We start from the raw sequence: 144,179 nt of genomic DNA, 5'->3' as shown, positions 1-144,179 counted from the left end.
CCTATACTAAAAAAAAAAAAAAAAAAAAAAAAAAAAAAAAGAATGTTTGCCCTTGACTTATCATAAGGTTGAAATTATACATGCTTCTAAATATTTTCCACTTAATCATTTATTTAGGGTTGGGGTTATGGCTCAGTGGTAGTGCACTCACCTAGCAAGTGCAAATCACTGGGGGGGGGGGGGGATCCCCACTGGGTTCGATCCTCAGCACCACATAAAAATAAATAAATAAAATGAAGGTATTGTGTCCAACTATAGTTAAAATATAAATATACATATATATTTTTAAAAATTCATTTCTTTATTATTGCCAACTGACATATAAATTTGACCTGTGACTGTAAAATAAAAAATCATTATTTTTTTCTTCCCAATGCTGAAAAGTTGTGTAACAGAATATACAACTGTGAAATTTTTTTTCACAACTGTGAGATTCTCAACATTTGTAAACATTACACACACTTTTACAACTCTAGAAGCTAATATAGCACTTAGAACGCAGTAAGCTGTGTTGATTGCCTTTCAGACTTCATCTATGACCTCCAGAGGTCAGAGCTGAACTAAGGCTTTTCCAGACTGATAATAGAAATCTGCCACTTTTATAATAATATTCTTCTAGGGCTAGGGATGTAGCTCAGTAAAGCATTTGCCTATATGCTGCCAGGCTCTGAGTTTGATTCCCCACTACTGCAAATAATAATAATGATAATAAAAATTTAGGTTTAATATTTATCAGGAAAAGAAAATTTTCTCTTCCCAATGTCACTTAATAAGATATTCACCTTATATGAAAGCTATGAAATTTTTGCAATCAAATTTTGAAAATCAGAATTAAAAGACCGGGAATGTAGCTCAGTGGTAGAGCGATTGCTTAGCAGGCACAAAGCCCTGAGTTTGATCCCCAGCACTGCAAACAAGCAAACAAAAGGAATTACATGATGAACCTTTTACTATTTTTAATACCCAGTGTGAAACCTCCTTAATTTGTATTTTGTGAATTCTGATTTTGTCATTACCTTATTATGATTACAAATTTATTTTCATCTTTGTATGCTTTATTAAAAGACCTCATAATTTTATCTGAAATAGATCCCACACAAGATACCGAAGATAATACTTAAGATAATAAGCTTTCTAGGACTTTAAAAGTATTTTATTCAGTAGTACTAAAAAGGCAGTATTGTTGCTTGCATCATTACAGATTATAGTGGTCTCTAAAGAATTGCTAGCCAGGGACTGGGGTTGTGACTCAGTGGTAGAGTACTTGCCTGGCATGTGTGAGATGCTGGGTTTGATCCTCAGCACCACATAAAATAAATTAATTAAAGGTATTGTGTCCATCTACAATTAAATTTTTAAAAAAATTGCTAGCCATTGATATTTGTCAATTTAGCACTGAAAGAAATTTATCTTGTGAAAATACATTTATTTATTTTCTTTTCTCTTGCTTCCCCCACTCCCCACCACCAGTACTGGGGTTTGAACCCAAAGCTGGCCTTGAATTTGTATCCTTCTGCCTCAGCCTCCTGAGTAGTTGGAATTACAGGCATATGCCACTATGACTACCTAAAAAAAATGCATTTCTTTACATTTATGATTTAGTCTCACATAGCCTTTCTCACAATCTGTTCAATTTATCTGGTTTTATTTTTTTTCAAAACTTGGAAGGTCCATTATTATTCCATATAATATACTGACAAAAATCTATAATTTGAAAGCATCTCCATTTCATACAAAAGTGGATCTCTAGGCTTTTCTAAGTAATATGAAACTATTTCTTAGATTGTCTCCAATTTCTTATTCCTAGTTAATTTTGTATGTTAAACATTCTTCAAGTATGTTTTTATTTTTATTGCAGAGACTTATTTATAGAAATTACTTTAAAGTGGAATAATCAAGGCAGGTAGCATTTGGCTTATTTCAAATTAGTATGAAAAACAGAAATGAAGTACAAATATAAATACATTTTTTAAAAAGAAGTTAACCAATATTTAACTCTGTTATAGAATGTAATTCTGGGGCTGGGGATATAGCTCAGTCAGTAGAGTGCTTGCCTTGCAAGCACAAGGCCCTGAGTTCAATCCCCAGCACCGCAAAAAAAAAAAAAAAAAAAAAAAAGAATGTAATTCTGTACCCAACCAATCCATCAATCAACAAGCACTTAGTGAATATTCATTATCAGTCAGTCCTAGGCTAGATTGTTATTTGGTGATTATATAACTATAATTTGCATTATATATAAAGCATATAATATATGTGTAAGTATGGTTATATGATAGATATGTATAGATTAGTTATACTATTTAACACAAATATATATTATTACAGAAATTTCTAATATAGAATTAGTTATTTCTTTGAGGACATAAGATTCAAACAGTAGAGATCATTCTAAATGAAATAAAATTAAAAGAAAGTGTAAATTATGCATGTAATAAAAGTAAACAATGCAACTATAATAGGTGATTGTGTATTCAGTAAAAGTTAAAGGTAAAGGGAATTTTAAAGCCTGAAGTGAACAGATGATAGGATTTCATCGAGAAACTTTGAGCGAAAAATATTGTTGGTTGGAGGAAGAGAGTAAACAGAATAACAGCAGTGCAAGTTAACTGAGTTCCAAAGTTAAACCTAATATGATTGAAGGTTCGTTTGAAGTAGTGGAAATTTCATTTGGATAACCACAGGAGAAATCCACTGGAAAACACATCAGAGGAATTCAGATTAGATGCAGAAAGGACTAGTGGGTCCATTATAGGTTCTTGAGCAACAAAGTAGCAATGACTATATACATATAGTCATTTTTTTTTTTTTTTTTTTTTTGGTGCTGGAGATCCAACCCAGAGCCTTGTGCTTGTAAGGCAAGCACTTTACCAACCAAGCTATCTCCCCAGCCCCCAAGGACAGTATATTTTTAGGAAGTTTTTCACCAGTGACTGAAATGGAAATATAATTAATTAATATAATTAATTACGAACTCCTTGCCAAAGATGATGTCAAAAAAAACAACAGGAAAAGACAGAGCCTCTTAAATTCCATTTGCTCAAACTCAATTGTACTGTCTTTATTTCACCCAAAAGAATAAAAATGAGAAAATAAAACACTAGAGATCAAATGAAATAAAACAGGTGGGAAGAAAGGAAGAAAGGAGCTTCTTGAACATTCAGTACAAATACACACACACACACACACACACACACATACACACACACACATACAAAGTGCCTTCTACTTGCAAATATTTGATGTGAGACAAATGTAAATGAAATCCAGTTCATGTGTCCAAGGGATTTACAAGGTCATAGAAGTGTTAAGAAGCACACCATAGTTATATGTGGTGGATCATGCCTCTAACACCAGCTACTCAGGAGGCTGAGGCAAGAGGATCACAATTCGAGGTTAGTCTGGACAACTTGGTGAGACTCTGTTTCAAAATAAAAAATAAGAGCTGGGGTCATGGCTCAGTGGTAGAGCACAGAGCACTTGCCTAGCACCTGTGAGGCATTGGGTTCTATTCTCAGCACCACACACACACACACACACACACACAAAGTTTTTAAAAAGATAGTGAACAGAAGGAACAACCACAAAAAATGCTTAAAAAAATAAAATAAAAAGGCTGTGCATGTAGCTCAGAGGTATGGCACTCGCCTAACATGTGTGAGACCCTGGGATTAGTCCCCAGAACAAGAAAAAGACAGGTCACAACAGAAGTGCAGATAAAATCCCTTAGAAGTATGAAGTCACCTCTCAGGTATGGGAATCAGAGTGGGTCCCATAGAAGAGCAATTTTAATCTCAAAATGGGTGGGTGTGTGGTCAGGAGGAGTGGCAACAGTGCCTGGCCAAAGTCCTGCTTATTCTAGGTGGTTGGTCTCTGCTACAAATCAGGGGTTCCTGCAGAAAAAGGGAAAGAATGGACTTTGGGGCCAGTGGCAGTGCCTGCTAGGCTGGTGCGTGGAGGACTAGGCAAGCAGTCATCCGGGTACTATGCAGGCTACACGTGTGTGTTCTGCTGCCTCAACTGGCTTGGAATGGTTCCTCAGTGGGGATACTGCTGGGGTGGGACAGCAAGAAGGGGAGGTGGGAGAAGTGCTTTTGTCTAGCAGGGGAGTAAACTGAGAAAGTGAGATTTATTCCAGTCACTCCTCGCCCCTGCTAGCGAGTGCTCTGCCACTAGCTACGCCTGGCTCGCCCATTCCTGGCTTTGCATTTGTGTCTACTGGGCCTCTTTTCAGATTTAGTCTGGAGTGCTAAAATTCTCATTTCCTCATTCCTCCTTTCCTTTGGCTGTCTTTTTATTTTGTTCCCTAGAAATTAAAATTCAAACTTCGAGGTTGGCCATACATTTGCGCTAAATCTTCTCTTATCCGGCTAGTGTTGATACACTTAATCTCCTCTAATGTGGCAAGTAATGAACTCAATTAGCTGGAAAACCTCAACGCAAAGAGAACAGACAACTCCTGCCATATAATTCACTGACATTTCCCTTGATTCCCATTATTCCTGCATTAAAGACCTATGATCTCAAATATCAGTTGGCTCCTCACTGCAACTGACCATAGGGCAATTTCTCCTTAAGCGTATTTACTTACTACAACATCAATATCTAATTAACTGAACTGAAAATTTAATTTGCATACTCTCAAGCAAAAATGTTTAATTATTAAAAAAACAAAACACTTGACATTCTAGAATGGCCTACGAAGACTTCCCCAAAGGTCAATTAGTTCTACAACCTAATTATCTAAATATTAAATAGTACCCAAACATGGTGCTAAATGTGCTCTAATTTGTTTGTAAAAAAAGAAACAATACCCTTTACATACTGCTGCCAAGTTTCGTAAACAAGTATTACATGGTGGTGGGAAACTCGTTTTCAAAAAGAAGACAAGTTTTTGTGATTCTTCCAAGAATGGCAGCAATTTTCCGCTGTTTTTCCTCCTAATGTTCTTGGTCACTTTCCTTGCTTCCTGCTTTTCTCCTTCAACTTTTCTGATTTTACCCCCTAAACCAATACCGTGACCCCCACTGTCTTCCCCATCTCAACGCATGGCAACTCCAACCTTCCAAAAGACGCGGGTCAAAAACCATGGTGTTATCTGCGGCTCTTCTCTCCTCTCTCCCACCCTAAGCTACTTTGTGAGGAGGTGCTGTTGGCTCTACCTTCATAATCTCTCCAGATTTGGACTCCTCCTCAGGACCTCCATCACGGTGCCTGCTGCTATCATCCCTCCCCTGGATTCTTGCAAAAGCCTCCTAACTGGTTTTCCTGCTTCAGACTTCTGCCTCAGCCCAGACGCCTGAGGTCTATTTTAAATACAGCCGCCAAGACATCCTCTTGAAGTATCTGGGGCTCAGACCCCTCCAGTGCATTTCCACTGGGACAGAGTCCGATCTTTTTTGCGGTGCTGGGGATTGAGCCCAGAGCCTTGTGCTTGCGAGGCAAGCACTCTACCAACTGAGCTATAACCCCAGCCCAGAGTCTGATCTTTACAACCATCTCAAATGCCTCCAGGATCAGCCTGTGCTGTAGATTGCTTCTGCTCATCCCCCACGCTCCCCTGAGCTGGCTCCTTCTTCCTCCGACACTCCAGGCAAAGTCTCTCCTCGAGATCTTTGCCATTGTTGGTCCTCTACCAGGAACACTCTTTCTCCAGATCCCCTCGTAGAAATCTGCAGGTTTGGGGTTCCAGGTCACCTTCTCAGCAAGTCTTTACCTGATTAACTTATTTAAACCTGCAACTCCCATTTCATCCCAACCCTGCATCTCTCATCTCTACTTATTTTCCATAGCCCTGCTCACCTTCTGATGTATATTTAACTTAATGATTTATTGTCTGTTTCCCTTCTCTAGCATGCAAGTTGAAGGAAGACAGGGGGTCTTATCAATTTTGTTCACTTAATGCCTAGCATTCAGTAAGCACTCAATAGATAATGAATAAACAAGTAAATTCTGATAATTTGTGACTAACTGTTGCTTTCAGGACGGATAGACATTCAACCATCATGCTTCCCACCCCCCCTTTTTTAAATTTGGCGATCTCAGGATTGAACCCAGGGATGCTCTACCCCTGAGCCCTGACCCTTTTAAAATTTTAAAAAAATTTTTCAAGGCATGGTCTCACCAAGATGCTGAAGCTAGCCTTTAACTTGGGATCCTCCTGTCTCAGTCTCCTGAGTTGCTGGGATTTCAGATGTGTGCCAGAGAGCCGAGCTCCCCCTTATTTTAACCCCGACATCTAACACAATTTCTGTCACCTCGTAGGCATTCAATAAATAAATACTGAACTTAGTTGAATATCTGCTGTAGAGCACAGACTGCACTTTCTAGCTGTGTAGCCTAGGGAAAAGCATGTTCCGTCTCTGTGTCTGGTGTCTTGATAAAATAGGAACAATGAATACAATAGCCGTGGTGTATGGTGTCGTTGTGGGCATCAGAGCACAGAACCGTGTGTGGCACACAGTAACTGCGAGGCGATGATGGGGACAAGTCTATGAAACGCATAATGAACTGGGAATCTTCTGATTAAGCCTAAACCACCTAAGATGTTTTAAGTCTGAAAAAGTTTTCACAAATTGAATCAAATAACCAAGTTATAGCATGTCATTCCCTAACTGAAAAACTGTAAAGAACTACTACGGTCTCGGTGATAAAAGCCAAATTTCCAATCTAGCATTCAAGGTTTTCTGCAATTTGTATCTAGCATTTAACCTAGAGGTTAACAGGGCTAGTGGGGTGGCTCAGTGAGAGAGCATTTGCCCAGCATACACGAGGCCCTGGGTTTGAACCCCAGCACTGTAAAACAAACAAAAAACGAGATTAACGTTTTCCCCAAATAACAAGGTAAGGAATTACCCAGAAACCTATACTTATGATAATGATGATTTTTCTAGAAATTTAAATAATGTCTCCTATTTTTGTAGCATCATACAATTTTCAAGGAGATTTTACACAGACTTGTTTGCAACAATGACCACTTTAAAAAAGAATCAGGACAGGCATTATCTTTATTTCACAGATAAAGAAAGGAAGATTCAAAGAGAATGACTGATTTGTTTGAGGTTCACAGCTAGCAATCAGTGCATCGAAGGCCAGAAAACAGATTCCCCTGATAGTGAATTCAGTGGCGTTCTTATCGTGGGCTTCTTCTATTGATAAACACCGGGTTTAATGGTTAGTTTTAAATTCCTCATAGTGTTTAACACATGCTAGGTAGGTAATAGGTGCTTAATACATGTTTATTAGTTGCTTAACGTAAAAAAATATATAGGCTTATTCTTTTGCTTTGACTTACGAGAATAAAAACAATGAAGATAATTCATATCATTTAGCAGAAAATAAACTAACCCCTAAATCTTGCTGTCATACTAATTGTTTCAATACTATTTTAAGTGCAAAAGCTACCATAATGGTCACTTGATGTCTATTGATGTTCTTAGTTAGCATTTGTCCTTCCAATGGAAAGACACTCTATCCATCTCCTAGGAGTTCTCCAAGATTAATGAACGCCTGGGTTGCCTGACTTGAGTCCTTTTCTTCAGAACCAAAGAATAAATCATCAGACCTTATAAGATCTTGTACTTCCTTCTCTGTGTGTGATTCTAGCCCTTCTCCTCCTGCTTTTGAAGAGTTCAAGGGACTTGACTTTAAATCATCTTACACAGGGGTTTAAGACCTTAAGCTTAACATTCCATTGCATACTCCAAGAATTTTGTAGCTATAATGAAATATAAGAAGTAGCATGATACTTATATTCAGGACCTTATGTTTGCAAATAACCATGTTTGTAACTGAGATAAAAAAACAAGAGCTCTAGAAGAATTTGGCAGATATTATATAATAGATTTTTATCCTTTCTATTTCACCCACACTGAGCTAAGTACTAGTTTCTCTAGTACCTTGAAAAACCCAGAAAACCTCTCGTTTTTCCAAGCCCAAAATGAACAGAAATCACAAAAACAACTTTTTGAGAAGAAAGAAAAAGAAAAAAAAAATAAGTTTAACCTTGTGGCTCTTGGGTAATTTTAAAGGAGTAAGTCCAGTCTTTGGTGTCTCAGCTGTCTGCTGTGATTGATCTTAGTAAAGGAGTTGGAAACATCTCCGCTGTGGGGTACTCCTTATGATGATCTTTGTGGTTTTCCAAGGTAGCTGCCCCAGTGGGTTTAACCTGTGGGTTTTAAGACATCAAAAAATAGGAAACTTACTAGGGAAGCTCCTCTCCCAACCTCCACTTTTGTTGCTTTCTGTGTTTCATCTGTCAAGAGCTTAGGATGGGAAGCCTGAGCCATAAAGGGAGGCACACGGGACTCCAAGGTTAGTGGACACCATGTCCCCACTTTGGGGGTGGAATACCTTAACATCCTTGCACAGGTGCTGGTGTGAACTTTGTTCCCTCGCACCTGCACGCTAGGGCGGGAGTCCAAACTTCAAGTGGGCAGCAAGCCATGCTAGCAGATGGGCACAGGGATGACAGCCAGCGGACTATGTATGTGCACCAAGTGTAGGTGTTCAGAACAGGAACTCCAGCTGAGCAGATTGGAACGACTGTCTCAGGCTGACGGTGAAGAGGTTTTCAGTTCATGCCTTGTCTCCTATCAATGGATTGGCATTCAAGAGAATTGACAGATTTTGACAGAATCATAAACTTACTCTTTGTAAAAATACAAAAATAACTTAGATATCTGAAACAAATGCTTTGGTGGCAGTATCTCGGTAGGAAATGTTTCAACTTTAAGTTTTCATGATTATTAAAGCTGTCCTTAAAGAAATATAGCTGCCTGTAATCCCAGTGACTCAGGAGGCTGGGACAGGAGGATTGAGGTTCAAAGCCAGCCTCAGCAATTTAGCGAGTCCCTAAATGACTGTCTCAAAATCAAAATAAAAAAGGCTGGGGATGTGACTCAGTAGTAAAGTGCCCCAGGGTTAAACTCCCAGTACAAAAAATAATTAAATAAAATTGGGACACCCTTTTAGAGAATTAATTCATAAGTTTCTTATTTGTTATCAAACTCCTTAAATTCATTCAGCTCTGTATTTTAATGTTACTTATAATTCTTAATAAATCAATTAAAGTTAACTTTCTAATTTAAACAATCTGTTAAATCTCAAAAATGCCTGAGATCCTCTTTATATCCTTTTTATTGTGGGAAGGATAATCCAGAGGAGTACCTCATTAGTATTTTACATTTTTCTTCCTAAGAGCAACTTCAAATCCTAAAATTACATGGTTTGAATCATAAATGTGAAGAGGGGCAGGCAGGAGTGAGATTCAAAATCCCTTAAGAGTGTTAACATAAACAGAGAGGGAAATATATGGCTTATTTTACTTACTCATATTACTTATGTTAGTTAATTTTACCACTTATATTACTTATATGATATTATGTTATACTTGCTTATATTCCTGCTCTGTTTTTTCCTTATTAGGAATTGGACTAGTTGTCTTCCCAGCAAATCCTATATTCCATTATTCTATATTCCAAATCCTAAGGTCCTCTACAAATTTTGTATTTGCGATGAAAACAAATGAACTGGTACTCTTTTCAAAATATGAATCAAAATCTCGAGTGGAAGTACTCCCACGGCTATGGCAAACCCCAAATAAGCCAAGGAACAATGATTCCTACTGGGCAATCTTAGTTGCTCTGGATCCATAATATTTTTAGAGGTAAGGAAATCTTGATTTACATGCCCAGACTCTTCAAAAACAGGTATCCTCTATCATCCAAAACTTCTCCATAAAAAGATGTTGAATTTTTTTCTTAAAGAATAATATAGGGCTGGGGAGATAGCTCAGTCGGTGGAGTGCTTGCCTTGCAAGCACAAGGCCCTGGGTTTGATCCCCACCACCACAAAAAAAAAAAAAAAAAAAAAAAAAAGAATAATATAAACAGAAAAGGGTACTGAAGTATAAAGATACAAACTTTCACAAACTGAAATTACCTGTGAAAACAGCAACAGACCTGCGTCCCCAGAGGTTCTGCTTCCTTCCAGTGCCTCTTCAAAAAGCAACTCCTATCCTGACTTCCAACAGCAATAAATTAGCTTCTACTACTTTCTGAAATTTACATAAATGGAACCATAGAGCATGTCCTCTTTTGTGTCTCACTTCTTTCACTCAACATCATGTTCACAAGATTTGTCTATATTTTGTTGATGGTTGTGTAGGATATTCATTTTCATTGCTGTATAATATTCCTTTTCCTTACCTAATGTGCACAAGCATTTGGCTAGTTTACAGATTTGGGTTATTACAAACAGCCTGCCTATAAACATGTGTCTTTTAATGATGCATTTCCTATGGGTATTTGTCAAAGAGTAGATTTGCTGGGTTATAGGGTACACATATAGTACAGCTCTAGTAAATATCACCATTTTCCCCAAGTAATTACAACCAATTTATACATCCATCACCAGTTCATGAGTGTTACTATTGCTCCACATTCCTGCCAACACTTGGTATTGTATTTTTTTTTCATTTTAGGTGAAATTCATATAACATATAATTAAGCTATCAAAAGTGAGCAATTCAGTAGCATTTAGTACATTCACAATATTGTGCAACCACCAACTCTAACTAGCTCCAAAATATTTCATCATCCCAAAAGGAAACTCTGTCCATTTAAAAATCACTCCTTATTTCATGCCCCTTGACCAGTCCTTGACGACCATCCATCTTCACTCATCTCTATGCATTTACCTATTTGAGATAGTTTCCTGTACCTGAGATCCTAGAACACGTGACCTTTTGTGTTTGGCATCTTCCACTTAACATGATGTTTCCAGGTTCATTCTTGTTGAACCCTGTATCAGGATTGTGCTCTTTTAATAGCTGAATAATGTTCCATTGTATGTCTATACTGCAATTCATTTATGCATGCCTCCAGTGTGGGACATTTTGGCCATTTCTATCTTTTGGCTATTATGGAAAATGCAACTATGAATAGGTGGCATGGGTTTGGTTGAGCACCTCTTTAGTTCTTTTGGGTGGAATTCCTGGCTCATATAGTAATTTCATGTTTTATTGAGGAACTGCTGTGCCATTTTCCACACTGACAGAATCCTTTTACCTTCCTAACAGCAACGTATCTGGATTCTAATTTCTCTACATCCCTGGCAGAAAAGAACAGGTTATTTGAGTTTCTGGTTTTTTTTTTTTTTTTTTTTTTTTGGTGTGTGTGTGGGAGGGGGTATGGTCTTGCACCACTGAGCTACACTCCCAGACCTTTTTAATTTTGAGACAAGGTCTTCTTATCTTGCTGAGGCTGTCTTCAAACTTGTGATCCTCCTGCTTCAGCCTCCTGAATAGCTGGAATTACAGGTGTGTGTCACTGTGCGCTGTAACATATTGTTTTAATTTGCTTGTTTGTCCCTAAAAATTAATGATGTTGAACATCTTGTGTTCTCCTTGGTCCTTTGCATATCTTCTTTGAAGAAATGTCTGAAGTCCGTTGCCTATGTTATAATTGGATCATTTATTTTTTGTCGATGTTGAGTTATAAAAATTCTTTATATACTCTGCATACCTTATCAGATATATGATTATTTTAAAATGTCTGCTTCCATTTTTATGTGGTCTTTGATGCCCTTTGACACTGGTGCATAAGTTTTTAATTCTGCTGAAGTTCAATTGATCTGTTTTCTTTTGTTGTTTATGCTTTCAGTGTTGTTCCTAAGAACCTATTGTCAAACCAAAGTCATGAAGATTTATTCCATGTTTTCTTCTAAGAGATTTTGATTTTAGTTGTTATATTTAGATTGTTGATCCATTTTTCTCCTTCTCCTCCTTCTTTTTACATTACTAGAAATTCAACCCAGAGGCCCTCTACCACTGAGCTACATCCCTAGCCCTTTTTATTTTATTTTGAGACAAGGATCTAGCTAAATGGCTGGCCTTGAACTTGCCTCCTACCTCCCTTGGAAATAGCTGGGATTACAGGTATGTACCACTACGCTGACCTTTTTTATTCTTTTGATTGACACATACTATTTGTACAATGTTGCAATTCCACTACTGAGTATATATTTGAAGGAAATGAAGTCAGCATGTTGAAAAGATATCTGAGATGCCACATTTATCATAGCACTATGTATAATAGCCAGGATATGGAATCAACCTAGATATCCATCAACAAATGTATAAAGAAATGTGTACATATATACAAAATGGAATACTATTTGAACATTAAAAAGCGCAAGATCCCATTATTTGTGACAACATGGACAAATCTGGAGGACATTATGTTAAGTGAAATAGGAACAGAAAGACAAATACTGCAACACTGCATGATTTCACTTGTAGAATCTTAAAAAGTTGATATCATAGATATTGATGCACTTCGAGTTAGGTTTTGTACATGTTGTGAGGTAGGTTTTCAACTTTATTATTTTGCACATGTATACCCAGTTGTCTCAGCACCATTTGGTAGAGTATCTTTTTCCCATTGAATGTCTTGGAATACTTCTTGAAAATTAATCAGCTATAGATGTATGGGTTTATTTCTGGACTCTCAATTCTATTACAAGGGTCTATATGTCAATCTAATATCAGTCCCAGACAGTTTTGACTATTGTGTCTTTGTAGTCAGTATGAAATTTTAGGAAGTGTGAGTCTTCCAACTTTGTCCTTCTTGTTTGATTTTTTTTTTTTCCAATTCAGAGTCTCTGGTAATCTATTTGTATTTAAAAATAGGCTTTGCCATTTCTGGAAAAAAAAATGTTCATTGGAATGTTGACAGGGATTTCACAGGATCTGTGGATCACTTTGAGTATTGCCATCTTAACATTATGAAGTTTCCTATACTGTGAAAACAGAATGTCTTTCCATTAATTTAGATTTTCTTTAATTTCTTTCAGTAATACTTCACAGGCTTTAGAATATAAAATTTTCACCTCCTTACATAAGTTTATTCCTAAATTTTTATTCTTTTGGATGCTGTTGAAAATGGAATTTTAAAAAAAATTTCTCATAGGACGGTTTGTTGTTAATACATAGAAAAACAATGTTTTTGTTTTTTTTAGTGTTGATCATAAACTTCGCAACTTCACTGATTTTGTTTATTAACTCTAGCAGTGAGGTGTATTTGTTTGTGTAGAGTCTTTGAGATTTTTCTTTACATAAGATAGTGTCCTCTATTGATAGAGATAGGATAGAGGTAGTTTTACCTCCTTCCTACTTTTTCAACTAAGAGCACTTTATTCCTTTTTTGTTTTCTCCTAATTTCTCTGGTTAGAACTGAGCACACTGTTAAAGAGAGTGGTTAACATGTATATACTTTTCTTGTTACTGATCGTAGGGGAAATTTTTTCAACCTCTCAACATTGAGTGTGATGTTTTTCACAAATGCCCCTTATCATATTGAAGAAGTTCCCTTCTATCCCTAGTTTTTTATTCATGAAAGGGTGTTGACTTTTGTCAGATGTCTTTTTTACATCAATTGAAATGACCATTTGTTTTTTCCTTTGTCCCATTAACGTGGTATATTCTATCATTTTCTGTGTATTGAACTACCCTTGCATTCCTGATTTAAATCTTGCTTGATCATAGTGTATAATCCTTTTAATGTGCTGGTGGGTTTGATTTGATTGTATTTTGTTGAGGATTTTTGCAATGACACTCATAAGGAATATTGGTCTGCAGTTTTCTTGTTATGTCTTTATCTGGCGTTAGTATCAGAGTGATACTGGTCTTATAGAATAAGCTGGTTCTCTTTCTTTTTTTGGATGAGATTTAAAAGAATTGGTTCTAATCCTTCTTTGGGTGTTTGGTAAAACCAATGTGATTTTAATTTTCATTTCTCTATTGTCTAGTGAAAATGAGCATCTTTTTATAGGTTTATTGAACATTTTATACCATCTTTTATGAAAGTCTATTCAAGTGTTTTGTTCATTTTGCTATTGGTATTCTTTCTCTTGATTTATAGAAGTTTTTACATATTCTGGATGAGCCCTTTGTCAGATATTATATATTGTTACATCTTTTCCTATGCTGTATGTTGCCTTTTTAGTCTCTTAACAGTGTCTTTTGATGAACAAAATTCTTTAATTTTAATTAGAATTTAATTTTAATTGTTAAACCATTATTTTCTTTTGTGGTTACCTTATTCACATTGTGGGCAAGCCATCTTTGCCCATTTCAGCATTATAAAGGTTTTTTCTGCATTTTCCTCTAAGGAACACTATTGTTTTACCTTTCTTTCACAATCATATTTTTGTGGGGGATGAGATAAGAGGTAAGGTTCTTTTTTCTCTACAGATGACTAACTGACCCAGCAACAGTACTTCCTCCATGGTCTTGCAGTTCCCCCAGAAACCTGAGCCAGGTGATCATATGTGAGTGGGTTGTTACTCAACTCTTTACTCCATTCCATGTAGTGGGTTGTCTACCTGTGCCTGAGCAGCAATGGTCTTAATCACTGTGGTTTTATAATGTAAGTCCTAGCATCGGACACTGAAAGTCCTCCCTCCTTGTCCTCAGGATGGAGTTAGGCATCCATCTTTTGCATTTCTATTTCCATTTTAGAATCTTCTCAATTTATACAAGGGAAAAAGAAGAAGCCTGCTGGGATTTTGATTGGGAGTGTGTTATTGTATAGGTTTGGGAGCTAGACAAACAAAGGACCTCTCTGGAATTTGGAGGCAATATCAGAAGAAACATTACTTATCCAATAACTATTTATCCAGTACCTGATTTGCCATGCCATCTATGGGGTGCACAAGTGTGTAGGGACACAGTGGTAAACAAGATACAGTACTTGCACACAAGGACTCGAGAAACTGTCTAGCTATTCTCTGAATTTGACAATGAGAATTTCCATAGAATTGAGGCAGTTGATGTGCTCAGTTTTTTGGTACTGAGGGTTAAGCCCAGGTATTCTACCACTGAGCTACAACCCCAACCTTTTTTATTTTTAATTTTGAGACAGAATATTGCTAAGTTGCCAAAGCTGACCTTGAACTTGTGATTTTCATACCTCAGCCTCCCAAATAGCTGGGATTACAAGCATGTGCCACCATGCCCAAATATGTGTTACTTTTTAATTGTGACACTCTTATAGTGGCCTAGGCATTTTATGGTCATTTGTTAATGTCCTCCTCATGAGGTGGAGTGCTTTCTAAGTTCTCATGATACGTCACTCAGGAAATAGAAGCTCAACGGTAACTGAGTTCTTAATACATGCCACTGAGCATGCTGCAGATTATTTAACTCTCATGATAGCTTCACCTGACAATGAGATATTATCTCCCCCACTTCTACAGATGAGGAAACTGAGGCTTAGAGTGATTGAGTAATTTGCCTGAGAACATATAACAAGCAGATTATGGATCTAGAATTTGAACCAAAACTATTCCTAACTCCAAGGTCAATGTTCTTAACCACTAAAATTCAAAACTAGAAACTACATAAAATGACTCTTCTGCCATGTAATTACTTGCAATGTCTGCACACCTGTTGTCATAATAGAAGGGCCATGATATGAATGGAATCTTCAGAAAAGATAGACATATATGAATTTGTTGGTGCTTGTTTCTTCAGTACACCATAGAAGGTGGAGGTGGTAGTAAGACAAAACATCTCAATGGGACTTAGGTATCATATGGCACTGTTAACTACAGTGATCTGAAGCCACCTGGCATGAAGTGCTATTTAATACAAGGTGCTAGGGAACCCAAGGCCCATTCCCAAGAAAGGCAAGAGAAATTCAAAGACTATGGGTTGGGGTAGGTGCTTTCATTCATTGAACGTTTTAAAGGAAGACAGTGGTTAATCTCAAAGTCTAAGTTCTCAGTTTATGTCGAGGACAAAAAATCAGGGATTCCTTATTATTCTTAAAGAATATCTTACTTATGATGCAGCAGGACTGACAGACACTAAAATCAGTGCTGAGAACACTTAAAACCTAATCAAATTTGAATTCTGTGGGTTGCCTAGTATAGTATCAGTTGAAATACCAGCCTTATCATATTCCTGTGTTCAAGGTAAGACACTGAATGGGACAATATAGGGCCCTAAGAATCAGAAGATGGACATACAGGAGGATTAGAATAGCTTAGAATGTATTGAACCTCCAACCCTACAGAGTGTCCTTTGCCAACTGAAGTTGACAAGACTCTTCTTGCCTTGCTTGAAGACTCTAAAGAGCTGGCCTGATGAGAACCATTATCTTCATGCTCTACTTTCATGGTTTGATGAGTGAGCCACAGTGATTAAGACCATTGCTGCTCAGGCACATTTTTGATTCTATGATGATGTGAAAATGTTGAAACCATACTTCAAATTTTTAATTTGGATCTTTTCCCAGGTTAGCAATAGGTGGGGTGATAGATACTCTCTCCCAGTGATACACAGTGGTGTGAAGCAACAGTTCTCACCAGTCACACGATCCTGAGGGGAAACAACCAATACTCTATAGAGTAGTAGGTTGCTAAGTTATATTTGGTAAGTTAGATGCATTAAGTGCATTTTTAAATTAGGATGATGTTTTCAATGAACTTTATGTTTATCAGAACATAATCCCATCGTAAACTGAGGAGCATCTGTATATATAGTCATGAGCTTCTTGACAATGATGGAAGTGTGTACAACATTCCATAAGATCATACCTCATAGTGACGTTGTAATCATCTTGGTTTAGGCACAGTCTAGGATGTTCACACAACAATATTCCCTAACAGTGCATTTTTGAGAATTTATACTTTTGTTTAGTGACCTGTCTTCTAGCATGCCTCAGGGAACTAAGCCATAATAATAAAATCAAGCAAGAAATATCAACTATCCATCAAAAGAATTGTAGGATTGTGCTAATTTATATTGATAAACTTTATAAATGGATTTGAGGGTATTTCTTTGTTTTTCCTCCCATTTTTGAAAGTTTCAGTATGGGAAGTATATTGTATGTTAATGTTAGGCAACTGAAGGAGTGAAAGACGGAACTAGGCAAACCCTTGTTTTGTTTTGTTTTTGCCTCTCACTCTCTGATCTCTTTTTCTATATCTGGAGAACCTCTCTCATTAAGAGGCAGAGCCTGCTAACTGCTAAGCTGAAAAGGTGCAATACTTTCTTTTTGCAGATTCAACACACCTTAATGAGGTCTATTCAGGGTCTTGGGAGCTCATACCCAAAGGCGCAAGGGTCATGGTGCTCTGGTGGCAGATCCCAACTGTGGATGTTTTCTGAACTGGCAAGTTTCCCAGGAGTACCCTCAGTGCCAGCGCCGTCTTCCTGAGCTGTGCTTTGGGTGATTGGGTGGCCCAGTGCAGTAATATACTAGAGCCAGGGCCATCAGCTTGCAAAATTGATCACTGAATTTTCAGAAATTTGTGAGACAGTTTTTAAATATAATACCAAAAATTAAATTATATAAGCAATTATGTAAATTATATTTTCAAGAAGCAATACACACCCAAAACTCATCATTTCCCAATTAATTTACTATTCTTTGTGGATGGAAGGCCATTTACATCCACTGTAACTTTGTCCTGTGCCTCTTCCCCTCTCCAGGACATCACCCTGGGAGTGATGGCAGTAGTAACCACATCGCAGAAACTGGCAAGCACTACAAGTTGCAGCCTGACTTAGTATTTTATTCATTGTCTAGAGTTAACTGATAAAGAAATGTTAATAATACAGATTAAACTTGAAAGTGTGTCAAGTCTATAATCCTCACTTATAAATAGCACAAAAATTAAGGCAACATGTTTTTTCTTGGATGGCTGGTTTCACTGCCTGAAAGCTTCATTCTATGATCCTCCCAGAGATTCTGAAAGCATCCTCTTATCCCCTTTAGATTCTTTTTTTCTGAATAAATCAATCAGAGTATATTTCTAAGAACTAAGAAAAATGTTGGGCACACTACACCATCTGCAACAGAACAGGTTATCTTTTTCAGTAACAAGACAAATCCCTCTGCAATATGCCTTAGTTCAAAGGAGGGCAAGAGTCTGTCTTTCATTCAAAACTTAACATCAGTTGGTAACAAGAACAGTCCAACTCTGGTAGTCCAATTACATTTCAAATTGTTGATCTCTCTTTATATCTCAACAAATTTCTTCCACATATTATGACACATACCCAGTACCTTCAATGCAAGTTTATAGTCTAATGTGGGACTATTCTGCTTATTTTCAAGAAATTAAGCTACACATAATAAAAGTTACAAACATTTATTGAGCATCTACTATTCACAAAATGCTGTAGCAGAAGCTATCAGAGAAAAAAAAAAATCTAAAAGTTTGTTTGGCCCTTGAAGAACTTTATTATTTGGTATGGGAGATGACACATACACAATTACTGAAATTCAAAATAGCATGTGTTAGCCAGGTATGTGGCACATTCCTGAAATTCCAGCAACTCAGAAGGTTGAGGCAGGAGGATCATGAGTTCAAGCACAGTCTCAGCAACTTAATTGGTTTTTTTTTTTTTTTTCAATATAAAAGAAAGACTCAAATGAACCTTAGAGTCAGACAGACCTGGACTTGAGAAACTATTTCATAACTTGCCTGTTGGAAGTATCAGCTAATAGTTCTATCAAAGAAGTAGAATTACTAGAAGTAATGTGGAATAAGGGATCATTCTAGCGATTAGACTGTGTACATTGTGTGAGATGTGACAGTAGAGGTCCATAAAGGAGAGGATATGGTTGAGGGATCAGATAAAGTCATGAACCTGGAAACATGATTGGAAACCTAGAAAGGGTGCCAAGTTGCCTCTCCTGGTGGGCTTCAAACCAAGTAGGGCAGGTTGTTGGTAAGGAAAGTTGGACCTAAGGTGTGGAAACAAGTACCCCTACTCGGAGTAACAGAGCACAGGTGACTACACTGTCCTTAATTGTACTTAACCTGGCCCAGGATTGAGAGAACCCCAAGGAAGAGATGGGCAGGAACAAAGGGAGCCATGAACCCAGCCACTGCCTTGCCCCCAGCAGGAGCAAGGAGATCAGCAGGGTCATGCTTCTGAGTGAAATGGCCGCAGCTTCACTTCCTCCTTTCAAATCTCCCACAGAGATGTTGTCACGTGGGCAACTCTAAACAGGAGCCATACAAGTCAGGAAATTCTGGTACACACAATTCCAGCTAAGTCACCACAATATAAAAGCCACCATCCTATGTGACCTCATGTAAGAGAATGAAAACCTCTTAACTTCGGTTTTCTCACTTGTGAAAAAGAAATAATAGTATTTACCTTGGAGAATCGTTAGAAGATACATATCTTTTTTTAATTATTTATTTTTTAAATTCATTTTTATTGTAAACAAATGGGATACATCTTGTTTCTCTGTTTGTACATGAAGTAGAGGCAGACCATTTGTGTAATCATACATTTACCCAGGGTAATAGTTTTTGATTCATTCTGTTATTTTTTTTCTTCCCCCCCACCTCTCCCACCCGAAGATGCATATCTTAATGCATAGCTCATAGTATATAGTTTATAATATTATTTGTCCCATGAAACAAATGAAAACATGCAAGTCCAGTTTTATGGTATTCCCTCTATTTTAAAAATTATTTTATCTTGTTAAGAGTACTATTATTTGCTATTTTCCCCATGCCTCACCATTTACAATACAGACCAGGGCCTAGACTCAGTTGTATAAGGGCATGTTTATCTGCTCCCCTTTAGTCAGTGTAAGAACACAGTGTATGGTAAGCACTGGGGTGCTGATTCTCTATTTTTAAAAGAAGTTACATTTAATTTTCTTGAAATGCATTTTCCCCACATTTTTATTAGTACTTTATAGTTGTACATAATGATGGGATCTGTTGTCACATATTCGTACATGTACATGATATAATAACAATATAATTTGGTCAATATCATTCCCCAGCACTTATCTTCTTCCTCTGAAATATATTTTAATATCGTGTTTACTGTTATTTCCTTTAGTTATAAATTATTTTTAATATTATTAAGAGCAGTGAACCAAATAATTCACCTTATAGAGTTAAAAACAAATTTAGAGCAAAACTCAAATATGTTTAACATTTTTCTATTTATGGCCCTAAACTTGAAAATAGACATATAATTTGGATAATAGAAGAAGGTAAGGATGTTCATTCTCACTTTCACCATTTCTATTCAACATCATATTAAGGTACTAACCAGTGTAATAAGGCATGAAAAATAAATTAAAAAACATACAGATTGCAAAGGAAGAAATAAAACTATTTCTCTTTATAGAAGACATGATTGGCTACACACAAAAAAAATCCCAGAGTCTAAAAGCACTGCTGGAACTAATAAGCACTTTTAGGAAGACTATGAAAGATCAAATTCAATATACAAGATCAATATACAAAATTGTTTTTATATATTCGCAATAAAGAAATCAAAGTGAAAAATTTATATTTCAGAGAGCATCAAAAATCATCAATTACTTAGGTATAAATCTGACAAAATATAAAATTTGCATGCTTAACTATAAAACATTGATGATAAATCAAAGGAGATGCAAATAAAAATAGAGATATGCCATATTCATGAGTTGGAAGACTCAACATTGTTGTCATTTCTTCTCCAAATTGATTAATAGATTAAATGTTCCCAAGTAAGATTCTAATAGGATTGTTTTTAAATAAATCAACATGCCAATTCTAATATTTATGTGGAAAAAGTAAACAAAATAAAATTATCAAAACAACTTTGAAAAAAAATGAATTAGAAGACTCCTAACTATCTGGTTTTAAGACTGTAAAATCTAAAGTACTCAAGGCTGTGTTATGTAGCAAAACCAATACACTAATAGGACAGAAAGGAAGATCCAGAAATAGATTCACTTACATATGACCAATTGAATTTTTTTGACAATTGAATTTTGACAAAAGTGCAAATATGTAATTAAATGCAGATCAGATAGTCTCTTTTGGTTCTTTTTAGATACAAATGACAGTATTTTTGACATGTTATACATACATGGAGCATAACTTAGTCTAATTAGGATAACATTCTTGCAGTTGTACATGATGTGGAGTTTCATTGGTCATGTATTCATAATAAGAATGTAGGAAAGTTATGTCCAATTCATTCTATTGTCTTTCCTATTCCCATCTCCTCTCCCTTCCATACTTTCCCCTTTGTCTAATACAGTGAACTTCTATTCTCCCCCGTCTCTATTGTGTGTTAGTATCCACATATCTCTCTGATATGTGGATCGGATAGTCCTTTTATACTCATATGCAAACAAAAAAAACCCCACAACTTAATTACTATCTCATACCACATATAAAAATTGACCTAAAGTGAATCACAAACATAAATGTAAAATTTTAAACTATAAATTTAGTTTTTAGACTAAGACCAAGAAGAAAATCTTTATGACCATGGTTAGAGAAAAATTTTAGATGCAATATACCAAAAACATAATCTATTAAAAAAATGGACTCCACCAAAATTAAAATTTCTGCCCTTTGACAGATACTAAAAATGAAAATACAAAGATAACAATCCATGAGATAATATGAAACACTTGAAAAAACAGACCAGATAAAGGTCATGTATCCAAAATATGTAAAGAACATTCAAAATTCAGTAATAAGAAAATAAATAAACCTATAAAAGTGGGCAAAAATTTGAACAGACACTTCACTAATAAAGATTATGGATGGCAAATAGGTACAGCAAAAAGGTGTTCGACATCATTAGTCATTAGGGAAAAACAAATTAAGTCCACATAACAAATTAAGTAACATAACATTATATACCTATTAAAATGGCTAAAGTAAGCTGGTGTGTTTGTGTCTGCCTATAGTCCCAGCTACTCAGGAGTCTGAGGTGGGAGGATTGTTTGAGCCCACAAGTTTGAGACCAACCTAGCCTACATATTAAAACTTTGTCCCCCTCCAAAAAATGTCTAAAGTAAAAATGCAGTAGAAGATGGGAAGCAATTCAAACCTTTATGCAATGCTGGTGGAAATAATATAGCTCCTGTGGAAAACAGTTTGGCAACTTCTTATAAAGTTAAATGTCCACATATATAACCCAGAAATTTCACACCTGTTTTTTTTTTCCCAGAGAAATAAAAGCATGTCTATGCAAAACCAGCACACAAATCTTTATAGAGGTTTTATTCATGATCACCAATCAACTAGTGAATGGAAAAACAAACTGTGGTATATCCATACAGTGGAACAGGATTAGTAATTTTCGATAAGTCAATAGGATCACAACTCAGAAATGTCATGCTAGGTAAAAGAAGTCAGACAAAAAACACTACATACTACCTTACTGCATTTGTACATTCCAGGAAAGTCAAAATCATGATGAGACAAAGTACATCGGTGGTTTCCTGAGATCAGGGGTTGACTACAGAGAGAAACAGGGACACTTGGTGGGTTGGGCAGTACTGTATCTTAGCAGTGCTACTGCATGACTGCAGACACGGCCAACACTCATTGAAGTGTTCAACATTTTGGAGTCATAGAGCTGAAACCTCTACTTTCCAAATAATGTGTGCTTCATTCTGTTGTAAGTGAGGCTTCTTACTGTTTTTAATTTTTTTTTTTTTTTTGTCTTTTCAATGCCTTATGGAGCATGTGCCTCTTTATAGACAATGTTTGAAGTAGATTTAGAAGGATCACAAGTTATATGTCACTCACCAGTATGTGAAACAGTAACTATGGAAACCAGACAAGGAAGAGTCCAGAAGAAAGTGTGAAGCCATCTTGATTTTGCTCCCTGATGCTTCCTAAAGAGTTGCCAACCACAGGACATAATTTAGGAAAAACTAGAGTAAGAACCAGTGGAAAGAGAGGGAATGTGATGGTCCACTAGGCCTTCTTAGAGGGATCAGGTAGGTTTATCACAGTGGACACTGTTGGACTCAAATTCCAGGGGGCATCAAGAAATGAGGCGGTAAGAAGATATTGACATCAAAGGCTTTGAGGGAATAATATGATTGTTGTGTTATAAGAGCTCTTTTTTATTTTATTCATTTACATTTTATTTCATTTAGTTATTTTTAATTGATACATAATATTTGTGTATAACATTTGTACATCCCTATGAGATACAGTATATCTCATTTGTGTATACAATATGTAATGATCCAATCAGGGTAATTAGCATATCCATCACCTCCAAGATTTATCATTTCTGTGTTGAGAACATTCAAAATCCTATGTGAAGAATTTCACTCAAAATCCTCTTTTCTAGCTATTTTGAAATATTCAGTAAATTATTATTAACTCTAGTCACCCTACTGAGCTCTAGAACACTAGATTTTTCCCCCTCTAACTGTAATTTTGTAGCCACTAGCCAACTTCCCCCTATTCTCTACCCCTATGACCATTCACAGCCACTGGTAACCACAACTCTACTCTTTCCTGCCATGAAATCATTTTTTAAAGTTTCCATATGTGAATGAGAGAACATGTGGTATTTGGAGAGTTAGACTTGTTTGTGGAATCTAGGAACAACCATCGCTAACTTGGAAGGAGTCAATATCCTGAGCGGAATGAATGAACAGAGAGACAGGGAGCTAAATGGCACTGTGAGCTGTAGCTTAAAAAGGAGAGCTCATCTGTGGTCTATGTATGGTCTCCAAGTTCATGGGGTTCCCCTCATACCCACTTTCCAGTCCCCCACCCCATTATCTCCCTTTTCTGCTTTGCCCCAGTAAACTATATCCATCAGGGTTCCAGTATGGTTTGTGTGTGTCCTCCAAAAGTTCATATATTGGTATCTTAATTCCTCAGTATGGCACTGAGGAACATGGTTGGAATGGATTAGCAAATTAGCTATTGTGGGAACTGGGCCCTGTTTTCTCTCTTCCTTGTGTACCTACTTCCCCTTTCCACTTCCTTCCTCCATGCTATGAAGCAGCACGAGACCCTTACCAGATATGTCAACCCAATATTGGATTTCTCAGCCTCCAGAGTCATGAGCCACAATAGGGACTTATGTACTGGTAGTCCTCAAATGGTTACATCACATGTACAACAGTTGTAAATTTAAATGAAAAAATCTGCACCAGTAAAAACAAAATCACAAGCACAGAATTCTGTTATTTGATTATAACTGCATGCATGGAACGTGAGCCTTAGCTCTGAATGCTTTTCAAGAGCCATATGAAAGAGATACCATTACTAGTTCAACAGTACGCTTGAGGAAAATGAGACTGAGAGAAAATAAATCTTTAGTCCAAGACCTAGATCTGGTGGGATAGGTGTTTGATCCCTGTTGCTTCCACTCCATGCTTTATATTACCTTCATTCAACAAACACTTTTAACTACTTATGTACCAGATACTTGTCTAATAAAAGGACTTTATAAGAACAAATGAAGAAGTAACAATTCATGTTAATTTTGTCATAATCCATACTACAAATCCCATGAGCATCAGTATGCTTTTAAGAAGTCATTGCGACTTATTTATAAAACTTCATGGTTATCCTTACAGTTATTAAGATAAAAATCAACTTTAAGAGTAAAGTTTTGAAGATCTTCCTATTCAGAAAAGAGAGGAGGTAGCTCAGTGGTAGAGTGGTTGCCTAGCGTGCATGAGGCCTTGGGTTCAATTCCCAGAACCATAAAAATGAATAAATAGAAATTTTAAAGAAAGAAAATAGGATATATCTCTGGATAAATGCCACCTAAAATAATTTTCTATATTTCTTTTCATAAACCTTTCATTCCTTTTCGATAAATCTTGTTACAATCAAGTATGTTTTTAGAAAAATTGATACCCTGTTTGAAATGAAAGATAAATTCTAATACATAACCAAATAATCAATCATATAATTATTCAATTATGTTTAAGGAAAATGAGAGTAACAACTATTTTCATTCAAAGAACAGTGCAATATTATTACAATATGCAAAGTAGTATTAGCTATTCTATTATTTTATTTAGCTGGAATGATTGTTCTGAAATTTGCATAACATATAACCATGTGTGACATTCTGATGACATTTCTATGGAATGACTTTTTAAAAGTTTTAATTTAAGTTTTTATTGCAGTGCTGGGAGTTGAGCCCATGGGCCTTGCACATGCTAAGCACACACTCTACCACCAAACTACATCTCTGGTCCTTCCCTTTCCTGCCTTCGTCCCTCCTTCCCTGGCTGCCTTCCTTTCTTCCTTCCTTCCCTGGTTCCTGACTTTCTCCCTTCCTTTTTTTCTCCTTGCTGTCTTCCTTCATTTTGGTGCTGGGGATTGGCTCAAGGACTTGCTTATGCAAAGCATGTGCTCTACCAGTGAACTACATTCTCAGTAGCAAAGCAGTTTTTAAAAAACATCTTAGGAATTATATTAAATACCATATGTTTAACTCTAAACAAGTCTTTATCTTCATACTATTTTCTAAAACTTTAATAAAATAAATGGAAACTGAAAGAAAAAGCATAGCAAACACAAATAGCTTGTTTATATGCTATTTATGTCAATGGTCAGACATGTCTTTGTTCAAGATCTATTGCTTTATGACATATGATTCCCCTGCTCCCCACATTACATGGCAGGATGTTTGCTTGCAAAAATGACTACTTTCCTTCAGTCACTCTTGATTTTAATCTAACAGACTATCATTATGACTCAACTTGAACATTAGTCATCATGGAATGTCATAGTCTCTACAAACAGACAAATATTGATCATAGCAACTTTAGAAACAGAATAAAAGCAAAATGAAATTTTAAAATATTAGTTTGAAAACGTATTTGTCAGTTTCTAAAAACACTTTAGCCAGGCACAATGACACACAAGTATAATCGCAGAGATGTTGGAGTCTGAGGCAGGAAGACGGCAGGTTTGAGGGCAGTCTGGACAGCACCTGGACATCACCATGAGACCCTCTCACAAAATAAAAATTAAAAAAGGACTGGAGATAAAGCTCAGTGGTAAAGTGCCCCTGGGTTCAGTCCTCAATACCTAAATAAATAAATACAAATTTGAGAAATAATTAAATCATTGCTTAAAATACCTCACAAAGCTTGTATTTTAGATTTTTGTTTATAATTTAAGCCAACCTTCAAAATTATGTAAAAAGCATATTTGATAGGATATTCTTTTCCTTCCATTATAAATGACAAAAGTAAAATCAATATTTCTCAATATTTCCAAATTATATTGTTGAAAGAGTTCTTTATAAAAAAGAATGCATATTAGCAATAAAAATTTATAAAACTAAATATACACATCTTTGTTGATATCCTTGGTCTTATAAAACCAGTCTTCATTTCAATTCACAAACATTTAAATTTTTATTTGAGCAAAAATAAACATTTTCTTATTCCTCTGTAGACTATACTCACCTATATATCATACTTGAGCCTCATTTAAAAATTTCTGTTATTTTCAAATTTTAAGAAAAGCATATGAAATTCAGTTTTCCTAGACTAAAACTCATTTACCCATATATTTTCTCATAAATTTTTTTTTTTACCAAATTTCTCTTTATTTCTTGATCTGTAATTTACAGAGAATAGTAAGTCAAATAAAAGTTGCCAATGAACTGATTTTTTTCCCCAAATTTTTAATTGAGGCATTATAGTTGTACAAAATAATGGGATTTGTTGTTACATATTCATACATGCATGTAATATAACAATTTAATTTGGCCAATATCACTCCCCAGCAATTATTTGATTTATTTTGATTTAGAATACTGTTCTATAAATTATCCAGGCATATTATTCCTTTTAAAAAAAGAAAACAAATTTGAGTAATTATCCAAATACTAATAAATTAGGTTCAAGTTTCTAATTACATGAACTAAATTGACTATGTAAATACAATTCTCCCTTTTACCCTTTAGTTAGTCATTATTTTCATGGTATTTTATTATATTAAAATAATTTTATATTATTCCCTCAATCCCTTTCCATAAAATACAGATTAAAATGTTTATATAGAGAATTCTAATTTAGGGCCGTAGGTTAGTGATAGAGTATGCAAGTGTGCAAGACCCTGGAATTGATTCCCAGGGTGAAAAAATTTCCAATTTTGAATGTAACATTTGAATAAGTTAGAACAACAATATTTATGTTTTAACCTTAGTAAAAACAGTCAAGTGAAAGTTTAGGAAAATAAAACTGTGTTCAGGGAAAGAAACACAGTGGAAAAGTTTTATCTGTTTTCTAGGTACTTGTTTTCTGAATAGTACAGTAAGATTACTTTCTGAAGATTTACCACTATACTGTAAAATTCAGGTATGTAAAATCATTTAAAGTATTTTCTGAATAGATCTATTTTATGCAATGAACTAAGTGAGCACACTTATTCTAAGTTTTTTTTAAAACTATCTTTAGATTGAATTATCTACAAAATTGTTTCAAGTTTATATTTTACTTTTGACAGGGAAAATAGAATATGTATTCTTTTGAAAATAATAAATTCATAACAATCATAATTAAAATGCTAAATTCTTAACCAGTATTATTTTAGATACTATACATATTTCAAAACATTAATAGTTTTTATCTAGGCCTTTCTTTGCCAGATAAACTTTTAAAAAGTCTTAATTTTGGTCTAAATTTTTAACCTAAGTGAGTCAAAAGTACATTTGTAATAGTCTCTCTTAGTTTTTATAACATATTTAATTCCAATCATCCCTTATACATATAACTTTCATCCTGGAATGCTTCATTTGATATATGAATATGGTCAAGTCTTGCATTTTATAAGCAAGTACATTATTACTGTTGTAAATTATTTTAATTTACAAAATACTCCTTTCATTTTCTTTGCAAAATTATGTACCCTTAAGCAAAATAAATACAGATATTTATACATTACTTAAACTTCCAATTTTAGTATGTAAAAAGCATGCTTTCAAAACACAATCTTTAAAGAATCATCACTACAGACATAATATTCCATAGCATAGGCCTATTTGTTCAGTGTTTTGCTGGAATTTATGGATCTGACCACAACTCCAATTTCTGAGGTATAAGAAAACACATTGTTAGAATAGATTCCAAATCCAGAACCAAAATAGAAAGGAGATCTGTTAGTAATTCTCTGCTATTATAGTTTAAATGCAGAGCACCTTGAAACTGATTAGATTCTGGACAGGACAGATGATCTTCTAGTTTTAGTATTATTGCTTTCTGTGATATTTCTCCTCATGAAGGGAAAACCCATCCTACTTTCTTTTCTTCCTTTTCTTCTTTCCTTTCTCTTTTTTTCTCTTTTTCTTTCTCCATCCTTCTCCCTCTCTTTCTTTTTAAAAATGTGCTAGCAATTTAAAGAACAGTCTTTACACATTTGGAAGAATTAGATGTTTTCATCAAAGTGAACTCATTTCAACATATCTATGCTTCCCTTTTACCTTTTTTATAGCTAAAGGATGGATCATTCTGGTTGATACCAATCCATGCTGCAGGAAACTGAAGTGGTGATCTTTATAACTTAGCAGAAAAAAAAAGAATCAACTTGCTATTGAGGGGCTGACTATTATTATTATGATCTAAATTGTCTATTTGACAGAATTTGTTAGATAATTAACCAGTTCCTATTTTTCACATTAGTTCACTGGTAATATAGATATAAATTATGTGATTTCAGAAGTAAATTTGATTTTTATAATCCACAAAAATGATAAGTAAATGATAATCACTTACTGAATTTAAAGGCAGATTAATGTTTCCTATTTGTCTATAGAGAAATTCTAAGACACAATTCAATCTATCCTTTCTCATTGATTATTACATGGGATGTTGTTGCTTGCTTCTCATTTCTTCCTAATTTCCTTACCTTTAAACTTTGCTGTCATCAAATTGCATTGTTTATTTTCATTTCCTTTATATAAAGCAATTCTACATTTCTTCTTAGATGAAGACGTCACAATTTTAGTCTATATGACTTAGATATTCCCATGTAACATTAATTGCTTCACTTAAAAATAAGGGATTGAACTTCCTAAGTCTGAATTCCTACAGAGAAGACATTACTTTGCTGATCTGCAGAAAATCTTTTAAAAATGGCAGATGGCTTAGATATAAATATTTGATAGTAAAGTTACAATTTGATGCTTACATATGTTCCTTTAATTTTCAAATTTTCTTATTCTGACTCAAGCAGCTAACAAAACCATGGCATGGCACTAATGGTGACAGCTCCCAAATTTCACTTCAGTAATACAAGAGTATTCTCTTTGCCTTATCTTGACTATAGAATTTCCTATTTGCAAAGTTTAACAAAATTTTATGTCCTTCCTTCAGGAAATGTCTGAGATTTAATAGCATAATAACTCAACCTTTTAGAAATTAGATTTAAAATATTTAATTTTTCTTATTGTTCTGTTACATTTTAAAGCTTCATATTCTATATTTCCCTGATACAACTAAATATAAAGCAAAAATTTGTAAGTGGTACTAAATGACAAAATATTAAATAGAAATTGAACCATACATTATTTAACTTAAGTGTCTTGAATAAAAGTTTTAGGAAAAATCCAGAATACTTGTACAAAGCCATAAGCATGAGTTTTCTAAGTGTTTCAGAGAACACTGTGTCATTGATTTTCATTCCTGTTTCTTTAATGTAACTAGCATTTCACTTTTGCTCACACTTTAAGACACTAATTTCAGTGAAATGAATTTGAATTTTATTTTAAAACCCATATGCACAAATGAGCCTATACTATGTGAGGGAAAAGAGGTTATATTTGCCTATATTTATTATTGTAGCAATGACTATTTAGAAATCATTAGGGATTTGATTATATGTCTAACTGAAAATAAAAGTTATGTTGCCTCCTCTGAATACTCAATTTGGTGTTTGACATTGTAGGTGATAGAAGATGCAATTTGAAACCACTGAACTGTGATTATGAAGGCAAAAAATTGACCAAATTCCAAGTCTTCATTTATGTCTTATCAAGTTACTTAATAAAACAAATGTATCTAGGTAGATTTTATAAACTTCACAGAAATGCTTTTTGACCTATACTTCAAAAGGTCATGCATAACTCAAATACTCCTTCTAATTGTCCACTGTGGTTTAAATAGTTTAAAACAACAATTCTATTTTCATTAATAAATACCTCAAGTTTTAAAATAACTATCAAAGAAACAGTATTGATGGTTTCTTGTGTATATGTACTTTTAAGTATTTTGAACATTTTTATCTGTAAAAAATTACTAGGTTTTTGATGAGTAGAAATAAAATAGATCTCTATTACAGATTGGCATTGTATACATACCAGTTAAAACTTCTGCCTGTCTCATTGGCTCTTAAGCATATTGGATCCCCCGCAACAGTGGATGTTCAATAAATTCTTCAATCTAAAGGAATACCCTCTTTTAGCTTTCTTTGAACAAAGGCAAAAGTACTTAAACACTAAAAAAGAAGATATTTGAATTCACAAAGTTAACAAATATAGCAATAAGGCCTTTGGGGAAAGCTGACTACTGAGAGGCTGTAAAAAACCCCAGTCCATTTTAATTGTAATTACAGTACTGGAACCAATATTAAGTTGGTTTCTAAAACAAATTTAAAAATAAAAAATTAACCAATTCAAATATGATGTGTTTTGAAACTCTAAAACATTGTTTTAGAGCTTTGAAACTTTAAAGTATTGTTCTTGATGTAACTTCCAGAGTCTCAAAAAGAAAAACAAATTTATTAGTATCCTGTACTTAATATTTGCAGTTTAGATGGCAAGATATATTAACATGAAGATGTTTTAACATTGCTATTTTTAGCTGCACATAATTGTTCCTTTTAGTCTATTTATAGGTCAAATTTAGTCTATTGACTTTGAGTCTGTAGATTTTTTTAAAGTTTAATGTAAGTTCCAATCCTGTTTCAGTGATCAAAGTAAAATTTTAAATAGTATTTTTTCACACTTGTAGAATATGTTTATACATAGTTTTTCTAACAATATAAAGTACATTGACTTTATGGTTACAACCAGTCTGTATCTGAGTAATCATGAGTGACTGTCTTTTGATGATCATACTTCTATATTTCAATGACTTGTCAAAGATTCTACATTCAAACAAATGTTTAATCCTGTGTTTCCTTTGAAGGTAGTTGAAATAAATGTACCTGCAGTAGAAAAATTCAGTTTTCCTAACATCAGAAAAGCATGGTTAAAATTTTTGTGTGAGCTGGAAATGTACCCAGCACTTGGGCCTAACACATGAATATATTTAGGCAAAAGAGGACAAACATCCTCTAAGAGAAAGTACTTACATATGGGCAAGAGAGTAACAGGACAGTTATTATGGAAACAATCCTAAAGTATTTCCTAAGTTTTATCCTATAAACTCACAACCATTTGTGTTTACTTTTCTCTTTTAAAATAGCATTTAAAAATCCATACTCAGGCATTAGTACTTTCTTGTTTGACATTAAATTAAGTATGATTGGAGTTCTAGACTCAAATTCGACTAGAGTATTAACAATTAGTGTTATACTGGGTCATAAAATATGTGTAATAAACATTATGAGGTTGGGTGTTAATATTGTTTAACATTTACACAGTTCTGCTCTGCAGAATATTCCCTGTGTAAATCAGAGACCTGGAAACTTTTCAACTGACATTTTACTACTGATGAGAAGGAATTTAGAAAAAAAAGTGAGAGATGGGAAGAAAAGATGAACATGATTAATAGGTATTTGTTTCATAAAGACCTTAGGGGACTTTTAAACCTTTCATTGCTGTACTCTCACCAAGTGAAGAAATAGTGCACGTGCCTTTCAAAGCTTTCAAAGTAGAACGGAGTAGCTACTTAACCTATTACTGACACTAACTTATCCCATTCGGGTCCTGTTACTATGAAGTGAGTTATTCTCTACATATTGATGCAAGAATAAATGTTGGCTGTATTCATTATTTTTTTTCAAACAGGTACCTAAATTATGCCAAAGAAGAAAAGGTTTCACTTTGAATCTAACGTTGCAAATAATCGCTCCTGAAGACTAAAACACATTTCTTGTTCTGTCGCCCTTCCCTCCATCCTTCAAAAACGTATTTTTTACTTTTCCAGTTCTTTTAATTTTTTAAAAAAAGCCTAATCTATTTTACTTCGCATTTTTCTTTTTTCTTTTCTTTTTTTTTTTAAAAGAATCACTGCTGTTCTCCAAACCAACTTTGTAGAAATAGAGGGAAGTTAAAACTTTCTACAGGATTTAAATCTTTAAAGTTCTGGATATGCGAGACAGCCATTCACTTCTAATAAAGATCTTGCCATTGCAAGCCGTACTTTACTAACAACTGCCTAATATGTATTTATGAAGGCTCGATTGAGTACTTAAACCTGGACCCACAGATGTAGTGAATACAGTAGTACAAAATTTGTATCGCAGTTTGCTTTCGAAAGTTGTTTATTTGCAGTGGTATATAATTTTTATAAATAATCCGGTCAAATATGTTCATGAATAATTTATTAATCTCCCAGTTGTTGAAGTAGGGTGCGTACACACGCGCTCTTCAGGGATGTATCTCTGTGTATTCACACAGCACGCAGGAAAGAATCTACTGCCGATTTCCAGAAATGACACGGAAAAGGTGAAAACGAACCAGATGTGTATGATTAGATGTCTACAGTCTCACTCATAAAAGGGCAGTGCTTCGGCGTCCAACTGGTGAGTTACAAAACCCCACAAAAATAAACAAAACCAGTTGCCATAAATCGCGGCTCCCCGCAGGATTACGCGCTGGGCGAGGAACCGGGAGGGGGCAGTTGGCGGGAGGTGGGGGTCGACCCGGACGCGGTCCGCCACCTCCCCGGGGGCTTTTTGGGGAACTGAGCCGGTGACCACCCTGGGTGAGCGCCGAGCGGAGGAGAAAGTGCCCAGCGCGTCCACAAAGCGCCCGCGGCCGCCGCTCCAGCTGAGGCTGGGCAGCTCCGGCGGCCGGCTCAGAAGGAAGGGCTGGACGGAAGCGGGGGCGGGGGGCGCCGAGCGCCGAGGCCCGCGGGCTGGCGGGCGGGGAGGCCCCGGGCGGGGAGGCCCCGCAGCCCGCGCCGCCGCCCCGAGCCGCGTGCGCGCGCGGCCGCATCAGCTGAGCGCGCGGCGCGTGTCACGTGGTGCGCGTGTCGAAGGTCACGGCGCGCTCACAATGGAGCTCTCGGAGTCTGTGCAGAAAGGCTTCCAGATGCTGGCCGATCCCGGCTCCTTCGACTCCAACGCCTTCACGCTTCTGCTCCGGGCGGCTTTCCAGAGCCTGCTGGACGCCCAGGCGGACGAGGCCGTGTTAGGTAAGCAGCTCGGCTCGGAGCTGGATCGGCCTGGGTGGAGGGGCTCTCGGAGGAGAGGAGCGAGAGGGCGAAAGCCCCGGGAAGAGGAAGTCTCCGGGTTTTGCCCTTCGCTCCGGACGGAGTGTGGAGACGTGACTCTGCCAGGACCCAGAGCGGACCCTGAGCATTGTTCTGTCCCCTCTTGGCACCTGCACACAGCCAGCTACACGTTCTTGGCCCGATTTCCCTCCCAGTGTCTTTGTTCCTTTGGAAAGCCCGTGTTCAAGTCTTGTTTGTGGCCTAAACATGTAAGGTTTTCAGACTGGTCTGAGACAGTGGCTGTTTTGACACTTGGACTTCATCAGGGGAGCTCCTTGTAATTCAAGCTTCCTGGACTGGCTAGCAGACGTTTAAAAGGGTCTGTTCCCTAAGTACTTACTAGGTCGAATAGTGTTGACATATTCCAACTAGGGGAATACCTCGGGTTCCCATGACCACTCCAACACCCCTGCTTAGTATGTTTTACACCGGTTCTTCTAGATCCCTAAGATAGGGTGCATAATGTTTTGTTCCGCACCAGTTACCAGGAGGCGACTTTCTTAAGAGTTCTGATCAGTGATTTCGGAGTACAGTGGAAGTTTGGGCTACGAGAATATTTTAAAACAGACCGCTTTTAGATAATTTCCTTAAATGTATCAACAATTCAAATTTTTGGTTTGTGTTCCTATAGTTTCATGAACTAGACACTTCTACAAAAAATATGAAAGTGGAAGTTCTTCAAACGAAAATAGTAACCACCACCTGGGTTAATCTCAAAAGGGGGGGGGGAGGAGATGACTGTCAAAACCTGAAAATACTGATGGAATTCTGAAATTTCTTTTATATTCAGAACTCATGTCCTACTGCCCACCCTTCTTGATGTATTAATGTCCACGGAGTTATCTACCCTCAAGTTTCATCATTTTTAGAGTGAAAGTTATCATTAAATTTTCATCATGTAAAATGTTTATCTTTTGTTTTTCCTTTGAATTTACTCCAGTGTTAAAATGTCCACTGTTATTTTTTCTTTGGGGGCCATGTTTTCAAAAATAGTAAAAATACAAAGGCAAAAGAAGGTAATTGAAAACAGATAAAAGGCAGGATTATTGATGTGTTCTCTTTATTGTTTTGCAATTGACCTTGCAGCTCATCTCATTTACTTAAAATTGACAGTCCCTATAGTTGAATTATTTTTGTTATCTTGTTAAAAGGGATTTTTATCTAAATTAAAATATCCTTTTTGGAAATATAACTATAAAGAACTTATTATCACAGGCATCATTGGCAGTTAATTTATTTTAGATCACCCAGACTTGAAACACATTGACCCTGTGGTTTTAAAACATTGTCATGCGGCAGCTGCAACTTACATACTGGAGGCAGGAAAGCACCGAGCTGACAAATCAACTCTAAGGTACAGGATTTATTTAAATATTCATTAATTTTCAAATAGTATCTTTATGATTGCAATTTCAGTTTTTAAAATGCAGACTAAACTTTGGCATTTCCCTCCCTCTAGCACGTATCTGGAAGACTGTAAATTTGACAGAGAGAGAATAGAACTGTTTTGCACAGAATATCAGGTTTCTTACTTTGAATTTTTAAATTAACAATTGCCACTTTTTCTTCTCCACTATTTACAAAGATGTTTTCTTTCTTTTCTTTTCTTTCTTTCTTTTCTTTTTTTTTTTTTTTTTTTTTCTCTCTCCCCAGAATAATAAGAATTCCCTAGAAATCCTACTGGGAAGGTAGGTTCTGTATAAGGTGTCAAGCTGAGGCACTTTTCACTTGCAGGTATGAATGGAGAGTGCTGGTGTGAAACAAAATAGGGCAAAAAAACTGGATCCTGATCCAAAGAAAAGGGCCAAAGGGCAAATGAAACAATTGAAGTTAAGCTAATGTTTTTAAAGATAAAAGATAATTCAGATAATTTTAGAATGCTTTTATTCTTTAGAACTTAAAATGAAGTTCAGCAGTGTTTTAAAATGGATTAAAAGGGGTGAGGGGTGGAAGGTAAATACTGAAAAGTTTTCTGTAGATATTATATACAAAATTATCATTGTATCTTTCAGTATAGGCAGATCTCTCCCTCATATAACTGATGTTTCTTGGCGCTTGGAATATCAGATAAAGGTAAAGTTTAGCAAACTGTTCTCCAAAGGAATTTAGGGAACTTTTAAAAAATAGTTACTGACATGTATGTGTTGTATTGTTTTAGACCAGTCAACTTCATAAAATGTACAAACCTGCATATTTGGTAACCTTAAATGTAGAGGTATGTATAGATAATCCCTGTCTAAAAATGAAATATGTAATGAAAATTTAAAATTTCTTGATTTAAATAAACAGCATTTTTTCTTCCCTAGAACACAGATTCCCGATCCTACCCAGAGATTAGTTTTAGTTGCAGCATGGAACAATTACAGGTACAGTATTAGGATCTCTGAATATGCTTCTTTATAAAAGAGAATTATGCTATGGAAAGTTCAAAAGAAAAATAACCACCTGTCAGCAGATAAATTACTCTTGCTTAAGAATTTAATGGGAAGGGAGCTTGAAATATTTTAACAGTGGGCTTCACTTTTGAAATGAAGATGTTCCTTAGTATTACTAGTGTTCTATATTTGCTATTCCTTTTAATTAAAAAAAAAACTTCCAAAGTGTAATGTTAGTGTAAATTCCTTCAATTCATGAGGAGTTTGATTCAATAAGATACAGCAAAATTAAAAGCATGACTTTGAAAATTTCTTTGCTTTCAAAAATTAAGCTTTTCAAAATTGTGTTTTTAAGCAGCAGTTTTAAATGACTTTATGAAAGGGAAAGTATGATTTTAAAACTTTATACTGCCGTGTAAGAATGGGGAAATTGAAAAGTACATTGATTGATGGGTATGACAACGAATTTCTTTCTTAGTACTTAAAAAAATGAATATCAGTCCTGGAAATTTAGATGAAAGTGAAAATTTCAGACATGTCCTGCAGTCATATCAATGTAACAAACTTTAAATTTACACAAAATATATATACAGCATAACCTTCTTTAGATAACTTGAGACATTTAATTTAGATACACCTTTAAGTTATGAGGATTGGGTTAGAAATCATGTTTCAACCTGAGGGCAAATAGCTGATTTGAAGATATTTTAGAGAAAATGCTTCTTTTCACGGATACTAGTTTGTCAAAGGTTAAAATTCTGGTGAATTCTAAACTAGTTTTGACAGTGTTCTCCCGACTTTTTTCTTGCACCCCTCTCGCCCTCTCGAACTTGGATACTTCGTTACATGCCTCATGCTTAAAACATGGCATATTTTAGGACTTGGTGGGGAAACTTAAAGATGCTTCGAAAAGCCTGGAAAGAGCAACTCAGTTGTAACTTTGGGATGCTAAAGATCCGCCGAATCTAGAGGAAAACCAGAAACGTCTTGCCTTCAGCCGAAGCATCATTCGTGCGAGCTGGATGTCCTCATTTTTAGAAGAAAAAATAATTCCTTTTGAATTTATGTACTCTTCAATATCGACTTTTTTTTTTTTACTTGTGAAAGGATTAAGAGGGAAATTCTGCCTAAGTGTTCGAATTGTCTTTAGTATTAACTGTACATTTCTTCTATTTTTTATCTTTTTCAAGTCCTATGAAAGGAAGTGATCTTACACCCTGAATAAATAAGGTGGTGTTCCCACAAAGAGTGGTGATATTGTGTTTGAAGTTTGTGTTAATTATTACTTTGTGCGAGGAGCTAGATACGATTAGCGTTAACTTTTAACGACCGTTCTTCCTCCGGATGGAACAGTGGGAGAGGATGCGCTCTCCCGGGTCGGTGAAGACCCCAGTTGCGGGAAGAGGGAGCAGAGCGGCGGCCGTGGGCGGCCCGTTACCTGCGCTGCAGGGCTCGCCCGCCACCCGACCCTCGCCGCCCGCCCGGCGCGGAGCCCTGCCCCGGAGCGAGCCACTGCCCGCGCGCGCCCCGCCTTGGTCGCCGGCAGGGGGGAAGGGGCCGGCGCGGCCGCGGGAAGACTGGGGCGGGCGCTGTTGTTTCCGTGAGCCCAACTCCGGCGCAGGTTCCGCGCCGCGGCGCCGGAGTCTGGGCCGCGGCGCATTGAGCCGGCAGGGCCGCGCCGGGGGCAGTGGCCGGGCGCTCCTGTCCGCGAGAGACCGTGGACGTGTGCGCCGCGGGCGGTCCAGAGAAAGAAATAACTGGGGGTGGGGTGGGCTGCGCGGCGTGCGGGGCCGGAGCGATGCCCGCGCCGAGAGTAGGGTGGCGCGTGTGGCGCTGTGGAGAAATGTCTCCGCGACCGCGCCAGCGCCGCCGCCGCTGCCGCCGCGGCGCAGAGCGAGGGGGAGGGGGCTGGGCGCGCGGCTCCGAGGGGAGGGGGCGGCCACGGGCCCGACTACACCGACACTAATTCCCAGGCCGCCCTTAAGGAATGAGGGGAGCACGTGACCCGGTGGGGGGGCGGCAGGGGGAGGGGGCGGGCGGACTCTGAGCCATTTTGGAGCCGGTGTCAGTTTCCACTCTGCCTTCAGCGGTGCATTTTTTTCCACCCTCCCCTCCCCCTCCTCATCCTTCCTCCCCTCCCCCCGCCTCGCCGCCCGCACGCACACACACGGCGCCCCCCACCCGCTTTCCTCCCCCCACAGCAACTATGAAATAATAATCATAGTATTAAAGGCAGAGATCGGGGCGAGACAATGGGGATGTTGGCGAGGGAGCCCCGATCCGGATTAGAAACACCTCCCAGCCCCGCAGAATAATACCGATCGCGCCCCCTCCGCGCGCTCCCTCCCCCGAGTGCGGAGCGGGAGGAGGCGGCGGCGGCCGAGGAGGAGGAGGAGGCCCAGGAGGAGGAGGCGTTGGAGGCCGAGGCGGAGGAGGAGGAGGAGGCCGAGGAGGAGGAGGAGGAGGCCGAGGCGGAGGAGGAGGAGGAGGCCGGGCTCGGGAGGCAGCATGAGCCGAGCGCGGCGGCCGCGGCTCCTCTCGGCTGCGCTCGTTGCCCATTGACAGCGGCGTCTGCAGCTCGCTTCAAGATGGCCGCTTGGCTCACATTCATTTTCTGCTGAACGACTTTTAACTTTCATTGTCTTTTCCGCCCGCTTCGATCGCCTCTCGCCGGCTGCTTTTTCCGGGTACGTAGGAGGCGAGGCGCCTCCGGGACGGGGCCGGGGGGCGGCGGGGGCCGCGCGGGGCTCGGGCCGGCCGCGGTGGCCGGGAGGCCGCCCCCCCGCGCCTGGCCCGCGCCGGCCGGGAGGCGCTGACAGCGTGGGCGCCGAGCCCCGCCGCCCGCCGCCGCCGCCGCCGCCCGCGCGCCGCCCGCCCCGCGCCGCGAGCGCGCGCCCGCCGCCCGCCGCCTCCCGCGGCGCCGGGACCGACCCGCAGCCCGCGCCGCCGCCGCCAGCCGGGCTCGGCGCCGCTCCAGCCGCCGCCGCCCGCTCAGCCCGGACGCGCCGCGCGCGGCCCCACGTTTTAGTTCCTTTCTCCCCCGCGCGCCCCTCAGCACCCTCGCGACGCACATGGTCCCCGAGAAGAACACTTCTATTTCCAGCCTCCGCGGCTCTCCCGGCCACAGCGCCCTTTGTTGAGAGGTAGATTTTGATGAAACGGGGACGGGCTCCTGAAATCGGGAGCTGCTTGGGTCAAGTGGCTTCCCTCCTCTCCCGAAGAAAGGGCTTTTGAGGGGTTTGAACATCCAGGGAACGCCCCCATTTTATAGGGACGGGTTACGTGGGGGGCAGCGATCCCGCCAAGGTGGTTGTTAGACTGGAGGGAGCCCCAACAAAAATGTTATTAACTTAAGTTGGAGGGACACTTGTGTGAAATTGGATGGCTTGTAAGATGGCGGTTCCCAGTTGTTTCCAAGGTCTTCTGCATTTGTATGGAAAATGGTAAAGTTTTCAAGGTGGTATTTGTTGGGAGGCTTGGACCAGGGCTGTGAACATTGTCGGGACGTGCTCACCGGGAAGTGGGCATTTCAAATTTGGAGCTTTTTTGGAGTGAAGATGGTGACTGGACGTTAGTCTTGGTAGAGGTTTCCTTTCTCTCTCCACTTCTTTCCCCCCTTTTCTCCCCCCCCCAACCCCCTGGCAGAGATTGCGACTTTTCTCTCTACCTTTACTTTGGGATGTACCCAAAATCGTGACATTAAGTCCACTGCGTTTTATAGGTTTTGCTAAATGTCAGGATAGGTCATGTGGTAAAGGGATGCTTTAGAAAAGGAGCACTAAAAAGTTGATTGCTTATGTTTACGCAGTCATTTGGGCTTGACAGCGATGGAGCATGATCTTTTCCCCAGAGATTTACAGTTAATAATTGGAAGTAAACAAGTAGAGAGACTTTGATCATTCCCAATTGCAATAAAAGGATTTAGTGGGCTTAGTGGTCACGGTTCAATATTTGAAAGAGAATCATGTATTAACCCCTTCAAGTAGGCAAAATTCCCAGCATATTTATCCAAACGCGAGTGTAAGTTAGTGTTATGTTGAATGTTAGGAGTAGCTCAAACTATAGAGAAATTTTAACCCCCAAGTTTTGGAAACACATTATAAGCTACACTGAAGACCTGATACTTAAGGATGTGAGTGGTTGACAGTACAATTTATGAGACTGTTTGACCCAAATAGTAACATTTGGGTTTTAAGTAGACCAATGAAAATTTTCTCAGAAGTTGATTTTATGAGCAAAATGATAAAATTTTTATACTTGAGTTCATTTCCATAAATCTCCAAAGTGTAGGAATGATGAAACAACCTACCTGTGCAAATTATGCCCCCTAGTAACAATATCTTTAAAGCCATTTAAGACACTGTATTCATGCATATATACACACATACATGCTTTTGTAAGAAAATTACATATTTAATTATAATTTAGAAACCCATTGACACTCTACCACTGATTTATTGGATGTACCTAAGTGTCCAAATATACAAAATTCTCCCAAAGAGTCAAGTTAACCCCATCTTTACCCATACTTGTGTAGATCTGTGAGCCCCAACTGGGGTTATGGAGTTCATTTGCATTTCTTAGAGTGCAGTAGTCCAGCTGATTGTTAACATAAGATCTTGCTTCTGTTTTCCTTCATTTTGACATTACTAGTGTTAGGCCTCCAACTAAAAACTGACAGCCCCAACTGAGTATCTTATAATGGCAAGTTTTAACTCTTGAACATTTGCAGCATCATATATGTTTGGTGCATTTTTGGTAGTTTAAGGGCACTTTCTCTGTTGGTAACCTAGTAGATTTTCATTTCTAAGGTACAAGAGATTGTTTCTTAAACTTTATCAAGCATGTCAAACATTTTGGGAGTTTTTCATTATGTTGTCAGTACTTTCCAATTGGATAAAAAGATTAAGAACTGATTTTTATATAAGCAACAAAGTAATATTTATTAGCATTGTAAACACCAAGAGGACTGTGGCCAAATTCTTCTGAACTGAGGGAGAGTTGTGTGAATTAAGCCTTAAAATGAATTTGAAAGGGTTTTTTGGTCAAGTACATATGATTTAAACGTTCAAATCAACCAGTAGATAACCCTCCACTGAGGTTTGATTATTCTATGAGTTAATATCTGTATTTGTGTGGTGTTTGGTTTTCTATAAGGTAGAGAAGAAATAAAGGCAGCTGTTTTTATTGGAGCCCCTTGGTGAACTTCATGATCCATGGTGTTAGTGTGATATACTTTCACAGGCAAATAGAGGTTATCACCTTGCTAACTATCTTTCTAGGAAAGATCCTGTGGTTTCACAAGGAGAGTTTTCTTTAAGCACCAAGAAGGCTGGTCTTTAATCAAGTACAATTGGCCTTAATATTACTACTCTTTAGGACACTGCACCTTCTACAGCCCCTCTGCCAGTCCTCTTAGATTTATGTTAACATATGTTGCCATTATTATTCTAAACAAATAATCCAAAGATATCTGAGGAATCACACATGAAATTTTCTGGGTGAGGTTGCTGGTTGCCACTGAGGTCACTTTCCTAAGAGAGATTTGGTTTTGCTTTTGGCCATTTTTTCAGTAATAAACTCAATTTCAGCCATCAAGGTATGTTGATTGTTATTTCCTTCTTCTGCATTAAGAGTCCTTAAGAAATAAAGCCTCAGAGGCATCTTACTCCAAGTTTCACAAGTTCCTAGACTTCTACTCAAGGCAGCAGTAGTTCAGTTAGGTCTAGAAGCTTAGTCTTATTTCAGGTTCTAAAGTGAATGAAGGTAGTGGTGGTAGTAAGAAATGTTACTTTTCAGCACTACTACACGAAGTAATTGACTTCTCTGATTGTCCTCTGGTGTATTGTTGCTGACAGTTCCCCACCGTCACTTTTCTATAATATATCTTTTGGGAATATCATTTCATCGTGTGGGAGTTTATATGGAAGTTGGGCTGAGAAAAATGACATTTGTTTTTCTCTCCTATCGTTACTCTGGGTTGACAAGGTGTTGATTTAGCGTTGGGAATGGGCTGGTCACATGGTTCTTTACATATTGTCACTATCCTACTGATTAGTTTTTCTAGCTCCCAGCACAGTTTGTTCGAATAAAGCACAGTGCTTTGCCCCCACTCCATCCCCACCCGCCTTGAAAAATAAATTCAGCTTTCAGCCCATCCAGAACTTTGGTTCATCTAATCTACAAGAGTACGTCTTATTAGAGAAGGAAGCTTTAAAGAGGTTCGGTTCAATAAACATCTATGCAACTTGAGCCTTGACAGTTTGGGACTAAGTGCACAGTTGGCAATTCTCAAAAGGTCCCTTTCGTGAAATTTTTGACCTAGCGATTGCTAACAGGGCAGTCCGAAAGAATCAAGATATGAAACAAGCTCTTCGCACCCAGACGACGTGGAAAGAGGCCCCCAGGAGTGTCCGAAATGGCCGGGAGTGCCGTTTGCATTTTCTTTAGCAGTTTGCCGCCACAGGCTCTGGGGTCCCCTAAGCTGCTTGCCGGGTCGCGGCCGCGGGTGATCCCGGGCTGGAGGGCCTCGCGGGCCCGCCCCACCCCCGCGCCGGCCGCGCCCGCACCCACCCCGCCCCCGCGCCGGCCCCGCCTCCGCGCCGCGCCGCCCCTCCCCCGCGCAAGCCGCCCGGCGGCCCCGCACGCCCGCGGAGGCTCGGGGCTCGGGCCGGGCTCCGCGCGGAGTTGCAGCGGTGGCCGGATGCCAAGTGTAAGTGTAAGTTGCTATGGAAACCCCGACCGAGGCGAGTTCCGAATCCGGAGCGAGACCGAGCCCCGGGCGCCGCCGGATCCGCCCCTCGCATCCCGGCCCCCGGCCGTCCTCTGCACTCAGGCCCCAGCCCGAGGCTGACTAGAGGTGCTGCTCCTGCCCGGCACCCAGCTCCGGAAATTCCAGGGATGCAGATAGAACAGAATTTGTTTTCCCTTTGTAAGCGTCAAAACCTGCCAGGTTCTGGTTGCTTGAACCGTCTAAAACTACAAGAGCTCTAGGATTTTCGACGGAAGATCTGTGAGGAAGTTTTAACAATAAATTCGAAGACCTGGAACAAGCCCTAGTGATTAGTAAATATCTGCGGGGCTGTGGTGTCAGTAGCAGCCGTGGGGCTGCTAGGCTGGAGGACAAATGGAAGAAAGAGACTCGGATAGCTAGGCTCCCAGCCCCCACCCCAGACCTTTTCATCTCTCTCCAGGAATGACCTGAGAGACCAGATGTAACTTTAGTTGGATCTTTTTCACCATTTCAGTACAATTTACCCAGATCTGATTAGGAAATTCTTCTGTAGAAAACATTGGGACTGTCCAGCTGTACAGTGTTAAACGAGTTTTATGAATGCCTCAGCGTTTCAGAGTGTACAATTACTAGGAGTTAGAGATAATCTTGATTCATTTTCTTTGAATTATGGCCAATATCTCTGTGTCTTACAGAATCTTTCATCAAGCAGAAATGCATCGAACAACCAGAATCAAGATCACGGAGCTAAATCCCCACCTAATGTGTGTGCTTTGTGGAGGGTACTTCATTGATGCCACAACCATAATAGAATGTCTACATTCCTGTAAGTACAGAGCTTTAGCCACCTTCTTTTGTGTTATCTATATTACCATAGTTCATCTTGAAGTTTTTAAAAATTATAAACAATTCCCATAATCCTTGGGAATATTGGTACAGACTGGTGGGAGTCATTTTGTTCTCTTTAATATAGTGACTTCTTATTACTACCTACTTTATTACAAGCATGCAGTGTATAAGTGTTCTCAGGGTATTGATTGGTTTAGGATGTTTCCTTGGAAATTTTTAATTTTAAGTTTCTGACACTATTTTAATTAGCTCCTAATTTCTAAATTTACAAATCTTTACATGTTCCCACTTCTAGTCTGTAAAACATGTATTGTACGTTACCTGGAGACCAGCAAGTATTGTCCTATCTGTGATGTCCAAGTTCACAAAACCAGACCACTGCTGAATATAAGGTAAGAAGATGATTAAAGTCCTTGTTAGTAATTGTTACTGGAGTTGCCTAATTTACAAGACAGAAGGTGATCTGTGTGCTTTGTGGAGGGTGGTCCTTTAATTCTTTCTAAATAATTAATTTATTTTAATGGTGACCAAGCTTAGACAATGTTCAGTACTATTCTAGTGATTTTAAGTTTTTTTCTGTCCTTTAAAAACTGAAATAATTTTCTTTTTCGTATTCCTTTATTGATGTCATGACAGATGAGAATGAGATTTTTAAAGTCCTTCCATGTTCTCTCTATTCACTTTTCATACTAGCAAATTTAGTAACTTGAAAGGCACAAAGTATGTTTTTGCTGATTTAAAAGTGTACTACTATATAAAGAGCCTTATTCTCATAATTTTAATTTTTGTATAGTTATAGAAAGCATCACAATCAAGTAAGATACCATAGCACACACACAAAAAAACAGAATCTCTAAAAACTGAGAAACATTTCTAGTTTTGCTGTATTAGTAGATGATTCCCTTATTCTTTTTCAGGTCTGATAAAACTCTTCAAGATATCGTATACAAATTAGTTCCAGGGCTTTTCAAAAGTGAGTAACTTGCTTACATGAATTTAAAAAGATTATTCATTGGTTTTTATCTGCTACACCAAATTTTTAAATCATTCCCCCCCTAGATGAAATGAAGAGAAGAAGAGATTTTTATGCAGCTCATCCTTCAGCTGATGGTAAACTTTGTGGGATAGGGGGAACAAGGGTTATTTTATTTGGGGGGAGGACATAAACAGTAATTAAATTTTATTAAAATTGAGTTTACTCCAGAGTACCCCTTCTATTTTCCTATGTTAAAATATTTTATATGTTCAATTATTTAAAACTTAAACTTTATAATGTCTTTGTAGCTGCCAATGGCTCCAATGAAGATAGAGGAGAAGTTGCAGATGAAGATAAAAGAATTATAACTGATGATGAGATAATAAGCTTATCTATTGAATTCTTTGACCAGAATAGGTAAATTCTCTGGGAAATCTTATTTTATGTTAGTGTGTTTATTAGATACATTGTTTCACTAATAAATTTCCATTTCTTAGATTGGATCGGAAAGTAAACAAAGACAAAGAGAAATCTAAGGAGGAGGTATGTTCCATATTACAAAAACTGAAGAATTATGGATTCTAGACTTTATGAGGGTTTATGTTGCTCTCCAGAATATTCTGGGGTTGAATACTGCTGTTATATTTATAAGAAAACCGTCATGTTTAATGTTTATGAGAAATCTACATGGGATATTTAATGATTAGAATTTATTTTATACATGGTTGCTATTACAAAATATTTTACATATTTCATGTTTAATACTTTAATATACTTAAGAGTATACTAGGAATTCATACAGTATTCATTTTAATGGTGAATTCAAAGTATAGTTTAGTTGCATCTGATTTTGGTATTAGTATCTTTTATCATATTTAGGCAATTGAATTGAAACTTTCTTCTTATCTGAAAGTTAGGAATTTAAAAACATTACTATTGTAAATATGCTCTTAGGTGAATGATAAAAGATATTTACGATGCCCAGCAGCAATGACTGTGATGCACTTAAGAAAGTTTCTCAGAAGTAAAATGGACATACCTAATACTTTCCAGGTACCTTCCTTATCATCTTCATGCATTTTATGTTGATTTTTTTATTTAATTTTTTTATTTTTGAATTCTGAAATCCAAAAATCAATATAAAAATTCAGATTTAGTGTTAAAATGTAATATATCTCTTAAAATATCTTGGGTATTTTTTATTCTATGAAAATAAATCCCTTAGTAATTTCTGGAAATGATTTCCATTTGAAATGTGAAGAATTCTTTGTCCAAGTGTTTGGAGAAAAAAAAATGTTTAAAGCACTGTTGAATTATATTTAGATGACAAAAACTTGTAAATTTATCCTTGTTCTTTTGTTAATAATTGAAATATCTTTCAATAGATTGATGTTATGTATGAAGAGGAACCTTTGAAGGATTACTATACACTAATGGATATTGCATACATTTATACCTGGAGAAGGGTAAGTATAGCATATCTACTCTTAGATTAAGCGGGTCCAGTGCATGTAAAGAATTAAGAGTAATTTTTTTTTCCTTTTAACTTTGTAGAATGGTCCACTTCCTTTGAAATATAGAGTTCGACCTACTTGTAAAAGAATGAAGATCAGTCACCAGAGGGATGGACTGACAAATGCTGGAGAACTGGAAAGTGACTCTGGGAGTGACAAGGCCAACAGCCCAGCAGGAGGTATTCCCTCCACCTCTTCTTGTTTGCCTAGCCCCAGTACTCCAGTGCAGTCTCCTCATCCACAGTTTCCTCACATTTCCAGTACCATGAATGGAACCAGCAACAGCCCCAGTGGTAACCACCAATCTTCCTTTGCCAATAGACCTCGAAAGTCATCAGTAAATGGGTCGTCAGCAACTTCATCTGGTTGATTCCTGAGACTATTAAGGAAAAAAATTTTAAACTCCTGATTTATATAGATATCTTCATGCCATTACAGCTTTATAGATGCTAATACATGTGACTATCGTCCAATTTGCTTTCTTTTGTAGTGACATTAAATTTGACTATAAAAGATGGACTAGATGTGATATTCATATGGACGTTAACTGAAAAGAAAGATTGTTCCTATAAAGAATTGGATTCTGAGAAGGCAGGCAAGGTTTTTGTTTTTGTTTTGTTTTGTTTTTCTGTGTGTTAGGAAAGATGTGAAATGGTTTCTGTAACCATTGTTTGGGTTTGGAAATACTCTGCAGTGGATAGAAGCATTGGGCCATAGTTTGTTAATCTCAACTAACGCCTACATTACATTCTCCTTGATTGTTCTTGTTATTACGCTGTTTTGTGAACCTGTAGAAAACAAGTGCTTTTTATCTTGAAATTCAACAAACAGAAAGAATAAGCATAGAATAATGCATTCTATGTAGCCATGTCACTGTGAATAACAATTTCTTGCATATTTAGCCATTTTGATTCCTGTTTGATTTTTACTTCTCTGTTGCTACGCAAAACCGATCAAAGGAAAAGTAAACTTAAGTTTTACAATCTGTATGCCTAAAAGCGGGTACTACCCTTTATTTTACTGACTTGTTTAAATGATTCGCTTTTGTAAGAATCAGATGGCATTATGCTTGTTGTACAATGCCATATTGGTATATGACATAACAGGAAACAGTATTGTATGATATATTTATAAATACTATAAAGAAAATATTGTGTTTCATGCATTCAGAAATGATTGTTAAAATTCTCCCAGCTGGTTCGACCTTTGCAGATTCCCATGCCCTATGTTGAACCTTGCTTTTACCAGCACAGATTATTTTCAACATGGATATCTAATTCTAAATTCTGTTCATTGGAAGCAATTGACAAGTCATCATAATACTGACTTTTCTCCAATATACATGTTTGCTTTAAGAATTATTGTTGCAGTAAAGAAAAGCTTTAAAGAATATGGACATAGTGTTTTAACTTTCCATTGGTTATAGTGGAATTGTGTTTTTAAAATGTATATTTATCACTAATTCTAAAACAAATTTTTAAATAAACCAGCTAAGTGCTGGAAGAAGGCATTTTACCTGAAGTTATTTTAATGTGTATTACACGAATAATTTCAAACTTAAGCAGTGCTTTAACAATGGAGTATGCCTTCTCTGTAATGTCTGGAAATACAAACAATTTATAATGAGCTTCTACAGGTATTTAAATAGAGCAAGCATGTTAAATTTAAAACATGAACAACCTCAACACTTTTCAGTTTGTGTTTTGCTTTGGTCGAACTAGGTGTTTGTTCATCACCCATCAGTTATTTGTGAGGGTGTTTATTCTATATGAATATTGTTTCATGTTTGTATGGAAAACTGTAGCTAAACATTTCATTGTCCCCAGTCTGCAAAAGAAGCACAATTCTATTGCTTTGTCTTGCTTATAGTCATTAAATCATTACTTTTACATATATTGCTGTTACTTCTACTTTCTTTAAAGATTCAGTAAATGATGTTTTATGAAGCTACAAAATACATATATTTTTATTTTGACCTAAATTTGTACAGTCCCATAGTAAGTGTTGTTTCTAATTATAGATGTAAAATGAAATTTCATTTGTAATTGGGAAAAATCCAATAAAAAGGATATTCATTTAGAAAATAGCTAAGATCTTTAATAAAAATTTGATATGAAAAGCACAATGTGCAGAAGTTTTGGAAACCCTGTAGTGGATTACAACAGGTAAAAGTTAAAGAGAATACATTGCTGTCTTATAGTGATGTTGCTAAGAAGTACACGCTTTGTTGTATATTGCTTGAGAACCCACTGAAAGATGTATCTGTTTATTTACTATACAGTCTTTGAAGTAAAAGTTACCAATGTTTGCCAATTTTGGTGAATTAAGCTCATTTTTCTAGACTTATGTTTTTCATGTTATCTATGACATAGAAGAGTTAGTTGATGGAAGCTTCAAGTATTGTTTTTACTTTAGATTATCATGTGTATAAAGAATGAAAAAATATTTTTCAAAACCTAAAAACTAAATGCTGGTGGACTGTCATTTGACTTACACAAAACCAAGTTATGAAATCACTGATCTCAAAGACTTGACACCTCAACCTCTTTATGATGGACTCATTTTTGAAATTACTAAAATATCAGATGCATTTATGGCTTACTTAGCACTTTCACCATACTTTTAACTTATTCAATTTATTTTAATTGGGAGTGGATATTTGTCCCTACTCAATTTGAAAATTGCCTAAGTTTAAAAGGATATTTCAGCTAAAATTTCTTTGCCTTTTAATAAAAAGCTGATCATGGTTTGCATTCTTAACCATTACAGTTCTGACAATTAAGATTTGAAAACTTTGCTGAACTACCACTTTAAAAATCTTAACCTTGTGAACATCATTTCATCATTTATCATTTTATCAGTCAAAGCAAGGCACATAAAAAGTCTGCTTTAAAGTGTGACTTTGGCTTGTGATAGTATTCTAGGATCCTATAATACAAAGTTAGTTCTAATAAAATAATCCACAGAAAATGCCTAAATTGATTTCACAGATTTTTAGCTTAAATGCAAAAAGAAAAATGAGACTGGTTGCTCTTGTATAAATAGTAATCTGTCTTGCTTCACACTTGCATACCACTTCACAAGTACTTTTTGCTTTTTAAATTGCCGGCCGTTAATTGCACTGAGTTGAAAAAAGAAAGCTGCCCTTTAGTTGACTTACCCTGTCAACCGCATTGCTTCGTTTCCATATCCATATGTGCAAACGTTAGGATCTGTAGGTAAAATGCAGAAGAAAAAGTAAACTGGCAGGAATGTTCCCTCATCCTTTTCTCTTTCCCCAATATTTAGGATTACAATTCATTTGTGAAGTCTTTCATTATACTTATTGTGTAGGCCTGTCAAGATAAAGTTTTTGTTATGAAAGTTTTAATAGGAACTTAAGTACCCATGTGAAAGGCTACTTGCATTGACCAATAAGAAATGAAGACATTTGATCTTCTTAAATAGCTTATGATAATCTTTGGATCAGATGAGATTTTAGAAACAATCTGCACCTGGAACCTGGTCTCTTTTCAAATCCTGGGGTGAAGGAAGTGTTAAATTTTTTCATTTCTCTCATCTTTTTCTTGCCATTGCATCAGAAATGACAGTCGGAAATTCTGAATTAGTACTTATATGAAACAGAGGCTCTGTTGCATTTTTGAACCATTACGATTGTTTCCCCATAAAGTCTTAACTTGCCTTTTATGACAAACAAAAGCTCTTGATCAATTTGCATTAAAAATGGCTAGAGTTTTATCATGTTAGGTCTGAGCATCTTCTGACAGTACACTAATGAAACCCTTTTCAAAAATCGTATATGCTTTTAAGACATTTGAGTACTACAGAGCACAGAACCCAGCTTTAACACCAAAGTCTTGGGTTAGATATATCATTTCACTTGAGAGTGTTCATGTTCAAAATGAATACTACAACAGGTGATTATTTCTAAACTTGCTCTAAAAAAATTCTGGCGCCTACACATCGGCACACACACACACACACAAACGCTTGAACTGAACTGGAACCACAGAATCAAATAGGTTCTACACAAGGAAGACACAAGGTATTATGTATTCCAGCCTTCCAGTAAATCAGACTTGAGAAATAGTCCTGGGGAAGACCTTGAGCGGGTCAGGTCTTTCTACAAATCTCAAGATCACCCAGTTTTGATTATGAAAGTCTCAGAAAATGTTTACACAGTCGAGTGTTTCCTGTTTCCGCAGTTAATTTTTTTAACGTTTTTTTTTTTTTTCTTCTTTTGGTTCTTGAAACGGATTTCCTTTATTTGCACTAGTTTCTTTTTCTTAGTGTGCAATTTCTGGAGGTCTCACATGAAGAACTACACTATCTGTCTTCATCAAGTCGACGACATCAAAAGTTATTTATCACTGGAAAGACTGCTTATAAGATCCTTGTGAGTTTTCTGAAGAAGTTCAAGTGTAAAACTCATCCTGAAATCCCATTTAACCCTCTAAATAAATAGTAAGCGTTCAATAAAAACTTCCAATGAATTAAATTACGCTCATTCTCCTGATCCTTGCATTAAAAAATATCCCTTCCATAGATTATCAGAAGTAACATAAAAACAGCAGGTGTTGCTCCTTCAGAATCATTTACACATCTGGAGAAATAGTCCTTCTTGCTCTGTTTGTGGGGTCATCATATGATCCAAACTTCACAGTGAACGTGATTTCAAGGTCCGTGCCAATTCGGAGATCTCCAACTCTGTGCCCTCCTCCATTATCTAGAACCCAAGTCGAGAGCACAAGCTTAGGTGGAAAGCAGCCGACTAGGGTACTTTTCCTAAGTTGGAATGGAAAGGATGAGAACATGACAGAGGTAAATTAAGAGGTCACTGGAGCCAGAGGAGTCTGTCAAGCCCGTCTTAGGTCTAAATGACCCGGAAAGTGTAAGATATTCCAACGAAGGGGAAATCGGGAGCACAATGCGCAGTGCGGAAAATAAAGCCGAGGACGAGGATGACTAGAGTGAGGAAGAGCCAAGGCTCTCCACCAAAAGGGGAAAAAAAAACCCTTCTTAGGTTCTAGCGCTCTGTGGAAAGGACCCCCACCTGGAAGAAATGACCTCGCTTCGCTTGCAGCGCTGCCTTCCCTGTTAGGGGGCCTTTACCAAAAGGGCATGTTAAGGAGGAACCGGCTCTTCTTCCTTTCCTTAGTTTTCAAGTAGGAGCTCTCCAAGGAGTGGAAAGGGCTGCAGCTCCAGCCCGGTTCCGAACGGCGCTGCGGGCTCTCTGCTTTCCTCAACTCGCGAGCCGCGGCTGCGGGCAACCAGGAGGCCATTTTGCGCGTGCGCCGCTCGCCGCGCGCCGCCCTCCACTCGGCGTACGCGGATCCCGCCAAATTTGAAAGCGAGATTGTCAGGCCCTACAGGGCTTGGAGAGGTGGGGGGACCACGTAGTCCACCCAAATCGGATCCGGTGGTGAGCGGCGGCGACAGACTGGGCGCGTGCAACCTCTCAAGGTGGACACTTCCTTTCGCAGGCTTGCACATTGTCGGGGCCGCCCGGCAGCCGAGGCGCGGAGATGAACCCACAGACCCCAGACTCTGCGAGGGCAGGAAAGCGACCCACGCTAGGGGTAGGAAGACGCTTCCTAGGCAGAATCCACAGACGCGAGTTTTAATAAGAACCGTGCACCATAATCGTCTCTTTGTCTTCCTCCCCTTTCCCGCTTCAAATTCCAAACCCTTTCTCCTTCAATAAAGACGTGTCCTTGGAGTTTATTTTGTTGGGTGGATTTTAAACAAAATTCTTTACAAATACAAAACTGCCAAGGTTCCCCAAGTTGACTTTGTGGGAGGTGACGGGCTAGAACCAGCGGAGAGCATCCTGCTGAACTTGTTAATCCCCTGGGTAGGAACCTTGACAGAGTGACAGTGTTGAGGGGGGTGGCTGTGCAACCAGGAGTATCAAGATCTGGACAGAAGATCATTCCTTCGGACCCAAAGGTGAAGAAGCCTAAGTGGGTTCCCGGGCAGGGCGGATCTGAGAGGCTATCGCCCTCTCGCTACTGGCAGCGCAAAGGAGGGGCGGGTGTGAGGCTGGGACGTCGTCTGCAAAAGCTGCCCGGACGCTGGCGGCTTCCTGCAGAGCCCGCGTTCGCTGGATTCCCAGGGCGTTAGCGCTTCACTGACCCGGGGTTCCACTGGGAGAGGAAGGAGCGACCTGGAAAAAGGATTTGGGGAACCGCGGAGAAGTGAAAGCAACCTAAAATGGGCGACGCTTGGAGAGTCCTCTTTATCAGTGTAGCAGGCTGCAGGAGCCGCCATTTGGTGGCGGATTTCGGTATTTCAGTAGCACTTTGTGCTGAACGTTACAACTGGCTAGTCTACGTGGCATCCTCGTTTTTTGTTTCTTGTTTTTGTTTTGTTGTTGTCTTAACCGCTGTTTTACCAAATGCAAATTTCCCTCTAACTTGCCTCTCCTGGGGGCATTAAACCCTTATCCTTCAGGCAATGCAACCGCTGCGGGGTGGGCCGGGGAACATTTCCTGGGGCTCCACTGGCCGACACCGTGCCTAACGGCCAAAGGAAAGGTGATGGAGCTCAGGATGACCCTAAAGGGGCGTTTTGTACCCCATTTTCCCGAGACTGGAGCGATTCTGAGCCCGCAGCATTCCTCTCCCCAGTGCAGAGAAATTTCATCTCCTTTGGGGTCTTGATGGACATTGTCTTTCGCCCCATCGTGCCTTTTCCCTGGTTTCCCGCCTCACACCTCTAGATAGCAAAGAAGGGAAAGAACAAGCCCAGGCCTGGCAGGAGATAGGCGACCCGACGAGAGCAGCTCCGAAGAAAGTATGGGGTTAGGATCCTGCTCTGCCCAGTTCTGCCTGGAACTCCTGGAGACCGGGAAAGGCAGTCATTTCTGTGAAGTGCCAGAGTCTGGTATCCCCACCTTGGGTCGCCAAATCTTCGAGGGTTGCGATTTAGAGCCCCCAAAGCATGCGTGGCTACTGAGTGGAGAACAAAGGGCCAAGGGGTGCAGGTGACGCGAGTCGGAGTGCGCGGCTCCCTCTGCTCTGCGAGACTCTGTCGGGGGCGCTGGCAGGGTTGAGTCTGGGCCTGGAAACCCGCCTGCGGGCGCTCGGCCGAGCCCGCGGGCCTGCCTCCCAGACCCACGGAATGATTCCAGTCTTCGAGTCGGAGCTGCCATGTTGCATTCACGCAGGGCGCCAGTGTTTTGACGCTTCCGAGTCAGCGACGCCCCCAATGCGAGAGCCCTTTGGCCCTTCGCGCCACACAGCTGAAATCAAAGCCCCCAGGACCCACAGGGCTTAGGAGGGAGCGAAAGCCCTGTGGGTGGCCGAGGCGGCGTCGCTGCCGAGCCGCAGCCGCTTCCCCTTGCCACCTTCGTTCCAGGGGCTGCGGGCTGCGCGCTCGGCAGAGGCTCGGTTGCCAGTAGCAACCACACGACGGCGATTTGCAGCCAGGGCTGCTGCTGCGCCGCTGGTACCACTGCTTCCTCAAACGCCTTTGGGGTCCAGCATTTGAAACCTTGGGGGTTGCATTCGGTGACAACGCTTGTCCCCACCTCGGGTCCTCATCCTCCAGTGCCCTCAGCTCCTCTCAAAAGCCGGCTCCCCTGGCTTGGCCCTGCCCCCACGGCAGACAATAGGGGCGACTGGGAGCGCACACCGCGGCGCGAGCCTTGCGGAACAGGCACCTGAGCCCCGAGACAGGGGCGCTTTGCTACGTCCCAGCCCCAGGTGCCCTCTTTTCCGACCTGAGCGGAAATTCTTTTGCAGTGGCCAGTTAGAAAGCTTTTGTTGAAATCAGAAACAAGGATGGTGCCAAAGAGGCCAAGATGCCTACTCTCTTTCCAGTAACACCGACACAAAGAGCTTATGGTTGTGTCTGCTCTTGGTCAGTGTGGCTTTCCTCACGGTGAGAGTCACAGGCACAAGCGCACGCTACTCTTCACTCTTCTTTGTCTACCATGAATACTTTGTATGAAATCCAGAATGTGATCACTAGCGTTGGCTCAAGCGTTACATTCAGATATTTGGTTCTCGTTATTCATTAGTGGATGGCGCACTCCCCCACCCCGCCCCGTTTCATCTGATGAATCACATCAGCCCTTGGCAGTGGGGACTGAGTGGTCTAATACATAAAGGAAGTGATTGACATTAACCCTTAGGGATCTTTCTGCCTTTTCTGTAGTTCTAGGGCACTGCTTTAACTTTTTTTTAAAGAGTAGAACTCTTGTTAGTGTTTTAAACAGATGTTATTGAAGAAAAATCTCCAACGTATTCAGTTGTCTTTTATTTAGCTTCGAGGACAAGTACATTGCCAAATTTCTTCACTCTTAATAATTGACCTCGCTTTAAATTGCCATTAAGTCAACTGAGGGTTTTTCGTGGATTAAAATTTCATATAAATCACAGATGTGCTGAAATTTCAAAGTTTAAAGCTCATCGAGGGTAAGCACCTGTCTTATGCTCCGGAGTCCTTTTATATAACTCAACAAATATTTGTCGGATTTCCAGAGGATTCCAGATATCTCAACCACCCTTATTAGAAAAAAATATAAGTAATAACTATCACAGGGCTTGAATATGTTTAATGAATTCAATGAAATCTAGTTTTTCAAGCTAGTGGCATTAATCAGATATTCTCATTCATGCATATTTGAATCTAATTATATCTCAAATGTGATAGACTATTTTAAAATATCTGACAGATGTTTTCAGCATTCTGAGAATGACAAATTATACATAAGAACTTCTAACTTTCTCAGTAACTGTCTACAAAAATTGGTTTAAAAGCTATTTAATGAGGTAAGTTTTTAAAGTGCCTTTCATATAGCATAGACATAGCATTAAATGTCTTCATGATTCAACAGGAATGCTTAAGAGGCTAGTATCGGAAATTGCTAATCTTCTAAAACAATCTACGAATTGCTAATCTACTAAAACAATGCACCTTGAAATATCCTATTTTATTTAAGCTTTAAAACACTAAAAAGTCACTCTCTTAATCATAAATGATAGTAAACTCAAATTAACAATGCCTCCTAAAATGACTCTTAGATATGTTATAAAAGGGATTCACTTTTAAACTTCACAAAATGTCAAGTTCATTAAATAAGACAGTTCACTTCAAAGAAGAAAGTTAGCATTCCTTGGTTCCTAGAGGCAACAGAACAACCTGTAGCTTGCCCAACCACCCCCACCATCACCTTAAAAATAAGCAAGGCTTTAGTGAAAAGTTCCTTTCTACGGTCTTTCAAGAAAGAAAAGCTTCAACAACTTGCTTTGGACCAAGTTAAAGAGATTATCTCCCTTTTTCATTACGACTGTGTCTTTCAATGAATTGAAGGATAAGATCAAAGTGCATTCATATTCATGTGAATTATCGCTATTGACTTGAATAATGATGGATTTCATTGTTTTATTTAAACTGAGACCAGGAACGCTGCTGCGTTTGAGGCTACACCCCTAAGGCTGTAGAATTTCTTCTATGAGGACTCAAAAACCAAGCAATTAGGTCTGACAACCACGTCATTTCCATAATGTACTTCCGTATAGAGAACTTTTTATTGGAATCAGTTACATTTCTATAGAATCTTACCACTCAATTTTTGACTCTTTTCCAGGCTTCTTGACAAGAGTCTTAAGTTCACCAAGTACTCCTCCAACATACTTATGAATCAATTGTAGTGGGAAGATACAGTGATGTTTAGAAAGCTTTTAGCTGTTGACAAATTAATGTTATCAGTAATTAGCTCATGGGAGTGTTTTTGCTTTGAACATGATTCATTACAGTTTGTTTTCTAGTGTAACTGAAGAACTCAGTCAGGGGAAGCTTGGGGAAATGTGTTTACCAGCTGTTTCTTTCTAAATATGCCTCATGACAATTTTCTTAAAATATTTTCACTTGGGTTTTCTTCAGTCTCTCCCATCATTTCCTTAAGAGAAGGAGGCTATCAGATTCAATGGAACATACTTACTTTTACCAAATGATCATTCTGCTCAAATAATTCAGTTATTTAAATGCCTATCACTTTGGAGAACACATCTAAGGAAATTCTTTACAATAAAATGAATTTACCATTGAATAATGTAAGCAACCTTTAATACAAACTTAGGGAAATGAATTTTCATGAACTTTTAAAATACACAAAGCATATAGCCTCTCTTGTGGGGAGACCTGTACAACACAATTCTATTGTATTATTATGGTCTGCAATGGGTTTGGAGAATATCCTTTCCCAGAAACATAATTGGTACCACTTACTTGGTATCCCTCTTAAACTTTTGCCATTCATTTATTTAAAAATTCAATGTTTTTCTATCCGATTGGGATACAAGAAATCTCAATTTTTCACTTTACCCATTATATGTATTGAGTATTGCCAACAGTTTGTTATAATTGTTTCTCTTTGGGAGATGACCATAACTATGAACATGCTGAATTTATTTGTACAGTACAACTGTATTTGTAAACCTTTACTCTTGACTTACAAATAACAGGGTAAGCAATTGTATATTATTTCACCAGGGTGGAAAACAACACTCCTACAACAAAAAGCATTTCTTTTTAATTCAGTTCTTTAAAACTAAATCTTTCTTACTAATGGAAAAAGTATCAGTATTTTCTTCATATAGTTGCTTTATCTTTGTATTGTCCATATGATAACTTTCATTCTTTACTCCAAAAATTAAATATGGAGTAACACTGGAAAAGGAGGTAAATTAAAATAATTCGGCAGATATATATATATATATATATATATATATATATATATATATATATATATATACATACCCACCCCAAACCCCAAACGAGGGTGCAAATTGCATTGTCAACATCTCCTCTGAAAAAATGAGACGTATTGCTGTAGTGCTACCGTGTCCTCGAACTTAATGTTGGTTTTATTGGCGCTTATTCTCCGCTCGAATAACGTCTGTAGGGAGAACGAACCGGCAGAGTGGAGAAATAGGACGCTATTTGTTTCAAAGGTTTCAGAAATTTTGAAAAACCTTCTTTCTACTTTTGCAGTCCTTTCCAGAAGTCGGAAAATACACTCAATTATTCTCCAGAGTAACCAGTGCACAAGACATTTTGACTTGGGACTTGCTATAGCTAAATAATGGCAAAAGTTAGAGAGGAAAAAAAATCTTTTTTTTTTTTTTTTGAGGCTCGCACATGCGCAGTGAGATGCAGCTTATTTTTTCTTCTTCTTCTTCTTCGCCTCTTCAACCTAAGCTATTGGCTCCTCTTCTTGCCTCTGGGATCTGGCCCGCGCCGCAGGGTCTTAGGGAGCTAGCTGCTGTAGGACTGTGCAGTTCTTACCACTCCTGGCAAAGCGACCTTGGAGCCCTTGCCCACCCTTTCCCCAGCTAGGGGGCTCTCTGAACGTCCCGGGAGAAAACCGCGCAAAGCAGGCCGATCCCAGCAACCGCGGGAGGGTTTTGGCTGCGCCAGTGCTGCGGCCTCGGTGCTCGCGGTTCCGGTGTCCTCTGGGTCCCGGGTGGTCCCCACCGGTCAGCCTCGCCGAGGGGAGGCTTGGGCCAGGACCTTTGGCGGAGACCGCCGACAGCTTCGCGGTTAGAGTGGAAGGTCTGGCCTGGGAACCAAAGTGAAAGGAGAGAGGCCTTCATCTTCCAGTTGTCCCACTGCGCCTTCCCTCCTGATCCCAGGCCGGCGGCGGGCAGAGCTAAGAGGGAGCGGGCGGGTGGGACCGTCCGCCCCGAGGCGGCAGAGCCCGGGTCAGCCCTGCGAGGCCCAGAGGGATAGTCGCCCGGGCCCATCCTCCGAGGTTCTTCCGCACTCGCGACCTCGGGCCGGCGCCCCCGCCCTTTCCTCCCGCGACGACTGCGGGCCGGGGCCCGCCGTCCTGGTCGGGCTCCGCGCCTCCTCCGCAGCCTCGACCCGCGACGCACAGCGGGCCCGCGGGCAGCCCCCACCCCTGCTGGGAACTTCGCGGAGACCGCGCAGCTGCTGTTGGGGGTTGGAAAAACTTTAGAGGAATGGAAAAAGTCAAGGAAGTTGGGGTTCTCCCCTCGGCTCCACACTCCTGTCACCACTGGACACCGCTGCCTCCTGGGGGCACCGGGATAGAACTGGGGACCCCGCGGTTGGGGGTTTGCTGGAGTCCGGTTTCGGTTCGGGGTGGTCGAGTCAGCCCCTACCCTGTCCTGGTAGGACTGACACCTGAGGGACCCAAGATCTGTGTCCTCCCCGACGCCGGCTTGATGCTCTGTAGGGTTTCCTTTGTGGTACCTTCCATCTTTGTCTCTTGGGTTGTGTACAAAATAATGACAATAAAATGTGGGAGTGGGAAAATGTCTACATTTTCTAAGAAAAGTTCAACAATGCCAAAATTTTCAGGAGTGGAATGCCGACGGGATGTTGGGAGAGTGGCTTTCAAACTTTCCTACTTGATGATGCTGACTTTGGTACAATTTTTAATTAAGAAAATCACATAAATCTTTGAAAAGATATTCACTCTCACACATACTAAACAGCAATAATTTTTTTATGTGTGCACGTTATTCCCTTAGAAAATGTTATGCTGGTTTTGGCGTTTACATCAAAAGCGTCAAGTTTTAGTATCAATCACTTCGTGCTACATGGTGCCTTCTTTTTGGAAGTGAAATCATTCATGCGTGGGATTCCCCCTAATCACCACGTTCTATGTGGGTGGAAAAGATAGTTCAATCTCTGTATCCACGGAATTACTGTGAAGGAAGCCACCCTAAGTAGGTGTATCTTCAGGACTTTGGTGCTAGCTAGCTAAATCATGGTCACCTTAACATTCTATTGGCCTTATCATGGAAAAGAAACAAAAACTTTAAAGTTTAAAGCGTGGGGAATTGGCTTTAAAAAGTTTGAAAAGCAAAAAATGAGAAATAAGACATAAACACAAAGTATGCATAGAAATGTTAATCTTCTCCCCCTGATGGACATGTCCAAATCTCTACTGTTCTACTGACAGACTGGATGGCACAACTGGATGGTCTGCTTGGACCCAAATGTAAAACAGTTGAGGTTATTCCTCCAAAGAGGCACAATTGCAACATTTAAGATGGTCATGATTGTTTTCATCATTATAGATAACATTTTGGGTCATCTGAGCTATGGAGTCTGTAATGTCTTCATTTTTAATTCAAGTATGTAAATGTGGAGTTATCTCAGTAATTTGAGATTTGTTGTTGGTAACATGATTATTCTCATAACTCAAATAATTGCATACAATTGGATGCCTGTTAAAACACTAACATAATGTTTTAATTCTTTTTAAAGATTTCATATCTAAAGATCAGCTATTTTGTTAAAATAAGGAGTCTTTTATTAAATGATATGTTAGATATTTTCACCTTTTTATCAACTACTTTACCCCAAGTTTCACATCTTTTCTTCTAAAACACTTAGAGCAACTACAGTTCTTGAAACAGTAGCAGGTATATGCTTGTTGAATTAATACAGGCTACAGTATGTGCTTGAATAGTGAATTAATGTCTATCTCTTACTAGACTTCATGCCCTGGAAGATAGACACATTCTCTCATTAGCAAAATGTTTGACACACATTGATATTTAGTGTGTTTGACTTGATAGGGGATTATATATACATATATATATATTTTTTTTCACACACACACACACACTCAATGTACAAGTTTTTAAAATGTGGATGTTAATATCTAATTGGCATATATACAGCTTAATTTTTAAAATCAGCTAGGAGCTGAAAAAATACATGCATGTTAAAATTAGCAAAGCTTTTTTAGGTATATATAACATATATTCCCATGATAACTCTGTATTCTTAAAGATTTGTAAAGGGAAACAGAACATGATTTTTTTCAGAACAAGATTTTACGATTGGTTTTATACTGTTTTGTTTTTTCAGTCTCATCTTCAGAAAGAAGGAATTAAGTGGAAAAAAAAAAGATTTTGAAGTTATATAATTAGCAATTTATTCCAAAAGCAGCCAAAGGCTTTCAAAGAAACTTTTCATAGAAACACTTTTGCAAGTTGTTCAGATAATGTTTCAGTCTCAAATACAAATCAAGTACATTGTATAACTCTAAATTCAGTTGGTACTTTTAACAGTTAACGTGGTTTCATGCTTAAAAAAAAAAAAAACAAACCTGTAGTATCTCTTTGAGTAGTTTTCTTTTTCATTGTTGTTAGTTTACAGGTGTGCATGTGATCTTGGAGAATTCATTCAACTTTGTAAAACAGAGTGTCATTTTGTTTTAAAGTTAGAAAGTTGGAAAATGGACCAAAAAATATAAATATATTATATTAGTTTTTTTGGTCAGTAAAAGTAATGTTTGCCATATTTTATACTTAAATCACTAACAATTTCATTTACACATACATTGATTATTCTGTTACAGTTCTCCATTTAATTTTAAGACTTTAAAAATATATAGAATAAAGGGCAAAACTCCAAATTGAATACAGTGAATTTCAGATATAGAGTAGGCATCCAATATTCTGTTTTGTAAGAAATAATACAATTTATCTCATGGGCATTGTTAATGACAGATATTCAGATTCTACAGTTTAAAGTAATTTGCATGTCATTTGAATTTAAGTTTTCAAACTTTGTAGCATCCCATACATCCCTCTGTTAATACGTCTAACTTTTTCATTACTGAGCTTTAAAATTTTTTTTAAAGTAGAAAATATAAAGTTGTTACTAAAAATGGTAGGTGTAGTAGTTTAGGAGTTGAATTGTTTGTTTAAAGACTGAAACTAAACATGGAACCTTTTAGTTTTAAGGGGATTTTTATTTTCATAATGCAACAAGGAACTGAAAATAAAATTGCAAGGGTTTAGCAAATTTTAATTATTTACTCGGTTCCCTCTACACCTCTAAAAGGGAACACACAACTTTTACTTGGGACTTCACTTTAAAGGGCTTGTTCTCTTAAGAAAATGTAGAGATCATTGTGAAATTTACAGTTTAGAGCTGAGTGACGGTATTGTATCACTTGCTTCTGAACTGCAGAGGAAAAGGCATATACCTACTCTGGGGATATCAGGAATCCCACTAGGTGCCCCTTTCCCTTTCTCTGATTGCTGGTCCATTCCACAACTAATTTGGGGGCTCCACAAAACGTCAGGACTTCACCAGGAAGCTCAGATCAGTGTGAGATCTCAAAGATTATTGTAGAGGACTCACTGATAATATGAGAACCCAGCTAAATTTGCATGCTCCCTTCTATTGAAGAAGAGGTATCAAGGATATCCTGTCTTGGCACTACCCAGCAGCTGTCTCTGCCTATCTGCATATTTGACACCTGGTGAAATTGTAGTTTCTGATGGAGCAATATTTAAAGTTGACACCTGTCATTGAAACATTTGGTATATAGTTTTCAAAGACAATCTAGAAACCAGTGATAGACTCAGTACTTAAATTTTGTTTAAAAAGAATTTGGGTAAAGAGTTCAAGTTGTATAAACTAGGGCAGTCTGACTTTCCAGGTAAAGATTCTCTCTCCCTTTTGTAAATGTCACTCAGCAATAAAATAAAGTCTAAACTTAAATGACAAAATATTTTAAAATCACATTAAAATGAGAAAACAGCAAACTTGTTTAATTAGGAGAAAGCGACCAAAGACAGGGCATTTATCATGGTATTCCACCCTCTTCTTTTCCCATTGAATCTCTACGGGTGCTTATGAAATGCTTTCAATACAGTGTGTGAGTATCCTTGTGACTCTCCAGGAATCTTGAAATAAGAAAAGACGGGTATATCAAAGCTGGGTTAAAAAGAGTTGAGGGTTGCATTAACAATGTATTTATCAGATTATACACTGTGAGATCTCTCTTGATGGTCAAAGCTTAGACAACCCCACTGCTGCGCACTTGTCTCGCCGCACTAAACCCCAACTCCCACGGTGCGTGGGAATCTCCCCGCGCCCTGTCCGACTCCGGGCGGCCGTCTAGACTCTGCGCGGGTCTGGGTGGGTATGTCCTCCCGACGGCCGCCCGCACCACGCAGGCCCGACGGGCAGTGACACTCGACGGCGGAGGACCCGCGCGCGGTTTGGCGAGTCTGGCCCACCGGGAGAGCCCCTGCAGGCGGAGTCCCGCCGGGGTTGGCGGTCCTGGCGCGGCAGCCCAGCGCGGGCCTCCGGGACTCCGCGGCCGTGACGTCACGCCCGGGACTGGCCGTTGCCGCGAGACGGCCGCGTTCCGGTTCCGGTCGGTTGCCCGGGCGACGCGTGTACACAGAGAAACGGATCCCGTCGGAGGCCGGGTTCTCGCAGCGGTCGCCCACTGCGCGGACTCGCGGGCTGGGCGCTGGCGAGCCGCGTCGCCGCGGAGCTGGTCCCGGGTGGACGGCGGCCGCGGGCGCCATGAGTCAGAGGCAGGTGTTGCAAGGTAGGCCCGGGACGGGCGGGGCGCCCCGACGGGCTGGCGGCGCGGCGGCTGGCGAGGCGGGCCGCCCCACCGGGTCTCTCTCCCGCAGTGTTCGAGCAGTACCAGAAAGCCCGGACCCAGTTCGTGCAGATGGTGGCGGAGCTGGCGACCAGACCCCAAAACATCGAGACTCTGCAGAACGCGGGTGAGCGCCCACCCCGGACGGCGCCCTGCCCTTCGCGGGTCGCCCCTGGCGCTGAACCCTCGGCCCCACAGCACCCGCCGCCCCGGCCTCGCCTAGCGCGAGTCTCCCGTCGCTAATCCCCGCGCGCCCTCCGCTCTGCCTCGGCCTCTCGTGGCCCAGTGCCCCTGGCCTTCCCTGATCCGGGTCCAGGTCCCTCCACTCTCCCCAGCTTCAGGGCATCCAGCTCCCCTATCAGCTGAGCTTTTGGAGGAGGGGTGGGATGGGAACGCGAGGACCGCATCCCTAATTTCCTCCAGCCCCCTGCAAAGTCCAGAAGTATTCATTCTCCTTAGCAGGTGAGACCCAGAGGGCGAAGCTGCTAGACTGGTGTGAGGGGGGCTGATTTCCTTTTTCCATTTTTCATTGCAACCAGGCCCGTTGTTAGGTTGCATGGAGGCCACACGACTTGCCTGGAAGTTGTTTTACGTGGATGAAAATCAACCCTACTCAGATCCATTTTATCTCGGTGCCATTGTCACCCTGTCCTTGACCACCTTTGCTTTCCTCACTGGAAAGAAATTCCAAACTGGTTTACGCAGTATTTCTTTGTATGGCATTAGTTGAAAGAAAAGTGATGGGCTTGAATCTTTTTCCAGAGATTAGAAGTCTGTGAAGACCAGATTTTGAGAATCCTTAAGGTGCTCTCATTCCACCCCGCAGTCCGCAATTGAGGGTAGGGTGGGGGAGATTTGCTTCTTATCTACCTACATACACGGATAGAGGAGATAAGGGTGGTTTTCCTCTCTCTTTGCATCTTGTTGTATTAAAGTTGATTTCACCACCATTTGAAGTGTAAGTTTACAATTTATCATTACTATGCCATCAAAAATCTTGAATTTATAGGATATGACCCTTTAATTTAACATGTCATTAAAAACAAATTGAGAACATATTGGCAAAGCAAGGATATAATGTTTATTCTGGGTTTTTTTTTTTTTTTGAGGGGAATTACTATTACATCTATGTGGTAATTTCTTTTGTCACTGGGATTTTGATATTTATTCCTTGGGTGTTTAGGGGCAGGTGTATTTAGAATAGAGAAAGTGTATTTTTAACCTTTAAAAATATTTAAATCTGAGATAATTATAGATTCACATGCAGTCGTGTGGAATTATACAGATTCCCTGGTACCCTTTAGTTTCCTCCAGTGTAAACATCCTACAAACTATATATCACAACCAGCACGTTGACATTCATAAAAATTCATTGAACTTATTCAGGTTTCTCCAGTTATATTTAAGTATTTGAGTTTGTGTGTTTCATTGCGTACAGTTTTATTCCATGTGTATGATTCACCACCATAGTCAAGATACAGAATACTTTTCATCATTACAAGGATTCCTTGTGTTGTCTGTTTAGAACCACACCCACTTCCTGCCATCCCTAACTCTGGGTAATTATTAATCTATCTACATTTGTAAAAATTTTGACATTTCAAAATTGATAATCTTTTGTTCTGTAGTTGTTTTATGTAGATTAATTTTCTTTATTCTCTCAAAGTACCCATAACAATACTTCACACATAGTATTTTAGTTATACAAACAAGTCTATTAGGGCATTGTACATTTTTAAAATGCAGTTACTTTTGAAGTTTTTTTTTCTCAGTACTACTCAGTGTCCTTTGTGAATGAATGGATGCTATTACAAAGATTTAATTTCAGGATAATATGTATACAGGTATATCAAAACTATTTTTTAAATGGGGAAATAATTTATGTCATTTTAGAAATTTAATACTGAACTATACATAGCACTTAAGATATATAGTATCATCTTTTACTACAGAAGTGCAGATTACCTCCTTCTGTAAGAGTACAGTATAGAGTATATTATGGGATTTATTTATCCATCCATCCATCCATCCATCCATCTATCCATCTATCCATTTATCCATTTATTCCTCCTTTCTTGTTTGAGACCAGGTCTTGCTATGTTGCTCAGTGTGGCCTCAAACCCCTGGGCTTAAGTGACCTTCCTGCCTCAGCCTATGAGTAGTTGGAACCACCACACCCTGCTTATGTTATGGAATTTAATCCAAACTGGCAGGCCAAGTGATCACCAACATATAAGTGGGTTAAAATTGACATTCTGCAGTATGGTCTGACTTATGAAGAAGTAGGATACAAAAGGAATATAACAATGTTTTAAAATTGTCTTTTTTTGACTGTTATCTTAATGGCATGCTAAGATTTTTTCTTTTCCCGAGGAATTTATTTTTAAACTGATGTTATCTAGATTCAACTTCAGCATTCCTTTAGTAACTTTAAATAGAGACTAATTGTGAATATAGCCATATATTTATTCTTTTAATTAAAAAATAACCCGGGGCTGAGGTCATAACTCAGTGGTAGAGCACTTGCCTGACATGTGTGAGACAATGGGTTTGATTCTCAGCACCATGCAAAAAATAAATAAATAAAATAAATGTCCATTGACAACTAAAAAACCAAACAAACAAAAAACAACAACAACAAAAAATCCTGCAAGTTTGTTATGTAAGCTTTTCTTTCTTGTGGGTGAACTTAACCATTCAAATTGTTTATTCTTTTCAGAATTACTGTAGATTTAAAAATGCTTTCAAATGGGCCACAATATTTGTGTATCAATTAAATAATATAATCATAATATAATCAAACTTTTTTTCAGGAAAATGTCTTCATTTGGGTAGTGTACCAATGCATTTTACTCCTGACTTTGACATATTTTTTTCCTTTTCCTCTTAAATATACTGTTTAAGTAAACATGTATCATGGATCCAGTATAACATGAAAAAAATGCTTTTCATTTAGACATCATGATTAAACAATAATTAATCTTAAGAATTTTGAATCATTGTATGTACAAGAAATATTAAAGGTGAATATTATCAAATGGGTTTTTTTGCATTTTAAATTTCCAGTGTTTTTCATTGTGTTTTTGATGTGCTAATGAGAGAATTTGCCTTATTTAATAGTAAGAAGTCATTACCAAAGCAAACAAAATGTTACAGGATCTCTTCTTTAGAGAGTTTGGAAAAGAGTAAGTTTGAGTTTGATTTCTAAATCAAAATTGTTACTCCAGAGAACTGTGTACAAATGTCTATAACCTTGAGTTTTTTTCCTTATTGAAGTTCATTCCTTCTAAATCAAAAGAACACATATGAAAACATTAAAAGGCTTAATGTTTGTTATAAAATCTCTTTATGTACCCTCAAACCCTGTATGTTTGTACCCTTACATCTTGTAGCTATTTAAAAATGAATTTTGATACTTCCTCTCTCTGAATAAGCAGCAACACATGACTATAATAGTAGGGACAATACATTGTTACTTTTACCAATTATAAGATTTCAGCAATTGGTTAGTTTTAAAATATAAGAAACATGTTTTGTGGCATATTGGAATACCAGGCCCCTCTTAGGTCTGTTTAGGAGGTCTTCTAAAGTAAGCTATATAAGTTCCAAAAAATTATTTTTAAACTGCTTAACTACATAAAATAAACTTTTTCTGAACCAGGTATTTATATAAATGGGGGTATAGTTCTATAGTATTTTACATATAACCTATGGAAATCAGTAAAACATGGCAAATCAGTATTTATATACATTTTTAGAAGACTAGGAATAAAGTTTGTATAACACTTTAAATATGCCTGTTTTAGGCTGTTTGGCTGATTGAGACATTTTAATAGATTTAAGAAAATAACAAATACATGTTGATATAAAGTGATTTTAAATTGCAGGTATCTAGAGCAGGGCAAAAATCTTCAGATTATTTAATACCTCAATATGCTATGAGAAGGAAAAGCTCCTAGTTAACATTTTTAATGTACTTAAAACATATCTTGCTATGTATATGTACCATGATTCTCTTATAGAACATGCTGTACTAAAGGATATTGCAACTAAAAGTTATCAGTGACTTTAAAAAATTTAACCAATCATGCTTTAAATTTGATGTATTTTGCAATATGAAAGGAGTCTTAAAATTGTGAATATAAAAGATAATTAACTCAAAGCACTAACTTTTCCTGAAAGATAGGGATGAAGAGGGTTGTTACATATGTTTGAGTGGAAAATATTCCAGGGTGCTCTAAAAATTATGAATTTGTAGCTAGATGTGGTGGTGAACACCTGTAATTCCAGCAGCTCGTGAGGATGAGGCAAGAGGATCCCTAGTTCAAAGCTAACCTCAGCATATTAGCGAAGCCCTGAGCAACTTTGTGAGATCCTGTCTCAAAATAAAAACTAAAAAGAACTGGGGATGGGGCTCACTGGTTAAGTGTCTCTGGTTCAATCTCTGGTATAAAAAACAAACAACAAAAAACCCTAACACTACATCTTGAAAACAAAAGATTATTTTCAGAGTTTTATTCAGTGTTCCAAACTACTGCTCCTTCGTGACCATTTATCTGTTTTATTATTTAAGTACAGGAATATAGCAGAAAATAATAGAGCAAGGGCTAGGGTCTCAGTGTATTCTTAGCAAATATCGAACCATTAAAAAATACTTCAGGGTATAAATAAGTCTTAAATAAGTTGCAGGAGTTGTGGGTTAAATTTAAATGTTATAAGTCTTATTTTTTTTCAAAAATGTTTGAATAATTACCCAAATATTCCATAATTCCACTTTACATTTTACTGTTCCTTCAGTGCCTTCGCTCTTCTACCTGGAATTCTTCCCTATACTTTTTTCTCTAACTAATTTCTAACCACACTTTACAGTTCTTTTTAGATGTTGATTACTCAGGGAAGCTTTCCATGAACTCTCACAGTAAATTAAGTCTCTGGACTTATGCTTCCCTTGTTTCTAGTATTTCTCTTTCATAGTACTTACCACAGTTGAAATTAGTTTCTATTTAGCACCCTCATGGTGCTGGGAATTTAGGCAAGCATTGGACTACTGAATCATGTTCCTAGCCCAAAATTATTTAGTTTCTGTTTTTTCCGATTACATTTCATGCCTAGCATAATTGTTTTTCTTTTTGCAGAACTAGGGATTAAACCCAGAGCTTTCATACATGATAGGCAAGCACTCTTGCCACTGAGCTAACACCCAGCTCTTTTTAAAAATTTGAGACAGGGTTTTGCTGCTTTGCCTAGGCTGGTTTGGAACTTGTGATCCTTCTGCTTCAGTCTCTTGAGGAGCTGGGATTACAGGTCTGGGCTCTCACAGCCAGCTCACTCCTAGCATAATTCATTTTTGTTTTTGTTTTGTTTTTGGTACTGGGAATTGAACACAGAGGTGTTTAATTGCTGAGCCACGTCCTGAGTCCTTTTTATTTTCTATTTTGGGACAGGGTCTCACTAAGTTGCTTGGGGCCTCATTCAATTGCTGAGGCTGACTTTGAACTTACGATCCTCCTGACCTCAGCCTACTGAATCTCTGGGATTATAGGTGTCCGCCACCCCTGGCACACCTAGCATAATTCTAGGTGTTCAAAATATTTAGGATGAAGGAAGAATTTTAATTATTTTGTTTTCAAATCTCTTAAAAATTGGATTCTTAGAACAGCTCCAATGAACAGAGTAGTGTGGATATTTAAACGCAAAGAACATTTGGTAGTTGCCCTCATCATAAATAAGTTAGCTAGAATATATTTTTTTTAAGCTTCCAAAGAAAAGTCTTTATTCTGCAACGAATCCACAAGCGTTCAGTGAGGCCTAGCACCATACCAGGTACACTAGACTAAGCATAAATAACAAAAGTGTGAGATGCGTTCCTGCCAATTTCAGAAGTACATTCTAAATATTTCTCAGGAATTACTCTGTGGTTAAAAATAAATCTAGACTTAGTTGCCAGTATTACAATGTAATGTTTTACCCATGTTTACCATGGCATGAATATTTTTCTTATTATAATTTCATTGTTATCAATAAACAAGGTTTACTTTTTTACTTTTGTTAAAAATTCATCTTACATCCCCTTCTCTATAATTTGAATCAAGATTTTTTTTAAAGGAATTTTAAAACTTTAGTGGAAGTGCTCAGCTACGAATGTGGCCAACAGTTGTCTGGACAAAAGAGCTCTAACCTGACTGAACTTAGCTAGTCTCATTAATATTTGGAGACAATATAAAGCATAAAACCATGTCCAAACAGTTCCTAAATGTTACTATTATGCAGAGCAGGAGTTAGAACCATGGAGTGTGATCTAGATAAGTGATGTTTTTCATAGAAGATTTAGCACCAACTGGGGGACAATACCAAGGGTGGTGGGGAGGGAATTTCTTCCCCAAGATTAACCTTTTGATGCTCACAAACTCTCACAGCTCATGAGTGAGTCCTGGGAATAGATACTAACCAATAGCCTAAGGTGGAGAAAACAGTTGTACATGGTTATGATTCCCCACAGGAGTGAGCCTCCTGCTCTGTGTAGAACATTCTGCACAGAGCAGGGAAGTGGGATCAGCAGCCTTGAGGCCTAAAATCTGAGACAGTGACACCAGAACACAGAAACAACATCCCCTCACTTCCTCCACCTGACCCTCACCCTCCCTCCACTGTGGACTGTGGGCTTTAGGAAAGAGCCTTGGCCTTTTGCTGGCTACTAAAAGGGTGTTCATTTGTCAAGTAATGGAAAGGATTAGCCTAAGGGAAGGGCTGGATAATTTTCTAGTGTTACAGTGTCTTTACACTCTAACAAAGAAATCACTGATTTCTTCAAAGCATGTTAAATCAGGAAGTCTGGGCTAAGTAGAACGTAAGGGAAACATCCCGATCTGAACCTTTTCACACTGTAGTAAGCAAGTACCTTTTATTCTTGAGGATCATTTGCTTTAAAGCACTCAAAAGTGAGCTGCTAACTTGAGCAGTAATGGGAAAGAATTCATTCCTTCCTTCTTACGAAATGAGTACTCCAGGTATACAGAGATGCCAGATCCAGGACTGTAACTAGACCTGTCGGTACTCCTCTCCAACTTCCTTCTCTTTCCATCCTGAAGACCACTTTGACTGTTGTGCACCAGGGAGCACTAAGGACTCCTACATCAACTACAAAAATGAGCATCAAAGATATTGAAATGGATGGTAGCATTTAAAACATAACACAGTGTTTCCTAAAATGGCATACTAGTTTTCTTATAGCTTGTATAAGACACAGTGTGAGAAAACTGCCCCCACTCGCAGTCACACAGCAACCAAGGCTCCTCACACGTGCACATGTACCCAGAGGATGCCAGCTGGCTTTGCCACAATGCACAGGGGATGTAGACTCCTTTGGGTCACTCCTAGTTTTTGAGCTGTTTGGAGAGCTAGTCCAGACCTTCATAAAACCCATCTCCATTGGTAACACAAGTAGCCTGGATGTACTAGTTTCTCTGGTGGAGAGAATGTGTGCTAAGCTTGTCCATGATCTGTGCTGCGTTCATGGCATTGGGAAGATCCTGTTTATTTACAAACAGTACTAAAACTGCATATCTGAGTTCATCCTTTGCTAATGTTCTGGTTAGTTCTTCTGGGGCTTCATTGACCATCTCTCTGTCATTACTGTCAACCACAAAAATCAGACCTTGGGTGTTCTGGAAATAATGTTGTCACAAAGGTCTGATTTTGTCATGGCTACCAATATTCCAGGCTGTAAACTATTTTTACTTTCTACTGTCTCCACATTGAAACCTATTGTAGGGATGGTAGTCACAATCTCTCCCAGCTTGAATTTATACAAGATCATGGTTTTTCCAGCTGCATCCAAACCCACCATAAGAATTTAAATCTCTTTTTTTCCCAAATAGACTTTTAAACAGCAATTTTTAAGTGTTCCCCATTGATGGTAGTCACAATCTCTCCCAGCTTGAATTTATACAAGATCATGGTTTTTCCAGCTGCATCCAAACCCACCATAAGAATTTAAATCTCTTTTTTTCCCAAATAGACTTTTAAACAGCAATTTTTAAGTGTTCCCCATTGTAATTTAATTCTATAACCTATCACTGCTTAGATCTCATTTCTTTAAATTACTACTGATCTTGTGACTTTTCTACTTTACCTTATATTAGAATATTATTTCTACATGACTCTAGAAATTTCTAATAAACTTGGTATTAACTTTTTTTTTTTTTTTTTTTTTTGTGGTACTGGGGATTGAACGCAGGGCCTGGTGCTTGCCAGGCAAGCACTCTACCAGCTGAGCTATCTCCCCAGCCGGTATTAACTTTTGAAACAAGTCCTCTCTTTAGGTAATTGGGTAACCAGTGGCTATCCAATAATTGTGAAACTTGGTGGACTTTGAAATCTCTGTAAGGACCATCACAGGAATTTGAGTGGAGGACAGATGTGAAAAACATTAATTGCCCAATCTCTGGAGGTGTGAGCGAGTGGGAGTGATATTTAGGGTTTAAGCCAGCTTCATAACCCTAGAGAACTTTAGGTTTCTACGACTCCTAAGAAAAGTCTTATCAAACCAGAAGCTCTGGAAAAGCATCCAGGGAAAGGTCTGTAATCCCTGGGGAGTTGAGAACCAAGATAGTACTTCAAAGGGTTGTGGGACTGGAAGCCTGCCCGGATCAAGGAGAATTCAGAAAAGACTTATTCTGAGCCCTGGGCGGTCAGCTGCTCTGTGGTTTGCTGACTTTCTCTCTCAAATCCAGGGCCTACTCGTGCCCAGCAAGTGTTCTAACTTCCATCACTTTTTCAATTTTATTTAGAGACAGGATCTCACTAAGTTGCCCAGTCTGGCTTTGAACTTACTCAACCTCCCAAGTAGCTGGAATTGTAGGTGTATACCACTGGCCCAGCTAAAAATAGATTTTTAAAATTAATTGCCTCCCAAATGTTTCCTCTTTGAATATTATGCATAGCAACTTCTTGGAATAGGAAATCTTTTTTGGTACAGCCTATTTACCCTCTCTGCTGCCTTATTCCTAGACATTTTTATCTTCTGTATTCCTTAAAGCTTTAGGAATTTGTGGTAATAGTGTCACTCATGTATCTGACATCTTATACTCAAAAAGAAGATTACCATGGACATATTATTTATTTTGTTTTTGTTTTAACTACAATATATCTGAAGAAGAAAATTACACATTAATTTTCACTGTTGGTTAATTCATCATTCAGTGAATATTTATTTTGTATCCAAATACCAGAGGGATACTTAGATGCTAATCATTACCAAGGTGAAAGGAATAATCCCTGTCCTTAAGCAGCTTATTTGCTGATGGATGGATTGGATGGATAGATAGAAGGATTCCCTCCAGCTCCCCATTTATTTGAAGGGAAACTAACTTGGAATTTAGGAATAAGGGACATTCTTCAAGGGATACATCTAGGAGTAGATGTTATCTCTGATGAATTTCTTAGGAGTTAGTCAGATGAAACAGCACCAGGTAGAACATTACATATGAAGTCACAAAAACAAGAGTAGGAAAGGGTAAGTTTCAGGTGTGGCTGGAGCTTGGGGTGATAGGGCAAGGGGAAGTATAGTCATTTGTGGTTGGAGAGGAAAACAGGCCTAATCATAAAGGACTTCCTCATATTGGAAGTTTGGATTTCTGTTGACATATAAAAAGCCCTTGAGGGGTTTTAGTCAGAGAATAATTGAACCCATTTTGTGTTTAGAAAAATGATTTTAGGGCTGTGGATGTAGCTCTGTGGTAGAGTGCTTACCTAGCATATGTGAAGCTCTGGGCTCCATCCCAATATCCCCCACCCCCACCAAAAAAGGGGAAGATGATTGTAGCAAGTGTGGAGAATAGTTTGGAGGGGGTTAAAACAGGATCAGGAAGCCTAGGTATCCGTTTTTTGCTATAGCAGTCATGTTGGAAGTCAGCAGGATTTGGTGACTTAGAAGAAGGGAACAGGGACAGGTATGGAGAGAGATGAGTTCAAGATGACTCCCAGGCTTCTTGTTGTTGGACACATCAACACCTGTCCTTAATAGTCAAAGGGAATACAAAAAGCAAGGGAAATGAGGATTCACATGCCAGTGACTGGGTAGCTTTGGATTCAGAGGGCTGAAACTCCAGGGAGAGATCCGAGCTGGAAAGAAAGATTTGGTTTTGTGGGACTTACATGTTCATTTGAAAACTATACCAAAAAATCCATTTAATATTTTCTTATGTAATTATAAACATGTAAGTTTCAGTCATTTTATCTAGAGTATAATGTGAATTTAATTTGAAAAAAATTTTACTTTTTTTTTTTCTTCACAGTATTAGGAATTGAACCTAGGGTCTCACACATGCTAGACAAGCATTCTACCACTGAACTATAGCCCTAGTCCTGAAATAACTTATATGTTCTCTACATTCTCACTAATTTAAAATTTCAGCAATAGATGGTAACTAGTTAAGTGTGAGAGAGTTCACTAAAAATGAATGGAGTTGTTATTTAAAACAGTAATCATGGAAAGGAGCTATGATAATGTTAGTGGTAGAATAATGTGAAATCAGTGGATTACATCCTTTGATATACACTCTAAATCTGGCACATAAACCAGTTTTCATTGATAAATCGACTGTGATTGACAGTCAAAGAAGAAGCAGGAGAGCATAGACTCTGAAAGGATAGATAGTTTCTACTTTATAATATTGACTTGAAACAAGGATTAAGTGGGATTTATAAATTTCTTAGGGGAGTGCCTGCACATGGGACATACTACCTAAGTGTTAAATAAGTTAATTTGAACTGTGCTTCCTTGCCTTTTTCAGAAGAGTTGCTAGGTGCCCAGTTAGAGTTGGTAGTCTCTGTCCCAGGTGTGGTAGTCTTTCACTGACAAACAACTGAACACTGAATCATCAAATAAAATTTAGAAGATCACTATAGCTGATAAAAATAAATTTAAAAGGAGAAAATAGATTATTCTTACTCATAGTAGTTTCTTGAAATATTTATCATTACTTTTGAGTTCTATGTAAAAACACTATTTTTTGTGATTCATTCTGACCCTTTAAATAAATTACAAGATCTTTCCCTGTGTATTATCAGGGAAATAACATCTTAAATCATAATTGGCTTGGTGGTTTTTCTGCATTCTCAGTTTTGTTAACAAGTCAAACCCATTTTGCCTCTGAGCTTAGATGACATAGTTCCTTCTGGTTGGCATCCTCTTCAGTCCTACCCGGTTCTACACCCTCTAATTTTTTCATGGGCCTAGTCTGCTGGAGAGCCTGCTGATCTCAACTTTGATGTCACTTCTCCCCCAGGTTGCCTCCTGTCTTCCTCACAGCTTGGGCTGGATGCTTTGTTATAGTTTTGCATAGTAGCTTCTGCCTCTTTAGTTGCATGTATCATATATTTCTGGGAATTATTTCTCATAACTCCTTTGTAAGTTCCTTGATGTCAAGGACAATTGTTTACAACACTTCATATATTCTTAATATGTATTTCTTGAATTAATTATTCATTCCATAGTAATTCTACATTATATGATAAAGAAAATCAATCTATGGGACCATGGAAACTTAACTATTTGTGCGTTACAAGGGGGTATCAATTAAGGGGTTATTCACTAAGCTTAGTGAACTGATTCCTTTAGCAAGAGTTTGATGGTATTTATCAAGAACTTGTTGGTATTTTGTCCCAACTAATCTTCCTAGCCCTTTATAAATTTTAACTTTTACTTCTCACAACTTTATGAGTACTCATAGTATTGTCACCATTTTACATATGAGGAAACTGAGATACAGATATATTAAATAACCTTTTCCAGGTACCACAACTAGGAAGTAGCAGAACCTCAATCTGAAGAGTCTCCCTATAGATTCATGCTTTTAACTACCTCCCTCTGTGTCTTTTAACATAAGCAGTCCTGTAGCAGATAGGACAAAACATTCCTTATATTTCTAAAGCATGAAGCTTCTGTTATCCTCATTGAACCCCCAAAAGAATGCCTGAGTCATGTGATAACATTGACACTCAAATGTAATCCTTACTGTTTATTTGGTTAATTGTAAGTAAAAATCAATTCCAAAACTTGAAGGAACTATAGTAGCAGTTTCATACTAAATGGTCACATAGCTTTAGATGAAAATAAAATGTATTGTTGGAATTTAAATTTTTAAAATTTACACTGAAAAACATATCACATATTTTGTAAGTTTATGATGATAATTTTGAATAGAATTAGAGAATAGAAAACTAATGGTAGAAATCTCTTCATTTTAAATCTAAAAAAATAAAGGACATCAAAAGACATCAAGAGGGTGTGAAGAAAACCAACAGAATAGGAGAAAATATTTGCAAAGCATAGATCTGATGAGATTATAGCCATAAGATATAAAGAACCCTTACAACTCAACAACAAAATAATCCAGTTCAAAAATGTGCAAAGAACTGAAATAGGTTTTATTTTTTCAAGGAATATATACAAATGGCAATAAACATATGAAAAGATACTCAATAGTCAGGGAAATGCAAGTCAAAATCATATGAGGTGGCATGTGGGCCTGTAGTCCCAGTTGTCCAGGAGGCTGAGGCAGGAGAATTATGAGTTAAAGGCCAGTCTGGGAGACTCTATTAATTTAAAAGAATAAAAGACTGGGCATGTAGCCCGGTGGTAGAGTGCTTGCCTAGCACTGGGTTGAAAACCTAGCACTGCAAAAATAAATAAATGTGAATGTTCATTTGGGATGGTATTATAGAAAAACCAGACCAAACCAAAAACTAAAAGTTGATGAGAAATTGAAGAAATTTGAAGAAATTGGAACCCTGGTGCTTTGCTGGTGGGAATGTAAAACCACTATGGAAAACAATTTGGCATCCCTCAAAAAGCGAACATAGAATCATTCTATGATCCCATGAAATAAGGCAGACAAAAAGGCACAAATACTGTATGATTCCACTTAAAAGAGTTACTTAGAATAGGAAAATTAACAGAAACAGAAAAAGGAATAGAAGGTACCAGAGGCCGAGGGGAAGGGAAATGGAGAGGTATTGTTTAATGGGGTATAGAGTTCCTGTTAGGAATGATAAAATGTTCTGGAAATAGTGGTGATGGTTGTACAACACCATGAAAAGTACTTAATGCCACTAAATTGTATACTTAAAAATGGTTAAAATAATCTTTGTTATTTGTATATTTTACTACAACAAAACAAATAAAATAAAAAAATTTAAACAAAACAAAGCAGGTAAGAGGTAAATATTTTCTGTTTTTCCTTTAATTTGTTTATTTATTTGTTTTTGGTACCAGGGATTAAACCCACGGGCACTTAATCACTAAATCATATCCCCAAGACCTTTTTATATTTTATTTTGAGACAGGGTCTCATCAACTTACCCTAGGGCCTTGCCAAGTTGCTGAGGCTGGCTTTGAACTTGCAGTCCTCTTGCCTCAGCTTCCGAGTCACTGGGATTACAGGCATGAACCACCACATCAGACTCCTTTTATTTTTAAGATGGGGTCTTTGTATATTTCCCAGGCTGGCCTTATGCTCCTGGGCTCAAGCAATCCTCCTGCTTCAGCCCCATGAGCAGCTGGGACTATAGGTCCACATTACCTTACCCAGGTCAAGAAATCTTTGCTATGACCTAAGTAGAAGGCCCAGTTTGCACATATTTTTAAAAATATTTAAAATGTTTATTACCAAGGTACTTATGGTACAGTTGGGCAAATTGAAAGAACTATAATTGTAGATATTGTCTTTAAAGGAACAAAGTCGAGATGGTAAATGTTTTTATAAAACACAGCAGATTGAGGTAACAGAAATTATATACATGTAATATAAGAATGAATGGGCTTTTTTTTATCATTGAAAATGGTTAACATGTTCTTCCTGATGATTTCTATATGCCATTGGCAGCAAAATTGAAGTTATTTGGCCTACACTGTATTAAAAGGAATTAAAGTTATGATTTCTTTGAGGTTATTTGTAATCTCCATTAGATTGTTAGTTTCTTGACAGTAAATGCTGCCTTAACTCATATATATATTTCTTTTTCTTGCCACTTGTTAAACCTGATCTGTTTTGAATGAATGACTATGGGAATGGCAAGGTTATTTGATTTTTGTTTTTTGTATAACTAAATTGCAATGAAAGTCTTAGAAGCAATGTTCCCAATATAACTCTAAAACAACAACAACAAATAGAATAGGAACTCAAAGCTATAATGTGTGTGTGTGTGTGTGTGTGCGTCTGTGTGTATATGCATGTGCGTGCGCGTCTGTGTGTATATGCATGTGCGTGCATGCGAGAATATGTGTATGTGTATGGGGGGATTTAATGATTATCTTTAGGTAAAATTTCAAAAATATTTTCACATAATTTTATTCATTTTTATAGAGTAGGCAGAACTATATTACAGATACAAGAGTACAGTATATGAATTTTTGTCTTATTTTTATTTTTTTGTGGTGCTGGGGATTGAACCTAAGGTCTCACAGATGTTAGGTAAGCTTGGTGATATTATGGAGCCACACCCCAACCTCTGAATTAAAAAAAAAAAAAATTTTGTAGTTGAGATGGACAGCATGCCTTTATTTTATTCATTTATTTTTGTATGTGGTGCTAAGGATTGAACCCAGTGCCTCACATGTGCTAGGCAAGCACTGTATCATTGAGCTACAGTCCCAGCCCCTGAATTCTTATTTTTAATAGATATATTATTGGTACACGTTGGGATCATCAGTGGAAATTCTAAATATGTTGTTAGCTCCTCACTAAAGTCCTTATCTAATATTGTAGCAACTATTCAGGTTTCTGTGTAGTTATTATGAACTTTAAATTTTCATGCATGCACTTACTGTGGACTGGATTCCTAATGGACAGACAGGTAAGGAAAACATTTGTTTTTATATGTTACTGCTTTATTTTCTCTAATTCTCTGACTTTTTCTTTTTTCATTTAGTCATCATTTTTATGCAGTTCCTCTTGCATCTTTATCTGTATTTTTAGGACAAACCTATAATTAGAATAACAGTTTCCATCCTCAATTTGTGTAAGAGGTAAGAACATGTCCCTTTAGAGAAAGAAAAGCACATGGGGACTGACAATTTTGAAGTACTAAGAGGAAATTCAGGAACTAGACATTTGGAGCAGTATTTTTTTTTTTTTTTTCAGTGCTGGGGATTGAACCCAGGGCCTTGTGCTTGCAAGGCAAGCACTCTACCAACTGAGCTATCTCCACAGCCCCTGGAGCAGTATTTTTGAGAATTTATTTTTTTTCTCCAATAAAAACTACCTAATTCAAAATTTACTTATTAATTTTTTTCTGTGCTGGGGACTGAATCCAGGACCCTCATTCGTACTAGGCAAGTGTTCTACCACTGAACTATACTCTCAGACCCAAGGTCATTTATTGAATAAGGTCATTCAAACAAAAATATTACAAACTGACACATTAGTTTTTTTTTAATAAGTTTGTAGATTTAAAATTTTTTCAAAATTTACATTGTGCTTCTGTTTGAACTAAAGAATATAGAGCAGAATATTGACAAAAAGCCTAACTTTGATACTGGATATGGAAGATTAGAAGGTAAAGAATTATGAGTCATTTTATTTTATGAGCCAAATGTAGTAGAAAATGGAGAAAATATGTAAAGAAAAAAATTATTTTGGTTATATGGACTTGTGAAATATCATTTTGGGGGACAAAATATTTTCTTTTAAATTGTAAACTGAAATTTTCCAAAATTGGGAGACTTATATTAGCTAAATACTATAAATGTTGAGAATTGAATATTATAACCACAGATAAATTAATTCATTCTTTATATTCTTAACAGTTTAAAGTTTTTGAGATTTCAGAATATAATACAATATGAGTAACCCAGTATAGATTGACTTCCAAATTATATTTCAAAAGACAATAAACTGGACTGTGGCTCAGTGATAGAGTGCTTGCCTAGTATGTGTGAGGCACTGGGTTTGATTCTCAGCACCACATATAAGTACATGAATAAAGTAAAAGTCTATCAACATCTAAAAAACATTTTTTAAAAAAAGACAATAAACCACTGCCTTCACATAAATGTATCAAGTGGGCAAACAAAATAGGAACAAAAACATCAGAATCATCTGAAAAAAATAACATGAAACATAATTGTGAATTTTTAACCTTTACCTAATTAATTTCTTTATTTTTATGTGGTGCTGAGGATCTAACTCAGTGCCTCATACATGCTAGGCAAGGGCCTCTACCACTGAGTTACAAACCCAGCCCAATTGTGATTCTTTTAAAACTACTCTAAGCATACTTTATATTTTTTTGCCTCATTAGTTCATTCATTATGAAACTTTAAATATATGCTTACGAATTTAGCTTTTTCTCTTTAGAGTGTTGATCTTTTTTAGTTAAAAGGGTGTATATCCATTATAAAAAATACATGACAACAATGACAACAAAAACAACTCAATTCCAAAATGAGCAAAGGAGTTGAATAGACATTTCTACAAAGAAGATGTACAAATGGCCAAGAAGCACACAAAAGGATGCTCAATGCATTAGTGCTGAGGAAAGGCAAATGAAAACCACAATGAGATACCACTTCACACATATTAGGATGAGTGGTAGTATTATTTTAAATGGAAAATAACAGTTGTTGGTGAGGATGTAGAAAAATTGAATCCCTTCTACATTGCTGGTAGAAATGTAAAATGGTGCAGCCACCATGGAAAAGTTTGGTGGATTTTAGATGGTGATAGTTACATGAATTGCAAATGGTCACTGAACCATACATTAAAAAGGGTCAAAATGGTAATTTTCTGTTATTTATGTTTTACCACGTAAGACTCCTACAAAGAGTAATAAAGCAAATTACAAATTATTTTACATTCAACTTTCCAGAAATAACTTGTGTCAACATTTGGTAGTTATTCTAATACATTATTCTGTTTTAAGTTTTTTGTTGGGAGAGTTCAGTAGTTGTCTATTTTAAAGAGATAGATAATAATGTAAACAATATTCATGAGCATTTGGTTTGTTTACCATGAGCTATGACACATGCGTGAACAGGAGCCCTCCTACCCAGAGTTAAGTAACCTGCATCGGATCCACACTTGGCAATGGTGGCCTTATAGAAGATGATCGAATCTAGCCAACTTGGATATACAAATGATGACCAATGAAATGGAAAACTAGAAAAAGTCCCAGGTCACGTCTTAAGTGTATTGGTGACAAATATAGTTGTTTTCTGCTTCTGATATTTGGTAGTACCATTTCTTAACTGTGGTCTGAGCTTATGTGTTGTTATAGTTAATATAAATGTTTCTTTTTATTCTATAAAAATGTTTCTGGATATAACATAAAAAAAGAAAATTGGTGATATTTGCTTTTCTGTATCAGTGGGACATGTTTTTAAAGAAAAGATATAATGACATCAGGTTTAATAAACTGGCATTAATTAAGTAGTTTAGAAAATCAAGGGCACTTTGTTCCAGTTTGAATTGTCATTACTTTTCTTGTAACTGTAGACTCAAATAGCATCATTAAAGCAGGAGATAGTAGTTGACTATTTTTTAGGTTTTATAATAATGCTATGTTGATATAAAGAGTTGGAATAGCCAGTAAAATAATTTTTGATGCATTTTATTTTTGATACACATTATTTATTTAATAATGATCTATAAAGAATGTCTGAATTCTAACCTTGCTCTACCATTTACTAGTTGTATGAAAATTTACTGTTCCTACCCTATCAGTAAAACAGACAATAATAGAGCCTACTTCATAGGTTTTTTTTTTTTTTTTATGAGAGTTAAGTGAATTAATATGGAAAAAAGTTCTTAGAATAATGTTTGCATATAAGAAGTGCTGAATAGCTATAAGCTACTTTCATTATGGCTGTGGCAGTGATGATAGTGATATACCTATACACCTATTATGTATTGAATCCTAGGATGAATATTATGAAAGCTGGTAATACGTTATGCTTATCTCAAGGAATTTATGTGGAGGTAGTACTCACGCAACTTTCATGAGTCTGAGACGCCTGGGCTCTGAGAGAGATCCTGATAAAATTTCTGTAATCAAATTAGTTAAGTTAGGTTAGAATAAGAGAAAAGACTAAGTGGGGGACTGAGAAGAAAGGACGTAAGGGGACTTCCCTCTCCTGCTTCCTGCCTACAAGGGTACTAGGCATTATACCAAATACAACTTTTTCTGCATTCCTCATGACAACCCCATCAGGCCACATAGCTATTTATGAGCTGAATCAGAGTTTTAAGTGTTTTAAAAAATGTTTTTATTGGTGAATTATAGTTATTCATATTAGTGAGGGTCATTTTTACATAATCATAAATGCATATAACACTTTGCTCATTCTCAGTCCCCAGTACTTTCCTTTTCCCTTCTCTTATCCCTTTAACCCCTTTCTTTACTCTAAGGGTCTTCTATTTATTGTTTTCTTAACTGGTATATTATAGTTGTGCATAAAATTGGAATTCATTGTGATGTATTCATACATGGATATAGCATAATTTGTTCAATTTTATTTAGAAACAGGGTCTCCCTGAGTTGCTTAGCACCCCAATTTTGCTGAGGCTGGCTCTGAACTTGCAATAATCCTGCCTCAGTCTCTGAAGCTTCTGGGATTACAGTCGTTTGCCACCACACCTGGCTACTGTACTTCTTTTTGTTTTGAGATTTAAACTCTTATCTAATTCCAAAGCCTTTCTTATTTCCATGCTATGCTGCTTGCTTAATAATTACGGTTTTTATGATTTTGTGTCTTGGCAGGTCAGATCATTCTAAATATCCCATTAGCTTTTAGTGGATAATTTTTTTGTTTGTACTGATTTTTACCCTTGATTTTCTTGTCTGCATATGTGTTAAGTCAGCTTTTTGTTACTATGAAAAATACTTGACAGAACTCAACATAAAGGAGGAAAGATTTATTTTGGCTCATAGTTTCCAAGGTTTCAGCACATGATCACTTGGCTGCAGTTTCTGGGCTGTGGTAGGGCAGAACATCATGGCAGGGAGCATTTGGTGGAGCAAAACTGCTCAACTCATGGCAGCCAGGACGGAGAGAGAGAGGGAGTGAGACAGGAGCTGAGGAAAGGGACTGGGACAAGATGTAAACTTCAAGAACATGCCCCAGTGATCTACTTCCTCCCACTAGGTCTGCATCCTAAAGTTTCCACCACCTCCCAGTAATGCTGCTACTAGCTGCAGAACGAACCCTTAACCCAGGAGCCTTGGGGGGCCATTCCAGAGCCAAACTGTAACATTCGTATATGTGCTGAATTGTATGTTTGCTTTTTAATTTAAATTTTGCTGATTTCTGTGTTTCATAATTTAACTCAGGTGTAATGTCTTTGCTGAGACCTCTTCTTCTGGATGTGGTTCCAACAATTCAACAGACTGCTGCTTTGGCTCTTGGGAGACTGGCCAATTATAATGATGACTTAGCAGAAGCAGTTGTGAAGGGTGACATTCTTCCACAGCTTGTTTATTCATTGGCAGAACAGAATGTAAGATTTTTTAAAAAAATAATGTATATGCCTTTTGTTTTAGATTTTTAAGAATTCGGTAGATTGGGAACAGTTGTGAACTTATAGACATTTGAATTATTTTGGTATTAATGCAACTTAAAATTCTCATAATAATACGCACACAATAATATCTTTAAGTGTATTCTGCTTTGAGACTGATATATAGTTTTACTCCATTAAGTAATATAAGGAGACAATGATTTAGGTTTGGTTTTTTTTTTTTTTTTTTTTTAGGTAATTATATATAAAGCAATCTTTCTGTATATAAGACTTTTAAACAAAGCTCTATTGTCTTAGGGAAGAATGTAGTCCCTGTCAGCAATTCTTACATGCAGGTGGAATCTAGTGAAAAGAGTGAGAGTCAGCCTTGAAGCAAAGGCTAGAGAAAACAAGCAAAAGGAGGGAGAGAATGTGTTCAATGGAAGATTTGACAAAGCCTTTTTTTTTTTCTTATGTAAAGTAGCATGTTAACTCTTTTAAGCTCTATCTAAAAGTGCCCTAATTTCCCCCACTTCTATCTGGTGTTTCTATACAGTTCCATCTACTTGATTTCCAGCATAGTTAAGGGTAGGTAGGGTCTTGCATTCCACTCTACTGGTTTATTATAGCCTAGGCATATATATTTGTTGGCATCTTGAAGATTAAATCTTTGTGTCATAAAAAGACAAACAACCCAACTGAAAAATGGGCAAAGAACATAACTAGATATTTCTCCAAAGAATATCTACAAAATGGTCAGAAAACTTTCAAAAATATTCAACAGCTTTAGTCATTAGCAAATGCAAATAAAAACCACAGTGAGATATGATTTTCCACCTACTAAGTAAACCGTAATAAAACACTACAAATGGAAAATTACAAGCATTGGTGAAGATACAGAGAAATTGGAACCCTCACATGTTGCTGGTGGGAATGTAAAATGTGCAACTGCTGTGAGAAAGTTGGGCAGGTCTGCAGTGGGTTAAACATTGTTCCTCTGTGCCTCAGCAGTTCTCCTGCTATATATCCAAAGGAAGTGAAAACAGGTTCTCAAACAAATGTCAGAGTAGCATTGCTTACAAGGAAGAAACAACCCAAAGCCATCAACAAATAAATGGATAAATAAAATGTTATATATCCATATAATGGACTATTATTCAGTTGTAAAAAGGAATCAAGTACTGACAAATGGTACAACATGGATGAAACTTAAACACATTATGTCAAGTGAAGGTCACATATGTTCCCATTTATATGAAATATCCAGAATATGCAAATCTGTAGAGCCAGAAGCATATTGGTGGCTGTGAGGGACTCGGGGAAGAAGGGGAATAGGGAGTAACTGCTTAATTTATAAGGGGTTTCTTGTTGGGGTGGTGAAAATCCTAATTGTGCAAAAATTTTGACCTTTTTTTTCAGTACTGGGTATTGAACCCAGGACCTCACACATGCTAGGCAAGTGCTTCATTACTGAGCTACTTCCTTAGCCCTTGTTTTTTTGTTTCTGTTTTTCTTGTTGTTATTGTTGTTTTGTATTTGTTTTTAATAGATTTGAGAAGCATTTACTAATGCTTCCACAAGGAATCACAGAAACTTAATTTTTCTTGTGGATGTTCTTTTTTCATCAAATACTGTTATACTTTCTTCCTCCTTGACTCTACTCTTTTCTCTGAGATCACAGTCTGTGTTTCTATATCCCACATAGAAGTTTCTCAGTAGAAATTTTCTAAGAATGAATGAATATCTATTAGATGTAAAGAGACAAAAAATACTAGGCATAAAAGTGAGGAGGCAGTGAGAATCAAAGCATTATTCATATGCTTGTGTCTATTTCACCTACCAGTCTTTAAGTCATTTCTCAAAGGAGATTTAATCTTCTCTTTATAAAGTACAAAGTCCTATGTGTGCCTCTCTCTCTCTTAAAGCCAATTCCTTTGGTAAGGAATAGGAAAGAGGAGCATTAGGAATTTAGATGAAGTAAAAAGAAGAGTGCATTAGATCAGAACACATGAATTAAAGGCACTGCATTAGTAATAATTATTGATACCTGTAAATTGACTAAGAATCTGACAATTCAGCAGAATCAAAAATTGAATTAGCTTGAAGTAATGACAAAAAATATATCATCATTATTTTCCCATAATTATAAGAAAATTATTTATGGAAAGCTACTTTAAAATTCTACCCTAATTTGTAAAATAAGTGAGTAGAAATTGTGTTACTGCCATAACTTAATGAACTAAATATATCATATCAAAATATCAATACTACCATTTCTTATATTTGCAACATATATTAATTGTGTGGATATAATGTATTAAAATATACTTAATGTGTTTTTCTCTCCTGCCTATAATTTTTATTGTATCAGTATTTTAGCCTAAGTAAATAGAAGGCTTTCAGAGCAGGTGCTATAAACACCTAGTCACTTTTTAGCCATCACTTAGAAAAACAGAAACATAGAATATAAAGTAGGAGATTAATTGAATTTTGTTTTGTTTTGCAGCACTGGGGATTGAACCCAGGGTCTTGTATATGCTAGGCAAGCACTTTACCACTGAGCTACATCCCCAACCCCTTAACTGGATTTTATTAGTAAAAGAATTATGAGACCATAAATGTGTCATTTTCTAACCAGAAAACAAGAGTGTTATAGCTAATTATTTCCTATATGTTTAATTTTTTTAGTAATGTGAAGAGAAACATATTAGTCTTATATTTTGGTTTCAGTTTCTCATTCTTTAATTATATAAATTTATACAGGAAATATTATGAAGTAATATTTAAAAGTCACATAATGGTAATTTGCTTTTATCTTTAAAAAACATTTCTAGAGGGGACAAATAACTAATATTCCATTCTTTAGCTCATTTATTAGGAGAAGTTTGAAAATAGATCATGAATTATTTTTCTGTTTGTTAATTGGTAAGTGCATCTTGGAATATGGTCGTTATTTCAGGGTAACTTGGGACACCAGCAGGATTAGTTGAGGTTATGAAAGGCCTACCACGCTTAAAGACTGAGGGTAAGTAAAGGAAGTGAATTAGTCAGTTGACAGAGTTTAGTAACACATGTTAACAATCTAAAAGCTCCCTTGGGCCAAACAGTACCTTTCAGTATACTGCAGACACATAAAATTTCATTGTTTTATGAATTTGCAGAAAGTACAATTTTATATTTTATTTTGTACAGTTTCTAATTGTATGTTTTAGAGTAAAATCTATGAAATACAAAGTAAGACTTACATTGCTTTTAGTTTAGTTACTGAACAGAAACAATGGTGGAGCATCAAATAACCAAAACGATTTTGTGCTTTTTCATCTTTTGTTCTCAAAAGCTATTGAGTTTTATTTATATTAATGTCATTTTTATGTCTACCTTCGATTTTGGATATATAAGTGCTCAATTCCTTTTGGGTTTGGTCTCTCTTGCCCTGGTAGCGCTTCTACAAGAAAGCAGCCGCCTTCGTATTGCGGGCAGTGGGTAAACACTCTCCTCAGCTGGCTCAGGCCATCGTGGACTGCGGAGCGCTAGATACACTGGTGATATGTCTGGAAGATTTTGACCCTGGAGTCAAAGAGGCTGCAGCCTGGGCACTTGGATATATTGCAAGACATAATGCAGGTATTAGAGCTTAATTTTAAATAGGCTGATTAATTTAGGTTTATTGGGTAAATCTGGTTTTGCTTAGTAAACTATAGATGGGGGCTTTAAAGACATTTTTATATCATTAGTTTTGAAGGATAGCCAAGTTGTTTGGGTCAGATACTCACAAAATACTGTATATTTCCATCTTTATTTTAATTAGTAGGAGGGGAAATTTGAAGCAGAGGTGAAAGAAGGAAGGGGCTACATGGTGTGGGGAGTGGGCTTGAGTCTCAAAGGCCTTGGTAAATAGGTTAAAAAGATTATAGTGGTTTGTCACCCTCAAGGGGTCATTGTTTTTCACTTTCATTCATGACAGGGCATTCCAAATCAGCCAGGAGCAATATCACTTAAGTGAGTGTTATGAAAAGATATGGACATAACTTTGTAGAATATATTTGTATTCTGTTCATGTTTGGCAGGAAGGAGAAGAAGGGGCATCTTCTCTTACGAACTGACATCTTGGTGAATTCAAGGAGGAACAGGGACTTTTGGGAAAAGGTTGTGCTGACCCAACCGATTGATAAGAAACACATAGGGAACAGAATCGCCCCCACCACTTTATAGAAGTTGCTTATGAACAAATAACATAAGAAGAAAATACACTTTTAACAAAAACAAATTAAAACTATCAACTTTGCTAATAATTAACACACTGCATCAATAAAAATATCTTTTTCCATCTACTGTTATTGGGGGGTGTGGTTAGGGGAGTAAAGCAACAATACAACCAAGTGGTTAAGAGCACTGTGGCATTAGACAGGATTTGAGATGTTGTGTGACCTTGGACATGGCTTTTAAACTTTCTGAACCTTAACTTCCTCATCTTCAAAAGGATAACCAATAGTAGTTACTTCAGAGATTTGTTGTGAGGATTATGAAATAATACATGTAAAGTGCCTAGACCAGTACTTGGCAGGTGGCAAATGTAAGATATTCATATTAACACTGAAGATTGGAGAGGACATTATAGCATTTGTGACGTTTGGCTGGGTGCCTGCCACAATCCCAGCTACTTGGGAGACTATTCAAGTTCTAGGCCACCCTGGGCATTTTAATGAGAACTTGTCTCAAAGTAAAATAATAAAATAATGTTTATGACTTTGGAGGAGGAATTACAAATTGTATAAGCTCATGGAAAGCAATTTGACAAAACAAATCTAAGTCATAAAATAACTCATGCTTACCCTGAAAAGTCTGCTTTGGAAATTCATCTTAAAGATGGAATTCCCCAGAATGAAAAAGCTGTATTCATGAAAACATTATTGTAACATTATTTGTAATACTAAAACACCTCTAATATTTGACAGAAATTTAGTAGTTAAATTATAGTAATCTATGTAATGGAATATCATGCAACAAAATAAAAAGGTAATTATGATCTCTATATGGTAACACAGAAAAGTGATCATAATGTTAAAAATGTTAAAATTATATATTACAATTATAATGTAAAAATAAAGTTGTGTGGATATAAATTACAAAGAAATACAGGATTGTATTACTAACATGGTGAAATTAAGGATGGTCTTTCAGATTGAGTGTGAGTGCATGTAATAAATAATAACTATTATCTGTTAAGTAATCACTGTGTGCCTGGCTGTTACTTCAGAAACATTATCTCATTTTGATCACAGCTCCCTGTTAGATAAAACTCTCCCTGATAGATAAAAAAAGAAAATATAATGTAGAGAGGATGCCTGAAGTCACATGAATGGTGAAACCAAAATTTGGGTCAATTTATGTGACTCCCAAGCTGATGTTAACTAGTATGCCATATAGCAGCACTAAATACTTTCTGAAAGAGTATTGAAGAAAAAACTTACAGAAACAGGAAGAGGCCTCTCTTGCAATTATATTTAATATGATTCTTAAAATGGTGACATTACTGGAGACAAAATAAAAAGTAGAAAAAGTAGAAAAGTAGAACAGTTGAGAAAGAAAATTATTTTTATGCTAGCATGATTCAGAATTAACCTATTAAAATTCTTTCCTTTAATACCTAGAGTTTGGTTTTCCAAATAGTCTTACCTTAGACTGTTGTTTAGTACATGTTTAATAAGAAAAGTAAGGCTGTGTTTTAAATCAGAAACTGGTTATCACAGGAAACTACATAAGTGAATTTAGTAAGTTTTTTGATATGTCAGAGGGACATGTTATAGATTGTGACATAAGTATTTCAGAATGGTTTCAAAGAGCTTTGAGGGACAGCTGTACAGATACACTGTCAGGCAGGTGTCCAGAGATAACCTTTTCATCCCTCCTTTTTGTTGAGTCTGGGTGAAATGATTATAGTTCATAAATAGGATCTGTCTTAGAGATCCCATTCCAATTTCTTGCTATAATCTGACTCCCACATGGAATTCCCACTGTAATTTCAATATTTCACAGTAGTTAGGGGCCTGGGACCCAGAAGCTCCCCAAAGAGATTACTGCATAGATTTCTCAGAAAAAAAAGGGAATTACTATCTAGAAAGCTATAGAAGAAGTCATCATTCACATCCAAATCAGTGAAAATAGAGGATTTACCTCCACTAACGTGATTTATTTCTCAATGATTTCCTGAAAGTAGAAAATATTGAGATCAATGAGAGGACATTCACTCAATGTTTTCTTCTTAATATTAGTAGTAAAATGTTTAATTAGGTGATATATTTCGATTTTAAATGGAGATGCAAAAGAAATCAAACTATCTTATTTAAGATAAGAAAGAAAAACTTTATGTATAGGAGACAAAATGTACATACAGTAGAAGAAAAGAGAAACCATTGGGCATTATTTGCATTATTTGACTTTTGCTTATTTGAAAACTACAATTTTTAAAAGTTATTTCTGTGTATAGATTTTAAAACACTTTATTGACAACCAAAAAAATGGTGTTTTGTGGGCTTTTTGTGTCTCCATCTAAAAATATTATTAAATTTTTTTGATTGAATCACCATTGAATACACATGATTATATTTACCTCTCGATTTGAAGATAAATAAGCTTTCCTTGTATTTTTCCCTGCTTTTAGTAAAGACTGTGGTATAATTTTTCTCAGATTGGTTATTTCTCTTCTTCCTTCTTGCTACTCTTCTCCACTCTGCAGAATTATTCTAACATATCTATTTATCTAACCAATGTCACGTCTCCCATTCTTCCTCAGGAATAGTCTTGCTTTCAGTGATTAAAGGGTGTCCAAAGCGTCTGTGTTGACTGTGGGATTGTGCAGCCACCAGGCTTCCACAGTGCTGGTGCAGCTGCTGAGAGGCAAACACAGGGGGAGGTGCCTTGGGGGTGCAGGCTCTCCTTTCCTGCTCCCCAACCCCAGGGGTCAGGGCAATCTCCCCCAGAAGTTTTGTCTGTTAGCTCAGCAGCTCTGGGGAGGAGCATTTCCAACGACCTTCAGTGCATAGGGTGGTGGCAATTAAGAGTAGGGACTGAGGTGGGAACAATAGCCTTGATGTGAAGGAGAAACCATCCAGGTGTTTTGTGTGAATGCCCTTCTACATTTATGCTCAAAAAGAAGTTTTAAGTGTTTATTTTTGGAGCTTGGCTTTAAAAAGGCTGTCTCTTCATAACAAATTTTGAGTGTTCTCAAACATGGCAAAGAGGTATACTTTTGATTATATATTCTACAACTTTTAAATTATTATTATTATTTTATTTATTTATTTATTTTTTGGTGGTGCTGGAGATTGAACCTAGGGCCTTGTGCTTGCAAGAAAAGTGCTCTACCAACTGAGCTATAACCCCAGGCCCTTAAAGCTATATCCCCAGCCCCTCTGAGCTATATCCCCAGGCCCTTAAATTATTGATATATGTCATATTACAGATAAGAAGCCAAAGTAGAGAGGTGAGAGAATTTATTCTGGTCACAAAGCATTTATGGTAGAACTGTTTTACAACTACTCAAAACTTTTTCAAGATTCTTTCTATAGAAAACGAAAGTGTACAAGAGCTCATCATTCTTTTTAAACTCTTGTCATATCTGAAAATCTTGCCAGATACTTCTGTTTTTAATCCCTGATGGCTGATTTCCATGTGTGACTGTTCTTTCTCTGTTGACCTGATTTATGTCCAACTCAGTAACAGTTAGGAGTGAAGCTTTCCACAGCCAGTAAAGAGCAGTGCTCACAGAGATCCACTGATGTGTACCGTACAGAAACATTGAGTAGATTATATCCTGTTTGCTAAATAGATAATGTAAGGAAGCAATCAAAACAGCTGGCCAGCCTGCTTGTTTACATTGAATAATGAAATAAAAAAAGGAGAAGAGAATTTTAAAATTAGAATTCTTGCAAATATTCTTCTCATGCTACTCACATGCAAATATCATAGCCTAAACAGTATAGACCAGCTGAGGAAGCAGTAATTTTTTTAAAAAACTTCACATATTTATTTGTGATGAGAATGCCTTAAAGCTACTCTCCTAACAATTTTCAAGTTAATTAAGTTTTAAAAACCCAAATATTCATGATAAATATATGAAGTAAGAGCTAGAGACTTCGTCCTTTATGTCTTTGTGTGAGAAAGGATGGGGAGAAGGGGACTAGCACCTAGTAATTAAAATTTCATGGTGGTGCGGTTCCCTGCTCCTTGGGAGGTTGAGGCCAGCAGGTTGCTTGAACCCATGAATTTGAGACCAGTCTGAGCAATAGAGCAAGGCCCTGACTCAAAAAGCAAAAAGAATTAAAAAGTTTTAGAGACCACACAGACAACTGTCTTTACTGTACCAGTAAATATTAACATTGATTTCTGAGCCATTTTTTCTTTTTTTCATTAAAAAATTTCTCTTTTATTTTGGAGGGGTTGTGGAACACATAAATATAGGGACAAATGAGGCATACGATATTAAACAAATATTAGACATATATCACATCTATTTGATCCTAACACTTACTTTCAAAAATATCTTTCTATTTATTTAGGTGTTAATAAAAAAAGGATAAAGTGAAAATAAATGTCTCTTGTATGTTCCTTGGGCATAGAGGTCAAATGTGTTCAACTAAATAACAAATTAATTATAAACTTTGTTTACTCAGTGATTATCTAATTTGTTGGTCATTTTCAGGATTCAGTTTGTATTCTAGTAAAAACATGTTGTGATTCTCCCACAATTATAATTCTTTTTCTGGGAGGGGTACTGGGGATTGAACTTGGGGCACTCGATCACTGAGCCACATTCCCAGCTCTATTTTGTATTTTATTTAGAGACAGGGTCTCACTGAGTTGCTTAGTGCCTCACTTTTTGCTGAGGCTGGCTTTAAATTAATGATCCTCCTGCCTCAGGCTCCGAGTCACTGGAATTACAGGTGTGTGTCACCGTGCCTGGCTGCAATTTTAACTCTTGAGATTTTTTAAGTTAGGAACTCTTGATTAATAAAATTTTCTGAAAAAAATTATTTTTTAAGAATGTAGAATATACAATAACGAAGTATAATAATTTAGCTTCAGATTCCAAAGTCATACAGGCCTCTATAAGGCTAGTAATCAATTTTTTTAATCATCATCATCCTGGTAATCATCAAAAAGTGTGTGAGGTACTTATGTGTGGGTGACCAAATCTTTCTTACTGTATAAAGTAAATAAATTTGCTAAAATCCTACCTCTAGGACTTTACAATCTGAGAGAGAACAATTGATATAGATGAGCATAAAGTATGCAGACAACTGGACCAACAGTGGACAGGAGTGTACAATGCTGTATTATAAAATATGTACCATACATTGGCCAACTATATGTTGGAATAAGTAAAAGGTGAATCACAAGGTACATTTTTCTATAGTGGAAGAAGGGAATCTTTCTTTTCTTCCTGAGAACTTTGTTACATTCACAGAGCCACTGAATAGACTTTGGGCATAGGAATACAATAGGGACTGACACATGAAGTTGTAAGAGGAAAGAAAGCCCTTGACTAACCAAATACCTCCTCTAGCTATTAGCACCTGAGATTCTTTTAGTCTGTCTTTGTTTTCAGTTTTATTTAAATACCTGTGGGAGAACTGTTCTAAATGGGTGTGTGCTAAGGGGATAAAGAGAAAGGTAACAGTGGTGGTTTGGAAATATACCAGTTGAAATACTGCATCATGACACATTTCTTTGAGTCTGAACAAAATTATTTCTTGAACTTGGTTTATTTTCCAGTCATTAATGTATAAATCCACCTAACGCCTTTTAGATATTGAAGGAAAAAACACATTTTTATTTATAGTTGAATTCCTAAAAGTACTTTAAGCATAATATACTTGACCAAAATTTGAAAGTAGTCTAATAGAGCAGCTCACCACTATCTATTAGAGAATTTAGCTATTAAAAGATTAGGAATTTTTTAGTATAAGAATTGGACTTTGGGGGCTGGGGATATAGCTCAGTTGGTAGAGTGCTTGCCTAGCACATTTGAGGCACTGGGTTCTATCCTCAGCACCACATAAAAATAAATAAATAAAATAAAGGTGAAAACAAAGAATTGAACTTTGAAACAAGACATACTTATCATTTTATCTTACCATAGATTTTTAAATCCACAGTCTACAGGAAAATAGGAGCTGAATTAATACTATGTTAGCTGATAGATTTTGCAGTAAATTTGGGGGGCCTATTTTGCTCTTATCTATGGTTTTAAATGAATGAATCAACTTGCTTTTCTTTTTTTCTTTTTTTCCTTTGGTACTGGGAATCGAACCCAGTGCTTAACCACAGAGCCACATCCCCAAACCTTTTTATTTTTTATTTTGAGAAAGACTCTTTCTAAATTGCTTAGGGCCTAAGGTGCTGAAGCTGGCCTTGAACTTGCAATCCTCCTACTTCAGTCTCCTGAGTCACTAGAATTATAGATGTGTGCTACCATGCCTGGCAATCATCTTGCTTTCAAAATGTGGAATAAGTTAATTGAATCAAAGTATTTTACGCAAGATAGGATCTCTGGCTGGGTGCAGTGGTATGTGCCTGTAATTGTAGCTACTTGAGAGGCTGAGGCAGGAGTATAACACATTTGAATCCAGTCTGAGCAATTTAGTGGAAAAGAAGGGAGGTACTGACTATATAGTCACTCAGTTCAGTGGTAAAGCTCCCCTGGGTTCAATCCCCAATACCTCAAAAACATACAGACAAAACAAAAGATAGGACCTCAAAATGAAAAAGCAACTGCAGTTATGTGACCATTTGTGTCAGTAGGCTATAATTAGCCATAGAGCATTAACCTCTCTCATCATTCATACTTGTTTTACCAATATGGTGGCCACTAGTGTCATGTGACTATTGCACACTTGAACTGTAGAGCTAGTGTATCTGAGGAGCTAAATTTTTTATTTATTTTTCTTTAAAAATTGATATTCTATTTATTGGAAAAATTTTAGGTATGATTGGAATGACTTGAGTGAATCTACTTTTTCAACTGTAACTTTTTGAAATGTAAATATGACTCGAGCATTTCTGACGGAAATTTAGTAACTTTGAGAGAAACTTCAAGCACAAATAAATCACACTGGATTTCAAGACTTAGTATAAAGGAAACAACATAAAGTCGTTCTTTAAATTTTTAGAATATTGATTGAATGTTGAAATTACATTTCATATATAGTGCAATAAAGTATATCGAAGTTAATTTCAGCTATTTCTTTTTATTTTAAAAAGTGATTAATTTTAAAAAATATAAATTTTAAATTACATTATGTGCTTCATATTTTTATTGGTCAGCACTGACCTGGAATTACTGTTTATGCCTTGTGGGTATTTATTAAAAAGCAATTTGAGGGGCTGAAGGTGTAGCTTGGAGGTAGAGAATTTGCCTAGCATATGTGAGGCCCTGGGTTTCATCCCCAGCATTGCAAAACAAAATCAAAACCATGTGATAGTAATATGGTGGTCTCAAAAAGTCATATTCATGTTTATTAAACCATGTAACTGAAACCCAATATGTAATAAGTTAAGAAATATGGAACTAAAAATACCATTGGGGAGAATAAGTGATTCGTCTTCTAGCAATAATGTATTTTATGTAGAAGCTACAATGTAAGATATGTAACTAACCAGCCAGTCTTACCTCCTTTATTGTTGATATGGATACATACTGATATAACTCCTTTGGAAAACATTATTGTGTTAAGTTCACGTGTATGAAATTACCTATGTTTGATTGCTTTTTTTTTTTTTTTTTTTTTTTTTTCTGGCACCAGAGTTTAGGACTTTTAATTTATCCCAAAGTCATTTAGGCAAAATTCATAAAACATTCTGCTTTCCTTTATACCCCACAGTGCAAACAAAACAAAAAACCATTTGTAGGAAAAAAAAAAGTTTTGTACATGGGATGAAACGTATAAATTCAAAACTTACAAATAAGGGGTTAGCTCTATCACTCATCTCTTTAAAAAATTTATATGAATTTCTAGTCAAAACCAACAGGGTATCTCCTTTGAAATGTCATCTATACGGATTTCCAAGTAGACTACAGGACTGTATATGGTCTTGGAATGTCCTCAGAAGGCTCTGTCACTGAACGGGTAACAGAATTTAAAGCCTCAGAGTCCTTTCTTTCAAATGGAAGAGGAAACGACAGGGACAGAAGAAACTATTCAAACTTCATCTTCTTTCCTTGTGACTTGTGGTCTCCTCCTCGCCCTCTGCCTCTTCAGCTGCCACCTCTGCTTCCAAGGCCGCCTCTGCCTCCACCACTACCCCAAAGCCACCTTCCCCTTTAGGCTTGGCCCAGTCCAAGGTAACTTTGTTTCCACCAATTTCACCATCTTCCATGGCCTCTTTGACAGCTTTGGCATCTTCCTCGCTGTTGAAGTCTACAAAACCAAAAAATCCTTTGGTTTCCCCGTCAGTGACTGTCCTTGCACGAACAGAGCCACCCAATGGTTCTTTTAAGGTTTCTTCAGTGCTATCTTCAGACAGACATTTGACAGACGAGTTTTCGATGGCTGGCTTCTTGCATTAGGCGATCCCCTGTGTCCTTGCAACTCCAACCCGATTGCCCTGTCCTCAGTTTCCCTTTTATTACAGGAATTTAAAACTTCTTTTGCATCTTTAAACGAAGGAAACTCTATAAATACTTACCATTTAGATTTGCCATTTTGGTTCTGGGGTACTTTGATAAAAGTTGCCTTCTCAAATACTTCCTGAAGAGTTTCTTCTGTCCCACTGTAAAAGAGGTTGCTTAAAACCAGAGTTTTTGATTCACCACTCCAAGTGCTGTTCTTTCTACCTCTGTAGTCTTGACCTTGACTCTTCTCTCCAGTGTAGTAGAGGGAAACAGACCGCCCATCCATCTCTGTTCCCTGCTTTTCTTCAAAGGTTTTCTCTGCATCCGCTTCTGTCTTAAATTCGATATAAGCAGTCCCTTTACTGTTCCCATCCTTGCTGACTAACCTGATCTCCATGGCATCTTCAAACACTTGTTTAAATTCATCCTGAGTGACTTTGTAAGGGAGCTTTTTGGCCAAAAGTGTTCTTGCATCTCGATCTGTCTTACTGTCGTTTCCTTTTGGTTTCTCTAGTTTCATTTCATTGCCAAAAAGTTTTAAACCAGTGAGTTCCAAGGCTTTTGCAGATCTTCAACAGATTCAAAATCCACATAGCCAAACTTCCTAGTTGTTCCAATTCTGACATCCACAGCAGCCAGATCATTTTTTGCAAAAAGTTCACTGATACCAATTTTTAGTTCAGGAGCAGATTTGTTAGAATGCAGGTTTCTAACAAAGAGATTAAAAGAACTGGTTCTATGTCTTCTACTTTCTGTTTCTTGGCTTCTGTTTCTGTTTCTTGGCTTTCTGTTTGGCCATTTTCTTCTTTCCTTTTCCAGGTGCTTCTTTGACAGGCTCTTCTTCCTCCTCCTCCTTCCTCCTCCTCCTCCTCCTCCTCCTCATCATCATCATCATCCTCGTCCTCACCCTCCTCCTCTTTGTCCTCACAGCCACACTCTTGGCTTTCCTTGGTACAGCTTTTGCAGCAACTTTCTTTCCTTGGGCTGGTGTGCTCTCCATAACTGCTTTTCAGTCATCTTCCTTCTCCTCCTCCTCTTCCTTCTCCTCCTCCTCTTCCTCATCATCTTTGTCATCATCCTCATCCTCTGAGGCAGGGGCAGCAGCTGTTTTCATCACTGCTGGTTCAAATTCATCCTCCTCCTCATCTTCTTCCTCCTCCTCATCGCTGTCTTCCTTCTTGGCATTCTTGCCATTTTTTGTCCATTGGCTGGGGTAACAGCTCCCTTCTTACCAGGGGTTGCTACCAATGCTTTGCCCAGAGCGGCTCCCTTCTTGCCAAGTGTTGTAACTGCTTTGGCTGGTTGACTGTCTTCTTGGCTGGTGTGGCTGCTGCCTTTTTGCCTGAAGTGACAGCTGCTTTCTTGGCAGGTGTGTCAATTTTTTGTTGGGGAACCTACCACCTTCTTTGCTGGAGTTGTGGTAGTCTTCTTGCCTTTCTTCTGAGGGAAGACAACCTCTTCTCCATTGCTGTCATTGTCTTCATCTTCTGACATTTCCTCATCTTCACTACCTTCTTCTACCTTCTCTCTCTCTCTCTCTCTCTCTCACACACACACACACACACACACAAACAATTTGTATGTGTGTGAAACCTGTAAAGATACACATGTATGTGTGGCCTGTGGTAGCCAGGTTTCACGATCCTGTGTCTTGGTATTCACCCTCTCATGCAGTCCCCAGCCACGTTCTATAATACCAGGGTGGGTCATGAGGCCAGCAGAAATCATGTATGTCACTTCTGAGAACAGGTATTCAGATGACATATTTACCTATTGTCATGTATCTAGTGACCCAAATTTAGCAGCTTAAACATAAGATTAGCACTTCTATCTTGAGGGATATATTCCCCCACCCCCACACTCCTGGTCCAATCACTTGCTCTGGGGGAAACCAGCTGCCTTATCATGAGAGTGTTAGGCAGCACTGAGATTTCCAACAGCCAACTAGAAACTGAGGCTTCCCAGTAACCCCCTGAAGGAGTCTGGAAGCAGACCCTCCCAAAATCAGGCCTGCAGATGTCTAACTCCAGATGAAAATTTGGTAAAAACTTCATGAGAGACTCAGCTAAAACTACCCAGCTAAGCTGTTCCTGGATTTCTGACCCATAGATATGAGAAGATAATAAGTGATGATGTTTAAGCTTCTAAATTTTGGGTCATTTGATACATAACAATAGGTAATATGTCATCTGAATACAAAAGAGTTTCATTATACTATACATTAAAATAGCAAACAACCAAACGTAACCTAAAACTAATCAAATGTCCTAAGGTGGAGACTGAGTAGGTAAATCAAGGCATATTTACTCAGTGGGGCATTAGATAGTTGTTAAAAATGTTGGGTTAACTCCATCCTCAGGAATACAACAGGGCAGTGTAAGTCAAAGGGGGGGTTCAAGGAACCATGCTGAAGGAGGAACAGTGAGAACTGCTGACAGGTAAAAACTTTTTTAAAATTTTTTTTGTATGGGGGACTGAGCCCAGGGGCGCTTAACCACTGAGCAACTTCCCCATCCCTTTTTATATTTTATTTAGAGGAAGGGTCTCACTGAGTTGCTTAGGGCCTTGTTAAATTGCTGAGACTGGCCTTGAACTCACAATCCTCCTGCCTCAGCCTCCTGGGCCTCAATGCTAATCTTTTAATCTCCCAATGCTTTATTTTTATTTTCCTTTTCTGTTTCCTCTCTTCTTTGCCTGTTCTTGTAGAGAATTCCATCAAAGTACCTGTAGCCTTTTACTGTCCAACCTTCCCATTGGGCTGAGTTTCTTGAAGGCAGGCTTGGAGAATAAAATGTGCATTTCCCCTGTTAAATTTTTAAAAAACGAATACAAAATTGTAGGTAGAGTGAAACCACAACTGTGGTTGCAATACTATATTTAAAAAGTTGAAAACATCTTTTAGATACAAAAAGTATATTTTGTAAAGATCTGATTCTGATAAATTATTCTGTTGATTTCTTCTTTACAAGGACATTCCAGACCCTTTCTAGTTTTGCCTTATTCAGCTTAGTCTCAGATGTTAAAAATAAAAGGCTAGATTGGTGGTGGTGGTGGTGGCCTAAATGTACTTCAAATTTTCTCCTACCTATTATCTTTCAAGGGTCATACTCAAGTCTTTATCTTTTCCCACTTTCACTGGTTTCCGTTTCTTGACTTTTCCTTACCATGTTTCGAAAACTACTTTTTATTCTTTAGCCCCATAAGTGCTGTTAGTTCATCCAGTTAATTGTAACTTCTAACTAGTCCCATTAACTCCAGATCATTGACCTCACTTGACATCATAAGGGAGCCCAAATTATTTTGTCTTCAAAATAAATGTATGTATTCATGTTATGTCCCCCAAAATCTCTTGTGTGAGACAATGGAAGAAAGTTCAGAGGTGAAACAATTGGGTTTTTGAGAGCCATAACCTAAGCATTGCATTAATCCTCTTGAATGGATTAACTGGGTGGTGATTGTAGGCAGGTGACTAAAGGAGGTGGATCATTGGGGATGTGCCTGTGGGGTATATTTTGTGAGCTTAATGTCAGTGTCTCTCTCTGACACCCCCCTTCCTGGTGTGATATTCTGAGCTGCTTTCTTTGCCATAATGTTCTGTCTTACCTAGGGCTCAGAGCAATGGAGTTGGTCATCTGCGAACTGAACCTCTGAAACTGTGAGCACCAAATAAACCTTTACTCCTCTAAAATGATTCTTGTCAGGTCTTTTGGTCTGGCAGAAAAAACTGACTAAAACAGTGCATGTTGATCCTTAAACTCTCACGCTGGACCTATGTGTGATGATTGGGTTGAAGAAAGTGAGGTAGAAATATGAGTTTAGGAAAAAATGGTGTGTGAGGGGGATAAAAAAAATCAGATGACACTTTTTCATAATATGCAAATTCTCTATCCATGCTTTTTTCACTTCCACCTACAATTGGAGATGTTGCACACCAGCTTAAAATTATAGCTAAAGTGAGTCATTGTTATTTATGGATGTTGTCTCAGACGAGTTGGTGAGGAACAAAGATTTTGGGGGCAGCCAACCTCTGATGACCCCCAAAGATGCCTGTCTTCTGTATTCACATCTTTGTGTGGTTCCCTCCTCCACTGTACCAAAGAAATGCAGCAGAAGTGAGAGCATGCCACTTCCAAGGATAGATTGTAAGACCGAGACTTTCATCTTTGATTCTCTGTTTTGGATCACTCACATTAAAGTAAAACCCCTCATGGCAAAGAACTAGACTCCTCTTAACCCTCCCATCACTAGTGTGCTTGGGATCCTCAGATGACTGCAGCCTAGGCTGACACCTTCATTGTAGCTTAGTGAGAAGTCCTGAGTCCAGACCATCCAGCTAAGTCACTTGCAGATTCCTGATCTACACACACCAATGTTTGTTGTTTAAAGCTTCTGAGTTTGGTGTCATTTGTTACACAACAGCAGATTACTAAACCAGTTGTAAACAGCTAGGTTAGGCTGAAAACTGGACAAATTTCTTTGGAAATGCTGTTATTATTATTATTACCAGCAGTTGAAACCAACCCCTGAGACACATCCCCACCCCTTTTGAGACAGGGTCTTGCTAAATTACTTAGGGCTTCACTAAGTTGCTGAGGCTGGCTTTGAACTCATGATCGATCCTCCTGCCTCAACCTCCGGAGCTGCTGGGATTGCAGACATGTTCCACTGCACCTGGCTGGAAATGCTATTATTTACATACTAGAGTGTGACCAGTAAATAACCAGCTTGGACAATTGCAGCACTATATTTGGTTTTATTGTAACTTTACTTGATCATGAAAATTTTGGTTGAATGGGATGTGTTTAAGTCAGCTTTTTTGTTACTTTGACTCAAAAGACCCCATAAGAACAATTAAAGGAGGAAAAGTTTATTTGAGGGCTCATGGTTTCTGAGGTCTTAGTCCATAGAAGGCCAGCTCCATTCCTTGGGGCTCAAGGTTGAGGCAGAACATCTTGGAGGAAGGCTGTGGGATAGGAAAGCATCTCAAGACATTGCACCAGGAAGCAGAGAAAAAGAGCTCTCCTCACAACAAAATACGTACCCCAAAGGCATGCCCCCAGTGCCCTCCCTCTTCTAGCCACATCCCACCAGCCTGCAGTAGCCACTTCGCTAATCCCTGTCAGGGAATTAATTCCACTGATTGGGTTAAGGGTCTTGTAACCAATTCATTTCACTCTAAATCTTGCATTGTCTCACACCTAATATCTAAACCATAATAGGATGACTGATTATTATTAATATAAGATTGAAGCCACAAGTGGTAGCCAACTTTTAAATGTATTGTTTTAGCTGCTTTGTTTCAAAAAAGTTTTTAAAATGATATTGTACCGGGCATGGTGGCACACTCATGTAACCCCAGTGGCTCAGGAGACTAAGGCAGGAGGATTGCAAGTTCAAAGCCAACCTCAGCAAATTAACAAGGTCCTAAACAACTTAGTGAGACCATCTCAAAATAAAATATAAAAAACAGGCTGGGCATGTGGCTCAGTGGTAAAAGCACCTCTGAGTTCAATACCTGTATCAAAAAAAAAAAAAAAGACATTGGTATATGTTTTTATGGCCAAATAAAAAAATCCCAGCCCTTCTTTAAACTGAAATAGGGTCATCTAAGTGCAAAGAAATGATTGACTTGTGACTCTCTTGTACTTTTTAAATAAAAATATTCAAATACAAATTTTGTAGGACTTAGAAACAGAATGAAAGGGAGTTTTTGAAAACAATAAACTAAAAAGTTATAGTTAAAAAATATTAGCTTTCCAGAGGAGTTTTTGAATTGTAATTTTTAATTAGATGTGCTAGATATATATTTTTAAGTTTTTCCCAAAGTCTCTTATTTTGAGTCCTTTTTATAAGTTCTTAGAATCATTTAATTTTGCTCAAATCTTCATTATGAGAGGAAAAAATAATATCCATAGTTGTTTAGGTTAATCTTTTTTTTTTTTTTCCTTTTGTAGGCTAATTTTTAGGTTTTTGTCAATATCTTGGAATTCTTTCCTGGCTTTTCTTATATAACCACTGTGGTGATTCTTCCTTTATGATCCCAGAGCACAACTTCAAGAATTAGAAGTAGAAAGAAAACCAGTATTTATATCCTGAAAGCTTCCCACAGGTCATTTAGGAAGGTATAAAATTCAAAGGTATAAAATTTAAGCCTGAGGTTGTGAAACAGTGGTTGAGGCTGTAGCTAGCCCATGGATGGATGTGTTTTATTTAGTCTGCATTGTGTTGCTCACATGGTATTCTTTAAAAAAATAAAATTGTCAACACATAAAGGCTAGGCAATTTCATATTTAAAAAAGGTCAGATAACAGTAGGCCTATTTTCCTACCTGGTGTAGGTTCCTATGGGGCTGAAGCTAAGGAACTGCGGCCCTTTGTAGATGGAGCCTTGACTTTTTCACTTTACTACTGCTCCCCCAGTTCCCTTATTGTGCCTGCCTCCTCTGGCTTCACTATATTTTAGTTACTTGCCTGGGTCCTGTGGGTGCCTGAGTTTACTGCTTCTGTTCTAAACAGGTAACTAGAAATGACATAATTAAGAAGAGAGGTAAGCTCAGTGGTAGAGCACTTACTGCCATAGGAGAGGCCCTGGGTCTGATTTTCAGCACTGGAGAGAGGCTGAGATTTTTTTTTTTTTTTTTTTTTTAACTTGCCTAGTTTTTTTCCCCCTTTTTTTATTAGTGCATAATTTTTTTTATGTAATAGTAAGATTCATTGTTACGTATCATACTTGCATTCGGTGTAACAATATAATTTGATCAGTTTTTTTCCCCGAAACCTTCCTGTCCCTCCCATCTCACTCCCACTGGGTCCCCTTCTTCTACTCTACTGGTGTCCCTTCTATTTTCATGAGACCCACTCCCCGGTTTTTGTTTTTATTCTTTCTAGCTTCCATGTATGAGAGAAAAGATATGATCCTTGACTTTCTGAGTTTGGCTTATTTCATTTAACATAGTGCTCTCATGTTCCATCCATTTTCCTGCAAATGATATAGTTTCATTTTCTTTATGGTTGAATAACATTCCATTGTGTTTATGTACCACGTTTTCTTCATTAGTTCATCTGTTAATGGACATCTAGGTTGGTTCTATGATTTGGTTATTGTGAATTGGGCTGCTATAAACATGGGTATGCTTGTATCACTAACATGGGTATGCTGACTTTAATTCTATAGGGTAAATACCCAGAAGTGGTATAGCTATGTCCTGTGGTGGTTCCACTCCTACTGACTGGCTTTACCTGTGACAGCCATGCCTGGCAATTATTCTCTGGCCTCTTCCTTTTTAGTCAGCATAGAAGTCAGTTCTAATGTACCATTCACCCGGCACTACACAGTTCTGATTTTATGAAAGCTTTTAGTCTTAAAAGTCCTCCCTTTTATCTATGTTATTTTTGTTTTAAAGTTGTACTAAGGGTTTTAAAATATTGTTCTAAGATGAATATTTTTATCCACTTAATTTGTAACACTTCACCTCTATTAATGAAAGATTAGTGCAAATCCAGACTTTTTGTAGTTAGGAAACAAACAAGCAAACCAGAAAAACCAGGTCCCAAGAACAGCACAGAATAAAATTCTTAAGAAAATGCAAAAAAGGGGAATGGAGGGAAGGGAGGGGGGTAGGAATATAAAGACTGTGGGATGAATGTGACATAACTTTCCTATGTACATATATGAATATGCCACAGTAAATCTCAACATTGTATATATCCACAAGACTGGGTCCTGGGCTGGGGAGATAGCTCAGTTGGCAGAGTGTTTACCTTGAAAGCACAAGGCCCTGGGTTCAATCCCCAGCACTGCAAAAAAAAAAAAAAAACCTCCAAAAGACTGGGTCCTAATTAGAATAAGATATATTCCATGCTTGTGCGTGTGTGTAGGTATATGTTTTTCACACATATATACAAATATATACATAAATATATTTACATATATATATTTATGTGTGTGTGTGTGTGTGTGTGTATGCTGTTGTGTGTAACTCCCAATGGGGAAAAAAAGAAAATGCAATTGTGTAAGAAGCAAGTAATTTTCACCTCAAAGTACCATGTTATATTAACTCAAAAAATTGCACAAACATAAGCCTAATAAGTGACGTTAGAAAGAATTATGGGAAAACTGAGAGGGGCCGAGAAGTGTGATAAGATGACACCTACCTTGCGGTCTCTGTTCCTTCACTACAGTGAGCTATTCATGAAGTCAGATAAAACTTGTTAATCCTTTACTGAAAACCTCTGATCATCAAATTCTGAGACTGTACATCCAATTGTCTACATGTATACAGTAAATGACTTTGGTATTTGTGAATAAGGAAATACTATTGGATTATTCTCTCTGACAATTTTCAGTCTAAAAATGGTCAAAAATAACCCCTAACATTTGAAAAATGTAGCATTTTAACTTAAATGTAATAAGGACATGAATAAAGCAGCTGAAGTGTGAGAAGATACATGAACGTTTCTAGTGCACAATAGTAATTCTTCAAAGAATAATTACATTCTAATTTCTAGTATTTAAAGGAGACACATCTCACCATTTTTAAAACAAGAAACTTTCTGCTTTATTGAGAAATAAGCTGAAAATTGTGTGCCCGTTTAGCCTTTATGATGATTATGTTAATAGAAGGAGTTCCAGTGGTAGCTTTAAGTACAGATAGAAGATATGTTTATTTTTCTTCATTATTTTTAGTTCTGGGAATCAGACCCAGGGCCTTGATCATGCTAGGCAAGTGCTCTACTACTGAGCGATTTACCCAGCATGCTTTATTTTTTAACAAATAATCATATTGAATAAAATTTGGCAAATAGAGAAGAAAACTATATTACTAATAGTACTACTGACCCACTATATTGTTAGTTATGTTGGTATGATTTTTATGGAGCTTTTTTCTTTGTTTAAAGTTATGATCACCTTATCATCTTGCTTGCTATCTAACAGTATATAAGATTGTCACATTATTGCATATTAGAAGATGTATTTTTTAAATTAAGTTTGAAGATTCAGTTAAAATTTCAGATGAGATTAAGATATTTTCAGGTACTGAAGATAAATTTCTTGGTTTGCAGCTGTTTTTTGGTCAATCTGTTTTGAGCATCTAAGTCTGTACATATCAACCTTTGATTTCACAAGTATGATATTAATTGAGCCTCCAAAAAATTACTTCCAAATTTGAGTTTTAAAATGAGCTCCATAAGATTTCTCCTATGGGAAATAATTTTTAGATGTTCAGAATTTTTTATGTTTTGGTTCCTACTGTTTTTTTTTTTTTTAAGTAGAAAATTATAGGAAAAAGGAAAATGGAAGCATGTCTTGAAATGACATCCCTGTGTACATTTCTCTTGAACACTCCGTGAATTTGACTCCTGTCTCTGCTCTGGATTGGTAGTGGTCAGTTCATACAGTTGCCCTGAGCAGGGTCTTCTAGAACAGAGAACAGTGTTTTACTCTATTCTATTTCCCCCACATCTAGCCAAGTTTCTAGCACATAGTAAGCACTTAATGAACATTTGACGAGTGAAGGAAAAGAAGAAAATATGTATGTATCAGAGAGAAAAGAATTGTATCAGGATGTTTTCAGCTTTAAGTTACAGAACAGCAACTACAAGTGGCTTAAACAAAAAGGACATTTTTTATTTCACATGACACAAAGTTCAGATTCAGGGCAGTTCCAAGGTTGGTTCTGCAGCTGAACAGTGTCATGGAGGACCCAGATGTTTTTCATTTTTGTACTCAGCCATCCTCAGCATATTGGTGATTTCTTCTGTTATAGTTGTAAGATGGATGTAGGAGTTCCAGATGTCATTTGCAGACATAAGCATGTCCAACAAAAAAGAGGCGGTATTTTCTCCTGTGAATCTCAGTTTATTACAAGGAAAAGACCCTTTTGCAGATGCTTCCAGCTGGCTTCCACTCAGGTCCCATTGGTCAGGATGACCTCACAAGCCCATGCTCTGACTGACAAAGGCTATTTGATAGACACCAACAGTGACTAGCACAGAAATGCCAGAGGAAGCAATAATAGGGAAAAGGAGAAAGATATGCCATAGGAAAAAAGGTGATGATAGAGGCAAGATGAAATTGTCTGTAGTATATGTAACACATAGTATGGTATGATACTTAGGTCAATTTCATGTTTACATGTATGTGTATATATATATATATATATATATATATATATATATATATACTCTCTTAGAATAACATTTTAAAGGGACAGTGTATACCACTCAACAGCAGATTCCAACTTTGTAGAATCATATGCATTTGGAGATGTAAAGAATAGGAAATTGCAAGTACAAAATTGCTGAACTCAATCATGGCAAATCTTCCTCTAGGACCATACCATCCCCAGCCTTCCCCACATTGAACAGCACGACTCAGGAGAAAACAGAAAACTGTTTAGGATAGAATTGGGTAACAAGTCAGGAGAACAGTTTGCTTTACTATTAGCATTATAGAATTCAGGGGAAGGACTGCTAAATTGCCATATTAGCAGTCATTTCAAGGAAAGGATCAAAGGCATGGAAATTATAAAAATAATAGCTGTGTTTAAAAAGAGCCTTGAGGGCTGGGGATACAGCTCAGTGGGTAGAGTGCTTGTCTTGCTTGCACAAGGCCCTGGGTTCAATCCCCAGCACCACATACACACACAAATAATAATAAATAATAAAAAATAAAAAGAACCTTGATATTTGGTTAATAGCACTTTTAAATAGTTGTGGTTTACTGCATATTCTTGAATCAATTACTAGAAACTATATAAAAATGAAAATATAAGTAGATGAATTAATTCTTATACTTTCTTGGAACATATGTTCAGCCCATTGTATTCTAGTATAGGTACATATAAAGTTGGTATTACCATACAACATCTGTATAATTTGGATTGAATTGAATTCTTAAGGACCCTGTTAATACTTAACAGCAAATATGAATATTGTATTTTGATATTACATATACTTTAAATTTTCTTCCTTTACATGGGGTGAGTGGGTGTGGGGTATAGGAGGGAAAATTGATCATCTGTTTAACCTGCTGTCTTGATCATAGCAGCATCCTAGAGATTAGTTCTGAGGAACCTGTTAAATTTCTGTTACACAAGATTTTAACAGTCTTTTTACTGTTGTCTTCTTTAAAAAAAAAAACAAAAATTTTTTTTCCTCTTATCAATCTCTGGTTCTTGAGATTACATATGAACTTCCCATTGCATACCATATTTCACACTGGATTTTAAAAATAGAAACATATTTGCTAATGAATGTAGTGTTAATTTGCAGAAGTGTATTGTTGGCACCAGAGTTGAATGAGCCTGGCACCTAATAACCTTCCATTAATACCTGTTTAATGAAAGAATGAATAAACTGTTTATACAGTATTGAGATAATTATGATAATTTAAGGAAAACAAGTTGTAGACACTAACCTGTATTTGTTAACATTATTTTCTTTTTGAAAATGTGATAATACCAATCTTTTGAAAATTTGAGCACTAAATTTTCTTCAAATTAAAGACTTTAAGTGATATGCCAAGTAGGTATTTTAGCTTGACAAGACATTTATTTATGGTTAGGGCACTTCTAATCTGGGAAATAAAAGCATAATTTGAAAGGAGGAGATTATAGAAATGGGTATATGTGATTCAGTAAGAGATCATGAATGCAATGAGTGTAGAATCTGTAACTATGTATGGTGCTTTATGCTTCTCAAAAGACATTTTTTTACACATATATTATATGGGTCTGCCTGCCTGTCTCCCATTCTCTATAATTTAAAATGTATTATTTTTATAGCTGTTGTCCTTGGACACACAAGTAAATCAACATGTGTATTCAAAAGATATTTACTTGATTTCTAATGTGTAACATAGTTAAGATGAAATTATTCCTTTATCCAAACATTAACATTTATATTTTAAAAAGTATGTTGATCAGTTGTAAATCTCGTTTTTGAAAGTGTTTTTAATGCACAATGAAAACACAGCTTTTTATTTTGTATAAAGTGTTTAAAAATCTTTTAAAAGTATTACAAGATGAAAGGAATTTAAAAATCGACATTATTGGCACAAGATTCATGTTAATGTTTACTCACGTAAATAGCACAAAATACTGCCTAATTAGTGTGGTTGGTAAATTTTTGGTACTTTAATTTTCTCTGTTATTGTAAACCATGCATAAAATGCTTGCCTATTGAGAAGTGCAGAATTGTCAGAGCTTAAACAGCTGACATCTGCTTACTCTCTTAAAAAAAAAAAAAAAAAAAGAATAACAAGCCATTTCAGCCTAATCTACCTCAAATGTGTTCATGTAAATGGAGGTCCATCTATTGACCTGTGTTCTTTTCAGCTCAGGATTGGTCCACATGGTTTATGAAACTAGGAAGGCTGATTTGAAATGCAGATGTCGAGAGAGTGAAGTACACCCTCCCCTTTTTTCTTTGCTGTATCTGTCAGGGTGAAAAATGGCTTGCACAAGGGTCAGTCACCCATACTCACTTAATTACTTTTCTTGGACCCACAGAACTGTCACAAGCTGTGGTGGATGCAGGAGCTGTTCCTCTTTTAGTACTCTGTATCCAGGAGCCAGAAATTGCTTTGAAAAGGATTGCTGCTTCAACCCTCAGTGATATTTCAAAGCATTCTCCAGAGTTAGCACAGACAGTAGTGGACGCAGGAGCGATTGCTCACTTAGCCCAGATGATCCTCAGCCCTGATGCTAAGTTGAAGGTATTTAAAAATAAAGCTAAGAGACAAACAAACCAGGCGTCTTAACAATCTAAAAAAATGGAAATTTGCCAGATTAATATTATACAGCCAAAAATAATTAGTAAATTATCACTGAAAGCAGACATGGCTATATTATGTCTATGGCCCATTGATATGTGAAAAGAATGCTATAAGGATTAGATAATAAAATTGGGACAACTATGTGCAATGTTTAAAATTGGAAGTAACATTGACATTAACATTAACCATTAAAAGAATGAATCAAATCTCAGGGTTGGATGGGACCTAAGGGTTTTCTAGCCTGCCACCATAATATTCAAGTTTCTTTTGAAAATGGTTATATTTATGTTAGTCTTTTTTATAGCATTCCCAAATTATTATCAGTTAATAGTCACCGATTATACTTTTGTATTCTCATATTTATACTCTATAAAGTTTTAAAATTATTGTTAGCTAAGCAACAGAAAGTTCTTTGAAATGGTATCAAATCATGATAAAAATGTTAGTTCTGCTTAACCATTTCTGTATTAAATTACCACGTGTCATAAATTAACCATTTAAGTATTGCATAATTAAGAAATGGTCTTCAAAAAGTCATATTCTTTCATAATCTGTAATAGAATTTTAAAATGGTCAGTCAAGAACTAATTTAGAAATTAGGGAATTAAAAACAATTGAGTATAAGACTTGGATGTGAAAGTCTCAAAATTCAGAAACCTTAGGTTATATTATTTATTTTTTTTTCTTTTTTATAAAAGAATTTGAATATTAACTATTTAAATTACATCTGAACTCTGTAGTGGACTAGGGGATTCTATGTAATGTTTTTGTTGTTTTTTGCTTGTTTTTGTTTAACAGCGTCAGATCCTTTCAGCTCTTAGCCAGATTGCAAAACATTCTGTGGATCTGGCAGAAATGGTTGTTGAAGCAGAGATTTTTCCAGTTGTACTTACCTGTCTGAAGGACAAAGATGATTACGTGAAGAAAAATGCTTCTACTTTAATCAGAGAGATTGCAAAACATACACCAGAGGTGAAAAAAAAGTTTGTTGCTTTTTTTTAAACCTTAAAGATATAATAACGCTTAATTTTATTTTTCAAATGAAACAGTTTTATTTATGGGCTGGAGGGTTGTGCCACAGGATCTAGTTAGGTCAGGGATTTTCTGCCTCAGCACTGTTGACATTTTGGACTAGGTAATCCTTTGTTGTGGTGAGCTTTCCTATACGTTGTAGAATTGTTGTTTAGCAGCATCCCTGGGCTCTGCCCACTAGATGCCAGTAGCACCCCTCCCCCCAAGTGGTGACAATCAAAAATGTCTCTATAGGTTGCCAAATGTTCCCCAGGGGACAGAATTGCCCCCATTTGAGAACCACTGGGTCATACTAATGGAGTTTGAGTTGAAATTTCAGTTTTTAATCATTTCCAGCTTCCCTTCTCTAGATTGTGGGGACTATGAGCTTCTATCATCCTTATTATTTTATGTCAGCTGGGAGTAGTCAGAATATTATACCTCTAGGTTGGGATAGACCACAAAGGTCCCCTGATCTAGTGTGACCACTCTAATAGCTGCTCTTACATGATCATTTCCTGCTCTGAAATCTCAGATGTGAAAGAATTAGAAACAAAGCAAGCGGATGTTGATTCTGAAACTCTGTCTTTTTTCTGTATATATCTTGACTAATCAATTTTCATATCATTACACATTAAAGTCTCATTTTCATTTCATCTAACATCTTTATTTGGTTGATATTTTTAAAAATTGAAGAGCATGCAGCTAGTAATCATTGTTAGCAAAGCGGGGATTATTAGGTTAGCATATTTCAAGATTGACATTGTCTTTCGGCATTGAGTGATTAATCTCCTTCTTACACATTGTGATTGGGGTCTCAATAGTTAGCTAGTTATGAACTAGCCCTAGGCTTAGTGTCTAGGTGAGGAATTTTGACATCCATTATAATAGGGATAAAAGTTGTGCCACCAAGGCATGAAAAATTAAAACGCCGAGTAAAGACTCTCACAGTGAGGATATTTGTGTGTTTGAATTAGCAGGGCTATTATATTTGTGTATTTCTTTAAAACCATAATTTCTCTAAATGATATTTCCATTTTACTAGTTGTTTTAGGTTCTAAATAAAGTGTGGCTTAATATTTAAAGATCATCGTTTGCTTTCCAGCCCTGATCGTCTAGCTCTTGTTCTTCTCTTTTAGCTTGCTCAGCTGATAGTTAACGCGGGAGGAGTAGCTGCTGTGATTGATTGTGTCGGGTCCTGCAAAGGGAATATAAGGCTGCCTGGCATCATGATGCTGGGCTATGTGGCGGCTCATTCTGAAAATCTAGCAATGGCAGTCATCATTTCCAAGGTTCGTTCTTGCTTCATTTCTCCTAGTTATTACAGCAAGATATTTTAAGACAGAACTACAGATTGAGACTCTTCCACAGAATATAAAATATAACTGGTCAGAGCAACAGAATTACCTGAAAAAGATTTCAGTTGTTTCAGTGTGTTTTTCAAAGCTTATTTGAGTTTCCTAAAGCAATCCTTGAAGAAAGGTTTAGGTTGCAGGAAATTTAAAGTTTTACTCAGAGTTTGATATCAACTGTTTCGAGTATTACTGCTTTCTGTATTTAAATATTATAATATCTTGAAGAATCGTGCATATTTACAAACATGTAAAGCATACATACTTTGGTTAAAAACTATTATGAATTGCATGCTCAGTAGTCACTTTCACTGTTCTGAGCTTTATCCTTCCCCCCTTTCCTGTCATTGGGTAGGAGATGGCAATGGCTAGAACATCTTTTTAAATTCATTTTCACTCAGCTTTCATAAACTAATTTCTCTGCTTAAACTAGGCTATCACAGCACAGGTCAGATAGCAGTGTTTCTTGTTTCCTAGGGATTTTGCCTTATCTCAGTTGACAACTTTGTATGAACCCACCATAGTGCAGCCTTGGTACATAGTAGGTGCTCGCAAAATATGTTGATGAATAAATATTGATCTCTGTAGAATGCTTCAAAGGCTTTGTGTGCTTAAAGTGTGTGTGGCGACCCTCTAGGGTGTGGGTTTCTTATCAGTGTAGAAAACCTGCTGCTGTATGTTAAACAGAAACGTGGATTTTTTTTTATCCCTTGCTAATCCTCAGAATAAAAAGGAGACTCAGATCTTTATTTTCTACCTATTCCACGATGATTCTTTGCTCCACTCCTTTTTATCCTGTTCTTTTCCTTTTGTTCTTCTATTACCACACGCTGTGACAGAGACTAGAGTAGTAGTGGTGCTTTCGGAAGAGTCACAGTAAGGATGTTTCTGGGATTTTTGATCCTCAGTTCTTTTGTGGAGAGTCAGAAAGCTCCCGCGTAGGAGGAACGATGAAGGCCGCAGCAGCTGCCCGTGCTTCCTCCGCGTCCTCGCAAGCCGACCGGGAAGCGCTCCCCTTTGGTCTCGGGCTGCTGCTGGCCTCTCCCACCTGGTTTTGTTTTTCACTTGGTTAAGATCAAGGTGGCCGCGGCAGTCAGAGACGCACCACCCAGGAGTGTAGCTTTTTCTCCTTTTTCTGTGTTGTCCAGGGACTGTTAATAACCCCCTACATTTAAATACCGCTTTCTAATTTTTTTGAAGCACATGCATGCTCGCTATCTCACGTGATATTCATAACAATCGAGGCCAATAAGGCAGAGCTTGGGGTCAGGTGGAGGGCTGTCTGCTCTTCTCCTTCATCTTCGGCCTTGTTCTATCATAGAAGGACGGCTTTCTACAAAGTTACTTCACTCTGAAGACAGGTCTGACCTTTTGTATTGGCAGGCGTGCATTTCTAGTTGTAGGAAGGAGCAAATGAAGAAATATGGCAGGTCTCTTTAGGAAATTGGTCTTAACAACCAAGTTAAAAGATGGAGGAGAAAAAGTATATATGATGATTTTGGCCTTTGCTATAGTGACAACCATGTGAATACAGTTTTTTTTGTGGTACTAAATTTGAGGTAATTACTATAGTCTCAAATTAGTTAGAAAATTATGCCTGTGCAGAATCTGGAATTAGAATTTGGGGTTATTCTAGCTTTTCTTGAGTATATGAACTGTTATGTGTTTGTGGCTGTTTAGTTAATTGTATCTTTATTATTTAGATGAAATTGAAGCCTAAAATGTAAAATGTGAGCACATGCTATCTGAGTGACAAAAATAATCATTTCCACTTTGACATTCAATCATGTTAAAATGAACAAAACTATAATTTAAAAGTTGAACAAAATTAATGGAAAATTATTTATATTCTATTTCAGGAAAGATATTGGTGCATGTATTTCATCTGAAGGTATTTAGTTAGGCTTCTTTTTCATTTCATTTTGAGTCTATAGTATTTATTCTGTTCTCAGATGTATTGTACTTGGCAGGAAGATAATTCCTTTAAAAATTCTAAATTAACTTTTTTAGCAAAGGAAAATAAAATGTTTTGAGATCCTAAACAGTGAAATCTGGTTTTGCCTAGTCTATGACATCTGTTGTTTGGTAAATGTCCCTCTGTTTGCGGGGTAAAAGCTAGTAGAGATATTCGTAGTTAAGTTGGATTGTTACAGATAATTAAGGTAATTTAGTTCTAGTGATTTTATTGACTTAAGAAATGACAGCCCCTGTGATGTGCTCATTTATTGAACCATTTAGGAAAAAAGGATCAAGGCTGAAATGATTTCTTCTAATGTTTGAAAGACACAGAAGACTCTTTAATCCTGCTCTAGATTTATAACACTTGCTCTTTTGATCACCGCTGCAGGGTGTACCGCAGTTGTCAATCTGCCTGTCAGAAGAACCAGAAGATCATATTAAGGCTGCTGCTGCTTGGGCCTTAGGACAGATTGGGAGACACACTCCTGAACATGCACGGGCTGTCGCTGTCACAAATACTTTGCCAGTTCTTCTTTCTTTGTACATGTCACCTGAGAGTTCTGAGGATCTACAAGTGAAAGTAAGTGCTTTATTCTTAAAGGTTTTTTGATTATTTGTTAGACTTTTGACTCATTTTAAAAAATACATGGTTTTAATTTTCCTTATGGGAAATATTGCTTTTATAAGTCAAGAAATACAAATTTAGCTGAGCATGGTGGCTCATATGATTCAGGAGACTGAGGCAGAAAGATAGCAAGTGCAAAATAATGACTTACTGAGACCCTGTCTCAAAATAAAAAAAAAATTAAAAGGGCTGGGGATGTGGCTCAGTGGTGGAGTACCCCTGGGTTCAGTCCCCAGTGGCCCCCCCCCTCAAAAAAAGCCATAAAAACTTATCAAAAGAATTGAGATCTCTCTTTAAAAACTGGTTACCCTTGTCTCTGTAAATCAGTGATGTATTTTAAAGACATCCAGGTGCAAATTTGTAAAATGAATGACTAGTTATTGCCTTTCATATTCCTGTTGACTTTTCCTGTGAAATAGGAATTAAAAAATAATAGAATTTTACTTGGAATTTGCTGGAAAGGTCTTTGGTTCATTTTACATTTAAATTGAGTTCAAAATAATTGAAGGTGCTTTTCAAAGGTGTAATACAACTAATTGGAAAGTATTCCTGAAGCTATATATTTTAACCCTCTTAACTTCAAGGCTGACTGATTTTTAAATTCTATGTCTTGTATTTATTCTTTTAAAAAATAATTCATAAAACTCATCAAATCATTTTTATTTTTGTTTTATTTATTTTGGTACTGGGGATTGACCCCAGATGTGCTTTATCATGAGCTACATTTCTAGCACTTTTTTTTTTTTTTTGAGATAGGGTCTCCCTAAGTTGCTTAGGACCTCACTAAGTTGCTGAGGCTGGCCTTGAACTTGCAATCCTCCTGCCTTTGCCTCCCAAGTCACTGGAATTACAGGAGTGCACCACTGTGCCCAGCCCAAATCATTTTTAAATAGGCAAGTTTAATAAAAAATATTACTAGCTACTAAAGTGATACACAAAACTTGAATATAAAATAGGACGGGTTGTTTAACAGTTTTACAATGTCAAAGAAAAAATATTTTCCAGTGTACTTCCTCTTAGGAAAACATGTAACTTGTGTATGTTACTAGGATTGAACCCAGGGCCTCGCACATGCAAGGTGAGCACTCTACCATTGAGCTACTTCCCCAGTTAAAAATATGTAACTTTTTGAAAGCAGCTTGTGGAATTGACTTGGATTGAGGGGAGTTCATAGAAAAGACAATTCAAAATAAAATTATGGGGCTAGGGATATAGCTTAGTGATAGAAATGCTTGCCTAGCATGTGCAAGACCTTGGGTAACAGGAGCACTCTGCCAAAAATAATTAATAATAGTAAATCGAAATACATTTAAATTTTAATTAAAACAATAAATTGACAAATAGGAAAACACAGTTGCTTAAACATAACTTTAGATGGTATAATGAGGCAGGAAAATAAACTATATAGGTTAGGGACTCAGTTATGTATAATGAATCATTAATTTGACTTACAAGTTTACAAAAATGAATTTATGTTCATTTGGTGATATTATTTCTCTACAAGTACATCGAGGGAAGTTGACTTCCAAGATTAACATTGTTTTTTTCATTTGTTAAAGACTTTCTAGCTCAAAACAATGATTCAATAGATTTAGGGCTTCCTTCACAGGCCTCCAGTGTTGAGACAATTTTGGCAATGCTTGGTGGGAAAAAAGATTGTGTTCTCTAAAGTCTTTAGTTTAGCAGGTCTCTGATTCTTCTTTCTGATGAGAAGCCACAACTCCATTTCCAGGTTTGATTTTCCACCTTGTTCAGGTGTGTGTATACATATATAATTTAAATCTATATATGTCATCCTCTTTTGACCTCATATTTCTTAACCCATTATCATTATTATCTTTTTCCTTCTCTTTTTTTCTCCTCTCCTCCCCATCTTCTTGTACTTGTTTTTCTTTCCTCAGTCCTCATCACTTTTCATCCCCCTGCCCTTATTTTCAGTGATTCAGTGACTCTTAGCCTCCTCTGCAGGCATAAACTGTGCCAAGGCTATAATAGTAAGGATGCTCAATTTAGAGATTATTTACAGATGAATTCTTAGTATTTTAAAAATAATCTTCATTCTTTCAGATTCCTGCATTTGACAACTTTTATTTTCCTTTAAGTTTTGGAAATAAAATGAAAGAATACATGTAGTAGAGTGTGAATGATTAATAGTGAAGTTAATAATAATTATAACTTAAGAAACCCTTGTGAAGAGTCACTTAGGTAGCCCTCTATGATTTTTATATACTGTTAAGTGTATAGCTTAGTTTTTTAAAGATTATTTTGTTATATAAATATCACTGGAATAAAATTAATTTGAAAATCTTATTTTTAAAGGAAGATAACTTTTGTCATGTTTTAGTTTATCAAAGATGGCTTTAATAGGTTAACTAATACTTAAGTTCCTTCTACTTTTATGTGACACAGAATTTACTTTCAGGAAATATACTGGGTACTAAATTAAAATGTGGATCTTCATCAGGCATTATCCTGTTAGCAGTCTTCCCAAGACTTGAAGTCTGTCCAAATATTTTCTTATTTTATGGACTTGATCATTCCTTTTCTTTCCCAAATTCTCTTGAATTGTACCAGTTGTTGTTTTAATGGCTTAAGAATGAAGTTCATTCAAGCCTGTTTGATTGTAGGGAAAAGTGTATCTATAAGAGCACCAGGAAGTGTCTCTTGGCATTTCTCATTTGTTAATTTGTGGCAGCCTTCAAATTACAAGGCCATGTTGAAGTTCATTTGTCCCAAAGGCATGTCAGCTTCTATAAGCATTCTCTAATTGGTTCCAGTCCAGCAGAACCAATGAGCAGCCTTTTAGAATTTCTTTCCTGTTGTCACTTATCCTTATTATTTGCCTGCTCTTATGTTATTCCAAATACCTTAATCAAAGCAAAACAAAACAAAAAAAGTCTTTGATCTAATAAGCTTATCTGTATTTATTGTGAAAACATTTAGGCATTTGCATTTTCATTTGTTTTAATTTGGAGACATCATTGAAATGTTCCATTTTATCTTGTGGTATTTGAATCAGTTTATTCTATTTAGTTATAAAATTATTTCTAATGTATTTGATACAGCTGTTGTGTTTCTGTGTTTCTGGTTATTCTGTCCTCACTTTAAAAAAATTTTTGCATAGTGTTGGGAACTTAACCCAGTGCTCCTGCATGCAAGGCAAGTACTCCACCACTGAACCCTGTACCCCAGTCTCAACTTTTACATTTTTTAGCAGCTTTATTGAGATATAATTCACATACCATACAATTTACCTACTTAAAGCCTAAATTTCAATCATTTATAATATTCTTACAAGATTGTGAAACCATCACCACAAACTAATTTTAGGACATTTTTATTCCCCACCAAAGAAATGTTGTACCCATTAGCAGTCACTTCACATACCCTCTGCATCGCCCCAGGCAACCATTACAATTTACTTTTGGGTATCTGTGGATTTTTCTTGTCTGGACATTTATTTTAAATGGAATCATACAACATATGTGGCCTTTTGTGCCTGACTTTTTTACTATGTAGTGTTAGTTTTGATTCCTCTATATTATAGCATATATTAGTATTTTCCTTTTTATTTCCAAGTAATATTCCATTGTATTAATATACCATATTTTGTTTATCCATTCACCCATTGATGGTTATTGGATTATTTCTACTCTTTGACTATTACGAATAAGTCTGCTGTGAATATTATTGTACAAGTTTTTGTGTGGATGTGTTTTCATTTCTCTTCAGTATATAACTAGAAGTGAAACTCCTGGGTCATTGGTAACTTTAATATTTTGAGGAACTGCCATGTCAATGTAACCAAACCATTTTACATTCCCACCACAGATATAAGAGGGCTCCAATGTTTCCATATTCTTGCTAGCTTTTATTATCCTTATTTTTGATTACAGCCTTCCTAAATGGGTGTGGTTTGGTATCTCATTGCAGTTTTGATTCGCATTTGTCTAATGTCTAATGATGCTGAAAATGTTTTCATATACTTTTTGGCAATTTGTATGTTTTCTTTGGAGAAATATCTATTTACACCTTTGCCCAGACAACAATGAGTATTGACTGCTATCTGGAGAATCTTGAACCCTCTTATATTGTTAGTAGGAATATAAAATGTTGTGGTTATATTGAAAAATAGTTCGGCAGTTTCCCAAAATATTGAACATAAATATATCATCATTACCCAATGAGTTCTGTCTTAGATATCTACCCAAGAGAAATGAAAACTCTTGACTACATAAAAACTTACCTATAAATTTTCATAACAGCGTTATCCATAATAGCCAAAAGTTGATATAGTCTGTGTGTCCATCAACTAGTGAATGGATGAACAAAATATTGCAAATCCATATAATAGAATCCTATTTGATGTTGAAGAAGAATAAAGGACTGATACATCTACAAAATGGATGAACCTCACAAACATTGTATGTGATGAAATATTCCAAGCACCAAAGTTCACAAACTGTATGATTAAATTCATATCAGTTGTCCAGAAAGCCAAATTTATATAGACAGAAAGTAGATTAGTAGTTGCCTGAAGATGGTGGGACTAAGAGCAAGAGGGAATAAGGAGCACAACTACAAATGGGCATGAGGCTCTTTTTGGAATGATAAAATTGGATTTTTGGAATGGTCACATAATTCTGCAGATTTATTAAAGTTAATTGAATTGTATACTTAAAAAATCAATGAATTTATTATAAATTGTATCTTGATAAAGTTGTTAAAAATCTTAAACTCAGAAATAGACATGTAAATAAAATCTGAATTAACTGATATTTCTTTTATGTTGAATAATATAGCTGATTATCATGACATTCATTCCTACCTATAAGAATATAGCTTAAATTGAGTTTATTTCTTCCAGATGAACGATAGTAATGTTCAGTGAATTTCTAGTGTCATTAGAATCCTTTCAAGAGTTCTTGATTAGTAATTTGACAGTACATCATCAATTTAGAACTATTAGAATAAGAGTAAGGCTGTCTGTGTAGTATAGTGGATGTGATCTCTGCTCTACAGTTACTAGGCCTTGTTACCAGTGGAGGTTAAGTTAAATTTGTTGGCCTATGGAGGTCACCATGATCTTAAGATGGTCACAAAGGAACTGTATAACCAGGCATATTGGGAACTGAGAGTTTAATTCCAACTTATACTAGTGGTAAAGAGTGTGGCTGCATTTCTTACATTCCTTCTGTTAATCTAATTTATGAAACAGTGTTTGAGGACAAATGTGTTAAGAGATAATAGGTTATACATGACTATTTTATTTGGGTTTCTGAGAAATCTTAAATTCAAGAGATCCTTTAGTGGTAGCACAAATAGGTTGAACGTTTTTGCTGAATCCATTTACCAGTTATAAAATAATGCGAAGATTAAAATGCTCCTTCATTTTAAGAGCATTGCTAAACATTCAATAACAAGATCATAATCCCAGAAGACCAGGTTGACTAAGGCCAGAGAGAGAGCATGGTTAAACAAAGCAAAGTCTGTATGGATGCACTGAATCACAAAACCGTATAGAAGCAGATGTGGAATTCTAGTGGAAAATACCTATAGATAGGCACAATTGTGAAACTTTCTGAAATGAAAGGGACAGGCCGTAATACAAGGAAACAAAATCACAATCAGTCATGGCTTCAGAGCGGGCTGCAGCAGTGTGCTATGTTATATCAAGACCTTCTTTCAGTCACACTGTGGCAGGGAGAAGCACCACATGGTGTCACTTTGAAATATGGAATAGTGCTAGGTGTGTGTGGGGGGGAGGTACATGTGGTACCTATGCTTTTGTTTGTAGATGATCCACTGCCTATTGTTGAGAGGAGCTTTTCTTGATAGCTGAATAGATCCTATTTGTTTTGCTTCCATCTAAGGATGGGGAAATTTCACATAATCTATTAGTGCATCCTGCAGATGCGCATTGAATAATGCACACAGCAGATATTTCTGACTACATATGTAATAATCTTTTGGAGAATACAGAATTCTACATTAAACTACATTATTTTCTCATATTTGTTGATTGGGAGAAATAGGATGTATAGTTATCTCATGGTTTCATATGCACAAATGTTACACTAATAAATACATATTTTTTATAATAATAATATAATAATATGTATTTATGCTTTACAATTTTAATTTCTTGATAGATATTTTAAGAATTCTATAAACACTATATTTTAAACAGAAAGACAACTGTCAGGGTATTCTATGATAAACCAATCAAAAATAGGAGTTTTTCAGACAGTTATTTTTAAAAATGAAGCAACTGCAGGTTAAACTGGGAAATTGATTTCATTTTCAAATTCCAGGAAGGTAAGACATGAATTTTTGTGAAACTTTCATTGGTTACTCAATTTCATATGCATTTTGCTTTGTATTTAATAGAGCAAAAAAGCCATTAAAAGTATCTTACAAAAATGCACCTACCTACCAGCGCTTGAACCATTTCTGTATGATGCTCCTCCCAATATTCTGAAGCATGTGGTTGGACAGTTCAGTAAGGTAAGAACTGCTCTCTTAACCTGTAAGAAGGGTAAGAAAATAAAAATGACTTGTTAGCTAGGCGCAGTGGCCCACGTAATCCCAGTGGCTTGGGAGGCTGAGGCGGGAGGATCACCAATTCAAAGCCAACCTCAGCAAAAGCAAGGTGCTAAGCAACTCAGTGAGACCCTGTCTCTAGATAAAGTACAAAATAGGACTGGGGATGTGGTTCAATGATCGAGTGCCTCCCCCAAAATGACTTGATTTGTTGACTTGTTTTTTTGTTTCTTTTTTTCCATTAACTTGTTTTTTTCTTTAAGATGGGGTCTGGGTTTTACTATTTAAGTCTCATGGATCTGTATTGACAGGGGTAATATAGGTTAGTAATGTCAACCTGTAAATAAAACACTTCCTTCTTTCCCACATTTTTCTCAGTTTCTATGCTGTCATTTTAAGTATTCTCAGGAAGTAAGTAGTATGTCAACACATAAACACTTTGTAATACAGATCATATATATTGATAAGTAATTTTTAGTAGTTTTCCCAGTGTCTTTTAGTTTCATTCACCTGGGAACATGGCAAAGATCTTGTAAAAAAATTAAAAAAAAAAAAAAAGGAAAAATGTCTCTGAGCCATTGAAATATTTTTCACAAAGTCCATCATGCACTTTACGACAGATGCTCTCATACAGTCATTTGGAGCTTACTGACTTTTTTATGAACAATTTTAACGAATGTAGCTGTCATGTTTTTTATGTCATTTCAGATTAAGTGATAATAAATGGTAGGAAGGTAGAAAGGTCAAGCTGCTGAAAGTGGGCATGACCAGCAGAGCTGACTACTGCTAGCAAGGGATGGAAGAGAATGGCAGCATTACACAGTCATCAGTGGTCAGGAAGGTGACCTTAAGCTATCAAAAACAGGTTCAGTTATGCTCCATATATTTGACTTAAGAAAATGAGGTCTGCAAGTTGGATATGGCAATACTTATGCACACGGGCTCGGGAGCTGGAGTGTGTACGTGTCCCACTTAATACCTCTAATTCTTTAGCAAAGTCTTGACCTCACTAGATCTTAGTTTGATTACCTGTAAAATGAGAATAATAATGGTTTTTATTTCATAGGATCATTGTAAAGATTAAATTACACTGATTATGGCTAATTAAATCACTTTTTAAATTAGGGAGGAAGGCAAGTTCATTTGAATAGTCAGTTTTAATGCTATGTAAAGCAGTACTACTGTTTGTATACTGTATTTCTACAAATAATAAACAAAAAGTACATAGTCTAACCTTTAAGTACATCCTACATTTAAGCAGGCCTAGTTTCAGATACTCATCTGAAAGGTAGACTCTACTAACAGCCTTTAGTTCTCCTGTCTCTCCAGGATCCCCAGCAACTTGACTGACCCTCAAGCACCACAGCTACTGGAAAGCAGAGGTTGATGCTGAAGCTACCTCAGGATACAGTTCTGTGTGTCATACCCCTATGCTCTGTACTTCATTTCAAGAAAATAATGAAACTTTTATTTTTTCTCTTAGTTATATGGGATGTGGGAGATAAAATGGTATATCTGACAAACCCACTAACCAACTAATGCAGAGAAAAAACTAAATTACTGCATTGGGAAAAATCAATTCATTTCTTCTATTTTGTGTACTGTTGGGTGCTAAGTAAGAAATGCATTAGCTGATTTGCTCATCTAAGAGGAAGAAGGGTAAAGTGCTGAGTGATCATCTATAGACAGAGTCATCAACTCTTGAAAATGAATACTTGACATTATTTCTGAAAGTTTCATTTTGTAGTTTAATTATTTAGTCTAATGAGCAAGAAGATATTCTAGTTTATTGAACTTGCTATGAAAATGAACATTATGCTAAAAGTTCAAAATCAATAAATAAAAATCAGTGAGATTCATGGAAGTTACACAACTAAGGTCAAATATCATACACTCTTGCAGATATGTCTTTGGGAATATTTCACTTCAGGCAGAATTTTTTGTCTTAAAGACTTCTTAAGAAAGTAACACTGGAGTAAAGTCTTAAACTATGAGTCAGAGTTAACCAGGCAAAACAGGGGAGGCTTGTGGAGTGTGAAAGGCATTCTAGGGAGAGGATGCACCTTGGGCAAAGGCAAGAAATGATACAGCATGCACACTTTGATGTTACTGAAGCAAAATTTAGGATGGAGATTGGCGGGTAAGGAAGCTGGAGAGGAGTTTAGGAGCTGGGCCCCAGAGGACATTTCCTGCTTTGTTAAGGAGCTTGCCTTCAATTTCATAGGTAGTGGAGAGATCCAGAATGAGTGTAAACTTTATGCTTTATGTTTACGAGTGGAATACCATTGTCTTTGCTCATGTTCATTGCCTTTATTCCACTCCACAACATAAAAAGTTAATGCACTTCTAAAAGGAGTGCATTTCACTTCCAATCATCAGCAGATTTTGACTTATAATGTTATAAATATATTGGGTTTAAATTTTCTTCCTTTTTTTGGAGATCTTATTGCTTTTTGATAGCAATAATATAATTTGGAAAAGAAGAGCTGACATTTTTATTTGTTTTACTTTCAAGGTGCTACCGCATGATAGCAAAGCTCGACGACTTTTTGTAACAAGTGGTGGACTTAAAAAGGTTCAAGAGATAAAAGCAGAACCTGGTTCTCTCCTTCAAGAATATATCAACAGTATTAATAATTGTTACCCAGAGGAAATTGTAAGGTGGGAATATAGACTTCAAAAAGTTCAATATTATAATGTAATTTTTTTGGTTTTCAAATCTAGATATTTTTTATATCCACTTATCAAAATGTGTATTTTAAAATAATACATGGGGCCAATGTGTACCTTTACTTTTCTCTTGATCTCTTTTTAACCCCCTTCAAATTGAATTATCTTCTGATTGATACATTTCCAATTCAACCTGGAATATTATTTAAGACATTGATATACTAATTTAATATATGCTACTAAAGAATAACCAAATACAGAGTTGAAATTTTAGTTTTTAAATTGTGAATACCTGTTTTTGAAGAAGGCTATGGATTCTGATTTTCGTAGTTCCTGGCATATTACTTTTCTTAAGCTCACATTTACATTAATGGAATTATTATAAGTAGAAAAGAGATGTTGAGTAACAAAAATAAAGTTACTATGTACATGAGAAAAAATACTTAAATAATATTTATGATATGCTGATATGCAAGAATTTCTGAGTAGTCAATCTTATAGGAAGCTATGTTCAAGATTATTATTATTTTTCGTGGTGCTGGGGATATAACTGAAGTTCTCAAATATTCTAAGCAAGTGCTCTATATTTCCAGCCCAGATTAAACTTTTTTAAATGAAATTGATTTGTGAGCATTAAATCCAAGTCTCAGTTCTTATAGGCCTAATGGAAAACTGTACCATTAAACCCCAAATAAATAAAAGCAATGTTGCCAAGAAAAGAATAGAATGAATTAAATAAATGAATCTTGAAAAATGCCCACAAAGAGTGCAGACTAAAATGTATATTCATTTATGGTTTTCTAATCTTATACTAATTTCTCAACAAATATTAGAAAATATAAATTGCAGTTTTTATGTTCTAGCATATACTTATATAATTTATAATTTATTAGTTTATTCTATTTAATATCAATGATTTTTTTAATTTGCTTTTTTGACAACTGTTATTTTTTTTAATTATAAACAAATGGGATATATGTTGTTTCTCTGTACATGGAGTAAAGGCATACCATTTGTGTAATCATAAATTTACATAGGGTAATGTTGTTTGATTCATTCTGTTATTTTTTCCCTTCCCCCCACCCCTCCCACCCCTCTTTTCCCTCTATACAGTCCCTCCCTCCTCCATTCTTGCCCCCCTCCCACCCCCCATTTGTGTCATCATCGGCTTATCAGTGAGATCATTCGTCCTTTGGTTTTTTGAGATTGGCTTATCTCACTTAGCATGATATTCTCCAATTTCATCCATTTGACTGCAATTGCCATAATTTTATCATTCTTTATGGCAATATCAATGATTTTTAATAATATGGTGACATTGTTTTAAAAACACAAAAATAACGTTAAGATTAAAATGTTCATACATATTCAGAAAGAAAATTCTTTCATGAGTTGCATGTTTATATACTTTTGGGAGGCTTATGCAAACTCCTTTCCCAAAAGAATTCCAATAAACCAGCTTTGAAAATATTAATCAGAGGAGCAACATATCATAACATGTATAATTACTATATGGAGAATATACAAATGTTTTTTTTTTTTTTTATTTATTTATTTTTTTTACGTTTACATAGGGTAATGATGTTTATTATATTTTTCCCCTCCCTCCCACCCCTCCCACCCCTCCCACCCCTCTTTTCCCTCTACACAGTCCTTCTTTCCTTCATTCTTACTGCTCTCCTTAGCCTAACTCTAAACCTAACCCTAAACCTAATGCTAGCCCCTCCCACCCCCCATTATATGTCCTCATCCGCTTATCAGCGAGATCATTTGTCCTTTAGTTTTTTGAGATTGGCTTATCTCACTTAGCATGATATTCTCCAATTTCGACCATTTGCCTACAAATGCCATAATTTTATCATTCTTCATTGCGGAGTAATATTCCATTGTATAAATATGCCACAGTTTCTTTATCCATTCATCAACTGAAGGGCATCTAGGTTGGTTCCACAATCTGGCTATGGTGAATTGAGCAGCAATGAACATTGATGTGGCTGTATCTCTGTAGTATGCTGATTTTAAGTCCTTTGGGTATAGGCCAAGGAGTGGGATAGCTGGGTCAAATGGTGTTTCCATTCCAAGCTTTCTGAGGAATCTCCACACTGCTTTCCAGAGTGGTTGCACTAATTTGCAACCCCACCAGCAATGTATGAGTGTTCCTTTTTCACCACATCCTCGCCAACACCTATTGTTGCTTGTATTCTTGATAATCGCCATTCTAATTGGGGTGAGATGAAATCTTAGGGTGGTTTTGATTTGCATTTCCCTTATTACTAGGGATGTTGAACATTTTTTCATATATCTGGTGATTACTTGTACATCTTCTTCTGTGAAGTGTCTGTTCATTTCCTTAGCCCATTTGTTGATTGGATTATTTGTATTCTTCGTGTAGAGTTTTTTGAGTTCTTTATAGATTCTGGAAATTAGCGCTCTATCTGAGGTATGGTTGGCAAAGATATTCTCCCACTCTGTAGGCTCTCTCTTCACATTTCTGATAGTTTCCTTTGCTGAGAGAAAGCTTTTTAGTTTGAATCTATCCCAGTTGTTTATTCTTGCTTTTATTTCTTGTGCTATGGGAGTCCTGTTAAGGAAATCTGATCCTGAGCCAACAAGTTGAAGATTTGGACCTACTTTTTCTTCTATAAGATGCAGGGTCTCTGGTCTGATTCCGAGGTCCTTGATCCATTTTGAGTTGAGTTTTGTGTAGGGTGAGAGATAGGGGTTTAGTTTCATTCTATTGCATATAGTTTTCCAGTTTTCCCAGCACCATTTGTTGAAGAGGCTATCTTTTCTCCATTGCATATTGTTGGAACCTTTGTCTAGTATGAGAAAATTGTATTTATTTGGGTTTGTGTCCATGTCCTCTATTCTGTACCATTGATCTACCTGTCTATTTTGGTACCAATACCATGCCGTTTTTGTTACTATTGCTTTGTAGTAGAGTTGAAGATCTGGTATTGCAATACCCCCTGCTTCGCTCTTGCTACTGAGGATTGCTTTAGCTATTCTAGGTTTTTTATTCTTCCAGATGAATTTCATAATTGCTTGCTCTATTTCTGCGAGGTACATCATTGGGATTTTAATTGGAATTGCATTGAATCTGTATAGCACTTTAGGTAGTATAGCCATTTTGACGATATTAATTCTGCCTATCCAGGAACATGGGAGATCTTTCCATCTTCTAAGGTTTTCTTGAATTTCTTTCTTTAGTGTTCTGTAGTTCTCATTGTAGAGGTCTTTCACCTCTTTTGTGAGATTGATTCCCAAGTATTTTATTTTTTTCGATGCTATTGTGAATGGAGTAGTTTTCCTAATTTCTCTTTCTGAAGATTCATCACTTATGTATAAAAATGCATTGGATTTATGAGCATTGATCTTGTAACCTGCTACTTTACTGAATTCACTTATGAGTTCTAAAAGTTTTCTGGTGGAATTTCCAGGTTCCTCTAAATATATAATCATGTCATCAGCGAACAGGGATAGTTTGAGTTCTTCTTTTCCTATTCGTATCCCTTTAATTTCTTTGGTTTGTCTGATTGCTCTGGCTAGAGTCTCAAGGACGATGTTGAATAGAAGCGGTGAAAGAGGGCATCCCTGCCTTGTTCCAGTTTTTAGGGGGAACGCTTTCAGTTTTTCACCATTTAGAATGATATTAGCCATCGGCTTAGCGTAGATGGCCTTTATAATGTTTAGGAATGTTCCCATTACCCCAATTTTTTCTAGTGTTTTGAGCATGAAGGGATGCTGTATTTTATCAAATGCTTTTTCTGCATCTATTGAAATAATCATGTGATTCTTAACTTTAAGTCTGTTGATATGGTGAATGACATTTATTGATTTCCGAATGTTGAACCAACCTTGCATCCCTGGGATAAAACCCACTTGATCGTGGTGCACTATCTTTTTAATATATATTTGTATGCGATTTGCTAAAATTTTGTTGAGAATTTTTGCATCGATGTTCATTAAGGATATTGGTCTGAAATTTTCTTTCCTTGATGTGTCTCTGTCTGGTTTAGGTATCAGGGTGATATTGGCTTCATAGAACGAGTTTGGTAGGGTCCCCTCCTCTTCTATTTCATGGAATATTGAATATTGAGGAGTATTGGAATGAGCTCTTCTTTAAAGGTTTTATAGAACTCGGCTGAGAACCCATCTGGTCCTGGACTTTTCTTTGTTGGTAGGCTTTTGATGACCTCTTCTATTTCATTGCTTGAAATTGGTTTATTTAAGTTGTGTATGTCATCCTGGTTCAGTTTAGGTAATTCATATGTCTCTAAAAACCTGTTGATGTCTTCGAGATTTTCTGTTTTGTTGGAGTATAGATTTTCGAAATAGCTTCTAATTATGTTTTGTATTTCACTCGTGTCTGTTGTGATGTTTCCTTGTTCATTCCGAATTTTAGTAATTTGAGTTTTCTCCCTCTTTCTCTTTGTTAGTGTGGCTAAGGGTTTATCAATTTTATTTATTTTTTCAAAGAACCAACTATTTATTTTATTAATTTTTCCGATTGTTTCTTTTGTTTCGATTTCGTTGATTTCGGCTCTGATTTTAACTATTTCCTGTCTTCTACTACTTTTGGTATTGGTCTGCTCTTCTTTTTCTAGTGCTTTGAGCTGTAGTGTTAACTCGTTTATTTGTTGATTTCTACTTCTTTTTTTGAATGCACCCCATGAAATAAATCTTCCTCTAAGTACTGCTTTCATAGTGTCCCAGAGATTTTGATATGATGTGTCTTTGTTCTCGTTTACTTCTAAGAATTTTTTTATTTCCCTCCTGATGTCTTCTGTTATCCATTCATCATATAATAGTGTATTATTTAGTCTCCAGGTATTGGAGAAGTTTCTGTTTTTTATTCTGTCATTTATTTCTAATTTCAATCCATTATGATCTGATAGAGTACAAGGTAGTATCTCTATCTTCTTGTATTTACTAACAGTAGCTTTGTGGCATAAAATATGGTCTATTTTAGAGAAGGATCCATGTGCTGCTGAGAAGAAAGTGTATTCATTCTTTGTTGGATGGTATATTCTATATATGTCCGTTAAGTCTAAATTGCTGATTGTGTTGTTGAGATCTATAGTTTCTTTATTCAATTTTTGTTTGGACGATCTATCCAGTGGTGAGAGAGGTGTGTTAAAATCGCCTAGTATTATTGTGTTGTGGTCTATTGATTTCTGGAATTGAGAAGGATTTGTTTGACGTACGTGGATGAGCCAATGTTCGGGGCATAGATATTTATGATTGTTAAGTCTTGCTGATTTATGCTTCCCTTAAGCAGCATGTAATGTCCTTCTTTATCCCTTCTGACTAGTTTTGGTTTGAAGTCCACATTATCTGAGATGAGGATGGATACTCCAGCTTTTTTGCTGTGTCCGTGTGCATGGTATGTTTTTCCCCATCCTTTCACCTTTAGTCTATGGGTGTCTCTTTCTATGAGATGTGTCTCTTGCAGGCAGCATATTGTTGGATTCTTCTTTTTAATCCAATCTGCCAGTCTGTGTCTTTTGATTGATGAATTCAGGCCATTAACATTCAGGGTTATTATTGTGATATGATTTGTATTCCCAGTCAATTGACTCATATTTGTTTTTGACATGATTTGGTTTCTCCTTTATTTGGCTATTCCTTTAGGCTAGCGCCTCCTGTTGCTGATTTGCATCGTTGTTTTTCATCTCTTCCTCATGGAATATTTTGCTGAGAATGTTCTCTAATGCTGGCTTTCTTTTTGTAAATTCCTTTAGCTTTTGTTTATCATGGAAGGATCTTATTTCATCGTCAAATTTGAAGGTAAGTTTTGCTGGGTATAAGATTCTTGGTTGGCATCCATTTTCTTTCAGGGCTTGGTATATGTTGTTCCAGGCCCTTCTAGCTTTTAGGGTCTGGATTGAAAAATCTGCTGATATTCTTATTGGTTTCCCTCTGAATGTAATTTGATTCTTTTCTCTCGCGGCCTTTAAAATTCTGTCTTTATTTTGTATGTTAGGTATTTTCATAATAATGTGCCTTGGTGTGGGTCTGTTGTAATTTTGTATGTTTGGAGTTCTATAAGCCTCTTGTACTTGGTTTTCCATTTCGTTCTTCAGATTTGGGAAATTTTCTGTTATTATTTCATTGAATAGATTGTTCATTCCTTTGGTTTGTTTCTCTAAGCCTTCCTCAATCCCAATAATTCTCAAATTTGGCCTTTTCATGATATCCCATAGTTCTTGGAGATTCTGTTCATGATTTCTTACCATCTTCTCTGTTTGTTCCACTTTGTTTTCAAGGTTAAATATTTTGTCTTCAATGTCTGAGGTTCTGTCTTCCAGGTGTTCTATCCTATTGGTTATGCTTTCTATGGAGTTTTTAACTTGGTTTATTGTTTCCTTCATTTCAAGGATTTCAGTTTGTTTTTTTTTCAGTATCTCTAACTCTTTATTGAAATGATCTCTTGCTTCCCGTATTTGGTCTTTTAACTGTTGATTGGTGCGATCATTTAATGCCTGCATTTGCTCTTTCATCTCCTCCTTCAATGCCTGCATTTGCTCTTTCATCTCCTCATTAGCTTCCCTGATCGTTTTAATTACGTACATTCTGAACTCCCTTTCTGACATTTCTTCTGCTCTGCTGTCATTGGGTTTTATTGATGTAGTATCTAGGTTTGTTTGGGACATTTTCTTCCCTTGTTTTCTCATAATGGTCAGTTGTCAGTGGGACCCTGAGATATTGCAGTTTTCCACTATTGGCTTATAGTGTCCCAGTAGATTTCCAGTGTATCACCTCCCAGCCTTCAGTAGCCTGATGTCTTGGAGGAATCTGATAAAGCAGCTCATTCGAAGAATACTGCCCCTAGCCCCCTACTGGTTCCACGTTTTGGAACTGGCTCTGTGCGGAAATGCTCTCACTGTGGGCCTGCACCGTGCAGCTGGCCGTGTGGGAAGAGCCCACTGCCGGAGTGTGGAAGACTACCTTGGGAAGACTCAAGCTGCCCTGCCCGGCTCTGCTAAGCCACCTCTATCTGGGCCTGCCACCCGGGCTGAGCTTTACCCAGTGGGCAGACTCACCCGTGGCTCCACTTCAGTCCGAGTCTCTCAATGCCTCCCCTTCTTAACTCCTGGGTTCTGGAGCGACCGGGGGTGCAGTCTCCCTCTAGGCCGCCATCTTGGATCGCCCCGTGAAGAGAGCCCGCAGCCGGAGTGGGCAGAGCCGCCTGAAGAGGTCTCCGGCTGCCCTGTCCTTATCCCTGAGGCTGATTGCAGATCGAGGCTCTCCGCTGGTTCTTTGCAGGAGTACACTGCACTGCAGCAGCTCCGGGACTCGGAGCGTGCTCTGTTCAGACAGGCTCTCACTAGCGGGCCAGTTCCGTTCCGAGAACCTGGAGAAGCTGGCTGTGTGGGCGGGGCCCACCGCCGGAGTGCGCAGGACTGCCTGTGGATGACTCTAGCTGCCCTGCCCGGCTCCGATAAGCCACCTCTATCTGGGCCTGCCACCCGGGCCGAGCTTTACCCAGTGGGCAGACTCACCCGTGGCTCCACTTCAGTCCGAGTCTCTCAATGCCTCCCCTTCTTAACTCCTGGGTTCTGGAGCGACCGGGGGTGCAGTCTCCCTCTAGGCCGCCATCTTGGATCGCCCCGTGAAGAGAGCCCGCAGCCGGAGTGGGCAGTGCCGCCTGAAGAGGTCTCCTGCTGCCCTGCCCTTATCCCTGAGGCTGACTGCAGATCGAGCCTCTCCGCTGGTTCTTTGCAGGAGTACACTGCACTGCAGGGGCTCTGGGACTCGGAGCGTGCTCTGTTCAGACAGGCTCTCACTAGCGGGCCAGTTCCGTTCCGAGAACCTGGAGAAGCTGGCTGTGTGGGCGGGGCCCACCAACGGAGTGCGCAGGACTGCCTGTGGATGACTCTAGCTGCCCTGCCCGGCTCCGATAAGCCACCTCTATCTGGGCCTGCCACCCGGGCCGAGCTTTACCCAGTGGGCAGACTCACCCGTGGCTCCACTTCAGTCCGAGTCTCTCAATGCCTCCCCTTCTTAACTCCTGGGTTCTGGAGCGACAGGGGGTGCAGTCTCCCTCTAGGCCGCCATCTTGGATCGCCCCCACAAATGTTTTATGTAACGTAAAATATGTATGAAACCAGTAAATTAAGGGATTATGAAAATCTTTTTCAGCTAGGTATGGTGGTGCACCCTGTAATCCTTGTGACTTAAAAGGCAGAGGCAGGAAGAACCTGAGTTTGAGGCCAGCCTCAGCAATTTAGTGAGACCCTGTCTCAAAATAAAAAATAAAAGGGTTGGGAATGTAGCTCAGTGATAAAGTGCTATTGGATTCAATGTCCACTTCAAAAAAACTTTTCTTAATAATAATAATATTACATTAATTTTTATACATGGAATATATGTCCCTTCAGGAAGAATGCTGTTTTATATGTTTAAAATAACTCTCAATTCAATTTTCTAAAAAACAAAATTTTGAAAAATGGGGAAAAGGCAAACTAAAAGATCCCCAAATCAAATGATGTGTTAGAATACATCAATGGTAAGGTACTTCCTTGAATAGAAGTTTTCTGTTTACTCCTTTTAAGGCATATTTTAATTGAACACCAGCAGAAATAAAAAATGTCACATTAGAATTTAATCTGGCCAGGCACAGTGGCACACACCTGTAATCCCATGGCTTGAGAGACTGAGGTAGGAAGATTGCAAGTTCAAAACCAGTCTTAGCAACTTAGTGAGATCCTGTCTCCAAATAAAATATAAAAAAGGGCTGGGGATGTGACTCAGGTTAAATGCCTCTGGGTTAAATCCCTGGTACCAATAGATAAATAAATAAATAAATAAATAAAATTAATGTGGCACGTTGTAAAAATACCATTGTAAAGTTAAATTCTTGCATTCTGTGGTCTGGGGTGTCATTTTAAAAATTTGTAATTATCATGAGGAATTTTGGTTAGTTGACTTTTAAAAATTTTCTAATGTTTTTAAAGCATTAGGTTCTATAGTGTTTTTTTAATTTTATTTTATTACAGACTGCATTTTAATTCATTGTACACAAATGGGGTACATCATTTTGTTTCTGTGATTGTACACGATGTAATTTCATACCATTTGTGTAATCATATTTGTACACAGGGTAATGATGTCTGTCTCATTCCACCATTTTTAATACCCCCTCTCCCTTTCATTTCCCTCTACATAATCTAAAGTTCCTCCATTCTTCTCTCACCCCCCACCCCACCCCAACCTCCATTACTTATCAGGGAAAACATTTGACCTTTGGTTTTTTGGGATTGGCTTATTTCACTTAACAGGATATTCTCCAGTTCCATCCATTTATCTGCAAATGCCATACTATTATTCTTCTTTATAGTTGAATAATATTCTATTGTGTATATATACCACAGTTTCTTTATTCATTCATCTGTTGAAGGACATCTAGGTATGGAATTTTTGAAACAGTCTTTCTGTGAAAATAGACAAATATATTTCAAAATGTTTTTATTTTTGTAATTATATATTTCCTAAGAATCACTTGATGACAACTTTTAGAACTTTTAGAGCTGATTTTTAGAACTAATGTAAGACAGATGATCAGTAGATATATTCTGTCATCTGTTATAAGCCTAAATATTTATTTCATATTGCCAATTTTAGTAATCTTTAAAAATTTTGAATAAAGGTAGGTGGTATAAGAGGGAAGAGTCCTAGGGTAGACCTTAGAAGACCTAAGGTCCAGGCTGGGCCCACTCCATAGCCAGGTGTTTTTTGTGGGTACTAGGGATTGAATTCAGGGGCCTTTGACCACGGAGCCATATCCCTAGCCCTATTTTGTATTTTATGCAGAGACAGGGTCTCACTGAGTTGCTTAGCACCTCACTTTTGCTGAGGCTGGCTTTGAACTAGAGATCCTCCTGCCTCAGTCTCACAAGCTGCTGGAATTACAGGTTTGCCCAGCCAGGTGGTTTTTTTTTTTATTTTTATTTTTTTTTATTTATTTATTTTTTTATTTATTTTTTATTGTGAACAAATGGGATACATGTTCTTTCACTGTTTGTACATAGAGTAAAGGCATACCATTTGTGTAATCATACGTTTACATAGGGTGATGTTGGTTGATTCATTCTGTTATTTTTTTCCCCTTCCCCCCACCCCTCCCATCCCTCTTTTCCCTCTATACAGTCCTTCCTTCCCCCATTCTTGCCCCCCTCCCTAACCCTCACTCTAACCCTAAAACTAACCCCTCCCACACCCCATTATGTATCATCATCCACTTATCAGCGAGATCATTCTTCCTTTGGTTTTTTGAGATCGGCTTATCTCACTTAGCATGATATTCTCCAATTTCGTCCATTTGCTTGCAAATGCCATAATTTTATCATTCTTTATGGCTGAGTAATATTCCATTGTATATATATGCCACAGTTTCTTTATCCATTCATCAACTGAAGGGCATCTAGGTTGGTTCCACAATCTGGCTATGGTGAATTGAGCAGCAATGAACATTGATGTGGCTGTATCTCTGTAGTATGCTGATTTTAAGTCCTTTGGGTATAGGCCAAGGAGTGGGATAGCTGGGTCAAATGGTAGTTCCATTCCAAGTTTTTTAAGGAATCTCCATACTGCCTTCCAGAGTGGTTGCACTAATTTGCAACCCCACCAGCAATGTATGAGTGTACCTTTTTCCCCACATCCTCGCCAACACCTGTTGTTGCTTGTGTTCTTGATAATCGCCATTCTGATTGGGGTGAGATGGAATCTTAGGGTGGTTTTGATTTGCATTTCTTTTATTACTAGAGATGTTGAACATTTTTCCATATGTTTGTTGATTGTTTGTAGGTCTTCTTCTGTGAAGTGTCTGTTCATTTCCTTAGACCATTTGTCGATTGGATTATTTGTAGTCTTGGTGTTGAGTTTTTTGAGTTCTTTATAGATTCTGGAGATTAGTGCTCTATCTGAAGTATGATTGGCAAAGATTTTCTCCCACTCTGTAGGCTCTTTCTTCACATTGCTGATAGTTTCCTTTGCTGAGAGAAAGCTTTTTAGTTTGAATCTATCCCAGTTGTTGATTCTTACTTTTATTTCTTGTGCTATGGGAGTCCTGTTGAGAAAGTCTGGTCCTAAGCCGACATGTTGAAGATCTGGACCTACATTTTCTTCTATAAGATGCAGGGTCTCTGGTCTGATTCCGAGGTCCTTAATCCATTTGAGTTTAGTTTTGTGCACGGTGAGAGATATGGGTTTATTTTCATTTTGTTGCATATGGATTTCCAATTTTCCCAGCACCATTTATTGAAGAGGCTATCTTTTCTCCATTGCATATTTTTGGCCCCTTTGTCTAGTATGAGGAAATTATATTTGTTTGGGTTTGTGTCCGTGTCTTCTATTCTGTACCATTGATCTACCTGTCTATTTTGGTACCAATACCATGCCGTTTTTGTTACTATTGCTTTGTAGTAAAGTTGAAGTTCAGGTATTGCAATACCCCCTGCTTCATTTTTCCTGCGAAGGATTGAGCCAGGTGGTTTTTTAAACTCCTTTGTCCTGTGGAGCTCTGCCCACAATGGGGAGGGGAAGTGGATTTTTGGCAACCATTTCATCTGGAGAAGGATGCATGAACTAGTCTGCCAATCTGCATATTTCTGTATCATAACAATATAATAATGTTGCTATGATATAATTTTATATGAATCTTCTTGGATAAGGTTAATTCACTTACATTCTTGACTTTTTATAGAGTTAAGTTAGAACAGCAGTGGTTGACAGAGAGGGGAAGGAACTTCTTGCTCTTTTTTTGGAGGTTCATTTTGCTTCTTTGATGAGAACTATGGCTGTAAGCTCAGATTTAAGTGTCAAACAGATCTAGGTGTCTGTCTTGGTTCTATCTATTTACTGTGTGACCGTGGAAATAATATTTAACCCTCTAGTCCCTGTTTCTGCATCTGTAAAATGTAGATAATTACCTGTTTCCTAGAATTAAATGAGATATTGATTAGCTAAAGGGTTTACACATAAAAATTCAATCCAGTAAATATTTCTTATTAACCTCCTTTTGCAGCCCTATTTTCATTTTTCATTCTCTTGAGGATAAACAGCATTATCAGCTAAATCAAATATAATTTTATAATATTATTAGATACACTGGGTAGTAGTTCTTGGCCATTTTGTACTATTTTTTGATGATAAATACATATCAAGCAAATTTTTATTTTTGGCATTAATAAGACATAAGATTATTCTGGTTTGATTTAGATTGCATTTAGTTGCTAAGGTAGAGTTCTACTTTTTCCTGATGAAAATCTATGTTTGAATCCCTTAACATCATATAGACTGTGGTTGAAATGGGACTTTCCAATGGTTAATGAACAACTTGATGTAATTATTTACGGATCTATAGTCTCAGATACATGTTTGTATGCACTTATGGGAAGTTAGGTAAATGTATACTCAGCTGAGGTGAGGGGAGAAAGCAACCAGTGTATTTTCTTCACCAGGGGAATTGTAGAAACTATAAAGTTTCTGAGGTCTTTAGGGAAAGTAGTATAGTAATGGCAGTTAGCTTGGAAATTAGCCAAGTAAAACCTCACGAATTATTGGTAGATCCTAATTGATATATTGAGGGTCTTTATTATAAAACAACTATAGGAATATAATGTGAGCCACATATGTAATTTCAAAATTTCTGGCAGCCACATAAAAAAAAGCAAAGCAAAAAAAGGCAAATAAATTTTAATGATATATTTTTGTTAATTTGCTATACCCAAATGTTATCATTTCAACTTGTAATCAAATATAAAAAATTATAAATAAGTTATTTTACATTTTAAAAATACTTTTATTGCTTTTGGCACATCATAATTCAGATGCTAAATTTCACTGGAAATACTTGACCTATATTTAAATTATGTAAAATTTGCCCTTGAAAAAGTAGACTCACAGATATTCTAAACATACCTTATTGTCATTTAAAAAATATTCTTAATTGTAGAAAGACACAATACCATTGTTTTATTTTTATGTGGTGCTGAGGATTGAACCCAGTGCCTCACGCATGCTAGGCAAGTGTTGTACCACTGAGCTACAATCCCAGCCCTTATTGTCATTTCTGAATTTGAAATTAAATTTTGAAATTCAGTTCTTCAAACACAGTAGCCATATTTCTAGTACTCAGCAGCCACATGTGGCTAATGGCTAGTATAATTATGGCTAGTAAAATTATAATAGTATAATTTTAAAGATTAAAGAAAAGTTTTACTTCTAGCTTTTATTTTCTTGAAGTACTGAGGATTGAACCCAGAGCCTCACACATGCTAGGCAAATGCTCCACCACTGAGCTACATCCCCAGCTCCTTTTGTTTTATTTTGATACAAGGTCTGGCTAAGTTGCCCAGCTGGCCTCAAACCTGGCAATCCTCCTGCATCCACTCCCAAATAGCTGGGATTATAATGTATACCTCCACACCCAGCAAACCTCTTGTATTTATATAAAATGTGCCTCTTGTGTCTGACACATTTATAAGGCCTAGGAAAGTGAGGCCTGCTTTAAAATTTGTGACAAACTCAGACCAGGAGAGAAATAGTTGTGAATTCCTCAGTGCAAGAATACTTCACAGAAACTCATTGGTCAAATAATTTTTTTCAAGCATAGCAGACCTTTTGAGGAGAAACATTTTTTAAAATAGCTTTTTAGGTATGTATGTATGCACATATATATGTTCTGTTTAATTATGACTGTGTGTAAGCATACTACTGAGAAAACACTTCTCTATTTTGACCACTTTAGCTTGACAAGTTGTGGAAGAAATTAGCATATACAAATTATGAGTTTTTAAGTCAAGCGTCTAGGCATAAAGATAACAGAGGGCAAAGCAAGTTCCTAACAATAGGTTTTATCTAGAGAAAATACTTGAGAAGCTTAGTTATTTTGAGTGTGTCAGAAATTTTTAAATTATATTTCTTCAGGTTTTAAAATCTATTATATTCTAGAATGCTTGACAAATTTTATTTGATGTGTTTTTATATGAATGCAAATTTTTCCAAGGCATACCAAACATTCCACAATGCATTAATCAATGTATTTAATATTTTAATCCTAAATATTTTATAAAATGTTGTTTACCAATATAAATTCATAGTACTAAATATGCTCAAGAATCAATGAAAATGATTAATTTCCTAAATGTATACTTGTAAACTATTTATTAAATGCTTCTTCAATGTGAATTATGCTCCCTAAAATTTTTGTTTTTATAGACAACCAGATCTGATTAAAACATACACTAAGAGGGCTGGGAATGTTGGGGATATAGGTCAGAGGTAGAGCACTTTGCAGAGCATGTGCAAGGTCCTGGGTTCAATCCCCAGTATCCCCCCTCCCACCACATACACACAATACACAAAGAAATGAGTTCTAAAGCAATCAGAATATGGAATTTGATTAGTGATAATAAGCTGTATAGTCTTAACTTATGAAAAAGATCTATCAGCTGTGACCCTTAAAGCAACATTATTCACTTGATATAATAAAGTCTCTGTAATAAAATACTGTCCCTGGATCAAAGGTCTTACTTGGAAAACATCCCTTTTGCTGTTATATTTATAGCCCTTAAATGTTTTGCTACTTTTCTAGCATAGCATTGTGAACTGACACTCTCTTCCTGGGAGTCTCTAAACTTATGCATAAAGCATTACTAGAACAATTATTCCATGTGAAACTTTATTCACAGAATTATTTCAGATAAATTCTTAAATAAGTTTTTTTGTGTCTACAATATTGACTTTAATAAATATCTAATAGCAAATTTTCTTTTCCAGGTACTATTCCCCTGGATATTCAGATACACTTCTGCAGAGGGTGGACAGCTATCAGCCAATTATCAACTAAAAGTTATATATTTATACTCAAATTCACAGCAGAGAATTTACAATTACTTTTGCAATTGTTAAAGTTCTTTATAAATATTTGAACTAAGTACATTCTGGATATTTTCTAAATTTGTGAAATACTTAAATATGAGGAAATATTCATATTCATTTGCATGCGTAGGATTTGAATTTGCTCTAAAGGTAGATTTAAAAAGACAAACGGGTTTAAGGCATCTATTATTTTTCTGCTAAAAAGCACTCATGCATACACACTCATGCATTACATAGAGGTAATCCTTAGTTATTTTGGTCAGTTCTTTATAGGGAAAGAAAACTGACATTGCAGATTACACAGTAGGATACAGAAGGAAAATAGTTAAAAAGAAACTGATGACAGAAATACCGGACTCCAAAGCTGACTGCATAAATGCATTAAACTAATACAGAATCTAGGGATGACTTGTCAGATTTTCCTAAGAATTGGAGAAGGCCCTCCTCTTAATCACAAATTTTGGAAGTTCTTTTTACCTTACCTAAAGTGTTCTTTATCCTACATGGAGCTGGCTTTGTTCATGAATAAACACAGAAGCAGGCATGGAAGATGGGCCATAGTGTTCCCTTGTTCTGGGTTGTTCACTTTCCCAAATTTCAAAGCTACGTTTTTTAGGGATTAAGGGAATAATTAACAGGCTCACACTTTACATACATTTTCACTTAGGAAACTGTAAAGGGGTCAAAGAGTATTTTAATAAAATTTTAAATAAAACAATATTAGAATTATTCTTTTTGTTTTTTCTAGTATTTTTCTGACTTTGGGGAATCTGACTGGATTTGGGAGTCTTGTCTTGTGCCTGTCTTTAGATCTAAAAGTATGTTGTTTATGGTCATCTTTCTGGGAGGCTTCCAGAGAAAGTGAATGACACCCTGGAGAGCCTCCAGTACACAATGGGTCCTGTCTGGTTTTGTTTACAGGTTTCTGTTTTAGATTCTTCACCCTGGCCCTCCCCAAAAAGGAACCTAACCATTTATTTTTGGCATTTTTCTGGACTCATCATTATTCCAAATAGTGCATAGTTTGTTGTGTCTTTTAAAATTCAACAAGCCCAAGATTGTCCCATGTATTTTTCCCTTATACCAGGCTAGGATTGCTAGCGATTTCATTTTGGTTTGTTTTGGTACTGGGATTGAACCCATGGCCTTGCACATGTTAAATAGGTGCTCTCCCGTTGAGCTACACCTCCCTTCCCTGGACTCATTGTTAAATACTTTCTGGGACCTGTTTTTTTCTTGCAGCAATATCTTTCACTCCTTGTGTCAGAAAGTGTAACTTTTATTTCCAGTTTTGTAACTTACTTTCTTTCCTCCTGTCCATTTTGTCTTATGAGCCTTCTAATAACTTGAGAAAATAAAAGTAGTTTTTATCTTTTTCCTTTAAAACTATTTTTCATAAGGTGACTATGTTGGTAATGATGGAAACTAGTTTATCTAGGTTAAAAATCCTCATATTATTGGAATGGTGAAAGTCCTAAGATGTTTCCTGCCATTGTACTTTGTACTTGATATGAAAAACATCATGCATTTTTTCATACATATCTAATAGAACTAACCTAAGAAAGTAATAAAATATTTAATAGTATTCAGGTGTGTTTATAATTTGATCATACACAATTTGGCAATTTTATGCTTTGAAGTGTTTCTTGACATAAAACCCTTTAACCAACATGAAGCTTTCTTTACTTTTTAAAAAAGTCTGAGATTTTTAAAACAAAACAAAACAAACAAACAAACAAAAAAACAACTTTTTCATTTGAATTAGAGCAAAAAGAGTTCCTCTCATTGATGATATCCTCTAATATGTTCATTTCTGGTTTGAGTTGTACCAATGCCAATTCTGTGCCAACTAACCTCTGTCCCATTGCTCTGACACCCTGCAGTTTATTTAAAATTCAGCTCTTACTAGGATCTTTCACTTATAGAACTGTTTTTAGGTCGTCAGTTCAGGATTGGAATTGGTTGAAGATTATTGTTAAAATGCAACAAGCTTTCCTCTTGTGGGAATAGATGAAATTAGTTGGTGAAACATCTCTTTTAGAAACTAATCTGTTAAGTAGTAAGGCTGATAATACTTGCTTAGCTTACTTTAAAGATACTTATGAAAAAAAACCTGCAATAGTTCATGTAACCATTTTGCAACTGTTCAATTTATAGAAACATGGTATGTGATTTATAGGAAATCTGATAGTCAATGACAGTTTACATATTTTGACCAGCAATTGTGCAGTATCCCTCTATACCCCACACTCTTAGATAAGTAGAGTTTCAGCCAGATGATTTATGATAAAGAAAAAGTACATTTCCTGCCCTCATGGAGTTTTCTAATATAAACACATTTTCCCAGACACAGGGGAGTGTAACATCCACAAGACATTGAACACAAAACAGACATATTTAATTTAGCATGTAAAAACAAATGACAGCCTCTTATTTACAGGACATTGACCTGTTTTTCTAACCCTTTCCTCTCAAAGAAAATCCTTTCCCTTAAAGAAAAAAATGAAAGGTCTGCCTGTTTCTAAACTTGATTTGAGGTCCTGCTTAACATAAACCCTGACCTTAAATCCTTGGGTGAGGCTATCTCCAAGAATTTTTCTGATGTGTTTTCAAATAGCCAGCCCTTTGATTAAGATAGGTGCTAGCAAATGTTGAGGCTGAAAAATGCTGGTTTGCAAGGATCAAGTAACAGTCTTAACTATTGCATGTACCAGTTGGCTAAGACTTCTGACTTTTTTAAAAAATATTTTTTAGTTGCAGATGGACACAGTATTTTATTTGTTTATTTTTATGTGGTGCTGAGGATTGAAGCCAGTGCCTCACACATGCTAGGCAAATGCTCTGCCACTGAGCTGTAGCCCCAGCCCAACTTTTGTCCTCTTCACCTTGTTGGCCCAGGACCTGACTTCCTTAACAAGACCTCTAAAGTCCAAGAAGTCATCAAGAATAAATAAATGGGATGGACTCAAACTAAAATGCTTCTCTTCAGCAAAAGAAACAATAATGTGAAGAGAGAGCCTACGGAGTGGGAGAAAATCTTTACCACATGCACCTCAGAAAAAGCATTAATCTCTTGGATATATAAAGAACTCAGAAAACTTAACACCAAAAAAACAAATAACCCAATCAATAAAAGGGCTAAGGAACTGAGAAGACACTTCACAGAAGATATACAATCAATCAACAAATATATGAAAAAATGTCCAACATCTCTAGCAATTAGAGAAATGCAAATCAAAACTAAGATTTCATTTTACTCCAATCAGAATGGCAATTATCAAGAATGCAAGCAACAATAAACGTTGGTGAGGATGTGGGAAAAGGTACACTCATACATTGCTGGTGGGAATGCAAAATGGTGCAAGCATTATGGAAAGCAGTATGGAGATTCCTTAGAATACTTGAAATGAAACTACTATTTGACTCAGTTATCCCACTCCTAGATTTATACCCAAAGGACTTAAAATCAGCATACTACAGTGATGCAGCCACATCAATGTTTATAGCAGCTCAATTCACAATAGCTAAAATATGGAACCAACCTAGATGCCCTTAAACAGATGACTGGATAAAGAAAATGTGTTATGTATATATCTATATCTATATATAAATATATGATAGAATAGTACTCAACTTTAAAGAAGAATGAAATTCTGACATTTGCTGGTAAATGGATGAAGTTATCAATCTAAGTGAAATAAGCCAAACCCAAAAAACCAAACACCTAATGTTTTCTCTAATATGCGGAAGTTAATTCACAATAAGGCGGGTGGTGGGGAGGGAAGAATAGAATTACTTTGTATTAGGTAGAGAGGAGTGAAGGGAAGGGAAGGAGTATGGGGGAAGGAAGGATAGTAGAGTGAAACATTATTACCTCATGGACATGTATCACTGCATGACCGATGTGATCCTACAATATGTATAATCAAAAAATGAGAGATTATACACTTTATGTATGATCTATCAAAATGTATAAATACATTCCACTGTCATGTACAACTAATTAGAACAAATAAAAAAATTTTTAAAATTGTATTTGTCCATACACTTACTTTTGTGGAAGTTAAAATACTTGTTATTTTGTTTTGAAGATGCCTCATAGACTAAGCCATAAAATTAGACAACTATTCAGTGATCCTGCCTTAAAAAACAATGGTGGGTTTTATAGTTTTTGTAAATATCAATAATCTTTTTAAAAGTTTATATGATTAAAGAGAAAAGCAAAATATCACCCCAGATCTCATAACCCAGAAAAGAATTGCCATTAACAACATAATTTCAAATAACTCTCTAAGCCTTGCAAGTTAAATAACATTTGGCAAAATGTATTCAGGACATACATGAGGTGTAAGGTAAAAAGTTGCAACAGTTTGCTTGTGTCAGAGAGGACAGAGTTTAACTTTTTCTTTTGTATATTTCAGTGGGTTTGGTGAAAAGTATTTCCTCAGTGACTAATATAGGAGTCAATATAAAATATAACTGTCTTCCTTTTTTCATGATTGATATGTTGTCTATAGTAGATTTAAAAAACTGCTAGATTTATAATATTAATGTATCTATTACAAAGTGATTTGGTATATTTATACAGTAAATAAAACCTCTAATTTTTCCATGTATATAGAATTTTTGATAATACCCTCTCAAACTTATACTAAAATGTGTTTATTCAAACTATTTTTGGATACAGAGTCCAACTCTTTGGTAATTACTGTAACCTATATTGAATTTTCTGTTTTCCTTATTTCTTTTTTTTTTTAACTTCAAAAATCAGTGCTTTTTATTTTTATGTATTTATTTTTAATTTAATTATTTTTAAATTTTTTTTACAGAGTGCATTTTGATTCATTGTACGCAAATGGGGTACATCATTTCGTTTCTATGGTCTGCATGATGTGGATTCATACCATTCATGTAATCATGTACATAGGGTAATGATGTCTGTCTCATTCCATCATTTTTCATACTGTTTTCCTTATTTCTGTGGCATGTACAGTGTTCAGATCATACAAATGTCAAGGGACTAAAAGAAATGTCATCATTCTCCCATTTCTAACTTTGATAACTCAAGTATTGTCATTTTCTTAGACGAGTGAAATGTGCTCCTTTCTCATCAGTCCCCAGGGTCACCAGCACTGTGGTAAGCATGAAGTAGTGGCAGATTGGACTGAGAGTTAGGGCTCTCTGGTCAAGTCTCTTCATGTTCCCAGGCATTAGTTTTCTGAAATATTATAGTGTAGGGTGGAAGAGAACAGAGTAGGATTAAAGAGACCCACATTAGAATCTCAAGACTACTACACCCAGAGTCAGTAGCCTTGGGCAAGTTAGTAACAACACCCACTTCATAGGATCCGGGGGAATAGAGAGTGAGTTGAGCACAGGGCTTGGCATGCAGTAAGCAATGCTGTCATTAGGCTATATGATATCTTTGTGTAAATAGAAAAAGATGTTCAGTCCTCAGGACACTATTTCTATCTGGCAGAAATTATTGTAATAGCCTTATTTTGTTAAAGTAAGACACTTTACTGCCATCTGCTGGAAAATTCTCTTTATAAATACACAAATCCATGATGTCTAATATGTAAACCACACCACCTAAGAAGTGCTGGTGCCCTTGGATAGTACACAACCTGAACATCTGTGCATGTAAGTGCTCAATACATTGTATTTGCTACTCTTCTTTTTATTTTTGTAAATGGGGTTTGGGACAGAGTTCTAGATAAGCTTTTGTATAAAAGATTCATTTAGAAAAATTAAAAAACCAAAGTCAATCTCAATTTTAAAAATTAGCATTTTGCTATAAAACTTGGAAATACTTGTACTCTCAGTTTCCTTCACTTCTCATTTCCCTCACTGAAAAGTATGTTCTACAATAAAACCTGAAATTTAAGGTAGTAAAGATACTAATTAAACCATTACTGTTGCATTTATAAAACAAATAAGGGGACATATGTATCAAAAACAAAGCACATTTTGGGAAAACCCATATAGCCATTTCAGTTTGATTTTAAAATTAGACCAAAAACATTGTATTAACATCATTATTGCAAGACTGCAGATCTCTGGAAAGCACCTCTGCTGGGCTCCATTCACCTTTCTTTATCTCAGAACCTGGGCTGGGGTGTAACTTCTAACCAGATCAGTCCTTTCTGAAGGGATGTAGTGTGGTATGTGTACCCTTTGGTGCACTAAAGGAAAAAAAAGGCTCATTTTCAGACCTAGCAGAAGATTAACAGTGGGTGAGGGACAGCGTGTTGATAATGGGAGCAATCTTCCAAGATACAGAATATATCACAATGACAAGGACTCCAGGTGCCAGGATGGCTCTTATAAGCTTGGAGGAAGTGACAGCCATGGTAAAATGAAGTGGAACTGCTACAACTGCCACAGCAGACTGGGAAAAGGTATCAAGTGGCTCAGAAAGGAGACAGGCATCCTGAAGTGTCCCTATGTAGGAATGGAAACCCCCCCAGCTGGCTGTGATCTCAGGAGCTCCCCACACAGCACACACCATTTACCGAGGTGATAAGGAATGCTGTGTTAAGAGGGCAACAGTCACAGGATCTCAGTGGAAGCTATCTTCTGACTACAGGAGACATTGTTATAGACCTGGGTTCCTTATCAGAAATAAGGATGGGGGTCCTGAAATAATAGAGGCTAAGCAGCAGTACTTAACTGTCAGAAGGAAGGTGTGCAATTATTGCAAGGTTAGTGTTGCATGCAACCTGAGGATCCCAATCAGGGAGCTATGGAGACATTTAATAGAACTCAATGTTCTAGAAGCAAGATAAATGGCTAATCAACAAAGTTATCTATTTGTGAAGTAAAAATAAATCAAGAATGGATAGCTTGGAGTCTTGAGGACAGCTGTACTATTGAAAAGTCACAGTCGTTAGCCAAGTTTCCAGGCCTAATTTTCAGGCCCGGAAGCCATTGTTTGAAGAAGAGGTTGGTATGGCTCAATAAGTATATTCAGTAGTTACTTCCCAGCACTTAAGAATATTGTTCCAACTATTTTACTAGGTGACGGACCTCTGCAGCAGATCTAGATACTAGCACAATAAGCGCTGCCATATCCCACAGCAAACCCTGTGGTGTTAGAGGGATTTGTTGGGGGAAAGAAGGCCAGGGAGAGTTCTTGGGAATCCCAAGAGAAGAATGTCAGCATAGACTCCTAGGATTCTGGAGCAAGACCCATACCATCTGTAGCAAACAACTGTACATCTTTCAAAAAGAAGTTCTTGCAGACTACTGTGCAAAGTAGCACAGATGAGCATCTCTCCAGGGGACATCAAATAGCCATGTGGCCAGAGCTGGGTTTCTATCAGACCCACCGAGTCATAAAGGTGAGTGGACCTAGCAGCAATCCATCATGAAATGGAAATTGCAGATACAGGATTGGACATGAATACAGCCAGAGAACACAAAGAAGCTGTGCCAGTTGGCGGCCCAGATCTGCGCGTGTTATACACTCCTATTCCCCTTGGCATAATTATGGTGTTCCCAACCATCTCAACTGTGGTTGCAGGGGGTGTTCCTTAGGGTTCAGCTGATGGAGAAGGGAAAAGGTGGACTTTCTTTCACAGATGGATTGACACAGCACAAGAGTGCAATCCAAAAACGAATGCTGCTATATAGAAACCTTATTTAGGGTGATCTTGAAAGAGAGAGATGAGGGGAAATATCCTCCAAATGGGCAAAGTTCCTGGTGATGCAGTTGGTCATATGGAAAGAAGAGCAGCTCAAAGTAAGAACATATGCAAGCTCAAGGACATGAGTAAGTGGGGTGGAAGTTTGGTTAGGGTCTTAGAAGGAGAAAGGTTGGTATGAATATGAGTGTGAAGAACTTTCTATCCCATGTTAATCCCCCCACAAAGCACCCATTACTAAAAAGGGGCAAAGCAATCATGCTAAGTGAGATAAGCCAATCTCAAAAAACTAAAGGACGAATGATCTCGCTGATAAGCGGATGAGGATATATAATGGGGGTGGGAGGGGTTAGCATTAGGTTTAGGGTTAGGTTTAGAGTTAGGCTAAGGAGAGCGGTAAGAATGAAGGAAAGAAGGACTGTATAAAGGGAAAAGAGGGGTGGGAGGGGTGGGGGGGAAGGGAAAAAAAAAAGAAACATCATTACCCTATGTAAACGTAAAAAAATAAATAAAAAAAAATAAAAAAACAAA

General features: G+C 37.1%; 3 protein-coding genes and 2 pseudogenes across 7 annotated transcripts; 3 read left to right on the top strand and 2 right to left on the bottom strand.

The window, feature by feature from the left end:
* Positions 1-19,541: 19,541 nt before the first annotated feature.
* On the bottom strand, positions 19,542-19,658 carry LOC124962496 (uncharacterized; annotated as a pseudogene).
* A 12,728-nt stretch (positions 19,659-32,386) lies between these two features.
* Positions 32,387-36,851, top strand: Commd3 (COMM domain containing 3). 3 transcript variants are annotated; one of them, XM_047520785.1, is made up of 9 exons: positions 32,392-32,529; positions 33,029-33,143; positions 34,464-34,575; positions 34,681-34,744; positions 34,875-34,909; positions 35,234-35,294; positions 35,380-35,436; positions 35,528-35,587; positions 36,475-36,851. In XM_047520785.1, the coding sequence occupies exons 1-9, from the start codon at positions 32,482-32,484 to the stop codon at positions 36,532-36,534; spliced, it is 612 nt and encodes a 203-aa protein (XP_047376741.1). In that variant the 5' UTR covers positions 32,392-32,481; the 3' UTR covers positions 36,535-36,851. The 3 variants fall into 3 exon arrangements, with proteins under 3 accessions (XP_047376744.1, XP_047376741.1, XP_047376742.1); XM_047520786.1 differs by lacking the exon at positions 32,392-32,529 and having other exon boundaries at positions 32,707-33,143; XM_047520788.1 differs by lacking the exons at positions 34,681-34,744; positions 34,875-34,909 and having other exon boundaries at positions 32,387-32,529.
* Positions 36,852-37,704: 853 nt separating this feature from the next.
* Positions 37,705-48,139, top strand: Bmi1 (BMI1 proto-oncogene, polycomb ring finger). Of its 3 annotated transcripts, none has more exons than XM_047520782.1 (10): positions 37,705-38,283; positions 43,025-43,155; positions 43,474-43,570; positions 44,096-44,151; positions 44,238-44,288; positions 44,463-44,571; positions 44,652-44,697; positions 45,109-45,207; positions 45,540-45,620; positions 45,709-48,138. In XM_047520782.1, exons 2-10 carry the CDS (start codon positions 43,044-43,046, stop codon positions 46,036-46,038), a joined length of 981 nt encoding a protein of 326 aa, XP_047376738.1. In that variant the 5' UTR covers positions 37,705-38,283; positions 43,025-43,043; the 3' UTR covers positions 46,039-48,138. The 3 variants fall into 3 exon arrangements, with proteins under 3 accessions (XP_047376738.1, XP_047376739.1, XP_047376740.1); XM_047520783.1 differs by lacking the exon at positions 37,705-38,283 and adding an exon at positions 38,561-38,739 and having other exon boundaries at positions 45,709-48,139; XM_047520784.1 differs by lacking the exon at positions 37,705-38,283 and adding an exon at positions 42,218-42,308 and having other exon boundaries at positions 45,709-48,139.
* A 13,710-nt stretch (positions 48,140-61,849) lies between these two features.
* On the top strand, positions 61,850-137,564 carry Spag6 (sperm associated antigen 6). The gene is made up of 11 exons (XM_047521329.1): positions 61,850-62,013; positions 62,102-62,197; positions 81,400-81,566; positions 85,007-85,190; positions 106,691-106,896; positions 107,755-107,928; positions 109,107-109,259; positions 111,667-111,858; positions 118,294-118,410; positions 120,962-121,107; positions 135,901-137,564. The coding sequence occupies exons 1-11, from the start codon at positions 61,989-61,991 to the stop codon at positions 135,968-135,970; spliced, it is 1,530 nt and encodes a 509-aa protein (XP_047377285.1). The 5' UTR covers positions 61,850-61,988; the 3' UTR covers positions 135,971-137,564.
* LOC124962164 (ADP-ribosylation factor 2-like) lies at positions 69,444-69,980 on the bottom strand (annotated as a pseudogene).
* Positions 137,565-144,179: the final 6,615 nt, after the last annotated feature.

This window comes from Sciurus carolinensis, chromosome 12 (assembly GCF_902686445.1).
Source record: "Sciurus carolinensis chromosome 12, mSciCar1.2, whole genome shotgun sequence".
Lineage (NCBI taxonomy): Eukaryota > Metazoa > Chordata > Mammalia > Rodentia > Sciuridae > Sciurus > Sciurus carolinensis.
This window is presented reverse-complemented; position numbering and strand designations above follow the sequence as displayed.

Excerpts from the sequence above, each read along its gene's own strand:
- Spag6 (XM_047521329.1), top strand. The coding sequence starts at position 61,989 with ATGAGTCAGAGGCAGGTGTTGCAAG. Across the intron at positions 81,567-85,006 it reads ATTCATTGGCAGAACAGAAT|CGCTTCTACAAGAAAGCAGC; the intron begins GTAAGATTTTTT and ends TTGCCCTGGTAG. Across the intron at positions 109,260-111,666 it reads TGGCAGTCATCATTTCCAAG|GGTGTACCGCAGTTGTCAAT; the intron begins GTTCGTTCTTGC and ends TCACCGCTGCAG.
- Bmi1 (XM_047520783.1), top strand. The coding sequence starts at position 43,044 with ATGCATCGAACAACCAGAATCAAGATCACGGAGCTAAATCCCCACCTA. Across the intron at positions 43,571-44,095 it reads AGACCACTGCTGAATATAAG|GTCTGATAAAACTCTTCAAG; the intron begins GTAAGAAGATGA and ends ATTCTTTTTCAG. Across the intron at positions 44,698-45,108 it reads AAGAGAAATCTAAGGAGGAG|GTGAATGATAAAAGATATTT; the intron begins GTATGTTCCATA and ends ATATGCTCTTAG.
- Commd3 (XM_047520785.1), top strand. The coding sequence starts at position 32,482 with ATGTCTACAGTCTCACTCATAAAAGGGCAGTGCTTCGGCGTCCAACTG. Across the intron at positions 32,530-33,028 it reads AGTGCTTCGGCGTCCAACTG|AAAGGCTTCCAGATGCTGGC; the intron begins GTGAGTTACAAA and ends GAGTCTGTGCAG. Across the intron at positions 34,576-34,680 it reads GCTGACAAATCAACTCTAAG|CACGTATCTGGAAGACTGTA; the intron begins GTACAGGATTTA and ends CCCTCCCTCTAG.